Source organism: Nicotiana tomentosiformis, chromosome 10 (assembly GCF_000390325.3).
Source record: "Nicotiana tomentosiformis chromosome 10, ASM39032v3, whole genome shotgun sequence".
NCBI lineage: Eukaryota > Viridiplantae > Streptophyta > Magnoliopsida > Solanales > Solanaceae > Nicotiana > Nicotiana tomentosiformis.
Window position 1 is genome coordinate 49,164,662 of NC_090821.1, and position 144,179 is coordinate 49,308,840.

Genomic DNA, 144,179 nt, shown 5'->3' on the forward strand with positions numbered 1-144,179 from the left:
GAACGTGGTTTGGTAGGTTTCGGCGTCGTTTGTGGAATTTGAAAGTTTAGAAGTTCTTTAGGCTTGAATCCGAGAGTAATTGGTGTATTGATGTTGTTTTGAGTGATTCGAAGGCTCGACTAAGTTTGTATGGTGTTTTAGGATTTGTTGGTATGTTTGGTTGAGCTCTCGGGGACCTCGGGTGAGTTTCGGATGCTTAGCGGATCATATTTGGCCTTGGTGAGATAGCTGATATCTGCTGCTGCATTTTCTGATTTCCTCTTACGCGTTCATGAGAGGGGCCTCACGTTCGCAAAGAGTGTTTCTGAGTTGGTGAGATTTTGTTCTACGCGTCCATGAAGGAGAAGGCGTGAACGCGAAGGTATGTCAGTATGTGCATCGCGAACACGTGGGTGGCGTCGCATTCGCGAAGGGGAGTGAGGTAGCTGGGGACCCCCAGTCTTTTGTTCTACGCGTTCGTAAGGTGAGGGACGCGTTCGCGAAGGTCTAAGTTTGCAAAGCTTCGCGTTCGCGAAGCATAGGTCGCGTTCGCAAAGAGTTAAGTTGAGAGGCAGTCTGAGTTGGTCTACGCGAACGCGAGAGGACGGTCGCGTTCGCGAAGAAGGAAATCTGGGCAAGCAGTATTAATTTCAAAAATGAGGGTTTGAACCCATTTTGCATATTTTGAGCTAGAGAATACGGAATTGGGCGATTCTTGATAGGATTTTGTCACGACCCAAAATCCTAACATGTCGTGATGGCGCCTATCTCGATACTAGGCAAGCCGACAACCTCAATAAACCATAATTTCTTTTAAGTTTGAAAATATAATATTTAATCACAATCCACAAGTCTCGCAAATACCGATACACACTCCCAAAACCTGGTGTCACTGAGTACATGAGCATCTATACATTACAAGTTTGGAAAACGTGGTCTATAATAATCTGAGACTAAATACAATAAACAAAAGGATAGGAAAGGAGAGACAAGGTCTGCGAAACATGGTAGCTACCTTTGAATCTCCGAAAAATCGACTGTGTGAAAGAATCAACACCCACTGTATCCGGGATCACCTGGATCTGCACACGAAGTGCAGAGTGTAGTATGAGTACAACTAACTCAGTAAGTAATAATAATAAATAAAGAACTGAAAGTAGTGACGAGTTTCTCAGCTAAGTCTAAATACAGTACTTTCCAATATAAAAGAGTAGGTATGCTCTCATGTTCAACATTTAAAATTTCACTGAAATTTCATATCAAGTTTGACCGAAACAGAAAATGATATTTTTTCAAAATTTCCAAAATAGTGATATATGACAGCTGAAATGGCAAGTAATGGAGTCAATGCATCCTCTCAGAGTAACAGTCACTCAGTCCTCCCATTCACTCCAACCTCACAGTCACTCATTCCTCACAGTCACTCAGCATTTGGCACTCGCACTCAGTAGGTACCTGCGCTCACTGGGGGTGTGTACAGACTCCGGATGGGCTCCTTCAGCCCAAGCGCTCTATCAAGCCAATCATGGTTTAAATCAATAAAATATGCCACGGCGTGCATCCCGATCCATAAATACCCTCACAATTAGGTCCTCGGCCTCACTCAGTCATCAATCTCTCCAGTCTCTTGGGCTCTCAGAAATTATGATAAGCAGCCCAACAACAATGATATGATACATCAATAATGAATAAGAGAGACTGAGGTAAAAATGTGCAAATAGAACTGTGACTGAGTGCAAAATAGCAATTTAGCAAATAATTTCACAAGTACACGACCTTCGTGGGTCCCAACAGTGTAAACATATGATTTAAACATGATTCATAAATCAATTTCTCTAATACGGGGAAAAATATAGATCAACAGATTTTTCAACTACACAGTTTCATGGAATTGACCAAGTCATAATTCCTACGGTGCACGCCCACACGCCCGTCACCTAGCATGTGCGTCACCTCAAAACTAATCACATAATACTTATTCCGGGGTTTCATACCCTCAAGACCAAATTTAGAACTGTTACTTACCTCAAGCCGTGTAAATTTTTATTCTGCAATGCCTTTTCCTCGTGAATTGGCCTCCAAACTCTTAGAATCTAGTCACAAATAATTCGATTCAGTCAATAAAATTTATTGGAATTAATTCCATAAGAAAATACTAATTTTCTAACAAAATCCAAAATTTAGCTCAAAATTCGCCCATGGGGCTCATGTCTCGGAACCCGACAAAACTTACAAAATCTGAAATCCCATTCAACCACGAGTCTAAACATACCAATTTTACCAAAATCCGACCTCAACTCGACCCTCAAATCTTCAATTTAAACCAAGAGGATTTTCTAAATTTTTCAACTTAATTCACCCATTAAATGATAAAAACAACCATGAATTCGGGTAATTTAACAAATATTGAGTTGAGAACATTTACCCCGTTGTTTTCTCTGAAAATCTCCCAAAAATCGCCTCAATCGGAGCTCCAAATAGGTAAAAATGGAAAATGGGACGAAGTACCATTTTCAGAATTTAAACTCTCTGCCCAGTCATTTGCCCTACGCAGTCGCGAACCTTCTCACGCGATCGTGAAGCATAATTTTTCCACTGCCCAAATTAAGCCTACGCGATCGCGGACTTGTCAACGCAATCGTGAAGCTCAAACTCACAGGCCTACGCGAACGCGAACTCATCCACGCGATCACGAAGCACAAACGTATGACCTCCACTTCTGCTCCACTTACTCTATGCGAACGCGACCTTCTTCACGCGTTCGCGAATGACAAACTCCCATAGCTACGCGACCATGGCCCTCTTCACGCAATCGCAAAGAACAAAATATCACTGCCTCAAACAAGCCTACGCAATCGCGGATGAACTTATGCGATCGCGTATAAGGAAACCAGAAGAAAAATACCAGCATTCTTCAGCAGTTTACCAAGTCCAAATTTCGATCCGTTAAGTATCCGAAACTCACCGGAGGCCCTCGGGTCCTCAACCAAATACACCAACATGTCCTAAAACATCATACGAAAATAGTCGAACCCTAAAATCACCTCAAACGATGCTAAAATCACGAATCATACTCCAATTCAAGCCTAATGAACTTTGAAATTTCAAGTTTCCACAAACGACACTGGAACCTATCAAATCAAGTTCGATTGACCTCACATTTTGCACACAAGTCATACATGACATAACGGACCTATTAAAACTTTCAGAATCGGATTTTGACCCCGATATCAAAAAGTCAATCCCCCGGTAAAACTTCTCAAAAATTCGACTTTCGCCATTTCAAGCCTAATTCCAGTACGGACCTCCAAAAATATTTTCGGACATGCTCCCAAGTCCAAAATCACCATACAGAGCTATTGGAATCATCAGAATTAAATTCCGAGATCATTTACACATAAGTCAATATCTGGTCAGCTTTTTCAACTTAAGTTTTTAATTAAGAGACTAAGTATCTCATTTCACTCTGAAATCCTTCCGGACCCGAACCAACTAACTCGGTAAATCATAAAATAATTGTAAAGCATAAATTGAGTAGTAAATGGGAGAACGGGGTTATAATTCCCAAAATGACCGGCCAGGTCGTTACAGATATTTGTGGAGTTGATTGGGGTAAGTGATTCCTACTTGGTTTTGGTTAAAACCCATGATTATATCTTTAATTTTATCATCTAATTTGTGATTTGGGGTGAGAAATTGAGGAAAAAGAGGAAGAACTCTTGAGTTGGGATTTTGACGTTTTGAATGGGATTTTTTATCGGATTTGAGTAAATTTGGTATGGTTAGACTCGTGAGTGAATGAGCTTTCGGGTTTTGTGACTTTTGACGGATTTTGAGACTTCGGTTTGAGGTAAGTAACAGTCTTAAATATGGTTTTGAGGGTATGAAACCCCGAGAATTGGTATGATGTGAGCGTTTGGAGGTGACACACATGCTAGGTGACGGACGTGTAAGCGTGCACCGCGAGGGATTATGACTTGGTCCGTCCCGTGAGACTGTAAAGTCGAATAGCCATTGTTATTTCTTATTTTTCCTTGTCTTTGAGTAATTGACTGCCTTTCATATTAGAAACCATGCTTAGGCCATATGATATCACTGTTGGGGACTCGCAGCAGTCGTATACTTGTTGAATTGACTGCCAATTGTTGTCTTGTACTTAGTCACAGTCTTACTTGCATTTTATATCTATGTTCCCTCTCATTTCTTGTTGATACTATGTTATCTTTGTTTGGGCCGATCTTTGTGATGTTCGAGAGCCCGAGAGACTAGAGAGGTTGATGACTGAGTGAGGTCGAGGGCCTGTCTATGAGGTATTGATACTATGGCACGTGAGTTATTTGTGCACCACGTGAGTTGTCCATGCGGTTCCACATATTGATACTATAGCACGTGATTTGTCCGTGCGGATATAGCGCTTGGGCTGAAAGGAGCCCCTCCGGAGTCTGCACACCTCCAGTGAGCGCAAGTACCTATTGAGTGTGAGTACTGAGGGCTGAGAGCCGAGTGATTGAGCTGTTATGACGAGTTGAGTATCTGTTGCCCTGAAAGGCTATACTTGTTTTCAATTTGTTGATGCACTTAGTTGCTATCTGTCATTGTTGTGAAATTTTTGAAAGATTCTATATTCGAATTACTTGCACTGTAACTGTATAAACTGATTTGACTTAAACTACCGGATTTAAAAGCATGTCTATTATTTGCTGGAATTATTGAAAATGAACTGTATTGGTATGGCTCGTCACTACCTTCTCAGTTCTTTATTTATTTCTATGACTTGTGAGTTGGTTGTACTCATACTACACCCTGCACTTCATGTGCAGTTATAGGTATGTTTGATCACGGAGATCGTTGAGTTCGTGCGCGATCGAGTACCGAAGACTACGAAGTAGCTGCCGGCGTCTGCAGACCTTTTCTCTCCTTCTATGTTTTCTTTCTTTTCAGTATTGATACTCAGACACTGTTTGTATTAGACTGGATATCTAGATGCTCATGATTCAGTGACACCCCGATGTCGGGCTACTTTCCGCACTTATGTTTTGAGTTTTACCCCGTTTTATGGAAAAACAAACTCCGGTTATTTTAAATATCTTAATTCATTTTTGTTAAATGTTGAAAGTATTTTGAAAATGTCGGCTTGCCTACTATCATGATAGGCGCCATCACGACGGGTTAGGTTTTGGGTCGTGACAAGTATGAGTACAACCAACTCAGTAAGTAACAATAATAAATAAAGAAGTGAAAGGAGTGACGAGCTTCTCAGCTAAGTCCAAATACAGTATTTTCCAATATAAAAGAGTAGGCATGCTCTTAAGTTCAACATTTAAGATTTCACTGAAATTTCATATCAAGTTTGACCGAAACAGAAAGTAATATTTTTTTCGAAATTTTCAAAAATAGTGATATATGACAGCTGAAATGCAGCAAATAATGAAATCAATGCATCCTCTCAGGTTAATAGTCACTCAGTACTCCTATTCACTCCAACCTCACAATCACTCTTTCCTAACAGTCAATCTTTCCTCACAATCGCTCATTCCTCGCAGTGACTCATCACTCGGCACTCGCACTCGGCACCCGCACTCAGTAGGTACCTGCGCTCACTGGTGGTGTGTACAGACTCCGGAGGGTCTCCTTCAGCCCAAGCACTATATCAAGCCAATCATGGCATATAACAATGAAACATGTTGTGGCGTGCAGCCCGATCCCATAAATATCCTCACAATTAAGCCCTCGGCCTCACTCTGTCATCAACTCTCCAGTCTCTCGGGCTCAAGATGTCATAAAAATCAGCCCAAAAATGATAATATGATGCATCAATAAATAGCAACAGAGACTGAGATATGTATGAAATGAATGAACATGACTGAGTGTGAAATTTCAATTTGAACATATAATTCAATCGCAGAAATGACCCCAGTAGTTACCAATAATAACAACATATGTCTAAGCATGATTTTTAATACGAGTCTCAACTCAATTTTCCCCAACACGTAGAGAATATATGGATATCAATAGATAATTCAATTACACAGTTCCATGGAATTTGACCAAGTCACAATTCCTACGGTGCACGCCCATACGCCCGTCACCTAGCATGTGCGTCACCTCAAAACTAATCACATAACACATAATCCAGTTTTCATACCCTCGGGACCAAATTTAAAATTGTTACTTACCTCAAGCCGTGTAATTCTTTACTCTACAATGTCTTTTCCTCGTGAATTGGCCTCCAAACGCCTAAAATCTAGCCACAAATAGTTCGATTCAGTCAATAAAATTTATTGGAATTAATTCCATAAAAAATTACTAATTTTCCAACAAAATCCGAAATTTAGCTCAAACATCGCCCGTGGGGGCCACGTCTCAGAACCCAACAAAAGTTATAAAATCTGAAAGCCCATTCAACCACGAGTCTAACCATACCAATTTTACAAAAATCCGACCTCAACTCGACCCTCAAATCTTTAAATTAAACCAAGAGGGTTTTCTAAATTTTCAAACTTAATTCACCCATTAAATGTTAAAAACAACCATGGATTCAGGTAATTTAACCAATATTGAGTTAAGAACACTTACTTCGTTGTTTTCTCTAAAACTTTCCCAAAAATCGCCTTTATCCGAGCTCCAAATTGGTAAAAATGGAAAATCAGAACTTAAACTCTCTGCCCAGTCATTTGCTCTACGCGATCGCGGACAATCTCATGCGATCGCGAAGTATAGTTTGCCCCTGACCAGTTTGAACTATAGCTACTAACTCAAGGTCGTGGACCAGATAATTCTTCTCATATACCGTTAACTGTTTGGACACATAGGCAATCACCCTACCGTCTTGGATCCGCACTACGTCGGGACCAATACGCGATGCATCACAATACACAGTATAAGACCCTGAACCTGTAGGCAACACCAATATTGGAGCTGTAGTCAAAGCTGTCTTGAGCTTTTGAAAGCTCTCTTCACATTCATCCGACTACCTGAACGGAGCACCTTTCTGGGTCAATTTAGTCATAGGCTATGCAATAGACGAGAAATCCTCCACGAAGCGACGATAATAACCAGTCAAGCCGAGAAAAATCCGAATCTCAGTAACTGAAGATGGCCTGGGCCAACTCTGAACTACCTCTATTTTCTTCGGATCCACCTTAATCCCTTCACTGGACACTATGTGTCCCAAGAATGCCACAGAACTAAGCCAGAACTCACACTTAGAGAATTTGGCATAAAGTTTCTCTTCCATCAGCCTCTGTAGTACAATACTCAAATGTTGTGCATGTTCCTCTTGGCTACGTGAGTACACCAAGATATCATCAATAAATACCACGACAAATGAGTCAAGATACAGATGGAATACGCTATTCTTCAAGTGCATAAATGTTATTGGGGCATTGGTTAGCCCAAATGACATCACAAGAAATTCGTAGTGACCATAACGAGTCCTGAATGCCGTCTTTAGAATATTCGAATCCCAAATTTTCAACTGGTGATACCCCGATCTCAAATCAATTTTGGAGAATACCCTTGCTCCCTGAAGTTGGTCAAATAAATCATCAATACGCGGCAAAGGATACTTATTCTTGATTGTAACTTTGTTCAATTGCATGTAATCGATACACATTCGCATAGTACCATCTTTCTTTTTCACAAACAGAACCGGTGCACCTCAAGGCGACACACTAGGACTAATAAACCCCTTATCAAGAAGCTCGTGAAGTTGCTCTTTCAATTCTTTTAACTTAGTTGGTGACATACGATATGGAGGAATAGAAATGGGTTGAGTGTCCGACACCAAGTCAATACTGAAATCAATATCCCTGTCGGGCGGCATACCCGGCAGGTCTACAGGAAATACATCCGGAAAGTCTCTCACTACTGGTACTAAATCAATAGTAGGAGTATTTGCATCAACATCTCTCACAAAAGCCAAATATGACAAACACCCCTTCCCAACCATACGTTGGGCTTTCAAATAAGAAATTACCCTGCTGGGAACATAATCTAGAGAACCTCTCCATTCGACCCTCGACAACCCCGACATTGCCAATGTCACAATTTTTGCGTGACAGTCCAGAATAGCATGACATGGAGACAACCAATCCATACCCAGGATTACATCGAAATCAAACATACTAAGCAATAAGAGATCAACTTTAGTCTCCAGTCCATCAATAGTTACCACACATGACCGATATACACGGTCCACAATAATAGTATCGCCCACCGGCATAGATACATGAATAGGTGAAACTAAGGACTCGTGGGGCATATCCAGATAATGAGTAAAGTGCGATGATACATATGAATAAGAAGAACCAGGGTCAAATAATATAGAAGCTTCCCTGTGGCACACTGAGACAATACCTGTGACCACTACATCTGAGACAATGACATCTGGCATGGCAGGAAAAGCATAGAATCGGGCATGACCACCACCTGATCAGCCTCCCCCTCTTGGGAAACCCCTAGTTGACTGACCCCCACCATGTGCTGGCTGGGCGGTGGTAAAGTAACTGGTGCTGAAGTCGTAGTTTGACTCCTCTTCTGTACTGGGCCTCCCGAGCAACGAGGACACTGTCTCCACATATGCCCAATTTCCCCGCACTCAAAGCAACTCCCTAGTACTAGTGGTGGTAAGGACTGAATCGGGCCCCGAGAACCAGAATAACTGCTAGAAACAACCGGTGCAAATGAACCCTGAACTGAAGGGGTACGGGACGAACTCTGGGCTGGGAGGGCACTGAGAGATGACGGACCCTGATGAGAACTATATGAACCATGGCTAGATGATGCACCACGGTGAACTGGATGACCCGTCTGTGCTTGTTTGTAAGGACGACCCCTGCCGCGATAAAACTGACCCCCTGATGGAACACCACTGAAATCACCTGGTCCACGAGGCCTCTTGGCCTCCCTCTCTCCATGTTCCTGACTACGGACCATCTCTATCTGCCGAGCAATGTCAACAACCTCATCAAAAGTAGCACCAGATACTCTCTCCCGAGTCATAAGTAACCGTAGCTAATATGTGAGGCCATCAATTAACCTCCTAATCCTCTCCCTATCAACGGGAACCAACCAAACGGTGTGACGAGCCAACTCAGAAAATCTCATCTCGTACTGCGTCACAGACATGCCATCCTGACATAACTGCTCAAACTGTCTGTACAACTCTTCTCTACAAGACTGCGACACAAACTTCTCTAAAAAGAGAACGGAGAATTCCTGCCATGTAAGTGGTGTTGCACCGACCGGCCTGCATCCCTCATAAGCCTCCCACCATCTGAAGGCAGCCCCAAAAAACTGAAAAGTAGTGAACTAGACCCCACTGGTCTCTAAGATACCCGTTGTCCGAAGCATCCGCTGGCATTTATCCAGAAAACCCTAAGCATCCTCTGACTCAGCACCGCTAAATGATGGAGGTCGAATCCTCCCAAATCTCTCAAGTCTCCTCTACTCATCATCTTCCATAACGGGGACTATCGGGGCCTGAACAACTGCGGCAAACTGGGCTGGTAATGCCCCCGGTATCTGAAGTCTCTGTACTACCTGATCTGGAGTACGGGATACAGGGGTATGAGTACCTCCCCCGGCCTGAGAAGTGGCAGGTGTGGCCTGAGCCGAAACCACCTGAGCAAGACCAGTGCAAACTGTCAATATCTGGGCCAAAGTCTCCTGAAGGCCTGGAATCTCAATGGGCACAGCTGGTGCCTGAGCTGGTCCTGTTGGCTCAGCTATATCTGGAATCTGCTCTTGAGCTTGAGCAACTGGTGGTACTACAAGTGTTGGTCCAACTGTGGTACGAGCTAGACCTCTATCTCTACCTCGGCCCTGGCCTCTACCACGGCCCCGGCCTCTCGCGACCCTAACTAGTGACACTGGTCGCTGACCGTCCGATTCGGTAGTACGTGTTCTCACCATCTGTGAGAGAATAGAATAACAGAAATTTAGTTTCCGGAATCAACAAATTCGCACGATAGAGTACAAGAAATTGAAATTTTCCTAAGGGTTTGGCAACCTCTCGAAGATAAGTACAGACGTCTCCGTACCGATCTGCAAGACTCTACTAAACCTGCTCATGACTCGTGAGACCTATGTAACCTAGGCTCTGATACCAACTTGTCACGACCCAAAATCACACATGTCGTGATGGCGCCTATCGTAATACTAGGCAAGCCGACAACCTCAATAAATCATAATTTCTTTTAAATGCGGAAAATATAATAATTAAATTTAAGAGAAAACCCCACACATACCGATATAAATACACTCCTAAAATCCGGTGTCACTGAGTACATGAGCATCTATATATTACAAGTCTGGAAAATCCGGTCTATAATAATCTGAGACCAAATACAATAAACAAAAGGATATGGAAGGAGAGACAAGGTCTGCGAAATATAACAGCTACCTCTGAATCTCCGAAAATCAACTGTGTGAAAGAATCAACACCCACTGTATTTGGGATCACCTGGATCTGCACACGAAGTGTAGGGTGTAGTATGAGTACAACCAACTTAGTAAGTAACAATAATAAATAAAGAAGTGAAAGTAGTGACGAGCTTCTCAGCTAAGTCCAAATACAGTATTTTCCAATATAAAAGAGTAGGCATGCTCTCAAGTTCAACATTTGGGATTTCACTGAAATTTCATATCAAGTTTGACCGAAACAGAAAATAATATTTTTACGAAATTTCCAAAAATAGTGATATATGACAGCTGAAATGCAGCAAATAATGAAATCATTGCATCCTCTCAGAGTAACAGTCACTTAGTCCTCCCATTCACTCCAACCTCATAGTCACTCTTTCCTCACAGTCGCTCATTCCTCACAATCACTCATCACTCGGCACTCGGCACTCACACTCAGTAGCTACCTGCGCTCACTGGGGGGTGGGTACTGACTCCGGAGGGGCTCCTTCAGCCCAAGCGCTATATCAAGCCAATCATGTCATATAACAATGAAACATGTTGCGGCGTGCAGCCCGATCCCATAAATATCCTCACGATTAGGCCTTCGGCCTCACTCAGTCATCAACCTCTCCAGTCTCTCGGGCTCAAGATGTCATGAAAATCATCCCAAAAATGATAATATGATGCATCAATAAATAGCAACAGAGAGTGAGATATGATATGAAATAAATGAACATGACTGAGTGTGAAATTACAATTTGAACATATAACTCAACCGCAGAAATGACCCCAATATGTACCAATAATAACAACATATGTCTAAGCATGATTTTTAATACGAGTCTCAACTCAATTTTTCCTAACACATAGAGAATGTACAGATATCAACAGATAATTCAACTACACAGTTCCATGGAATTTGACCAAGTCATAATTCCTACGGTGCACGCCCACACACCCATCACCGAGCATATGTGTCACCTCAAAACCAATCACATAATACATATTCCGGGGTTTCATACCCTTAGGACCAAATTTAGAACTGTTACTTGCATCAAGCCGTGTAATTCTTTATTCTGTAATGTCTTTTCCTCGTTAATTGGCCTCCAAACGCCTCGAATCTAGCCACAAATAGTTCGATTCAGTCAATAAAATTTATTGGAATTAATTCCATAAGAAATTACTAATTTTCCAACAAAATCCAAAATTTAACTCAAAAATCACCCGTGGAGCCTACGTCTCAGAACCCTATAAAAGTTACAAAATCTGAAAGCCCATTCAATCACGACTCTAACCATACTAATTTTACCAAAATTTCGATCTCAACTCGACCCTCAAATCTTCAAATTAAAACAAGAGGGTTTTCTAAATTTTCCAACTTAATTTACCCATTAAATGTTAAAAATAACCATGGATTCAGGTAATTTAACCAATATTGAGTTAAGAACACTTATTCCGTTATTTTGTCTAAACATCTCCCAAAAATCATCTTTATCCGAGCTCCAAATCGGTAAAAATAGAATTTTAAGAACTTAAACTCTCTGCCCAATCATTTGCTCTACGCGATCGCGAAGTACAGTTTGTCTCTGACCAGTTTTAACCTTACACGATCGCGGACCTGACCACGCGATCGCGATGCACAACTTCACAGACCTACGCGATCGCGGACTCGTCCACGCGATCGTGAAGCACAACGCGTGACCTCCACTTCTGCTCCATTTTCTCTACGCGAACGCGGCCTTAGCCATGCGTTCGCGAATTACAAAATCCCAGAGCTATGCGATCGCATCCCTCTTCACGCAATCGCATAGAACAAAACTCAACAGCCGCCAATTAACCCTACGCGATCGCGGATATACCCACGCGATAGCATAGAACAAAACCTCCACTATCCAGCTAAGCCTACGCGATCGCGGACAAGTTCATGCGATCGCATATAAGGAAACCAGATACAGACATCAGAAAATTCCAGCAAAATTTCATGTCCAAGAATTGATCCGTTAACCGTCCGAAACTCACCCGAGGCCTCCAGGACCTCAACCAAATACACCAACAAGTCCTAAAAATATCATACGAACTTAGTCGAAACGTCAAATCACATCAAATAATATTAAAAACACAAATCATACCCCAATTCAAGCCTAATGAACTTTGAAATTTTAAATTTCTACAAACAACGCCGAAACCTATCAAATCACGTCCGATTGACCTCAAATTTTGCACACAAGTCATAAATGACATAACGGAGGTATTTCAATTTTCAGAATCAGATTTCGACCCCGATATCAAAAAGTCATTCCCCCGGTCAAACTTCCCAAAAATTCGACTTTCGCCATTTCAAGCCTAATTTCACTACGGACTTCCAAATAATTTTTCGGACACGCTCCTAAGTTCAAAATTACCATACGGAGCTATTGGAATTATCAGAATTAAATTTCGAGGTCGTTTACACATAAGTCAATATCCGATCAACTTTTCCAACTTAAGTTTTCAATTAAGAGACTAAGTGTCTCATTTCACTCCGAAATCCTTCCGGACCCGAACCAACTAACTCGGTAAGTCATAAAATAATTGTAAAACATAAATTGAGCAGTAAATGGGAGAACGGGGTTATAATATTCAAAACGACCGGCCAGGTCGTTACAATAACCCCAAAGTTTTGCTTATTAAATTTTCCTTGTTTGAACTATATATAAAGTTCTAAATATTTAAATTTTTAAAATCAATCAAAATTTATTTCTATAAACTATACTATTATCCAAAATTCAACTTATAATGAAATACGAATTCAGTTAAAATTGTGTCCACTTAAAACCACACGCGATGATAACAATAAGAGACCATGAACTTCGACGGAGGGGATCTGCTTTGACGATTGAGATACAACAAAGCAATCGGAGCTTTTGGATTCTATATTTGGACGAGGGAGAGGGGAAGAAAGAGGGGTAGGTTCTTTTTTTAAGTTTTCTTAACATTTTATTTTCTTTTTTTATTCTTAAAATTTTAAAACAAAATTATTACATTCGCTTCATGAATTACAATCTTTATAAATATGATGTCTGCATGGTATGAATTGTTCAGTTAAATAATTTACCTTGAAAATATTGAATTTGTCAATTTTTTTAGACTTACTACCTTTCCTTTTTAATGTTAATGTTAGACCTACCTTAAACAAGTAATTTAGATGTTTTATGATCCAAGTTAATGACAATTAGATGATGAAAAGGAAGAGTTGTCAATACTTTACTACTACTTTTATTTTACTTGTCAATACTTTACTACTACTTTTATTTTACTTATTAGAAGTGCCATAACGAAATTTCTAATATATAAACACTTAGACTAATGGGGCATATTTAATTTAAGTAACGAACTAATGTATACAATTTTATTAAACGCTTACTTTGTGACATGGATTTTATCATCTAACATTAAAAAATACTTATATATATATATATATATATATATATATATATATATATAACAAAGAAAGACACAAGTGAGGGAAGTTACTTTACCTCTTTAGATAAAAAAAATATTACTTAAGAGAATATTTTATGGTGTTTGATTCAAAAAAATTAACTTATCTTTAAAAAATTATTTTTGGAAAAACATATTTCGTCATACCAAACACACTCGTGTGTTAATATTACATCTTTTGCTTTATCGAATATGCACGGAACAACTGCTTTCAATTCTGTAATATTTCGAGCTAACAGACACATGGATGCTTTTGGCAGGAATGTGATGAAATAAGATCATACACAAGGTGATATAGGAAAATTGTATGAGTTATAAATAATGATATAATACATGGTGGATCAGTTTCATCGCTTCTGATCCGAGACTTTTGTTGGGTTTAATATTCATCTTTTTCTGTAATTATTATTTTAGAACTCAAATATATTTTTAATATAATATTTAACAATACAGTTTTTAAAAACTTATATTTATTGATATGGGATACACACGCAACACGCGTACCCTGAGACTAGTTCATTAAAAAATGGGTTGGATAATGAACTATTTAAAAACGGGTCAAATATGGATAAGGACCATATTATCCACTTAGAAAATAAATAACCAATTTGTTTAATTTTAAAAAACTACCGGTTATGTCCATTTATAAGTAGCTTATTACAAAAATTGACCAATTCATTAAATATTATCAATATTAGCCAATTAGTTATTTGTAGCAAAATACGTCAAATATTTCTTTCTTTTGAGTGGGTGTTATTAGAATAGTTTGGGTACATCTTAAGAAGCTTGAATCTCAGTTTTGGGATGATTTGATTGAGTTTTGAGGTGGTTTGAATTGAAAAGTAGAAGATGAACATGAAAAAATAATAATTTTTATATCACATTGTATATCATTTGTGTATCACATATATATTATATTTGTATCAAATGTGTATTACATGTATATACATGTGTGATATATGTTTGATACATGTATTGCAGAAGAATTTTTTGAACTCGATTTTAACTACGAATTTTAATACCAAATTTGTCCAAATTGAAAAGAATAAAGTCCAACCTAAAGTTATGGTTCATGTCTCACATAAGGAAAGAGCCAATCACTTGGTGTCAAATCTCATTCAATGTGCTGCCATATCCTAGGGATTTTCTCAGTCAAGATTCACAGCTCCTCAATCTCTTATTGACCGTTAGAACCAAATCAGGAAGATGCTAATTAATCTTTTCTTTTCTATTTTATCTCTCGTGTGCTTCTGTATATAAATAGACTCCTACTGTATTCTAGAAAATAGACAGAGAAACCAATACAACTTTGAATTACAATTCTAAAAATTTTATCGTAGTATCAGAGCCTCACGAGAGATCAACCACAACTACATGGCCTCTTCTGCTCTTTCCAATACTGAACCTGAACTTACTCTATAAGTTCTTCATCAGTATTCCAGCCTTATCTCTATGAAATTTGACACCTTCAATTACCTGCTATGGCAATCACAAATGGAGCCATTGATTCAACGTTTAGACATGGCACATCATTTGATCGAAGGCCATGAACCAACAAAGGAGATTACTAAAGATGACGGAAAAATTGTTCCAAATCCAATTTATATTCTCTGGACAAAAAATGATGGTCTGTTAAAGGCCTGGCTGCTGAGAAAAATTGAAACAGAGGTGCTGATCTCTCTTGAAGATATATCCTTAGCTCACAAGTTATGAAAATCCATTGAAGAACGAATTCTTCCTCATAATGTAGAAAAAGAAATGATGCTTAATGATACCTTGATAAGTTTAAAAAGGAAAAATCTCTTGCTAGATGAATATATTAAGAAATTCAAAAGTGTTTGTGATAGTCTTGCAGCAATCAAGAAATCGGTAAATGAAACAAAGAAGGTGTTTCAGTTAGCTAGAGGTCTCGGGCCAAAATATCAAGATTTTCGAACTGCTATGCTAACCAAATCACCTTATCCCACTTATCATCAGTTTATTTTATCATTGCAAGCTTATGAACGGATGCTTAATAACAGCAACAAAGAAAAAGAAAGCATGACATGCCATGACCAAGCCTTTGTCGCCCAAAGAGGACGAGGACGAGGTCGAGGCGGAGGCAGATTTAGTTCCAGAGGTAGAGGATTCAATCTAGTAGCGAGGTATAATCCAAACTCTCACCAAAATACTAAATTCAATAAAAATAAAAATGAACAGGTTGCAAAAATATTTAATTGAAAACAAACCTCGCCTCACCAATAAGGAGAAAGCATTGTGAAATGTCAAATATGTGAAAAGTTCAACCACACTGCCCTTGAATGTTAGAATCGGTTTGACCATTCATTCCAATCAGAGGACAATCTACCAAAGGCACTTGTTGCAATGAGTTTAAAAACTGAAGACGATCCAAATTTGTATGCAGACTCGAGAGCAACAATACATATTTTAAATGACATGGGTAACCTCTCTAAAGTCATGCATTATAAAGGTAATGATACAATTCTTGTTGGTAATGGAGAAACTTTGAATATTTCTCACATTGGTGAAGAAAAATTTGAGACGCAAAGTGGTACTCTAGACCTTAAAAATATTCTGGTTGTTCCAAACATTAAAAGAATCTGATATCTGCGGGACAACTAGCTCATGATAATGCATATACTATTAAGTCATTGGAGGGCAAAACACTTGCTAAAGGACGCAAAAATGAAGGGTTGTATGCACTAGATGAAATAAAGCATCAAGTCTTTATTGTTTTCAAAAATCCTGCCTCTAAAAATATTTGGCACAAGAGAATGGCCACCCTCATTCAAAACTTTTGAAGATCCTACATTCAAGAAATTTAATCAATGTTTCTAGTTGGGAAAAAGAAAAATATGTTTGTATTAATTCCCAAATGGGAAAGAATTGCAGAATTCTTTTTCCTTCATCAAATAATATTTCAAGATTTCCTCTAGATAAACTGCATTGTGATTTGTGGGGTCTTGTTCCAATTCTATCTTGCCAACAATTTAAAGACTATGTAGTTATTATTGATGATTATACTCGTTACACGTGACATTTTCCTGTAAAGAAGAAATTTGATTTCTATGAAAGTTTTCTTAAATTTCAAAGACAAGTTGAAAATCAGTTTGAAAGAAAAATAAAAAAAATTCAAAGTGATGGTGGAGGTGAATTCACATCAACTGAGTTTGACAATCATTTATCTAAATGTGGCATCCATCATTATTTTTCTTATCCACATACTCCGGAATTAAACGGTGTAGCTGAAAGAAAGCATCATCATATTGTTGAAACATGCCTCACCTTACTATTTCAGGCAAATCTCCCTCTGAAATATTGGGTTGATACTTTTCTAACAACATGTTTTTTGATAAATCGTATGCCCTCCACAATGTAAAAAATAAAAACTCCTTTCTTTAAATTGTTTACTTGACACTCTGACCATGGGATTCTAAAAGTTTTTAGATGTACGTGCTTTTCATATTTAAGAGACTATGAAAAAAAATAAGTTTGCAAAGAAAATATATTCTTGTGTTTTCTTTGGATATCATCCTATTCACAAGGGTTATAGATGCCTTGATCCTTCAACTAATAAGGTTTGAATTTCTCGACATATTATTTTTGATGAAAATATTTTTCCTTACGCTCCTTCCAAAGAAATGTATATACAAGAAAATCTAGAAGTCACAACATTTTCCGATTCATATGCATGGAGAAAGAAAGAGACTGACTTCACAATTCAAAAAGGGAGTGCACAACAATTAAAATTCACTAAAGTAACTTATATAAAGATTCAAAAAGGGCGATCGTGCACTCTATATGATGAACACCATGTTACCAAATATCAAAAAGAAAATGAGAAGACAACTCAGTTGTACAAAACGGAGTTAGAAAATAACTCTATGCCAGAACTCACTACTGACTTGGACAATGCAACAGAAAATATAGAAACTCATGCAGTAGAAAGTGAACAACTTTTAGTCAACAACAAAGAACCAGAATCATCGAGCAATGGACATAAAACCTCTAACTCTAATAATTCTCGAACAACGAACATCAATCTCTTCTCGAGTCACCAAATATGAATGACCAACTAACTACTATTTCTAATGATTTTGGTGCAGGTTCAATGCAAGCTTCAAAAGACAATCATATGGTTACTCGAATGAAGTTGAGAAATAATCCAGAACAAGATCCTAACCTGGCAAATAAAACTCAACAAATTCGAGACAAATGGGATCAACAACGCGACAAATTGCATCATAGCACAGTCATCATAACCAGCAACATTACAACTCCAAAATCATATCGAGATGCTCTTGCTCACTCCCACTGAAAGAAAGCAATGAAAGAAGAAACGGAAGCTCTAAATGAAAATCACACATGGACCCTTGTGCCCAAACCAACAAACACTAATATAGTTGATTCAAAATCGATTTTTTGAACCAAATTCAAGGAATATGGATCAATAGAATAATACAAAGCCCGCTTAGTTGCACAAGGGAATACACAAGTGAAAGGAATAGACTATGAAAAAACTTACAGTCCAGTTGTAAGAGCTACTACCATGAGATTTGTTCTAGCTATTGCGGTCTCGTCAAGCTGGAAACTAAGGCAACTGAACATCAAAAATGCCTTCCTCCATGGTATTTTAAAAAAAAACAATATGTGTGGAACAACCACCGGGATTCAAGAATCCAAAACTCCCTGATTATGTGTGCAAACTAAGCAAATCACTCTATGGACTCAAACAAGCGCCTCGTGCCTGGTTTAACAGCTTATCTAATTTTTTAATTCACATTGTTTTTATATGTAGCATGGCAGATTATTTATTATTTATTTTATGAAAAAATAGCAATATTATGCTCATGCTAATTTATGTCGATGATATTGTGCTTCCAGGAAATAATGAAGAATTTATATAGGTATTAATAAGTCAACTCAGCTCAGAATTTGCATTGAAGGACTTGAGAAAATTACATTACTTTCTTGGGCTCGAAGTGCAATATTTTTCGGGAGAAATTACTCTATCACAAGTCAAGTACACCAAAGATCTTCTGAACCAAGCAAGCCTTATAGAATGTTCTCAATTCAATACACCAATGACATTGAAATCACAACTAACACCAGAAGACTCAAAATTAGTCGAGGCAAAGGAATACCGAAGTCTAGTAGGTGTGCTTCAATATCTAACTTATACACGACCTGACATCATATAAGTAGTCAATAAGGTATGCCAAAATCTCCAAGAGCCAACAGAGGTAGACATTAAAGCTTTAAAAAGATACTTCGCTATCTCAAAGGAACAATGCACTATGGAATTAAATTTCTTGCCCAGAGTCTACTAAAAGCTATACGGATTTTGTGACGCGGATTGGGCATGATGTCCAGACACTAGAAGAAGTAGCCAACGATTTTGAGATAAAGCTCTAAAGCAGAATATAGGTCAATGGCTAGTACAATGGCAGAACTAGTATGGATTACCTTCTTACTCAGAGATGTTGGAATTAAATTACATGAACCATAACTCTTTTGTGATAACAAAATCGCATTGTACATGACCATAAATCTAGTGTTTCATGCGCACATGAAGCACATAGAGATTGACTACCACTTTGTTCGTGAAAAGGTGGCTATTGGAGCACTAACGACTCGATATATTCCCTCTTCTCACCAGATCGAAGATATCTTTACCAAGCCTTTCTCAAAGCTCCCATTTCAGCATTTTTGGGACAAGCTAGGAGTACATTCCATCATTTCCTCCAGCTTGAAAAAGGTGAAGAGAATGAAGTCCAACCTACATCTATGGTTCATGTCTCACATAAGAAAAGAGCCAATCACTTGGTGTCAAATCTCATTCAGTGTGCTATCATATCCCAGGGATTTTCTCAATCAAGATTCACAGCTCCTCAATCTCCTCTTGACCGTTAGAACCAAATCAGGAAGATGCTAATTAATCTTTTCTTTCCTATTTTATCTCTCATGTGCTTTTGAATAAATAGACTCCTGCTGTATTATGGAAAATAGGCAGAGAAAGCAATACAACTTTGAATTGAAATTCTAAATTTTTTATCTCAAATCTTTCTCAAATTTTGTATATGTACTCATCTATATGTTTTCAATGAATTTTATCCATACCCATTGAAAAATGTCCTTTTCTTTGCTACATCATCCATAAAATTTTCTTTCCATCTTGTATATAATAGTGCTAATCACGCTTTAAAATATAGATGGAGATCTTTGTGTGTGATTCTTGGAGAGAAAGAACCTTATTTATTTGGGTTTTTAATTTTTATATGTGCTTGGGTATTTTGGTAAGTCTATGGTTAATAGATATAGGTTGGTAAGTTGGAACTTATTTAGAACATTTATGTAAGTTTTCCTTTAACATTTATATTTGTAAAGCCTCAAATTGGGGTTCCTCAAGTTTGGGAGACTAGAAATTCTCCCAAAAGTGATCATATCCAAGAAGTCATGGATAATATGGTTATTCATATTATCCGCCGGTTAACCTATTTTTTATCCGTATTAAATATGGATGAGATCGAATAATTTATCCGTTTTTGCATTACCCATTTTCAACCCTTCCACATCCGACCCGACCCGACCCGCCCGATTGCCACCCCTAGTCTAGGAAAAAGTGCACGGTTAGCCACTAATTAGCGATGTTTTTACTCTTAACTTCATGTGAATGTTAAGGACATATGTGCTTGATCCGCTTAACTTCATATGTGCAATGTAAATGTTAAGGACATGGCGTCCTTGTGATGACCCAAAATGTCATATTTAATTTAAACATTTATTTCTGTATTCTAAGACATCAAAAAGGACTATTTATCATTTCTCGACTTACGTGTGTAGTCTTTATAATTTTCTGAAAAGTTTTTATGTGAAACATTGATTAAAATGTGAAATGGTGCTTCAAAACTCATCTAAGTAGACATTGGTCAACATTTTAAGCAAACAGACTCGGATTAGTATTTTGACAGCTCCGGTAGGTCCATATCGTGATTTGGGACTTGGACATATGCCCGGAATTAAATTTGAAGGTCCCTAGCTCAAACTATCGCCATTTAACGAAAACTAAAAATCTAAAGGCTAAACATTTCTAAAGTTTGACCGCGGAGTTGACTTTATTGATATCGGGGTCGAAATCCAATTTCAAAAATTAGAATAGGTCTGTTATATCATTTATGACTTGTGTGCAAAATGTGAGGCCAATCAGACTTGATTTGATAGGTTTCGGCGTTGAATGTAGAAGTTAAAAGTTCTTAGTTTCATTAGGCTTGGATTGGGGTATAATTCGTGGTTTTAGCATTGTTTGATGTGATTTGAGGTTTAGACTAAGTTCGTATAATATTTTAGGACTGGTTGGTATATTTGGTTGAGGTCCCGGGGGCCTCGGGTGAGTTTCAGAAGGTTAATGGATCGCAATTTGGACTTAAACAGTTGCTGCCTGCTGGAAATTTTAGTCTTCTAGTGCAATCACACCTGCAGAATTTAGCTCGCAGGTTTGGGCTGAGGTCGAGCTCGCGACCAGGCATGGGCCGAGGTCGAGGTCACGACCAAACATGGGCCGAGGTCGAGGTCGAAGAAGCGAGCAGTTGAGGCCGAGGTCGCGACCAAGCATGAGTTGAGGGCGGGGTCGCAAAAGCGAGCAGTTGAGGCCGAGGTCGCAGAAGCGAAAAGCCCTGGACAGAACATATTAATTCGGGGGTTGACCATTTTTACCCATTTTTGGATTTTAAGAGCTCGGGTGAGGCGATTTTCAGGAGATGTTTCAAGAAAAATATTGGGGTAAATGTTCTTTATCCTATATTGATTATAATTCACGATTCCATACTCATTTACATCATGAATCCGTGAATTTATGAAAGAAATAAAATCTTGAAAAAATGAAATCTAAGATTTGAAGGTCCATTTGACATCGGAATTTGATAATTTTTGTATGTTTGAACTCGTATCGGAACGAGTGTTTGGATTTTGTGAGTTTTTCAGGATTCGAGATACGGGTCCCACTATCGATATTTTTTAAAAAGAAAGTCAGATTTTAATCCGAAAAATTAATAAATTCATATGGAATTAATTCCTACAATTCGTGTTGAGTATATTAAATTGTTTGTGACTAGATTTGAAGCTTTCAGAGATGAATTCGCGAGGCAAAGGTGTATTGAAATCTTAAAATTTGGTTTCGAAGCGAGATATGTGTTGTGGTTAACCTTGACTTGAGGGAATAAAACCCTTGAATTATTTGTTATGTAAATTTCATATGTAACGATGTATAGGTGAGGTGACGAGTGCCTATACGTTGTCAAATTGATTATTTGCCTATTTATCAGAAAAATCATAAATTAATTTAAATCATGAAATAATTATTATATAAATTATTTCTCTGATATTCCTTGTCCAATATTATGTCTTAAATTCATGCTATAATTTCTATATGCTTATTTGGCTTATGTGTCTCAATTGCTACTTGACATTTAGCATATTAAATATTAAATTACCTATTTTCTCTCTGATTTTCATAATTAATTGCTACATGCCATTATTTGTTTCATAAATAAATTATAATTATTGTATGCCTTGTTGCTTAATAATTTCTCATTGAACGTGGTATTTATTGGAGTATTTTTATTATATTTAAGAGTTGTTAAATTATATTGCTGGAGCGGGTTGCACGCCGCAACGGAAATGAAAATGAATATATTGGGGGATCGGGTTGCACGCCACAATAAATTAATTTAAAGTTTATATTGCTGGAGCGGGTTGCACGCCGCAACGGGATTTAATTGAAAGGTTATATTGTTGGATCGGGTTGCATGCCGCAACGGATTTTATTCTAAGTTTATATTGTTGGAGCAGGTTGCACGCCGCAACAGAAATAAATTGGGGGATTATGACTGCTGAATTGACTTCAATTATTGATATTATTTACCGGTCTTACTTCTATTCCTGTTATTGTTATTATTACTGCGTACATGTTAATGCAAGTGACCTGTCTTAGCCTCGTCACTACTTCGTCGAGGTTAGGCTCGAAACTTACTGAGTACATGGGGTCGGTTTCTCTCAGACAGTTTCATTTTATTCAGACCTTTATTTGTATTATTCTAGTAGCTCGTGCACTTATGACACCAAATTCGAGGATGGATTTGGATAATACGTTTGTTATGGTCTTCCGCACTTTATTTTAGTAATGGACTCCTATTTAATTTAATTTGTTTAGAAATGGCTAACATTATTCTAACGTTGGCTTGCCTAGCAAGTGAAATGTTAGGCGTATCACGGTCCCGAAGGTGGGAATTTTGGGTCGTGACAAGTTGGTATCAGAGAACTAGGTTACTTAGGTCTCACGAGTCACGAGCAAGCTTAGTAGAGTCTGAAGGATCGGTACGGAGACGTATGTACTTATCTGTTAGAGGCTATGAAGTTTAGGAACAATATCACTTCTTTCTTATCCTGTCGTGCGATTTTATTCTATCATCGATTATTGAACTATTCTATTCTCATTCTCTCGCAGATGGTGAGAACACGTAATACATCTACCGACGGACAAGGACCAGATCCCCCGGTGGAAACTATGACCAGGGGTAGAGTCCGAGGCAGAGGCAGAGGTAGAGGTAGAGCTCAGTCTAAAGCTCGAGCAGCAGCACCTGTTATAGAACCTCATGTGCATCTTCAAGAGGAGGTTCCAGTTCAGACTGTATCGGTTGGACCAGTTCAGGTCCCAGAAGGATTCATAGCTACTCTAGTGCTTCAGGACGCTCTAGTCCATTTGGTGAGTCTTATGGAGGGCGTGGCCCAGAATGGTACATTTCCAGCGGCACCAGCCGTCTCACAGGCTGGGGGAAGAGCACAGACTCCCACTACTCCCACTTTGGAGCAAATGGTTCCCCAGTATTAGGCTCCAGCAGGCCCGCCGGTTAGGGTAGTTCAGCCAGTTGTTGCGACATAGGCCGGTGATAGGCCTACCATGTCTTCTGAGGCTTTATTGAGGTTGGACAAGTTTACTAAGCTCTTTTCAGTTCACTTTAGTGGTACAACTTCTGAGGACCCGCATGATTATCTTGACCGCTGCTATGAGGTGTTGCAGAACATGGGTATAGTTGAGACTAATGTGGTCGATTTTGCAGTATTTCAGATGACGGGTTCCGCCAAGAGGTGGTGGAGAGATTATATGTTGACCAGACCAGCAGGGTTACCTGCATTGACTTGGGAGCAGTTCTCACGGCTATTTCTAGAGAAGTTCCTCCCTATCACATTGAGAGAGGATTACCGCAGGCAATTTGAGCGTCTCTAGCAGGGTAGTATGATTTTTACTCAGTACGAGACCCGCTTTGTGGATATAGCCTGTCATGCTCTCCTTTTACTTCCTACTGAGGGAGAGAGCATGAGGAGGTTTGTTGATGGACTCACTCACCCTATCAGGCTTCAGATGGCCAAGGAGACTGAAAGTGATATTTTCTTTCAGGCGACTGCTAATGTTGCTAGGAGGATCGAGACGGTTCTTGCACAAGAGAGAAGGCAGGTGTATGATAAAAGACCTCGGCATTCCGGTAATTTTAGAGGCGCCTCATTTGGAGGCAGGGGTACTTATGGTAGGGGTCATCCTCCCAGCCATTTTATTCAGCACTTCAGGCATCTCATGGTGCTTCAAGGAGTCATGGTCCTGTTATGCCTTACTCTGGGCAACCGACATTTAGTGCACATCCAACTCCTATCAGTGCACCACCGCTCCAGAGTCACTACAACGGTTATCCGGCTCGTTCGGGTCAGCTTCAGCTTCAGCAGCCACAACAACAAGATGGGTGTTATGAGTGTGGGAACATTGGTCACATCAGGAGGTATTGCCCTAGGTTGTTGAGCAACAGATCTCAGCAGGATTCTCGTGCCATCATACCGGCACCAGTTGCTCCACCGCCCGCCCGGCTAGCTAGGGGCAGGGGTCAGACAGCTAGAGGTAGAGGTCAGGTTGTTAGACGTGGAGGCCAACCAGTTAGAGGCCGTCCCATAGATGTAGCTACGAGTGGTGGGGCCCAACCCCGATTTTATGCTTTTCCAACTAGGCCTAAGGCCGAGTCATCTGATGCCGTGATCACAGGTATTGTTCCAGTTTTCCATAGAGATGCTTCCGTTTTATTTTATCCAGGATCTACTTATTCCTATGTGTCCTCCTACTTTGCTTCATATTTGGTTGTGCCTCTTGATTCTTTAAGTGCTTCTATGCACGTGTCCACACCGGTGGAGGATTCTATCGATGTTGATCATGTCTATCATTCGTGCGTGGTTACTATTGGGAGTCTTGAGACTAGCGTGAATCTTCTACTTCTTGATATTGTAGATTTTGATGTCATCTTGGGTATGGATTGGCTGTCACCTTATCATGCTATATTGGATTGTCATGCCAAAACAATAACTTTAGCTATGCCGGGGTTACCTCGATTAGAGTGGAAAGGAACTCCCGATCATTCTACCAGCAAGATTATTTCTTATATGAAGGCTCACCGTATGGTCGAGAAGGGGTGCCTAGCCTATTTGACTTATATTCGCGATTCCAGTACGGATGTTCCTTCTATGGACTCAGTACCAGTTTTTCGTGAATTTCCAGAAGTATTTCCTGCAGATTTGCCGGGGATACTACCCGATAGAGATATTGACCTCTGTATTGATTTGGCTCCGGGAACCTAGCCCATTTCTATTCCACCATACCGTATGGTCCCGTCGGAGCTAAAGGAATTGAAAGAGCAATTACAAGACTTGCTTGATCAGGGATTCATTAGACCTAGTGTCTCGCCCTGGGGTGCACCAGTGTTATTTGTAAAGAAGAAAGATGGTTCAATGCGGATGTGTATAGATTATCGGCAGTTGAACAAGAATACTATCAAGAACAAGTATCCATTGCCAAAAATTGATAACTTATTCGATCAGCTTCAGGGTGCCAAGGTATTTTCAAAGATTGATTTGAGGTATGGTTACCATCAGTTGAAGATTAGGGCATCTGATGTCCCTAAGACAGCTTTTCGGACTTGGTATGGGCATTACGATTTCCTAGTGATGTCATTTGGGCTGACAAATGCCCCAGCAACATTTATGGATTTGATGAATCGGGTATTCAAGCCCTATTTGTTGTATTCATTGATGATATCTTGATTTACTCAAGCAGGCGAGAGGAGCATGAGCAACATCTTCAGAGTATGCTTCAGACTTTGAAAAATAATTAGTTATATGCCAAATTTGCAAAATGTGAATTTTGGTTAGACTCAGTTACCTTTTGGGGGTATGTTGTATCGGTATAAGGCATAAAAGTGGATCCTAAGAAGATTGAGGTTGTTCAGAATTGGCCTAGCCCTACTTCAGCTACAGAGATCCGGAGTTTCCTGGGTTTGGCAGGTTATTATCACCAGTTTGTGGAGGGTTTTTTATCTATAGCATCTCCATTGACCAAATTGACCCAGAAGGGTGCCCCATTCAGATGGTCAGACAAGTGTGAGTTGAGTTTTTAGAAGCTCAAGACCTTTTTGACTACAACGCCAGTGTTGGTATTACCTACAGGTTCAGGATCGTATACGGTATATTGTGATGCATCTCGCATTGGGCTTGGTGCAGTATTGATGCAAGATGGCAGTGTGATTGCATATGCATCGCGGCAGTTGAAAGTTCACGAGAAGAATTATCCTGTTCATGACTTAAAATTGGCAGCCATTGTTCATGCACTGAAGATTTGGAGGCATTACCTTTACGGTGTCTCGTGTGAGGTATTTACTGATCATCGTAGCTTACAATATCTGTTCAAACAAAAATATCTCGATTTGAGGCAGAGAAGATGGTTGGAGTTGTTGAAAGACTATAATATCACCATTTTGTATCACCCCGGAAAGGCCAATGTGGTGGCCGATGCTTTGAGTAGAATGGTTGTGAGTATGGGCAGCCTTGCATATATTCCGGTTGGTGAGAGGTCGTTAGTTACAGATGTTTAGACTTTGGCCAATCAGTTCGTGAGGTTAGACGTTTCAGAGCCCAGTAGAGTTCTAGCTAGCACAGCCGCTCGGTCTTCTTTATATGAGCGCATCAGGGAGCGGCAGTATGATGATCTTCATATGCTTGTCCTTAAGGACACGATGCGGCACGGTGATGCCAAACATGTTGTTGTGGGGGAAGATGGAGTTCTGCGAATGCATGGTCGTATTTGTGTGCCTAATGTGGATGGGCTTCGTGAATTAATTCTTGAGGAGGCACACAGTTCCAGGTATTCTATTCATCCAGGTGCCGCCAAAATATATCAAGATTTACGACAACATTATTGGTCGAGGAGAATGAAGACAGATAGTTGCATATGTAACTCGGTGTCTAAATTATCAGCAAGTCAAGTACGAGCATCAAAGACCTGGTGGTTTGCTTTAGAAGTTAGAAATTCCTGAGTGGAAGTGGGAGCGTATCACTATGGATTTTGTTCTTGTGCTTCCACGGACTCAGAGAAAGTTCAACGCAGTTTGGGTCATTATGGACAGGTTGACCAAGTCAGCACATTTCATTCTAGTAGTTGTTACCTATTCTTCAGAGCGATTAGCGGAGATTTACATCTGTGGGATTATACGCCTTCACGGTGTGCCCATGTCTATCATATCCGATCGAGGTACGCAGTTCACCTCTCACTTCTAGAGGGTTGTACAATGTGATTTAGACACGCGGATTGAGTTGAGTACATCATTTTATCCACAGATAGACGGACAGTCAGAGCGCATTATTCAGATATTGGAAGATATGCTTCGCGCTTGTGTTATAGATTTTGGAGGTTCTTGGATCAGTTCTTGTCACTTGTGGAGTTTTCCTATAATAACAGCTACCAGTCGAGCATTCAGATGGCTTTGTATGAAGCATTATACGGGAGGCGATGTCGTTCGCCAGTTGGCTGGTTTGAACCAGTAGAGGCTCGGTTGTTGGGTACCGATTTGGTACAGGATGCCTTGTAATGACCTGACCGATCATTTTGAGCATTTACACTTCGCTCGATTGTTTGAGGGCATGAGTAGCTCCTTATGATGTAATATAACTTATGCGAATCGTCAGTTTTGATTTTTAGGTTATTCGGAATTGATTTGAAAGAATGATTCTCAGCTAGAAGCTTTAAATTTGAAAGAGTTGACCAAGTTTTACTTTTTGTGAATTTGAACCCGAAACAGAGTCTTGATTTTTCCATTAGCTCTGTTTGGTGATTTCGGACTTAGGAGCGCATCCGGATTGTGATTCGGAAGTCCGTAGTTGAATTTGGCTCAAAATGGCAAAAGTTGATATTTTGGAAAGTTTGACCGAGAGTGGACTTTTTGATATCGGATTGTAATTCCGGGAATTAGAATAGCTTTGTTATGTTATTTGGGACTTGTGCGCAAAATTTGAAGTCATTCCGGATTGATTTGCTATGTTTCGGCACGAGTTATTGAATTTGAAAGTTCAAAGTTCATAGATTTTGATTTGAGGTGTGATTCATCGTTTTGATGTTGTTATGTGTGTTTTGAGGCCTCGAGTAGGTCCGTATTGTGTTATGGAACTTGTTGGTATATTCGGATAGGGTCCCGAGAGGCTCGGGTGAGTTTCGAACGAGGTTTGGATCATTTTATTGTATTTTGGATTTTTGCTAAGATTGTTTGGTTCTAGTGTGACCACACCTGCGGCTGGTTTGCGCAGGTGCGAGGGTCGCAGAAGCGACGAAGGGGTCGTAGGAGCAAAAATATTGCTGGGAGCTGGGTTCCGTAGAAACAGAGATTGCTTCGCATCTGCAAAGGTGCAGATGCGGTGAGTTGAGCGCAGAAGCGACAAGTGGGCACGCACCTGCGAGTGCACAGATGCGGGTATTTTACCGTAGGTGCGAAGGCAGACCTCCAATGATTTTTCGCAGAAGCGTGTTTTTGGTCGCAAATGTGACACCGCAGGAGCGGCTAATGTGCCGCAGGTGCGAAAGTGCTGGGCAGAATGATAAATACAAGGGTTCGTGATTTTGGCTTCATTTTAACATTTCCAAGCTCGGATTGAGGCGATTCTTGGAGCAATTTTTATCTTGTGAACTGGGGTAAGTGTTCTCTACTCATTTTTGATCTTATATCACGAATTTACCTTCGTGTTTGGTAATTGGATTGTGAATTGTATAGAGGAAATTGGGGGTTTTGGCCTAAAGTTTCATAATATGAATTTTCGAGTTTTGAACATCGAATTGGAGTCAGATTTGAGTAAAACTAGTATGGTTGGACTCATAATTGAATGGGCTGTTGGATTTTGTAAATTTTGTCGGGTTGCGAGGTGCGGGTCCGAATTGGGCTTTTGGCCGATTTTGGGCTTTTGATTCAAGAAGTAATCTTTTTCGATCGGGATTGGTTCCTTTAGCATTATTTGATGTATTTGAGTTGTTTTTGGTTAGTTTCGAGCCGTTCGAAGGTCGGCACGCGCGGGATGGCATTTTAGAGCATCGTTTGGCTTGCTCGGTGTTGGAATTGGCTTGTTCGAGGTAAGTAACTCTTCTAATCTTAGTGCTGAGGGTATGAAATCCCGAAATACGTGTTATGTAATTTGTGTTGAGGTGACGCACATGCTAGGTGACAGGCATGTGGGCGTGCACCATGTGAATTGGGACTCTGTTATTTCCATGGCACTGAATAATGGCCCTATTTTGTTGATATCCGTGTTTTCACCATGTGATAAAGTAATTGAGCTGTCAATCATGTTAGATATTATGTTTAGGCTTTATGCCGATATTGTTTGGACCTATAGTGGTCGTTTCTTACTGTCATCTCATTAATTTTATTTATATTTCGTACTCAGTCATATTCATGCATTCATACCATATCTCAGTCTCAGATATTATTTATTGACACATCATATCATTATTGTTGGGCTAGTTTCATGACATTGTGAGCCCGTGAGTGAAACTGGAGAGATTGATGACTGAGTGAAGTTGAGGGCCTGAGTGAGAGTGATATTTTGGGATCGGGCTGCACACCGCAACATATTATATTGATTATATCTTATATGGATCGGATATATATATATATATATATTTGGATATTTATTGGATCAAGTTGCACACCGCAACAATATTGGATCGGGTTGCACGCCGCAACAATATTGGATCGGGCTGCACTCCGCAACAATATAGCGCTTGGGCTGAAGGAGCCCCTCCGGAGTCTGCACACCTCCAGTGAGCGCACTCGACTATATATATATATATGTGTGTGTGTGGAGGGGGGGGAAGGGGGGGATTGGGTTGCACGCCGCAACGAGCCTTATGGTCATATATAGATCGAGCTGCACACCGCATCTGGTATTGTACAGTGCTGAGTGATTGAGTGTGTTGAGCATTGAGCATAGTGAGAGAGAATGCGAGACAGTGAGATTGAGTACTCTGAGAGTGTGAGTACATGAGCTCATCATTTAGATGCATTGCATTTGACATGCGTACTTGAGATACATGCATAGAGATGCATTTCCTTCTGCTACCCGATGTTGGTGACATTTATGATTTTACATGTATCTTGACATGTAGTCATAGAGACGAACTTTCCTCATGCTATCTGAAAATGAAACATCTTACTTATTATTGAAAGAAGTTTTGGGAAAAAATCACAGTTTTCAAACTTACTCGTATTTTGGCATTTTCGGTAAAAGATTTGCGTTTTTACTGAGATACTTGAAAAGAAATGTCTATTTTTCTAGAACTGTGAACGAACTGAGCATTTTATTTCAGAGACACCTCTTTTATTACTTGTACTATGCTATTATGAACTGTTGTGGAATATTGGTGTTGGACCCGACCTTCGTGTTAGCTCGTCACTACTTTCAACCTAAGGTTAGGTTTGTTACTTATTGAGTACATGAGATTGGTTGTACTCATACTATACTTCTGCACCTTGTGTGCATATGTTGGCTGCTGATGTTGTTGTGTTCGATGGGAGCTGGATTGAAGATGTACCTACGTCCTGGCTGTAGCTGCCTCTTGTTCGTGGTAGCTTTAGATCTGTAAAACTCTGTTTATGTACTATTCAAACAGACTATGTATTTATTTCATTTCCACTTTATAAATTCTATTCTTAGAAACTCATGATTTGTACTACCAGTTCTTGGGGAAAGTATAAGATTAAGATTTTACTTTATTTAAATTGCTTTAATAATTGTTATTGGAATTGGATATTTGATAATTGGCTTACCTAGCGGGTTGGGTTAGGTGCCATCACGACTAGTCGGATTTTGGGTCGTGACATGCCTTGGATAAGGTCAAGATTATTCAGGATCGACTTCACACAGCTCAGTCTAGGCAAAAGAGCTATGTCGACCGTAAAGTTCGTGATATTGCATTCATGGCAGGAGAAAGAGTATTGCTCCGGGTTTCACCTATGAAAGGTGTAATGAGATTCGGAAAGAAGGGCAAGTTGAGCCCTAGGTATATCGGACCCTTTGAAATTCTTGAACGGGTGGGTGAAGTAGCCTACAGGCTTGCACTATCACCTAGTTTATCAGCAGTTTATCCGGTGTTACATGTGTCTATGCTCTAGAAATATCATGGTGATCTGTCTCATGTATTAGATTTCAGCTCAGTCCAATTGGACAAAGATTTGATTTATGAGGAGGAGCTGGTAGCTATTCTAGGTCAGCTGGTCCGACAATTGAGGTCTAAGAGTTATCCTTCAATTCGGGTTTAATGGAGAGGTCAGCCAGTAGAAGCATCTACCTGGGAGTCCGAGTCGGACATGCGGAGATATCCACACCTTTTCACCAGCTCAGGTAATTTTCTAATTCTGTTTGAGGACGAACGTTTGTTTTAGAGGTGGAGAATGTGATGACCCAAAATATCATATTTAATTTAAACATTCATTTATGTGTTCTAAGACCTCAAAAAGTACTATTTATTATTCCTCGACTTGCGTGCACAGTCCGTATAATTTTCGGGAAAGTTTTTATGTAAAACATTAATTAAAATGTGAAATAGTGCTTCAAAACTCATCCAAGTTGACTTTGGTCAACATTTTGAGCAAACGAACTCGGATCAGTATTTTGACAACTCCGGTAGGTTCATATCATGATTTGGGACTTGGGCGTATGCCCAGAATTAAATTCGGAGGTTCGTAACTCAAATTATTGCCATTTAACGAAAACTAGAAATCTAAAGGCTAAAAATTTCTAAAGTTTGACCGCGGAGTTGACTTTATTGATATCAAGGCCGGAATCCAATTTTGAAAATTAGAATAGGTCCGTTATGTCATTTATGACTTGTGTGCAAAATTTGAGGTCAATCGAACTTGATTTGATAGGTTTCAGCGTTGAATGTAGAAGTTCAAAGTTCTTAGTTTTATTAAGCTTGCATTGGGGGTATGATTCATAGTTTTAGCGTTGTTTGATGTGATTTGAGGTTTTGACTAAGTTCGTATAATGTTTTAGAACTGGTTGGTGTATTTAGTTGAGGTCCCAAGGGGCTCTGGTGAATTTCAGAAGGTTAACGGATCAAAATTTAGACTTAAACTGTTGCTGGAAATTTTAGTCTTTTGGTGCAATTGCACCTGCAGAATTTAGCTCGCAGGTTTGGGCTGAGGTCGAGGTCAAGGTCGCGACCAGGCATGGGTCGAGGTCGAGGTCGCGACCAGGCATGGGCCGAGGTCAAGTTTGCGACCAGGCATGGGCCGAGGTCGAGGTCGCGACCAGGCATGGGCCGATGTCGCGACCAGGCATGGGCCGAGGTCGAGGTCGCGACCAAGCATGGGTCGAGGTCGAGGTCGCGACCAAGCATGGGCCGAGGTTGAGGTCGAAGAAGCGAAAAGCCCTGGACAGAACATATAAATTCGGGGGTTGACCATATTTACCCATTTTTGGATTTTAAGAGCTCGGGTGAGGCAATTTTCAGGAGATTTTTCAAGGAAAACATTGGAGTAAGTGTTCCTTATCCTATATTGATTATAATTCATGATTTCATACTCATTTACATCATGAATCCGTGAATTTATGGAAGAAAAATCAGATTTATATTTATAAAATCTTTCAAAAACGAAATCTAAGATTTGAAGGTCCATTTGACATCGGAATTTGATAATTTTTATATAGTGGAACTCGTATCAGAACGGGTGTTCGTATTTTGTAAGTTTTTTCGGGATTCGAGATGCGGGTCCTACTGTCAATATTTTTTAAAATAAATTTCGGATTTTAATTCAGAAAATTAATAAATTCATATGGAATTAATTTTTACGATTCGTGTTGAGTATATTGAATTGTTTGTGACTAGATTTGAAACTTTCGGACACGAATTCGCGAGGAAAAGGTGTATTGAAATCTTGAAATTTGGTTTTGAAGCGAGGTGAGTGTCGTGGTTAACCTTGACTTGAGGGAATAGAACCCTTGAATTATTTGTTACGTTAATTTCATGTGTAACAACGTATAGGCGAGGTGACGAGTGCCTATACGTTGTCAAATTGATTATTTGCCTATTTATCAGAAAAATTATAAATTAATTTAAATCATGAATTAATTATTATATTAATTATTTCTCTCATATTCCTTGTCCAATATTATGTCTTGAATTCATGCTATAATTGCTGCATGCTTATTTGACTTATGTGTCTCAATTGCTACTTGACATTTAGCATATTAAATATTAAATTGCCTATTTTCTCCCTGATTTTCACAATTAATTGCTACATGTCATTATTTATTTCATAAATAAATTATAATTATTGTATGCCTTGTTTCTTAATAATTTCTTATTGAACGTGGTATTTATTGTAGTATTTTTATTACATTTAAGAGTTGTTAAATTATATTGCTGGAGCGGGTTGCACGCCGCAACAGAAATAAAAATGAATATATTGGGGGATCGGGTTGCACGTCGCAACAGATTTATTTAAAGTTTATATTGTTGGAGCGGGTTGCACGCTGCAACGAAATTTAATTGAAAAGTTATATTGTTGGATCGGGTTGCACGCCGCAACAGATTTTATTCTAAGTTTATATTGTTGGAGCGGGTTGCACACCGTAACGGAAATAAATTGGGGGATTATGACTGTTGAATTGACTTCAATTATTGATATTATTTACCGGTCTTACTTCTATTCCTGTTATTGTTATTATTACTGCGTACATGTTAATGCAAGTGACCTGTCTTAGCCTCGTCACTACTTCGTCGAGGTTAGGCTCGAAACTTACTGAGTACATGTGGTCGGTTTTACCCATACTACACTCTACACTTATTGTGCAGATATCGGAGTTGGTCCAGCGGCGTACAATAGATTTGCTCGGATTCAGCTATTCGCAGGAGACTTGAGGTATAACTGCATGACGTTCGTAGTTCTGAAGTCCCCTTCCACTTTATCGTAGCTGTATATTTCTCTCAAACAGCTTCATTTTATTCAGACCTTTATTTGTATTATTCTAGTAGCTCGTGCACTTGTGACACCAGATTCGGGGATATATTTGGATAATTCGTTTGTTATGGTCTTCCGCACTTTATTTCAGTAATGGATTTCTATTTAATTTAATTTATTTAGAAATGGCTAAGATTATTCTAACGTTGGCTTGCCTAGCAGGTGAAATGTTAGGCGCCATCACGGTCCCGAAGGTAGAAAATTCGGGTCGTGACAGTCCTTTACTTCATGTGTGTAGTGTAAATGTTAAGGACATAATGTCCTTAACTTATAAATGCACATTCTGTTGTTAAACTTTAGGACCTCATGTCCTTAACTTCATATGTGTAGTGTAAATATTAAGTACACGGTGTCCTTAACTTTATGTGTGCAATGTAAATATTAAGGATATATTGTCCTTAACTTTATGAGTGTTGTGTAAATATTAAGGATATGGTGTCCTTAACTTCATGAATGCCGTGTAAATATTAAGGACAAAGTGTCCTGTATTTGTACCTTCCGTTGTTAAACTTTAGGACATCATATCCTTAACTTCATATATGCAGTGTAAATGTTAAGGACATGCGTTCTTAACTTCATATGTGCCGTGTAAATGTTAAGGACACCACGTCCTTAATATTTACACAACACTCATGAAGAAAGAGTAAAATATCTTTTCGTATTAATTTTAATAGAGTAGTGGCTATTTTTGCTCAGCATTAAAAATACTGGATAAAAACTAAATACCATGTTAAAAAGTGGCTATCCGACGCCATTTCTACCCTAGTCCATCCCATGAAGTCCAATGGGTTTCTGTGCTCTTTATGTATGTCTCCCAAGAGAGGCCAAGCAAATAGTCTGGAATCAAGCCCAACAAATTCAAGAACACTATTACATGTCATCTTGGCCCAAAATTCTCTCAGATCATCATCATTGCAACGCCGCGCTTTATCTCCTCTTCTGCAACTCTCCCTCTCTCTCTCTCTCAGTCGCACTAACTCCATGGGCTCAGCTTCTGCACTCTCTCTATGCTCTCACTCAACGGTAAACCCATTCTCTACCTTCTACCTCATCCATTTACTATAAATAAACTAAATTCTCAAACAAAAATTAAAATCTAATTTCCCCTCTCTTTTTTTGTGGTAAATTTTAGGTGAATTTTGAATTTCATCGGAGAAAACTAGGGTTTGGAAGGGACCAAGCATTGAACAGCTCGTACAGCAGCTACGTTTTGCTTCCTATATCGCCGTCACTGTATTTTAGTAGTAGTTGTAGTAGAAGTAAATGCTTGCAATTGAAACGGGTAATTGTTCGAGCTTCCTCGTCTAGTAGTACCGGTTCGAGACGTTCGTCGAGTTCTCGGAGAGTTTACAAGGAATCACAAGCTCAAGCGCCAACATTACCTGTTGATCAAATTGCTTCTTTTGTTGTGCCCGCCGGTGCTTTTGTGGTTATCTCTTTTGGTATTCACATTTTGCCTTCTTTTTATCTTTTTTTGTACTGGATTTAGTGTTTGCTAATCTTTTACGAAGACTACTGGATTGAAGCGGAATGGATATAGAAGATGAGTTTTTACACTCAGTGTAGATTTTTGATCAGGTATAGTAATATTTCATGAATAGAAGCATCCAGAGGATCCAGAAACTGATAACAAAAGAGATAAATCTCCCTGCAAAACATACAACCATATCCACCGAAATACTCATGGAGCTTAGAAAATCAAGAAATAAAATAGGATTATCTACATCAAAATGGTTCCCTCAAACAAAATATTTAAGCAAACATCTTTTACGTCAACTATCAATGTAGTTTAACCTGTGACTGTAGGTTACTTACCTTTTTACCAATTAATATTTTGCGTAGAGATTTGCTTGGATAATCTAATAAGTGACCTGGTTGTATAAATATCTTTTAATCCATCAATTTAACGAACTTAAACTCTTTACACGAGTAGTTTGCGTTTTGTGTACTTTTAGCTTTAGTTAATACTAGTAAGTATACCAAGAATCACAATTCAAAGAAGTTTACATATAGGTCATTAAGATGAGATGTATCTATTGTTTCTGAGAGTATGAATATCTTTTAACTTAATTTTTTAATAGGGTCTCTCTCTCACTGCCTTTTACTTTCAATCTAACTTTTACACCTTACAACTTTGTTGAAATACTGTCGGTGTAGCGGATGCCGTAATGAGAATTGAGAAGAATTGGAAAAAATTTCAAAGGAAGATTGCTATTGGATTTTTGAAGCAGGATTAAAAATAATAAGCTCAAGTGTATGTTTTCCATTGTTTAGGTGTTTATTATTGTCTTTTTATGTTCTGTTTAATTTCTTGAGATCACAATTCCATCTTTTCGCATCAGCTTAAACTCAATATCAATGTACCTTATAACTTTTGCAAACTAAATAAAATTTGCTCGTTGTTGTTCTTGCATTCTTGCTTTTTTCCTCTTCGCCATGCCAAATTAGTGGTCTAGGAAAGGCTTTAATATTTAGGGTAGGGGGAAAATGTAAATGGTGTTCCAATTTAGGCAGATGCTGGAGATTGGCACTAGTCAAGGAAATAAGTGCAAACTTTTGAGACTAGGGTTCAAATCTCAGCAGAGACAACACTGAGTGATTTCTTCCAATCTGGCTATGCCTTAGTAGATAGAGTTACTCAGTACATGTGCTGATAGAAGGTGATAGGTACCCAATTGAATAGTCGGTGTGTGCACAAGCTAGCCCAAACACCATCATTATCCCAGTGAAATCTTTACCATTCTCCCAAAAGAAAAAACAATCAATGAATGCTTGAATAGGTCAGGCTTCATGCGGTATCCAAAAAGAAAGGAAGGCTTTCATGAGGTCTTGTGAGAAACTTTTCTACTTAATAATGAAGTTTCAAATTATCTGAGTGCTTGGCACTATGGTCAGACTCAGTAGTTCACCTATGAAGCTAAAGTCTTTAAAGCAGTACATCCTGCGGTAAATCACCCTCTTTTTATTAAGTTGTTTATGATTAAGATTTAAGAAAATAAGTGAACAGAAAAGAGCTTGTAATTGTCTTCGCATTTAGGCTCACATTTAGAACTTAGAAGTGCAGCACGTGTGTTCAAACTCAAACTTACAGTCATTAATTCCAGTTAGCTCGTTTTTGGTGTCCCAGCTTCTATTTTTGGTGTCTATGGCTAGAAAGGAATAGCAGATGCTTCGAAGGAAACTCTTCTCCTATTCATGCTTTGAAGTATTGATGCCTTACAATACTTTTTGCTGGAGTAAACATCACACTGTAAATGTTTTTGATCAGCTTTTTGACTTTATTAGCTCTTTAGAAGGCATATAGGGTGATCACTGTTTCAGGAGCTATTGCTTCTTTTTTTCTATTCTTTTACTTGCAATTCTCAGCATCTACTGGGTGCACTTTTAATTAAATACATCCTACTTGATCAAAAAAATTCCAGTTAGCTTGTTACAGCGAAATAGGATTGCCGTTTTCATTTTTTAGGACTTTGTATCATTTTAAATGTTTCAGTGCATTTATTCCCATTAATGGATTGTGTACTTTGACATTTTGACCTACCTCTTATTTAGTTGGCAATCTGTTGCAACCATTTAATTGTTTCTTTTTCTTAATTATCTAATATGGGTTAGCCATTGGAAAATGTATATCCCCTCTAAGTCAGCGATTTCTCTTACAGCTTTTGAGGAATAGATGATGCAACAGCTTCACTAATTCATTCTTTGAACTAACTCTTTTCTTGTAATGAGGCTTGCTCAAGATGACCTTTAAGTCTGGTTGTCATCTTTTAGTTGTCAACTATAGTTTTATTCTTGATGGGATTGCCGTTAGTTCAAAAAAATTCCAGTTAGCTCGTTACAGCGAAATAGGATTGCCGTTTTCATTTTTTAGCACTTTGTATCATTTTAAATATTTCGGTGCGTTTATTCCCATGAATGGATTGTGTACTTTGACATTTTGACCCGCCTCTTATTTAGTTGGCAATCTGTTGCAGTCATTTAATTGTTTCTTTTTCTTAATTATCTAATATAGGTTAGCCATTGGAAAATGTATATCCCCTCTAAGTCAGCGATTTCTCTTACAGCTTTTGAGGAATAGATGATGCAACAGCTTCATTAATTCATTCCTTGAACTAACTCTTTTGTTATAATGAGGCTTGCTCAAGATGACCTTAAGTCTGGTTGTCATCTTTTAGTTGTCAACTTTAGTTCTATTCTTGACGGACATGTCGTGTGTGATGACTTGTCCCACATTTTATGCAGTCTTCATTTGACTGTCTCCTGAAAGTCAAGAGAATCAGGAAGGGGAGTATTCTTCTTAATTATGTAATTGCTAGAAATTAATAGAACTTTTAAATTTTGTTAAAGCTATTAGAGAAAGCGTCTTTATTTATCTTTATATCTACACATGTCCCCTCACTTGCGGGACTAGCTCTTTTCCAAGAGCCAAGTACATGAAAATTCATTGTGATACAAGTGGTGGTGAAACTTGAACTCAGGACCTTTGCCTGCTCTAATATAATGTTGAACCATATAATCACTTCATCTATAGTCCATACCCTCAATAATGTAGAATTCTTACCAGAATCATTAGTAATTGTGAAAAATATTCTTAATGATAATGTCATAATATTTTAAGAATTCCAAAAGCTAGAAAATCTAATGTAATGTAGGCTAAACATCCTATATAAGGAGCCATGTTGTGTTCTGTTAAGAATTATTTTTTCCAAAGATTTCTTCTTTTTCCCTTTTCAAGTGTTACATATCTTAGTAAGGGCTTAAATAATTTCTGCCTATCGACGTGTCGCAGTATACGGCCAGCCCGACCGACATTCCTTTTTTTTTTTTGTGTGTTTTACTAATCGTGCCTCTTTCTTATTGATCCTTCTGGTGTCACTTTCTTTTTGATAGCTGTTCTGGTGTTATCGTGTCTTTCTGATGGCACCACAACTTTTCTAGTACTTTATAGGTTACTATTTAGTGCCAGTTCGAGTTGCATCATTGATGTCCTAGAGATTTACCTGACCTTATTTCTTTTTCGTAGACAGTAATTCCTTGTCATGCGTGCTGCAAGAAGCACTTTCTTTCGCTATGCAATTACTAGTAACTTTTCAGGAGAAAAACATTCCACCACTGCCTTCTCATTTTGGTGATCGTTTTCTACTGACAGGACATTCAACAACTATTTCCTCCAGTGACTTTTTGGTATTTCTTCTTGAGAAATATCAAGTTATTTCACCATTTTGAATTTGAAGAGGCATGTTTAAGTCGAGAGAATCGTTTAAAATATTGTTAATTTTTTTAGTGATTATGTTATTCTTGAAAGTCAAGTGAATCAATACTAATATTGTCTAAGATTTTCTTAATCATTATGTTATATTAATTAGAATCCTAAAGTTAGTAAACTTCCTTCTTAATGTTTTTTATGGTTTAAACTTCCTAAATCTTACTTAATATACCTCAACACATTTAGATAAGGAGTTCTCTTATATGCGGTTAACCTTTGAATTCAAAAAGAGTTTATTTCTCCTTTTTTTACATCGTCTCCGAGGGTTTACTGGAAATAGCCTCCCTATCTTCATAAGGTAGGGGTAAGGTCTGCGTACATACTATTCTCCCCAGATCCCACTTGTGGGATTACGATGGGTTTGTTGTTGTTGTTGTTGTTGTTGTTGTTGTTTTTTACACTGTCAAATTCTTATAAACAATTCATCAAGCACTTATTTTATTGCTTCTAATTAATTCTAGCTTTTAGAGTTTTTTACATTCTCAACTTTATCAAAAAAGAGGTCTACATTCCCAAGAGCTCTTTCTACAACAACAATAACAACAAACCCAATCTAATCCCACAAGTGGGGTTTGGGGAGGTTAGTGTGTACGCAGACTGTACCTCTTCTTCAAAAAAGAATTGATGAAGCTGCTTAACTCTGCATCTTCAGAAAGAATAAAGTTCTTAGTTCTACCACATTGTTTCACTGGTTCCACCATTGACTATAGGCCCTTGCCATCTTCTATAGCTGCTCCTTTCTCTTTGTACTCGTTACAAGTAGTATCCTTTGATTCCTTTCTACTTTAGCCAGTGATTTCTTTTCTGGAGGTTGAGTCCTTGTATGAACTTCGCAGTTTGACTGAAGAATATTTCTACCTATAACTGTGACCAGAAATAGTAATCTTATATAAAAGGAAGATTATCTGTATTGTGCTAATCTATGTGTTCAGTTGACAGTTTTGTGGAAGCTGGTGGAGAAAATTCTTTTACCCAAACCAGCCAAGACTTCATCAGAAGAAAGCAAATTTACTCAAGGAGTAAATTGGTTCGTCGTTCCTGGGACAAACTTGTTACCTGGTTTTGGTGAAAAGATTGAAAGAGAATCCAAGCTAAGGCTTAATGAGTTTGCTAAAGAGCTTAGATCTTTCAGCATTGTTGACATGTCAGGTAAAATTGCACTCAGTTGCTGACTCAGCTGCTTCACATATTAAAATTGGTGTTCAAACTATGCTAAGTGCTGTCATAAATAGATATCTACTTTTTTTTTGAAAAGCTTAGATCAGGAACTTTAATTGTTTATGGTTTTCAGGAAAGTGATGATGCCTGCAAAAGATTTGCCTAAACTTGTTAATTTTTAGCACCCACCCCACCCCTCAAAAGAAAACAACAAATACCAAAGATGTTGTGTTTTCTACCTTGCTTTGTGATAAAACATGTTTTGCTTACTGATAGTGTCTTAAGAAAATATCCTAGACTTGTTGCAATTTTAAGCTCCCCCCCCCAAACACCCACAACCCTAAGCGCAAGACACCATGATCAAATCTTTGCTGCATTTTCTTTGTTTTGTGACTAGACATGGTTTACTTACTGATTAAGGAATTATAATTTTCAAGTTGCTTGGTTGAACATTTTAGTGTTTGGCAGGTCGAAACTTTGGAGACGACGGGCTAATTTTCCTAGCAGAGAGTTTAGCATATAATCAGGTAATGTTCCCCCCCCCCCCCCCCCCCACCTCCTTTATCTGTATAGAGTTTGACATTATTAGTACAAGACGTTTGACCATGGTCTGTCTTGTTAATCTAAGAGGATGATTGTAATGTAGACAAGTAACAACGAAAACCTTATTATTATTCGTTGAATAATTTTTTTGAACAAGCTTGGTTTCTTACCAACATACGCTGCCTTTCCTTGCGTGTTATTTCCAGACAGCAGAGGAAGTGAATTTTGCTGCTAATGGAATAACTGCCGAAGGATTGAAGGCCTTTGATGGAATCTTGCAATCAAATATTGCACTAAAGACTCTTAACCTATCTGGAAATGCTATTGGAGATGAAGGAGCCAAGGTAATGCACAGATAGTATAGGTGGAATTTTAAAGCATTAAATTCTTGCAAGACAGATGGCTACTAAGCTGATCTTAACTTTTCCTGTACACTTGCTTGACTATCGTTCCAATTTAACATGCATATTTGCACCTAGGGGTGGCAAAATATTATCCACTAAAAAATGGGTTGGATAATGAACTTTTTAAAAATGGGTCAAATATGGATAAGAACCATATTATCCATTTAGAAAATGGATAACCAATGGGTAATCAATGGATAACTAATGAGTTTAACTTTTACATTTGTAAAGTCTCAAATTGGGGTTCCTCAAGTTTGGAACACTAGGAATTCTCTCAAAAGTGTTCATATTCAAGAAGTCATGGATAATATGGTTATCCATATTATCCGTCGGTTAACCCGTTTTTTATCCGTATTAAACATGGGTCGGGTCGGATAATTTATCCGTTTTTCATTACCCGTTTCGACCCGAACCATATCCAATCCGACCCGCCCGTTTGCCACTCCTGTTTGCACCCATATTTTCTATTGTACTTCTTATGTGTCTCTAGGCACTTCAGGATCAACATGAATATTTGGTATTTATGGTTGTGCATATGTTACCATATATCGTGTTAGTCTGAGTAGAGTTTTTTGCATTCCCTGAGTTTGTTGGTCTTAAGGAAAAGCATCAAACTGAGGCCGTTAGCAGATTTGTTTCTCTCAAGTCCAGAAATTTCATGCTTAGAAGCTGCTAATTGGTTATCTGAAGCAGTTTTCGTTTCTCTAATTATTACTTTATGCAAACAACTTGTTAGAGAATATATCAGTTAACCCGCAAGTCTTTCTCTTCCAGATTGTCATTCATGAGCTGTTCAATTGTAATATTCTGAAGTTCATTAATAAAAATTTACATTCACAGTGTCTATGTGATATACTGGCAAACAACTCTGGTATTCAAAAGCTCCAGCTAAACAGCACCGGCCTAGGAGATGAGGTTAGCATATGCTTTTAGTATTTAAAGTCCAGTTGCTATATATTTTCTGCTTTAAGATCAATTATCGCTAAAAATGTTTTTGGCAATGGTTTATCTGGACTTTGCAGGGAGCGAAAGCTATTGGTGAAATGCTGAAAAAAAATTCAACTTTGCGTGTAGTTGAACTAAACAATAATCAGATTGACTATTCTGTATGTTTCTTTAAGCAGAACTTGTAATTTGTATTGTTCTAATTTTTTACTATCTCTATTTCTGAAGGAAAACCTGTTTGATTTGAATATGGAGATAGGGATTTTCAGGTCTTGCTGGATCACTTCTTGAGAATAAAAGTTTACAATCGTTACATCTCAAGTGAGCAAAATTTCTTCCGCTATGTTTTTGTCTTTGCTTGTCCATTTGTCATATGTCCAATTTTAGCAGTTTCCTATTTGTTTTTGGGTTATGGGGGGTGGGATGGGGGATTTGAATTGTGAAGACACATTAACTTTTGTTATTTTTTTTAATTTTCCCTTATATCCTTCAATTTATGTGCTTCAATTTACTGTTCAGTGGCAACTATGGTGGTGCGTTAGGGGCTGCAGCTTTGGCTAAAGGCCTGGAGGGCAATAAATCTTTGAGGGTACGTTTCTGATCAATTCCTCCGTCCCACACGCACCTCCTTACCCTTTTCAGTTTCTTTTTTTTCTTTTGACCTGGCAAATTATTGAGCTTCTCGTAACCTTGATATCTTGCTTCTGTCTCCTTGGACAATTTGTTGGTATTTTGTGAATTTTACTCTCTGCTCTCATGTTTCAATTTGATCGCTTAGAAGAGCTGTTTTCAAAATTTTCAATAGCTACCATTTAATTTTCTCTGTGACTGCTGACACTAGGATAGCATGCTAATGCGCTTAATGTCATTAAAGAAACTTTCTCTGTTTACCTATGGGAGCACTATATATCCTAAAAACCCTTATTTCTTCAACTATGCTTGAAATGTTTCTGTATGTGCAGGAACTTTATTTGCAAGGGAACTCTATTGGTGATGAAGGAGTACGGGCATTAATTTCTGGCCTATCTTCTCGTAAAGGTTTGCTTATGATGTATAATTAACCATTCTTTACCATATTCGTGTTGTGTCTTGTGCATATTTGTGGAGTTACATGCGTCACCATTATATGTCTGCAGGGAAACTTGTCTTACTTGACATGGCCAACAACTCAATTACTGCTAGAGGTGCATTTCACGTAGCAGAATATGCCAAAAAAAGCAAAAGCTTACTATGGTTGAACCTCTATATGAATGACATCAAAGATGAGGTAATTGAATCATTTAGAACTTTCACATGTTCTTTTGGGGAAGGTTAACGGTTGATTGATAGAGAAAAACATGAAGAGTATGACTTGGTTGGAGCTGAATGTGATTGTTGTTCATTATTGAAAGCAGAGCATAGGGTTAGATCGCGTGGTCGAGAAAAAACTTAATGGTTCCAAACATTAAAGAAGATAATTTCCGACTGGGTTTTATCACGTTGGGATAGCCAAAAGAAAATTAGAAGGCTTGCTTGGCCCATGGTAGTAACTGGAAGATGTTGAATGAACTAAGGTTTTTTTATTTTTATGTGAGCGGGTCCGGACTTCAATCTCGATATGCATTGACTTTTCCTTTTTTCCTCCCCAATTGATATCCGTCAGGGAGCTGAAAAAATTGCAGAAGCTTTGAAGGAGAACCGCTCAATAACTAACATAGATCTAGTAAGCTGTTGTTTCTTTTCTATTTTATTTAATATTTCTTGTTTGTTCAGGGAGGAGGTTGTTGTTTCTTAGTCAAGCATTATTTTCATAGTGGTATTTGCATACCTTTGATGACTGAAGTTCTGTGAAAATTTTACAGGGGGGCAATGACATACATTCTAAGGGTATCAGTGCCTTAGCAGAAGTCCTGAAAGATAATTCTGTCATTACCTCAGTGAGTTTCATCAAAATGTTTCCTTTTACTGATGTCTCGAAAAAGAGATACTTAAAATTTCTTACACACAGTTAGAGCTTGGTTACAACCCCATTGGACCAGAGGGGGCGAAGGCATTAGCAGAGGTCCTCAAGTTTCATGGAAATGTGAAAGATCTCATGCTTGGTTGGTGTCAGGTAATTGATGGATTGTTTCATATAAGCTCTCTTTATTCAACTCTTTTGGCATGCTTACCTAATTTTATTACAGATTGGAGCCAAAGGTGCGGAGGAAATTGCTGACATGTTAAAGTACAATAGTACCATCTCTACTCTAGACTTGCGAGCCAATGGACTTAGAGACGAGGTTTTAATTAGTAGTTTATAGTTCATTCATCCTGCGGCAATCTTCAATTTCCCTCGAAGTACAATAACTATCTCCTTTTCAGGGTGCAATCTGCCTTGCTCGGAGTTTAAAGGTGGTCAATGAAGCTTTGACAACACTCAATTTAGGGTTCAATGAAATTAGAGTATGCAACTCCTTTTTAGTACAGCCTCCTGTCTCGATAAACTTAGCTTCTTGCAAACTTAGTCTCTCGTGTGCACAGGATGAAGGAGCTTTCTCCATCGCTCAAGCACTGAAGGCAAATGAAGATGTAAGACTCACATCCATAAATCTTACCAGCAACTTCCTCACCAAACTAGGGCAGGTATCTTCGTATGACACCCTATTTTATTCTCATCTTCAGCTGTTTTACACAATTTTTAGATCCTCATAATATCTGGATGGATTTCCAAATTTCAGACAGCTCTCACAGATGCAAGAGACCATGTGTTTGAGATGACTGAGAAGGAGCTTGCTGTTATGTTCTAAAATACTACACTCCTTTGATCAAATATATTTTTCTCCTACTTTCTATTCTTGAGGTTGGGGCATGGGTGCATTGATGGAGGATTTTGTCAGTCTTTTTTTCTTTTTCTTTTTTTCTTTTTAGGGAATAGAATCACAGCCCACCATGATATTCTTTCCACTTGTGTGGATCAAGAGTCACCCTTAGTTCCCTTTTGTGTCTGAATTCTTGAGTGGTGGGTAAGGGTGGGAATTTTGGTATTGAGCTATGTACTGATATTGTCAAAGAATTCTTCTTTTAGTCTTCTCATTTGATAATGTAAGTGGCATGTATACGACAATTCTTCAATAATAATTGTTAGGTTATTGTAATACATAACAGATTCAACGATGTATTCCTATTGGGAACTTCATTTTTTTTTTTTTGGTTGTTTTTTTTAGTATTAAGATTCATTTTTAAGCTCTTTATGTTGTTTTTGGTTCCCTATCTTTGAGCCTATTCGATGGTAAAGGACGAAACAAGCTACCTTATAGTCATTCAACTTTTCTGAAGCATTCTGATAAATGTGCTGCGTTCTAATGCTTATCCTTCACCTTGAAATAATAGGGGACAGGAAAAACCAAGAATAAAGAAAAAGAAAGGGAATTGTACTTAAAATTCATACCGTTAAGGGTTTAAAAAAAATCTTGAAGTAAATGCATAACACATACTTGGATACAATCCAGAAACTGCTTGTTCTGGATTTAATTGGCATCTTGTACGTTGAGCTTGTAAAGTTTTCAAATTGGAATTTTGTGGGATAAGGTGGACAGCTGGGGTTTTCAGAATCTGCAAGGCAGAGTATTCAGTGGATAACTATTCAAGCTTACTTGGAACAGAGTGTTTTCAGGACAGAGCTGAACAACACGAAATGTGGCTAAGCTCTCTAAATGACATATCTGCATGAGCATCACCAGATTTTTTGGTGTGCGAGTAACTACTTCCAGAGAGTAAGGGGAGAAGACATCAGAGAACCCTACACATATACAAGTTCGCAATTCAAAGCCAAATGGCAAAGGGTTATGCACGAGCTAAAGACATATTCAAGATTTTAATTAAATATTAGAACTCGCCAGAAAGTACTTGGTACTATGATCATTGGGGAACAATATCTAATCCCAAAGATGCTCCAAAATCTTTTTGATTGCTCGTTCGAGAACTATATATATATATAGAGAGATGTTTAGTTGAGAACAATATAGCAGTATGATGCAGCTTACTAATAGACTAGTACACAAAATAATAAAACTGTGATGTGAACTAAGAGTCCACCAAACAGTATAGAGAACCTGATTCTCTATTAGTTCTCACAGAACACACACAGCAGTAAGTAGATAACACAACAGTATTTTACGTGGAAAACTCCCAACTCACGGGATTAAAAACCACGACTTACACTCGTAGGATTTCAATTTCACTAACCGAGCAACTTTAGATTACAATCTATTGTAACCTAGGAATTAAACTCTTAATCCCTCACCTACTTGCAATAACTCTATTGCAAGCCTCTTTGTAATAACTCTATTACAAAGCTCACCACTTTGACTAACTCTAGTCAAACACAAACACAAACACAAACACAAGGTTTATGGTGTACAAAGATATCCTACAAGATGCTTCTAACTAAGTTGAGTAGGAATTACAAGTGAATAACATTAACAAAGATACAACAATACTAAGGACACACGATGAACTCAGTGTTGGGATCTGGTCCTTTCTTCTGTTGCTACTTTGTTCTTCAAGCCTTGGAGTAAATGGAGGCGACTGCACACTTGAAAGAGAATTAATAATTTAGGGTTTGCAAGTGTGTGTTTTCCCTTGCCTCATGTTGGTAATATGTAAGTGAGGTAATTAGGATGATGTAAGCAAGTATCCGGTACACAACATGCTCCAAAAAGTGACTGCCGCACTGTTGCGTGTGCAATGTAACATTGTAGCAGCTTTAACAGTTGTAAGGAGTTGACTTGTACGTGACCGGAGGAATTGATAGCCATCTGTTCCCTCTGCAGTTCCTTTGACTGATATCATTGGAACTTGTGCTAGATACGTGACTTGTTATTCCGAGCACTTTGAGGCTTTATATCAGGTTCCCTATCAGGTTCTCATATGAAGTTTGTTAAACCATCAAAACACAAAGTCACATAACTTATCAATTTTTCCCATTTTGATGATGACAAACTTAGAATTGATGGTCCCCCTTAAAACCAGATCTCCATATGATTCCCCCTGCAAATTAGTTATATTCCCCATGAAAACCTGTTTTCTCCCCTTCAATTTTTCTTCCCCCTTTTGACATCATAAAAAGAATTTATGCAAGTAAACGCAAAAAGGAATTCCAGTAAAGTTAGTTCATACCACTTGTGTGCATACAACATAGCTAAGAACAGAGCACAAGAGTAAAACATGCATATCAAAAGACTGAGATGCTCATTTGATTAATTAGAGAGAAAAACATAGGCAGTAGTACCATTGTTACAAAACATCCACACAATAAACAAACTTAAAAGTACCACATTCATAAAAACAAACAGGCCAAAACAGGACACTTGGACCAGGACAGACACAGATAAACTAGACATTGACAAGGGGACTGTTTAAGGGGCACTGGAAGAGGGAGGGAAGGATAAAGAGGCAAGGTCTTTGAGAAGAATATCAACTCGAGCATTTGCAGACCACTGTTCATTTATCAGTTGCTCTTTCAGGTTCTCAACCTGTTTCCTTAGCTCTGCATTTTCATCCATCAAGCGGGAAACCTCTGCACCCTGTACACTGCTAGAACCAGGTTCCTCTTTGGCTTGATAGAACTGTCCCTCAAGAATGGCATTTCTAGCCTTCAGCCTCCTTATTTTCTCGTTAGCAGCAGCCCGAGCATCGATCAGCCGAGAACTCATAGAATTGCTGCCAACTCCCCCTTCTTGTATATACACTCGCACTCTTTCAAGGTAGTCATTGAGAACGTTTTCTTTCGAGTTCCCACTGCTGCTCTTCCCAAGGGAACTTTGAAATATTCAAACACTCTAGTGAGCTAGAACCCATAAGGCAAGCCATGGTTCCCATCCTTGAAGTCTGCCATCTTTTTCATATGTTCAATCATGAATCCAGGTAGGTTGATAGTAGTGTATCCATCCAATGCTTCCAGGAGAAATAGGTCCGCCATTGAAGTAATAGAATGTCTTTCCGCATGAGAGAGCATGACCTTGTTTACCATTTCAAATATGAGCTGATATTCTAGAAGTAGGGCCTTCTTGTGCACTCGTTCTCCTCTGTGAACAGTCCGAGACTTTAGAATGATCTTCCTAAAGTCGGAGGAACATGTCCCTTCAACAGATGAGAGCCCCTCAGTGGGCATACCCAAGATACTTCCCAGTACAGCTTCATCCATCACAAACTCCACTCCACTAACTTTCAGGCAGATATTGTCATCTTTCACGGTGAACAGATCAACGTAGAAGCTGCGAACTTCCTCTTCATAGAATTTGGGTCTCTGAATGGTAAACAGATAAGTCCACTTCTGAAATTCGCAAATTGCAACCAGTTGTCTCATGCATGACATTTCAATAATATCAGCATCAAACATTCTGCCCCACAACACCCTTTGCTTCTTCAACTTTTCTCTTCTGTCAACTTCATAAACTTCCACTCTGGCTTTCTTAGAGGAACCAGGTTCCTCACTGTCACTTGCTTTTCTCTTCTGAGATTTCTTCACACTCTTCTCCTTCCTCCCAAACTTACTTTTCTCACCAGAGTCCTTCTGTTCAATACTCTTCTCTTTATCAATCTCAACACCTTTCACAGACGACCCTCTCTAGGACTTCACAATCACAGACTTCTTAAAGGATTTATGAACAAGGGAAGCAAGTTCCTTATTTACCTCTTCGTCCTCAATATCCACAATATTTGCCGGAGGCAGATCCTCCTCATTCACTAATTTTCCCCCTTTCACCAACCTTCTTCTTTTCATTTTCTCCTTATTTCTTTTCAAACCACTCTCAAGGACTTCTCTCTTCTGCTGCCTAGTAGTGGGTCTTTAAGAACAGGCTCTTTGGGGACTACCCTACCACTTCTAGCAGCTATAAACTGTGCCACAAGAATATCATCATAATCCTCCTCACTTTCAACATCTTCTTCTTCAGACAAGGGCTTCATCTCAGGAATCACAAAATTTAATGGAACTACATCATGATGAGGGGAAGGAAGAGGGTCAGTACTATCCAGGGGCTTTTTAGTGGAGCATGGAGTTTCATCCCAGGTAGGAGCAGAGTCCTCTTATTGGGCAGAGGGAGCAGGTCCCTCTGTTGGCTCCCTTGTAGTACTAACTGGTACCAATTCTCTTTGAGGCATCGATTTTCCACTTCCATCCTCATTACCTTTTTCCCTCCGAGTCTCAGCACTCACATAACCAGACACATACTCCCCAACCAAACCCCCTACATTAGCAATAAAAACATGTTCTCTATGGCTTCCTTCTCACTTACATCCAACAAGAATCAGTAGAAGCGAGAGAGGCGTTACCTGATAGTGATGCAATATTCAGATCAAACATTGGAGCAGAAGGAGTGGTAGACACAACAAATGCTTTACTAAGACCGGCAAAAACCTCTTGGGCTACAGTTACCTCCTCAACTTTCTGGCCCGAAACCTCTTTTCCTTCTTCTCCATCTTCTGTCATTTTTTACGGCGTAGCAGAGGGAGAGTTTGTTGCGATAAACTTTTTGGGTGTTTGATTTTTCCGGCTATGGTGGGAACCGAAACTCGATGGAGAAGGAGAAGAGATAGTGAGTGGATGTTGGTCGGAGATGGGTTTTTCACTAGGTGAAGGTGGAGACTCAAACTCGTGTTATTGTGCTTCCTGAGATAAAGACACAGTGGGAGTGACAATGGTGGCTTTAGGAGACTCTGGTTTTTGGGAAGACATGGTAATTTTTTAAAACAAAGACACAAGAAAGATGGTTTCTGAGAGAAGAGGAAAGTTTGATGACTTTGATGTCGACAGTTGTGAGCGAGACAAGTCTTTTGGGGTTATTTAGAGGGAAGGAGGGACCGGTTACAATTGGGTGCAACAGACTAGGTAGACGGGTTGGTTTGTAACATGTGTAACGTTTGGGCTTAAAAAGGTATGGGAGAAAGGGCGGGCATATTTTAATAACGTGGCAATTTTAGCAATTTAAAATGTGTATGAGTGTAAGAGGAACTACTAACCTGAGTCAAGGGAACCAGGTTCCCTGACTGATTTTTATAAATATGAGCCTCATCTTTCTACCAAATTGCAATATCATTAGCTGCTTGTTTGCCCTGTAATTGCCATGCGTGTTTACCTATAACGGTATAGAATTGAGTTAGAAATTATCAGAAAATACTTTTTAGCAATTTACCTTCATATTCCATCATAGCCAGCCATTGAGGGACCAGGTTCTCAGTTCAATTTTATTAGTGCCAACTCCAGTCGATTCTTTTCAAAATTCTCTCTGCTCAATGCTTTGGTGAAGATATCAGCTACCTGGTCCACTGTTTTGCAAAATTTCATGCAGATGAGACCCTTTTCAATATTGTCCCTAAGAAAATGATGTCGCACATCAATATGCTTTGTCCTCTTATGCTGAATCGAGTTCTTTTCCATGTTGAGAGCAATTGTATTGTCACACAGTAGTGGCACACAATCAGAAAAGACATCAAAATCTTCTAGTTGTTTCTTGATCCATAACAATTGGGCACAACAAGAAGCAACTGCCACATATTCAGCTTCTGCAGTAGAGAGAGCTACAGAGTTTTGTTTCTTTGTACCCCATGAAATCAAGCATGATCCCAGAAAATGTGCCATCCCAGATGTACTCTTTCTATCCACCAAATTACCAGCATCAACATACCCAATTAAGTCAAAATTTTCTCCTGAGGGATAATAGAGGACCAGGTCCTGTGTTCCTTTGAGATACCTCAGAATTCTCTTAGTAGCTTTAAGATGAGATTCTTTTGGTCTTGATTGTAATCTAAGCATATAATCCCACACTGAGCACAATGTCAGGTCTGATGGCTGTGAGATACAAGAGTGAACCAATGATACCACGATACATGGTTTCATTCATAGAGGAACCATGTTCGTCCATGTCCAGATGAGTGGCTGTGGAAATAAGAGTATCAATGGTCTTTGAGCTGTACTCATGCCCTTCCCTGCATATGTTTTTGTGTGCAGATCCAGGTGCGAGCTATCAGCCTCGGGGTTAGTACGTGCCGCTGATTCTAGGAGACTTCAAGGTACTTCTGCTTACGTCCGCAGATCTTCGGAGTCCCCTTCTACTCCCTCGCCTAGATACTTTCTTTATTATCCTCAAACTTTTGTATAGAGCTACATAGATTATAGCAGCTTGTGACTTAGTGATATTCCGGGTCTTGAAAAATTATTTTGTATATGCCGAGTGGTAATACTCTTGGCTATTTATAATATGCTGTTTATACTTAAAATGTTGTGTTTCCTTTATATTTTTCGCAATAGTAGGCTTACCTAGTCGTAAAGACTAGGTGCCATCACGACACCTTATGGAGGGTTATTGGGCTCATGACACTTTGAATGCTCTCCGTCTTGATCATTCTTATCATGTGAATCTTTCACAGTTAAGTAGTGTGATTCATCAAAGATTACATGTACTCTTTCTTCGACACATTGAGTTCTTTTGTTGTAGACCTTGTATGCTTTGCTTTGTGAAGAATATCTAAGAAAGATCCCTTCATTACTTTTGGCATCAAATTTTCCCAGCACTTCCTTACCATTATTGAGAACAAAACATTTACAACCATATATTCTCAGGTAAGTCAGATTAGTTTTTCTCCCATTTAGCATTTCATATGGGGTCTTGTTTAGGAGGGACCTGATCATGTACCTGTTTATCAAATAGCTGGCAGTGTTCCCTACCTCAACCCAAAAGATCTTTGGTACACCACTGTCAATTAGACTCATCCTTGCCATGTCTTCAAGAGTCCTATTTTCCCTCTCCACAACACCACTTTGTTGGGGGTGCTTTAGGAGCTGAAAAATTATGACTAATACCATTTGCATCATAGAATTCGTCAAATTTTGTATTGTCGAACTCGGTACCATGATTAGATCTTATGCTTACAACATTATGGCTCATCTTCACTTGAATCTGTTTCACAAAGGTAGCAAATACTTGAAAATTTTCATTCTTGGTTCTGAGGAACAAGATCCAAGTGAATCTGGAGAAGTCATCTACAATAACAAAGATGTACTTCTTTCCTCCTTTGCTGGGCATTCTCAAAGTCCACACAGATCCATATGGAGAAGATCCAGTGGCCTTGAAGTGCTTACTTCCTTCTTTGGTTTGAAGAAGTACATGAATTGATTTTCTTTCACACATGCATCACAAACTTTGTGATCCTTGAACTTTGATTTTGGCAACCCACGAACTAGGTCCTTCTTGACTAGTTTGTTCAACAAGGAGAAGCTTGCATGTCCCAATCTTCTGTGCCACAGTTCAACATCATCATCAACAACACTCATACATGTAAGATCTCCACTGTTTAGAGACTCAAAGTCAACAACATAGATGTATTTGAATCTTTTCGCCACTAGAACCACTACACCAGTCACAAGATTGGTGACTGTGCAATACTTTGATAAGAACTCTACTTTATTTCCTTTATCGCAGATTTGAGATACACTCAGCATGCTGTATTTCAGGCCATTTAGCTAATACACATTCTCAATTGAGTGAATGAGTGTCTTCCCAATTTTTTCAACTCCCATAATGTATCCCCCTTTTCCATTTTCAAAGGACACACTCCCACTTTGCAGGGCTTTGAGTGAAAGAAAATCATCAGTAATTCTAGTCATATGTTTAGAGAAGTCGCTATTCATATACCATCTTTGGCTATTTCCTTTCACTGCTCCCTGCACAAGGAAATCAGAGATTAGACTTAGGAACCCAAACAAGTTTGGGCCCTTGTAGTAAGGAAAAAGGTGAATTAAATTTCTTCTTGTCCAAGCAGGCATCACACATTTTATATTGTAGGGACCAAGTTCCCTAAAAGTAGATACTTTTTCAATAAAAACTTTATTTTTCTATTGGGACTGAAATCTAGCTTTACAGGAATCTTTGAAATGAACAGTGTTACCACAATGAGTGCAAAGCCAGTTAGTTATCAGGGACAGTGACATACTTGCTATGTGGGTTGTAAGGAGCCTTTTCCTTTTGGAACCCAATTCCCTGCATGTTCCCCCATTACTTTTATACATAAAAATGATTGTATCAGAAGACCAGGTCCACTTTAGAGATTTATCTAGGTTATTTTTAACCCTACTTAGATCTTCCTAAAGTTGTCTATTTCTTTCAAGTTCAGCACACAGACTCAATTTTACCATTTTGAGTTTATTTTCAAGTTTAAGGTGTGCCTCACTCGCCACTTCCTTACCTTTTGAAGGGTTCATGCGGTTTTCTATTGAAGCTTTCACAGAAATATTTTTCCTTTTTAATTCCTCTATTGTTTCCTTTAGATCCACAACTACTACCAACAAGTCATCTCTCTCAAGCTCTACCTTTTTAATTTTCTCAGTTAGAACATCCTTTTCATTCTTTAAATCCTCAATGGTTTCTTTTAAATCAACAACTATGACTAGTAAATCATCTCTCTCATGCTCTACCTCCCTTAATTCCATAGTTAAAATATTTTTAGCATTGATAAGGTATGGTTAGCATCAATCAGGACATTTGCTAAAGATACAAGTGTCTTTTGAGAGTAAGACTTCAAATTTCTTTGAACGTCTTGAAAGTTTACCTCATCGTCATCATCATCTTCATCCTCATCAGATTTTTCTATCAGGGAAAAGATGGAGTCATATTCAGCTGCTTCGCTTTTAACGGCCATCATGGAGATGTCACATTGTTCATCATCTCCCTCAGATTCACTAGAGGAATCTCCCCATACAGCAAGAGCTTGTTGTCAGCGACATCTCTTATCTTGAACTTCGTGTCAGGAACCTAGTTCCTCTTGGTTGTCTTGTCTGTATGCTTGTATTGGTCTTGCTTGTGGAGAGGACGATCTTTGATGAAATGTCCTGGCTTCCCTCATTTGTGACAACAATCATAGCCTTTTGGTCTGCTAGAGCTGCCTTTTTTCGGAATACCTCCATTTCTGCGAACCATTTTCTGAAACCTCCTTGTCAAATAGGCCATGTCAGTATTATCACCACTTGAGTAACTGGTGTCTGCTTTGAGAACCAGGTTCTTCTCCCTTTTGGGTTCTTTTCTTTCATGGTCCTTCTTCTTCTTCTTCTTCTTCTTCTTCTTCTTCTCGTAGGTCTTCAGATTTCCAATGAGTTCGTCTATCATCAGCTTTTGCAGAACTTTTGCCTCCGTAATAGCATTGACTTTACTCTCCCAAGAATCAGATAACATACTGAGTATTTTCCTGACCACTTTGTTCCTTGGAATGATCTCTCCTAGAGAATGGAGCTCATTGATGATGGAAGTAAAGCGAGTATACATGTCCTGAATGGACTCATCAACCTTCATCTTGAAGAGTTCATACTCAGTTGTGAGCATATCGATCTTTGACTGCTTGACTTGAGTTGTTCCTTCATGTGCGGTTTGGAGAGCCTCCCAGATCTCCTTGGCAGATTGACAAGCTGAGATTTTGTTGTACTCGTCTAGTCCAATACCACAGACGAGGATCTTCTTTACTCGGAATTTTTGCTCTATAGCTTTGCGGTCGGCATCATTGTACTCCTTCTGTCATGCCCCGACCTTGGGGAGCACGACCAGCACCCAACCAAGATACCCTGGTCAAGCAAGCATTTTCAAGGCTTCTTCCCAACTCACCCATGGATAAAGAGAAGATACATTTATATCATTAATTAAACAGTAAGTGATTCCATGAACAATGCCAATTCTATTACCATTAGTCGATTCATTTTATAGTCTCAAAATACATACACAATCATAGTTAAAGTGCACAAGTGATTCAACTACAACAAGGTTAGTTTTACTTTTCCAACACCCATATACAACCCACACTGTGTCTACGGATATAAAATACTATGATTACATCGACAACAAAGCCTCGACTATAGATCAAAATATAATACACGTGGGACAAAAGATACACGACCCCGAATGAAGTGGGGCTCACCAAATCTGCAGAGAAGAGGGTGTACTGCTATCAATAATCAGTGCCACCTGCTGCGGAACCACCTGTATCCATTAAAGATGCAGCGCCCTCGACAAAAAGGATGTTAGTACATATAGAATAGTACTAGTATGAATGACTAAACACCCTCTTAATAGAGCGAATGATAACATAAGTAAGGACAATCATAAAATCAATGGGAGCCTCAATCAATACCAAAACATCAAATTAGGAGCAAGACAAGTTTTCAAGTAAATTTCCACATTTTAAGTCTAGGAGATCTTAGCACCGATATACCACCGTGATCTTGAGCACGGAGTCCGATCACGGCCCGATCGGCTAGACCGTCTCACCCAAAGACATCAACCACAATCACAATCATTATCTCAGTCTCAATCATTGTTTTAATCGTAATCTCAAGCACAATCACCACCATGTGTGTAGCATGGCGTACGATCACGACCCGACCGGCTAGGCCGTCTCACCACAATACCGTGTGGATCGACATCACCATTTTTTAACAATCATCTCATCCCAATAAAGGAGAATATTTTCATCACATCAATCTCATCCCCATAAAGGGTTACAATCACACTTCGCTCCTACACCGGCACGTGTAAGTTCGGGGTTAGGTTTTTTCAACTTACCCTTCCTCGGTGACTAACGACACTCCCGGGGTGTTTATTTGTTTAAAGGATTGACGACTCATTTCATTATCTTTTATATGTCATTCATTTCATTGGCACCAATGGCCACAACACAATGTCACTCTTGGTACGTTGGCCGTATTTTATACTTCATATTCATCTCTTTCACTTTCAAACATTATCACGGATCATCAACAACAGAGGATTTCTATTCAAGACTTTAAGTCCACATATTGAGCAAATAAGAATGTTAAACACATTCAGATTTCTTACACAATTTGGCATAATAGCCTCCATTTGAATCACGGCTTAAAGATATAACATTTGGACATGGAACCCAGAGTTCGAGCATATTTTCAAATAGAATATAACATAACAAGAACATTGGAATACATATTGAACATATATCTATCAACAAAAGGCTTATTCGGAATAATCAATTCATAATGAACAACTCGGGACTTATAAGGATATTGTGGGGTTCAATTCTAAGAGATAAGTTTAGCCAACATACCTCACCTTGAGCTATTTAAATTACTACAATATTCCGGAATTCTTAGCCTCTTCGATCTATTTAGAAATATAGCATAATTGAACACAAATTAAGAGAGAGTTTATGGTTCCAGCTCATTTGAGCATTTTATCAAACACTAGGTGGGTATTATGATTTCAAGGTCCTCCTATGGTGGATTTCTCCATCCCACTACCCAAAGTCTACCCAATTTAGCTCAACATTCTTCCCCCAACCCTTGATAGTACATGCATGCATAATGGACAACTCCCGCACCTAAGAATTGCTTTTCTCATTACCTATTTTCAGTAAATCATGAAATTGAGGGATAGAGAGTAGAATCTTACCTTTAGGATGAAGACCTAGTGAACTTTCTTGTGAATACTTCAACTTGGAGCAAGAGTTAATGATCAATAAACTTAGGAACTTTCCCTCTCACTCTATGGTAATCCCTATCTCTAGAAATATCAGATTTTTGCTTCAAAAGTGACTCTTTGCTTCAATATATCGAAATAGGGTCGGGTCAAAAATTAGAAAAAATGAGCCCCGATGCAGATCCGCGGTCGCATATGCGACCGCATAACGCTTTTGCGGTCTGCAAAATAGACAGCATAATGGCCCTCCGGAATTGGGCACTCCTGCCTCACTCTGCGACCGGTCTACGGTCCGTAGACCTATTCTGTGGTCGCATAATGCACCGCAGAACTGCCCTTAGGAATTGTTTGTGAGGGGTTATGCGGTCCACAAAATGATTATGCGACCGCATAATGGTCCAAAAATTTTGCCCAAATTTCTGCTTCAGTCTGCGACAGATCTGCGTTCCGCAGATCAGTTCTGTGACCGCAGAAATGCCCTGTACTTCCAAATTATTTTTCTTCAACTCCCCAACGCATCGTTCAACTCAAAAAGTCCGAACCGTGGACAATCATCAACATATAAGTCCACTTCGGCACCACGAAACCCCGAATTTTAGGTAAAGTTTTACGGTGCCTTACACTCTCCCCCACTTAAGATCATTCGTCCTCGAATGAGGGCCAAAATCCGCCATTAGAAACCAATGTGACTCAGCTGCTATATCATACACTAACAGTTCTAAGCTTTTGACCGACTCCCCTAATTTGCAAAATTTTCGCCAGAGTTTTCACTGCCGCACTGTTGCGTGCGCAATGTAACAGTGTAGCAACTTTAACAGTTGTAAGGAGTTGACTTGTACTGTGACCGGACGAACTGATAGCCATTTGTTCCCTCTGCAGTTCCTTTGACCGATAACATTGAAACTTGTGCTAGACATGTGACTTGTTATTTCGATCACTTTGAGACTTTGTATTAAATTTCCTATATGATTCTCATATAAGTTTATTAAATCATTAAAACACAAAGACAGATAGCTTATCAAACGGGACGATGACTTTTGTCTTTTTGGCTCCTTGTACTGCCTCCTTTTCCAGTGGCAGTGCAGATTTTCAGTAGCCTTCAGCTCAAACATTAGATCACTACGGGGTTTTTAGTGTCTATCTTTTGATTTGCATGGTCCACTCTTTGTGCTTTTTCTTCCTATCTTTTCAAATTCTTAGTTGGATGGATGGTGATTTGAAGAGATGAAAAAGGAAAGAAATCAATAGCACAGTGAGCAGACTTCAATTTACGAGGAAAACAACTGGATTGTAGCTGGCACTTCTCCAACTTGTCTCCCTTTTCAGATTTTAGAGTACATTTTCAAGTAAATTAACATCTTTTTAGAAACTAGACCACAATGTTGCGCTATAGTGAGAAAAAAAATCACAGCTTTGGTGCACAAAACGTCCCGTATTCATACAAGATCCGAGAAAGGATCGTACCCCCAAAGGATATGATATAGATAGTCTACCCCGACGTAAGTATTAGTAACTGCTTTCACGACTATACTGAAACAATAATGAAATAGCTTTGCACATTGGGAGCATCACATTATTTCCTAGAGCGTGTTTGGTTTACCTCATTATCAAAATTAATCTCAACATAAATTCTACTTAAATAATAGAATTTTTAATTATTTATACAAGAAAAAAATAATCTGTGATAACCAACGTTTGATTGCGTTTAGTAAACGCTGTATTGCTAATACAGTCACAAGTTATGCAGAAATATCATATTATGTTAGGTGAAATAGAATGTACAAAATAGAATAATCTTTAAAGTAAATAATTCCTACATGGTTACGCATATCAGTTCCTCTTATATTAGTCATCGCATAAATAACTACTCGTCAACCAAATAGAACTAAGCGTCTCCTGCTAAAATATGTTACAGACTTTCATATTCCCTTCTGTTCAAATTAAAAATAAACAGCAAATATTCCCAAATGCAGCCCACCAAAAAATGTAGTGATGGACACTTAGTAAAGTTTCTAATACACCAGCTGTACATTGAATCTTTGCTAGGCATGGCATATCATCAACAATTTGTTGTCTATTGTCTTTTAAATTCTGCCTCAATCCTGTTCTCAGGACCATACTTCAAGTTTCGAGCCTACTGAAACTTCCAAAATTGGCCAAACACAGAAGCAATAGTATAGTTACAAATTAAAGGCAGAATACTATTCTCCACTTTATTCTTAAGAACCGGAAGAGACAAGGTTTATCGTAGGCTTACATTCAAATGTTTAAAACAGTTTAATTATGAAAAGACTTCTTAACGTAAATCACGTTTTGTAAATAAAATGAATAAGAGGAATCATATATTAATCGACTCCAATAAATTTCTAATTTTCTATTCAATAATTCGAAGTTCGAATTCTCATGGTCACACTCCTACTCTTTTAACACCAAAAGTTTGTCGGAAAGCTTAGCTTTGAACTCACATAATTAGAGTAGCATTTCCTACATGTAAAGTTGTATGTGCTAATTAAGAGACAATTAATGCTATATGTTTAGCACTCTGGTAAGTTTTTTGATCAAGTTAATAGATACAACACTCCTTATAACAAATTTCTATAAGTATAGAGTATAAGTAGATTTAATTAATACCATCACCATGACTTCATGATATAATCAATTGTAATAAGTAATAAATTAGTACTTACTATAAACCCTATAAATGAACAACTTTTGGTGGGAGCTTGCTACCGCTCCCTGTGGGTCTAGCCAATCGAGTTAATCGAGCTAGTAAATTTTGAATATGGTGGGTTCAGAGGCGGAGTCAGAATTTTAAGCTTATGAGTTTGAAATTTTAATCGTTTACTAAGTTCTAAATTAATAATTTTTATACCTTCAATAAATTTTTAAAGATAAATATAGAGCTCGAACCAAAACTATTGGATTCGTCCGAACCCGCTACCAGCAATCTAACTCCGCTCATGAGTGGGTCAAAATATAGTAAAGTGAATAACAATAAAAGAAGAAAAAAAAAAGTAGGGAAGACGAGGATTGACTGTTCCACTTTGAGGATCCATGTTGGGTGCATGAATAAGCTGTTATATTTCAAAGTAAAACTTGGGGCAATTACATCACGAGATTCCTATAAAATGCAGGCACTGATTTTCTTACACCCAAAAAAGAAGTCCCAAATTAAAGTAGTCACATACCAAACTACAAAGAAACTTAGGCAAAGACCAAGGAAACATTCTGTCTCATTCAAAAAACTCAACAAAAATGACTTCAAGATTGCTTCTACTTTTCCCCTTCTTCCTCTTCTGCCTACTTACTCATGTAAAGTTTAAACTATTCACCTAACTCCCATATGATTTAGTGTTCTTTTTGTGGAACTAGTCTAATGTTCTTTTCTGTCCAGGTCTCTTCTGATATTGATATTGAAGAAAACGAAACTCAGGTATTTCTTTACTCTTTTTCCATCACTAAACCAAAAATTGATACTTCAACTAAACAGCATAATTTTTTGTCCTAAAAATATGAAAAGTCATTCAAGATAAGTTGTGGGTCGTGGTTAAATTGATTTATAATTCACCGAACTTTCCAAAAAGAGTGAACTGTGTTAGAGTGTTCCATATTGGTTGAAAAAATGACCAGCATTATTTTTTGAGGTTGATTATCAAAGCTTGGCCCATCTGTCTTTTTGATTTACTAATGTAAGCCCCTCATTTTACATTATTCACGCTTCAAATGTTTAGGATGTCTACGTTAATTTGTGGACATGGTTGTTATTTCATTATATAATTTTTGGAAAACCCTCTCTAACCAGCTTCTAAAATACTTACATCATGAGCTACAGTTTGGCCAAAAGTTATTTTCTTAACAACAAAGTGGATGGACTTTAACTATGAATAATTTTTCTCTTACCTTGTTGTTTGACATTGTATGTGCAAATCTTTATTAGGTGGTGAAAGGAGCTAACAGGAGGCTTTTACTGTATGTAGGTAAGCATCAATTTTCTCAATCTGTTTCAATTTAAAAGGAATAGAACAAGAAGAAAAACTTGAGTTTTGATAGCTCTTTTTTGTTGGGAATAGATTGTGGAGGACTGTGCAAAGTGTGATGTAGCTCACACTCAAGGCCAAATGTATGCACCAGAGCCTGTGGGACTTGTTGTGTAAGGTGCAAATGTGTTCCTCCTGGCACTTCTGGTAATAGACAAGTGTGCGGCAAATGCTATACAGACATGACTACTCATGGCAACAGGACCAAATGCCCTTAATTAAACGGTGAAAATTCATATAATCGACCCCAACTTTGTTTGTGACTACGGCATAGTCGCCACCCATGTAGGACTTAATTAGTACTCAATCTTGTTTTTTCTATTTTCCAAGTTTGTTTTACTACCGCCCAAAGTGAGAATATGTGTTTTGATCTTTCTGATGTAAAAAGTTAATCCTGTGCGGGTCCTCGCATAACTTTAATGTCAAAGTTTCAGTTTCATGACTGACTAATGACTAATAGTTCTTGAATTACAGTAAAGTAATGCTCTTAAATTACATCATACAAGACCTATTCTACTGGCTATCCAGTATTCGGCGAACTTGAAAGGTTATCAGTATAAAGAAAACACAAGTTTTGGTTGATTGGGTGCGTCGATACATATGCTATGCTGATAGGACATACTAGCATGTATCCGAATAGTAGTGAACAAACATATTAGAGGAATTTTCATAAATGACTATTGTTTAGTGGATATTAACTAATATATTAGAGGAATTTTCATAAATAACTATTGTTTAGTGGCTATTAACTTCCTATAGCTACCATATACTTAATTACATCCTATAGTTGTCTTTTCAGTTGTTATGGCCAAGTATTTAATGTATTCAATCTATTGTATTCATGAATACAGTAGGAAAACTTGGCTAAAAAACAGGAAAACATAGTTGTACGTTTATGTATTCAGGTGTATTTACACTATGTATTTACGAATACCGTAACAGAAATCAACGTAAAAATAGGTCCCTCCAGCTATTTAAAAACGGAAAGTGGATAAATTAACGTGACACACTCCTAATATAACTCAACAAACACCATTAAAACACACAACATTAGCAATCCAATTTATGAGAAGATTCTGCAAACGTCAAACACAAAAAATAGAGCCACCTTCAGAGTTTCACTCCTTTTTTTCCCTCGTATCGTTTGATAATTTTTTTCCACTGATACCATTCGAGATTCTGCTTGGAAGTGATACACGTAACCACATAAATAGATGGCAAGTTTAACCAAAAAATTGAATACATATGTAATTCAATTCCACAAAAACTGTTGAAAAAATAATATAACTATGTGGAAGATTATACTAATACAGTAAAATACAAACGTTTGGAAATAAAAAAATATAATATAATCACTGAACATAGCTAAGTCTGAAAATATAATAAATACAGTAAAATACAATGAATACAACACTGTCAATCATTTAAATACACTAAAATATAGTAAAACAAAAATATACAGTTAATACAACATTGTATGTCATTTAAATACACTGAAATTAAGTAAAACAAAAATACATACAAGTTAGATTAACATAAAATATGGTGTTTTGACTTTTTAATATAGCTTGAAATAAAATTATGTGGAAGAGTATACTAATACATAAATATAGTAGAATACAAACGTTAGGAATAAAAACAGAATATAATCACTGAACATAGTTAAGTCTGAAAATATAATAAATACAGTAAAATACAATGAATACAACATAATGAATATAACACTGTCTATTATTTAAATACACTGAAATACAGTAAAACAAAAATACATACAAGTTAGATTAACACTAAATATAGTGTTTTGACTTTATAATATAGCTTGAATGATATTTTTTGTATCTGTACGCAATTGAATTATGCTGAATATAACATGACATGTATATAGGAGGACATTTAAACAACCATTGAATACAACATTGGCTATCATTGAAATTTAATAAATATAGTAAAATACAATTGAATACACTACTGCCTATCATTCAAATATTGCAGAATATAGCTGGATTATAACAGGGATTTAAAACTATTAAACTATACTGAATATAGCAGGGATATGTATCAACATAATACAACTATATAAATACATAATAGAAGTATGTGGATTATTATTAATACATAAATATAACATAATATATGAATTAATAGCGTAACTTAAAGACTGTTGTGGTTTCATTCATAAACACCTTAAAGACAAAATACATTCATGTATTCAAAAACGACAAATGTCGAGTAAAATCATGATGTATTCAGTAATAAGCTACAAATACAATCCGATTTACATGAAACTATTCTAAAACTATCTTCACAGAAGTATCCGAATATGTGATTTGCCTAACAATCTTTGCGGGTGCTTCATTGTCGCTTATGGCATCGTCGTCTATCTTCCGCATAGCATAGTCCCAAAGGAGGGCAACATATCTTTAACGGAGTAAATTGGCATCAAAGGTTGTTTGTGGAACCAATCCATAAGTACTCAAATACTCTGCGCATGCTGTGACATACAACCCACAATCCCTGAAAAAGTAGATTGACACAGTTAAATACAGCAGAATACGATTGGCTTGAGAATACATATGAATACATTTAGGGTGAATACATAACTAAATATAGAACAACTAGTGTATTTAAAAATGTTGTTGAATGAACTAAAATACATATAAATACATCTAACTACAAAATCACGTTAAAACGTAAAAATTAGTGTAGGAACTATCAAATACATATAAATACATCTACATACAAGAAGAGACAACCACTGTACAAGCTAATAATCAATGTTTGAGGACTCAAATATATAAAAATACATCTACAATTACCTTGTCGCTCTGTGTTTCCGAGCTAGTTTCTTTAGAGACATCTTTTCCCTTACTCCCTAAAGCATCACCCATGAGTTTTCTTCTCTTTTCCACATCAGGAAGTGTTGATTTTTTCGAAGATTTCTCAACTTGACCTTGTTTCATAAGGTCATTGTGTATTTTTGTTCTCTTTTCGATTTCAGTAGTTACTAATGAATCTGCAAATACTGGTTCCGCTTGAGTGATTTGCAAATCGAAAGATGGACCATCGAAATTTAGTGCTTTGGTGGGTTTACCTCTGGTAACCCTTTTCTGGGTTGTTAAATCAGCCATTGAAGAGGAAATTTCAAATTTTCTGGTGAAAACTAAACAATGGTGAATATTTTAAAAAAATATATTAAAGAAAAAAAGAAGAAGCTTTAACCGGCCAAAAGCTAAAAACTTTAACACTTGCCACAACTTTTTGAAGCAAATAAAATTAAAAATTGAGGAAGATAATGGCGTTGATAAAGGAGAATCGTGCTTCAACAATGGAGAGGACAATGTTGTGTGAGAGAGAGAGCGTGGAGAGAGAATTAAGAATTTTGTGAGAGAATTTTGTGGAGAGAGAACTGTGCGGTAATTTAGTGAGAGAATAAACTGAAAGAATGTGAGAGAAAAATATTAGATACCGTATTTTATGACTTAATCGTAGGGAGTGACCATAAATATATATTTTGCTATAAAACCTAAAAGATAGCTATATAAAATAATATTTTAAAATGATTTTTATTTATAATAAATAGGTTGTAAAACTTTACTACAGGAGGTAAAATTTTCAAGATATTATCCATGCAAAGTGCAAACAACACAATTTAAGTCCATCTATAGTGGGCCGATCTATTAGTTAGAAGAAGGCCCAAACTTTGGTCCATAGTGTCTGATAGTCGAAGCCCCCGGGATCATTACACAAATATCTAGTTGGATTTACTGTTTACTTTTTTTAGCCGATATACATAAATATAATACTCATTATGTACAATTATATTTTTTTTATATATAATTATATATTCACCAGCCTCTCTACCTTCATTAAGTAGAGGTAAGATCTAGGTACACTTTACCCTCCCCATACCTCACTTGTGAAATTTTACTGGGCTTCTTGTTGTTGTTGTATAATTATATATTCATCAGCTATTTTTAGTATAAGCAGTTAGGTGTGCGACTATTTAGGTTAATTGTTCTTTTTAATACATGCCATTGATTGATCCTTCCATGTAGAAATGTTGCATGTTGGGATTATGCTTTATGTTGACTAATATACGAATTCTGCTACGTTGACTAATACAAAGCCTTATATGGGGTAATTTAGTGTTGCGTATCAACTCAGGCTACTCATAGGCTAGAATTAACTTATTTTTTATTTATTGGCATTAGGTAGCCTGATAATTGTATATCACAATAATAATGTGTATATCAAAATGTATACCACAACTTTAATTTTCTTCTTTGTATATATCACAATGTATATCAAATTTTTATTCCATTCTTCGTATATCAAAGATATGAAATTATAAATATAGTTGTCTATAATTTATTAGTCTCTATATCCAAGTATATAACATAAAAATAATCACATTATTTGTATATCACATCAAATAATGTGTATACCGAAATGTATATCACAACTTTATTTTTCTTCTTTGTTTTTATATATATATATATATATATATATATATATATGTTAGTGATGCATAAGTTATATATCACGATATACAATAGGATACACACAAGTATACATTGTGATATACACAAAAATACCAACAGATACCTCTTTGTGAATAATACAAAATTGTTGAAATTTTTAGAATAAATTAAATTTGCAATTTACTCATCAGCAAAAAACAGCGTGAAAATCAAAAAACAAAAGAGCAGAAGCATATATCTTTTGTAGTATGGACTAGGGTCATTGGTTGTAGAAAGAGAATCATCAGAAAATATATTTTTTTCGAAGAAAACAATAAAATAAAAGGAGAGAGGAAAGATAGAAAAAAAATAGGCAAAATTATTTTTCTCGTTAGGAAAAGAATAACAATTTTGCATATTATCAGGCTCCCTAAACCATGAGAGAGAGGAGAGTTAGAAGAAGAAATATAGGGGGAGCCGGGGAGAGAGGGAGAGGGAGCGACAAAAAGAGAAGTAAATTTCACGGGTGGTCATTTAACTATGTGTTCATTACGCAAAAGTCATTTTTCTTCTTTTTGTTACGTAAAAATCATTCAACTTTGTGTTTATTACTCAAAAGTCATTTTTCTTTCTTTTGTTACATAAAAATTAGTTTACTTTGCTCTATTTATCACAAAAATCACCTTGGCCAGATTTTATAATAATTTTAATTGAAAAGTCTATTATGCCATTGCCATTATAAATCTTCTCATTTATATAATACATTCTATATTATATACTATATAATATATTTTTACCTAGGTATTTTACTTATAATTAAAATAACTTTATATTATTTTATTTATAATTTTTATAATATATCCATACATTTAATTTTTTCGTGGCACTCAATTTGTTTAATCATAATCATACATCCACATATTTTAAATATAAAAATAATAAAAAATATTTATTTTTTTATATCTATTTGAAATAATAAAAACAGATTTGTTTAACGAATGATAGTTTATTATTGTCAATAAAAAAATTTTAAAAAAGTTTCAAAGATATTTGTGTTTGATATTAAGTTTTTAAAGCTTTATCTGTTAGTATTATTTTCTTGAAAGTATTAATCTGATATGTCATTGTACTAAATATGGATATTTTATTTATTGGATCAATGGGTATAACTTGGCTGATAAATCAATGAGCTTTGATTTTATAATTTTTATTAAAAATATTTTATTAAGCATGATTAAGAACGTGGACTTGGAATTTGTTCACGGTAATGTTACCGATAAATTTAATAATGCTACTTATATATCTTGAAAATTAACGTTAAGAAAAAAATTAAATGTATGAATATATTTGTAGGCATGCAAAATTTATTAAAATTAAATCCATAAAATAATTTGGACTATATTTTAAGTTCAAGATATATTAGTCCAAATAAATATTGTGGGCTAATATAATTGAATTAATTATATAAGTCCAACAATAAGTCTTAATCCATTGGGCTAGCCTATTTAATTGGGCTAAATAAAGTGATGAGCCCACTTCATTAAACCCAAAATTTCATCTTCCTAGAGACCCAAATTGATGCCTACGTATCAAATAACGTGGCACGCCAAGTCAAACGAAAGAGCCAATAGGATCGTGCCACGTGTCAAAATGACAAAGCATGCCAAGTCAAATTAAAAGGCCAATGAAATCGTGCCACGTATGTAAGTGACATATTCTGGCCAATCAAATGTGGCCTTGTCATACTTCAATTTGATTGGTCGGAAAGAGTTTGTTCTTATCAAAACTCTTCCCTCCCACAACTATAAATAGGGGTCTTCATAACTCAAAAGACATCAGAAGTTATAACAAGAAGCAAGAAAGAGCTCGTGGATCAAACGCTGCAAATTCTTCCATAAGTTTCAAGCAATCAAGTTCAAGTTCAACAAATCAAGAACGAAGAACAAATCAAGATTCAAGGAGTACGAGTTCAAATCAAAGTTTGTGCTAGTTGAATTCAAGATCATCGTTCATGACAACAAATATAGGTTCAAGATCAAGCTCAAAGGCCCATAAATTTATTTACTATTGAAAAGAAGAATCAGAGGATTTATAGAGATTGTACACTCATATTATTTGAAATAAAATACTACGATTGTTGTAATATTTTTCGGTCTTGATTTTATTCTCTCGATGCAATTTATTGTCTACAAATTCTAGAACGCTCAGTGGGACAATCCCTACCTCTCATCTCAAATTTTCAATCACCAAAGTTTAAGAACATCAAAATAGTTTCAAGAAAATCAACCCCGGATCAACTTCCACCTAGGCTGCTAACTCCAGGTTCTATGCTGATGTGGAAAGCATCCTCGATGTTACTTTTGGAAGCTTTGGACCAGTTACGAGAAGCAAAGCAAGCTCGTTAGGACAACAAGCATCCCATGTGCCATCCGCATCAACCCATATTTTCGGATCTTCATCCTCAAAAGGAGCAAGATCCTCCACAAGCGCACCAGAAGGAGAAAGCGATGTTGCTGAAAAGATCAAGAAAACTCTTGCTCTGCTTGACCTCTCCGGATCTAAGCACTCTGCTGTGAAGGAAAATGATGATGCTTCAAGTGATGAATCCTCTCCACTTACACCACATAGTGTGAGCCAATCGAGGATCAATATGTGTGACAATCCACGCTACTCTCCATCGTCCACGACAATCATGCAAGCCATGGTGACAAACACTTCATCTGTGGAGGAGCAGTTAGAAAAATTGACGGAAGCAATCGCTAGCTTGACGAAGTGCATGCAAAATCAAGATGCTAGAATCGACAAGCTAACAAATAGGGTGGGAATCTTAATGAAAGAAGAATCCACCCACACACTTGGCATACTCCCAGAAGTTCCAGAGAGTGATTCTCCCCCAAGACAAGTAGCATCCTCTAAGGCTATCCATGTCTCATCTGAAAGGATGATTCCAATCGATCAAATGAAGGAGTTCATTTAATGAACCATTAAGAGTAAGTATGAAGTTGATGCCAAGTCCTCCCTTACATATGCAAAGCCATACACTGCCACGGTCGGTATGTTGAAGATGCATGCTGGGTATCAACCTCCAAAATTTCAACAGTTTGTTGGTAAAAGTAATCCAAAGCAATATGTGGCACACTTCTTTGAAGCGTGCAACAATGCTGGGACTTATAGAGATTACCTCGTCAAGCAGTTTGTTCGCTCGCTAAAAGGAATGCTTTTGACTGGTACACAGACCTCGAGGCTGGATCTATTAATAGTTGAGATCAACTAGAGGAAGAGTTCCTCAATCGCTTTTATAGCACGAGATATACTGTGAGTAAGATACAACTTACAAATACTCGTCAACGAAAGAGTGAACCAGTTATTGACTTTATCAATCATTGGAGGAATGCAAGCCTCAACTGCAAAGAGAGGCTTAGTGAAGCTTTTGGCATAGAGATGTGCATACAAGGCATGCATTGGGGACTCTGCTACATCTTGCAAGGTATCAAGCCTAGCACATTTTAAGAACTCACAACTTGAGCCCATGACATGGATTTAAGCATGGCCTCCGCTGGAAATGAAAGGTTTCCTATCTATGAGCCTTGCAAAGGGAACGACAAGCAAGAAGTTAGGAAATGGAGCAAGTTTGTACCCATGTATAAAAACAAAGAAGCTATGAATGTGAAAAGATCACCTGTGAAGTTCACAACAATGGTGAGCAAGAAGCAGAGTACGAAATCCACTTCTTTTCAAGATAAACCAAGTGGGAAGTTGACTCTAAAGGAAATGCAAGAGAAGGAGTACCCATTTCTGTATTCTGATGTGCCATCAAGTTTTGAAGAACTCCTCGAGTTAAATCTCATTGAGCTTCCGGAGATAAGCGGCCAAATGAAGCTAGTAAAACGAATGACCCAAATTACTGCAAATACCATCGACTTGTGAGCCACCCTCTAGAGAAGTGATTTGTCTTCAAGGACAATGTTATGGATGGATTTGGCTCATGAAAAGAAGATCGTGCTTGAAGATGAGAAAGCAAGTGCAAACCAAGTCTTTATCACCTTTGGCTCATTCAGTCCAGATAAACTATATGGTTTTAAAGAAAGTAAAGACGGAGAATTACTGGAGAACAATAAAGTTGAAGTCGATCAACCTGATGATGATGAAGGTTGGACGTTGGTGACTCATCGTAGGCGCCACAAAAGAAGCCCATAAATAGAATCAATAGAACAACCAACAAGGAAAATAATGGTAAAAGAACCAATGAAGCAGAATCCAGTTAGGCGTTTGAAGAAAGCAAAAATGGAGGTGCACCACCCTCAAAAGCCACGACATCTAGTGACCTTGGAGGATTTCTTTCCATGTTGGTTCCGCATGAAAATTTCCCGTGATGGTATTGAGGCCTCTTGTTGCAATGCTGATAAAGGGGAAGAAAAGAGTGATGACCTACTATTGGCACCATCTTTAGAAAATCTCATCGAGTCTATTCCTCAAGAAGTTAACACGTGCGAGGAAAAAGTCACGTTCACAAATGATGATCTTCTGCTAGCTGACACTCCTCATAACCACCCATTGTACCTGGTTGGCTATATGCATGATGAAAAGGTAAATTGAATTTTGGTTGATGGAGGATCCTCAGTGAACATCTTGACAATTCGCACAGTGAAAGAACTTGGTATTCCCATTAGTGAACTCTCAGAAAGTCATGTGATGATCTAAGGATTCAACCAAGGGGGGCAAAGAGCCATAGGTGCGATCGGGTTGGGAATCACCATTGAAGATATTCAATCAAGTGCATGGCTGCATGTGATCGATGCAAATACTTCATACAATTTCTTACTTGGAAGGCCTTGGATACATAAGAATAAAGTGGTTCCATCTACCTACCATCAATATTTGAAATACTACGAAGGTGAAGTTGAGAAGAAGATCATTGTTGATGATGAGCCATTTACCGAGGCTGAGTCACACTTCGCTGATGCAAAGTTTTACTCGAAGAATCACATTGTGAAGGAGCTAAAAGCTGATGATGGCATGAAAAATAAGAATAATGAGCCCACAACTAAAAGAGCTGAGGTGATGGCTGCTAGCGCCAAAGCTGTTACTGAGGAGGTACAACCCAACATGAATAAATCTCATAGAGGGGATATTGCGTCTTATGACAAGAAAGTAAGTCTTGCGCTCCAATATGTCCCTAAAAGGAAGAAAGATGAAGGTGAATCATCTAATCTCCAAACTAACATGCTAAATAAGTTAACTCTTCCGGTAAAACAAATTGAGGCAGTAAAGTTGTCCTCGAAGCCACTTGCAGGGTTTGTAGCCCAAAATCGTTTGTAGAATGTGGCACTCCCTATAAAACGAACAAATGAAGGTTTTGATCCTAACGCTTACAGGCTATTTGCAAAAGTTAGATACAATCCCAATGAGCTATCAAAGTTAGGGAAGCTCCCATTAGAAGCTGCGACGGGGCAACCACATGAAGGTTTGGGATACAAGCAACAGTCACCAATGCGCATCTTTATAAGGAGTGCGAGCAGCAATTATATCACTGTAGAAGACAAATCTGATGCTTCTAACAAGCCTTCTGTCTTTGATCGACTTGGAAAATCAACTGTGAGAACTTTCGTATTTGAGAGATTGGGTCTATTAAAGAAGGGGAATAAGTTCTAGACAAATTATCGAAATACAAGAATACCAGCTTCACCCAAAATTCAGAAGATCTCTAAGGATTTCCAAATTCTGGTTCCTTCTAGAATGAAGCAACAAATTTAAGTCATAGTTTTGTATGATGAGGTACTGAAGGTAAAGCCATATACCGTGGTCTACACTAAGGAATATGATAAAGATGAAGAAAGTGTAGGTTCTTCATATCACATTAGTGCACTAGGCGAGAATGGTGTTTCAATTCTAATGGAGGATGATGAGAAATTGGAGGATGTTTCATTGTGTTACCATATATCCTTCAACGATAGGGACCCTCAAGAAGATGAAGATGCAAAGGATGCTCCGCCTGAACTTGAAGAAGGGGTAAAAACAACAGTGGACACTTTGAAAGAAGTAAACCTTGGCACTGATGAAGAATCGAGGCCTACTTATCTAAGTGCTTTACTAGTAGCCGATGAAGAAAGCACTTATATGGAGTTACTCAAGGAGTTTAAAGATGTCTTTGCTTGGAGTTACAAAGAGATGCCTGGCTTGGACACTAAAGTAGTAGTCCATCACCTTGCAGTCAAGAATGGCGCTCGTCCTATTAAGCAAGATCAAAGGCGCTTTAGGCCGGACTTGGTTCCATTGATTGAAAGTGAAGTTAACAAACTCATCGAAGCTGGTTTTATTCGTGAAGTTAAATACCCAACATGGGTTTCAAGTATTGTCCCTGTAAGGAGAAAAAATGGCTAGATTCGAGTGTGCGTTAACTTCCGGGATCTCAACAATGCGTGTCTGAAAGATGAATTCCCACTTACTATTCCATAGCTGATGATCGATGCTACCACTGGTTATGAGGCAATGTCTTTCATGGACGGTTCGTCGGGCTATAACCAAATTTGTATGGCACCAAAAGATGAAGAGCTTACTGAATTCCGTACCCCAAAGGGTATTTATTGCTACAAGGTAATGCCTTTTGGCTTGAAGAACGCTGGTGCTACTTACCAAAGAGCTATACAAAATATCCTTGATGACCTTCTCCACAAGAATGTCGAATGCTATGTTGACGAGTTGGTGGTAAAATCAAGAAAGAAGAGCGACCACTTGAAGGACTTGGAATGGTGTTTGAGTTGCTCCGGAGGTACCAACTTAGGATGAAACCATTGAAATGCGCCTTTGGAGTTACTTCCGGAATGTTCCTTGGTTTCATTGTCCGACATCGAGGGATTGAAATTGATCAAGCCAAAGTAGATGCAATCTTGAAAATGCCTGAGCCTCGGGATATTCACGAATTGAAAAGTCTGCAAGGCAAGTTAGCGTACCTTAGGAGATACATCTCAAACCTAGCTGGGAGGTGCCAACCATTCAGCCGCCTTATGAAGAAAGGTGTCCCTTTCAAATGGGACCAAACGTGTAGCAATGACTTTGAGAGTATTAAATCTTACTTGATGAAGCCTCCAGTTTAGCAGCCCCTATACTTGAAAAGTCGTTGATACTATATATTTTAGCATAAAAAAGGTCTGTTGGAGCGCTATTGGCCTGAGAAAATATTGAGGGAAAAGAAAACTCTCTTTACTACTTGACCAGGATGATGACACCAAACTAGCTGAATTATTCGCCAATTGAAAAGTTATGTTTGGCATTAGTCTTCTCAGTTCAAAAGTTAAAGCACTACTTTCAAGCTCATGTTGTTCGTCTTGTTTCTAAAGCAAATACCATCAAGTTCGTGATGTCAAAACCTGTTCTTAGTGATCGACTAGCGATGGTATCTCCAATTTCAACAATTCGAGATTTTGTACATCCCTTAAAAGGATGTAAAAGGACAAGCATTGGTAGACTTCTTGGTAGATCACCCTATACCTGATCATTGGGAGCTAACTGACGAACTGCCTGATGAGAACGCAATGGTCATTGAAGTTCAACCTCCATGGAAGATGTACTTTGATGGTGCTGCACATTGCGGAAGAGCTGGTGCTGGTATAGTATTTATCACTTCTCAAGGTGAAGTTCTGCCCTACTCTTTTACGTTGACGCACCTCTGTTCTAACAATGTTGCTGAGTATCAAGCACTATAACTTAGGCTTGAAATGGCTGTCGAAATGAAGCAGTTGAATTGCAAGTCTTTGGTGACTCTCAGTTGGTGATCAACCAGATTTTAGGTAGTTACGAGGTCAAGAAACCTAAACTACACCCATATCATGATTATGTTAAAAACTTAATAGGATGGGTCGGTGGCGTGACTATTCAACATGTGCCAAGGAAAGAAAATAAGAAGGTTGATGCTTTAGCTGCCCTAGCTTCATCGTTAGCCCTGCCTGATCAAACGCTAGTTACTGTCTGCCAAAAATGGATAGTACCGCCGCCAAATGAGGTTGAAGGTGAAGGAAATGAACTCAAACATTTTGTCGTTGTTTCTGAAGCTGAGAAAGAAGAATGGCGATAATCCATTATCGACTACTTAATCTATGGGATACTTCCAGAAAATCTGAGGAGAAGGACTGAAATCCGTCATCGTGCACCTCGCTTCCTTTACTACAAAGATACTCTATACAGAAGGTCATTCGAGAGAGTACTCTTGCGATGCTTAGGGTAAGAAGAAGCACTCCAAGCTTTGCAAGAGGCACATTATGGGGTATGTGGGTCACACCAGTCTAGACCAAAGCTCCACTTTCATATAAAAAGGATGGGATATTATTGGCCGACAATGGTAAAAGATTTCTTGGACTACGCTCGAAGATGCAAAGCTTGTCAATTCCATGTGAATTTTATTCATCAACCTCTTGAAGTGTTGCACCCGGCTGTGGCATCCTGGTCGTTAGACGCTTGGGGATTAGATATTGTTGGACCACTGCCAAAGTCCTCTGGCGGGCACCTATACATCTTGGCTGCAATTGACTACTTCTTAAAATGGGCTTAAGTTGTTGCTCTAAAGGAAGTAAAGAAGGAGAATATTACAAGTATTAAATCCTATTTCTTTTAAATATTTTATATTTTGAAGTCTAGTTTTTATAAAATCAGACCGTTCATGATTTTGACATTCCTACATCAAGATATAAAAGTTTTGGTAAAACCGCGCAAATATGAAACTATCAACGTATCGGAATCTAAAGTTAGATTCAAAATCATATCTGGGATGATTCTCAAAATGTTTGATTCCAAATTTTGGATTGGTCTTAGATTTTGAAGACAATTTTCCATAAAATCAAGCGGTTCATGATTTTGACATTTTCACACCAAGATATAAAATATTTGGTAAAGCTGCGCAAATCTGAAACTATCAACGTGTCGGAATCTAAAGTTAGATTCAAAATAATATCTGGGATGATTCTCAAAACTTTTGATTCCAAATTTTGGATATGTCTTATATTTTGAAGTCTAGTTTTATGAAATCAAACGGTTTACAATTTTGACGTTCCTACACCAAGATATGAATTTTTTGGTGAGATGCACAAATCTGAAATTTTCAACGAGGTTAGTTTCAAATTTACAAAGTGGTGGAATCAAATGGCTCATATTTTTGACGTTCTCATATTGAGATATGTATCTCCTACCACAAAATGTGTAAAGGTGATGAACAATATTATCCTCAAAGAAAAAGGAGAATGTATCTCCAAATATAGAGAACTTCGAGACATGAATTCCATCGACATTTAGAAGAAAGACAAGTTCTATTATGGGGACATCAATACATCATGATAAGAAAAGAACTATTGATATTGGACCGCAAAGAAAAAAGGGGATATTGATGAAAACGCGTGATATAAAGTAAAACAGATGGAGTTTTCATTTCTAAGAATAGCCGCTAGTTAATCAAATACAAAATAAAAAGAGGCGAATAAAATACTCTATATAGACTAATCTAAAAAACATATTGTAATTGACTAAGTCTTTAAGGGTCGCCTCTAGGTGTTGTTTCTTCATTTCCACATCGGCCAGGTCATTAGCAGTTGCCAAGGAAATTTTGCGAAGACCCATAAAAAGTTTATTAAAATTAAATTGATAAAATAATTTGGACTATAATTTAAGTTCAAGATATATTGGTCCAAATAAATATTATGGGCTAATATAATTGAATTAATTATATAAGTTCAATATATATGAATTAAATAAATAAGTCTTAATCCATTGAGCTAGCCTATTTAATTGGGCTAATTAGAGTGATGAGCCCGCTTCATTAACCCCAAGATTTCATCTTCCTAGATGCCCAAATTGATACCCACGTGTCAAATGACGTAGCACGCCAAGTCAAACGAAAGAGCCAATAGGATCTGCACGTGTCAAAATGACAAAGCATGCCAAGCCAAATTAAAAGGCCAATGAAACTGTGCCACGTGTGCAAGTGACATATTATGGCCAATCAAATGCGGCCTTGTCATACTTCAATTTGATTGGTCGAAAAGAGTTTGTTCTTATCAAAACTCTTCCTTCCCACAATTATAAATAGGGGTTTTCAAAATTCATAAGACATCAGAAGTTATAACAAGAAGCAAGAAAGAGCTCGTGGATCAAATGCTGCAAATTCCTCCATAAGTTTCAAGCTTCAAGCAATCAAGTTCAAGCTCAAGAACGAAGAACAAATCAAGATTCAAGACGTACGAGTTCAAATCATAATTCGTGCTAGTTGAATTCAAGATCATCGTTCGTGACAATAAATATGGGTTCAAGATCAAGCGCAAAGGCCCTTGAATTTATTTACTAAAGAAGAATGAGAGGATTCATAGAGATTGTACACTCATATTATTTGAAATAAAATACTACGATTGTTGCAATATTTTTCGGTCCTGATTTTATTCTCTCGATGCATTTATTGTCTACAATATTATAAAAATAATAAATAAAATAATATTAAGTTATTTTAATTATAAGTAAAATATCAGTAAAAATATATTATATAGCACATAATATAGAAGGTATTACATAAATGAGAGAATTTATAATGTCAAGGGCATAATAGACTTTTCAGGTGATAGGTTTATAAAATTAGGTCAAAGTGACTATTGTGATAACTAGAGCATAATAAAATAATTTTTGTGTAACAAAAGAAAGAAAAATAACTTTTGGGTAATGAACACAAAATTAAATAACTTTTATGTAACAAAAAAAAAGTGACTTTTGGATAATGAACACAAAGTTGAATGACTACCCATGAAATTTACTTTAAAAAGTGGTGGAGCTGGGATTACGAGGAGAGAAAATAAGTAGGTTGTAGTTTTTTTTTGGAATTTAGCTATACCCAATTGTTTTGGACTGTTTTGCCAAATGTAATTATAAGGCCAAATATTTGTCAATTCTAATTATATGTTGTCACCCAATGTTAATTTTTCTTTTTCACTGGGTATTTAATATTTGTATGAGAATTTAGATTAATTTGGACTCGTAAATCCCATTAAAGGTAGTAGGAAACGGCGCATATTGGTCGGCAGTCGACAATTGAGGGGTTACCACCAATTCACCCTTCTCCCTTAGGATACCATAATTGACGGTGGTGCGCATGATAAATTCATGCCAAAATAAGTTGAATTTTGTGGAGATTTGAATGTTCTCTTGTACATCGCTTTTAAACAAACTTTTCTTCTTCCTTTTCGTTAACCATTTTTCTTTTTGTTTGGTTAGTATGAAAATGAAACTTACACGCTGTCCCTATAATAAAGAAGTTAAATTCTATTTTGCTATTAATATAGCTTACGGATCGGACTAATTAATAAAATGTTGAAAGCGACATTAGAGTATAAGACAAATGTTTTAGAGAGTTGTACATCTATTCTATGAGTGGCCGATGGAATACAAGGATTAGTCACTTCCGACAACTAAGGTTGCTGTTTAAGAGTTAAAATTAAAGTCAACATGTATTTTGATTGTTTGATATATATATATATATATATAATAAATACTCTAACGAACGAACACTATAAGGCTACTAAACTTCTCGGACTCACTTTGAAATTATCAAAAAATAATGTCATTGTGCATATACTTTAGCTACTATATAACGAAATTTATAGAACTTACTTTGCCACATCTGGCCCTGTTTGATACTTTAGTGACTTTGAGTAATTGCTCTTTTATAAAACTTGAATAAATTACTTCCTGTAAACTCAGAAATTTCCAAGATTCTACAATCAAACAGCATTATTTCATGTATTTCTTCATCTGGCATGCTAGATTAAGACTGTTCACAAATTCATTGATAGACTTATCCGAGCTACCACCTCCACTAATTGCTTTCTTAGCCAAGTTCTTCCATTCTCTAGCATTTCTCCTAATCTCATAACTCCTCTCCCCTCCCATTACTTCTTTTAAACAAAACAATAGCTCTTCTTTTCTAACAATCCCAAACTTATCCAACTTAGGCCTCACACCAATTTTCCAAATCTCATCTATAAATTTAGCATCTGTCATTTGGTCAGACCATTGTGGCATTGCCAACATCGGCACGCCAAGGCTCAGTCCTTCAAGTGTCGAATTCCATCCACAATGAGTCACGAAGCAACCAATGGCTTGATTTGCTAGTGTTTCTAACTGATTGCACCATGACACAATTAACCCTTTTCCATTTGTGGATTCTATAAATCTTTTAGGCAATTTGCATTTTTCGGTTTCCCTTACAACCCAAAGGTAACTCATGTTGCTGTCTATTAAAGCATATGTCATTTCTTCCATTTGTTTTGGTGTGAGTGATACCATGCTACCAAAAGAAATGTAGATTACTGATTTACTTGGCTTTGTTTTTAGCCATTTGAGGCATTCTTCACTAAGGGGTTCCCATAGACTTGCTCCATACCCTTTGTCACCTTCTATTCTGCCATCTAAATAGGATGATGGCACCATTGGTCCAATTAACCTTGCTGGCCAAATCTCTGAAACTTCTCTTGCTATCTGAAAAATAAAAGTTTTAAGTAACATCATCAAATACATTCTTTCCTACTTTTTCACTTCTTTTAATTAGACAATTTACTAAAGCCAAAGTATTCTTTTTACCATGGCTTACTTGTTCTTCATCTTACTATTCTAAAAAGAATTCAACGTTTGAACTTGATAGCATTCGTGTTATTTCCGCTAAGTGGCCACTTTTGTGGTATTAATTCAAAATTTTGGTCAACATCACGATCTGTATTTTATACTTCAAACCAGATGGCCACTTTCAAACTTCAAACAATTGGTCTAATTCTGAAAAAGTCTATAACTTCTAAATACAAGCTCACAAATGTGGCTATTTGTGCAAATTAGCATTTCGTGACCAGAGGCAAATGCAATGTATCGGCAGCGGGTTTAACTGAACCAATACTTTCGAAGCAGAGCATAATATTAATTTGTCAAAATTCACTAACATTGCAATGAATAACAACATGAACCCATAACTTAAAAAAGACATTGGGTTAAATTCTAAAGCCTTAAAAATAGAACCCATAAAACTTAAATCCTAAATCCAGCCTTTGTTGGTAACATTCTTCATTTGGTTTCTAAATCTACATAAGTACTTACACTAAATTATTTATATACATATGTACAAGATTTATTAATTTGATCATTATAAAAAGAATTAGGTGTAGAGAATATACGAAAAACTAAATGGCCCATAAAAGATCATAAAGTAAAAAAGGAACGAGACCAAGTATTGACATGCAACAAAATGTATGATGCCCCCACCGGCCACCCATTAATGAAGTAGTGCTAGGACATAGTGATATTATTGAAGACGTACCTCTCCTTCTAGTTCTTGAAAGGAGTTATCAAAAATCCAATCAGCATTTTCCACATTGGAGAATTGACTCATTTTCATGGCTAAGTAAGCAGGGTAACTTTCAGGCTCCCTAATAAATCCAGGAACATCAATTGGATACAAACAAGGCAAACCAGGCAATAACAAAGGCTCATTTTCTTCAATCTTCGCCGGCAATGAAAATGTTTTATAATGAATGTGAGCAAAAACTGCACAAACCGTGGCTGAATTTGTAAAAAACGCAGCTCCGTCAATCCCATGTTTTTTAGCCACATCAAGAGCCCATGGTAAAAACGAATCATAAACAATGCAACTTATCGGATGTGTCGAATTCTTGTTATTTGTCACTAGTTCTGATAGAGTTGTTGAGCCATTTTCTTTGAATGATTTGAGATATACATCTGCTTTTTGGGCTTGGGAAAAACCACTTTCATCAAATCCATCAGAAATTGCTTCAACTGAAATGTTGGGTGAATTAATAGACTTGACTGTGTATTTAGTAGTGGCTAAAGTTGCTTTTACACCTTTGGAGGATAAGCGTTTTGCAAATTGGAGAAGTGGGTTAATGTGACCTTGGCTTGGGTAAGGTACAAATATGACATGAGGCTCATTTCTTTTGCCTACCATTTTGGTTTGTGAGAAAGATCAAAGAAAATTTAACTCTTACAACTTTGTTCTATTGTGAGGTGTGTGTGTGTGTGTGTATTTGAAAGAAAATCATGAAATGTAACCAAGATTTATAGGCTGCGATAATATGTTCGCATGAGGTCACTGTTTACATAAGGTTAATGACGTTTGCAAATCACACGTATTGATTTTGGGCCATAAAGGGTTGGTATTTATTTCGATTGAAGTTATTTTCTGGTCCTACACAAATTCTAAAAGAGTGAAATAGGGTCCCACCATCCATCAATTGCATGAACTAATAGTTCAGCATTTTTATCAAAATTTCAGCAGCAATTTGCTTCCACTTTTGCATGTCGATATCCTTACAAATCAACAGAGTGACGGATTATCTAGATCTTACTTCCGTTTAGTCATTAAACACCTGAGTTCTGGTTTGAGTTGCGTGTTTTATAGGTTCATTACTTTAATTATTATTTTAAAGACCGAACTAAAAGAGATCTAACTTTTAACTACTTAAATTGATTTGATATCAAATTGGGACTTGATGGTATATGGGCACATGCTTCTGACTTACCCAAAAATATGGCACATGTGAAACCTGAGTTAATGTTCGGAAGAAGATAAGATGGTTGGAAATTAATTTAAATGAACCAAAGTTTGGTACGAGCATCCTAATTCCTCACCATACCCTCTGTAATTAAGTATCAAGGAATTCGGACAAGACATAAAGTCTGTAATTTCTTTCAAAGACTTATGTTATATACTAGTTACTTTTCACTTGCGTTGCACTTGTATGCCGAGTCATATAGTATATAATTTTATAAAGTAATATTAATATTATTAGAAAAGTTTTGAATAAATAATTATACATAAAAAATAACGTACAAGGTTCTATGAATATTTAATGTGGATCATCGTATGGTGGCTTGTTACTTGAAGTCAAGATAATTGGATATCGTCTGAACCTACAAAGATAAATAATCAGAGTTTAATTAGATATATGTGTTTTGCTTATTTTGATTTTATGAGATACAAACATGTAATGAAGCGTATATATCGCCTAATACTTTCTTATAGATAATATTGCTGGTTTATGTTCCTTTCATTTGTTTCGGTTGCTCTGTCATGACCAAGACTCTTGTTATCGATATTAATATCCCTCCTAAAAGTATAAGTTAGCCACATGAGAAAACGTATTGCGAAATTCGCTAACTAATATATTTCACTTCACCTATAAATACCTTCTTGAGCTTTATATACAAAATTAAGAATTATTTGACAATTGACAGAGATATACTACATAATACTAGTCAAGGTACGTGTTCCAACTGTTAACCTTCGAAATCATGAGAATTGACATATCTTTCTAAAGTTTATAATTTCTTCATTACCTTTTTGTGATTTGCATATTTTCATTCCTGGGCATATTTAATACTAATGATTATTTTGACTTCACTTCTTCACGTGAACAAATGCACGGAAAAAATCTTGTAGAAGTCATATTCATCTCTCTTTTTTATTCTCTAGAATAGATCCAATGAAAGAACTTAAACTAACAACAACAACATATATAGTATTATCCTACATCGTGGGGTTTGGGGAGGGTAGTGTGTACGCAGACCTTACCCCTACCTTGTGAGGATGGAGAGGTTGTTTCCAATAGATCCTCGGCTCAGGAAAGTATAAGCACCACATTAATGAAAATATAGACAAGAAGGGACAGTACCAAAAAGTCATATAAAAATAGAATAAAAACAACAAGATAGTAATGTGATCAACAATGAAAGAAAATAATGGTTAGTCATAAAAACCTACTACCAATAGAAAGTAAGACTGCGTACCAATACTATTGTTATAAACACTCTAGACTACCTACTCTACTACCCTAATCATCGACCTCCATACCTTCCTATCAAGGGTCATGTCCTCGGTCAGCTGAAGTTGTGCCATGTCTTGCCTAATCACCTCTCCCCACCTCTTCTTTGGACTACCTCTACCTCTCTGTAGGCCCTCCAATGTCAACCTCTCACACCTCCTCACTGGAGTGTCTGTGCTCCTCCTCCTCACATGACCAAACCACCTAAGTCGCGCTTCCCGCATCTTGTCCTCAATAGGGGCCACACCCACCTTGTCGCGAATAATCTCATTTCTGATCCTATCTAACCTGGTGTGACCGCACATCCATCTCAACATCCTCATCTCTTCTACCTTCATCTTCTAGACATGAGCGATCTTTACTGGCCAACACTCAGCTTCATGCAACATTATTGGTCTGACCACCACTCTGTAGAACTTAACCTTAATTTTCGGTGGCACCTTCTTGTCACACAAAACACCGGAAGCGAGTCTCCATTTCATATATCCCGCCATAATATGATGTGTGACATCTTCATCAATCTCCCCATCCCCCTAAATAATATACCCAAAGTACTTAAAACTCCTTCTTCTAGGGATGACCTGCGAGTCCAGCCTCACTTACCCTTCCCCTCCTTGAGTCTCGTCACTGAACTTACACTCCAAGTATTGTGTCTTGGTCCTGCTCAACTTGAAACCTTTAAATTTCAGGGTCTGCCTCCATAACTCTAACTGTGCATTCACACTGTCTCGCGTCTCGTCAATCAATACAATATCATCTGCAAATAGCATGCACCACGGCACCTCCCCTTAGATGTAGCTCGTCAGTACGTCCATCACCAGAGCAAACAAAAAAGGGTTGAGTGCCAACCCCTGATGCAACCCCATCATAACCGGAAAATGGTCTGAGTCCCCACCCACCGTCCTCACTCGAGTCTTTACTCCATTATACATTTCCTTAATCAACCTAACATAGGCAACAGATACACCTCTAGCCTCCAAACATCTCTACAAAACTTCTTTCGGGGCTTTATCGTACGCCTTTTCTAAGTCGATAAACACTATATTCAAGTCATTCTTTCTCTCCCTATACTACTTCATCAATCTACTAACAAGGTAGATGGCTTCTGTAGTCGAACGCCCCGGCATAAACCCAAACTGGTTCTCAAAAATAGACATACTCCTCCTCACCCTTAGCTCTACCACTCTCTCCCAGACTTTCATAGTATGGCTAAGGAGCTTGATACCCCGATAGTTATTGTAATTTTGGATATCATCCTTGTTCTTGTATACAGGAACCATCGTGCTTCACCTCCACTCTTCAAGCATCTTCTTCGTTCTAAACATGACATTAAATAACCTAGTGATCCACTCTATGCCTTTCTTGCCCGCACTCTTCCAAAACTCTACCGGAATTTCATCCGGCCCAGTCACTTTGCCCCTGCTCATCTTACGCATAGCCCCCTTAACTTCATCAACTCTAATCCGCCTACAATAACCATCACAATGACTCTCAAAGAGTTCTAAATCACCCAGTACAATACTCCTGCCCCCCTCCTCGTTTAAGAGACTATGGAAATAGGTCTGCCATCTCCGACGGATAAGCCCCTCATCCAACAAAACTCTACCTTCTTCGTCCTTGATGCACTTCACTTGGTCCAAGTCACGTGCCTTCCTTTCTCACGCCTTGGCTAACCTGAACAACTTTTTATCCCCACCTCGGCCCTCGAGTTCCTCATACAAACGACTAAAAGCTGCAGTCTTGGCCGCCGTAACTGCTAGCTTTGTCTCTTTCTTAGCCAACTTATAATGCTACCTATTCGCCCTCTTCTCCTCCTCGTCTACACTTTTCACTAGCTTCAGATACGCTGCTTTCTTGGTTTCTACTTTTTCCCGTACCTCTCCATTCCACCACCAGTTTCTCTTGTGACCACTAGAGTAACCCTTTGAGACTCCTAATACCTCTCTCACGGCTTCCCTAATGCGCTGCACAATCATGGTCCATATAGCGCTTGCATCCCTACTACTCATCCAAGCCACCATAGTCACTAGCTTGACCCCCAACTCCCACGCTTTAGCTTCCATCAAGGCTCCCCACTTTATCCTATGTTGTCTATACATCGCCCTCTTCCTCTTATTCCTCGTGATCTCAAGGTCCATGACCAGGAGCCTATGAAGGTCGAGAGGTTCTCACTCGGGATGACCTTGAGATCCTTGCAAAGACCTCTATCGTACTTCCTGCAGAGTAAATAATCAATCTGAGTCTCGGCCACCGAACTCCGGAAGGTGACCAAGTGCTCCCTCTTTTTCGGGAAACTCGAGTTTGCTATCACCAAATCAAATTCTCTAGCAAAGTCCAGCAGAGACGTTCCTCCTCCGTTTCTATCTCCAAAACCAAAGCCACCATGCATATCATCATACCCCTAAGACGTCGCTCTAATGTGGCAGTTGAAATCTCCTTCTATGAAAAGCTTCTCGATATGCGGGATACCATGCACCATCTCATCCAAATCCTCCCAGAAACGTCTTTTGACTTCCTCATTCAAGCCTGTTTAGGGTGCATACTCATTGATTGTGTTCAAAGTAAAACCTCCAACAACTAGTTTAATAGTCATCAGCCTGTCATTCACCTTTCTAACCTCCACCACTAGTTCACGGAGGTCCTTATCAACCAAGATACCTACCCCGTTCTTGCCTCCTACCCTCTCAGAATACCAAAGCTTGAAATTGCCCACATCCCGCACCTTATCTCCTACCCACCTAGTCTCTTGTACACAAGTTATATTAATCTTCCTTTTTTCGAGAATCTTCGCTAACTCTATAGATTTTCCAGTCAAAAATCCTATGTTCCAAGACCACACTCTCAGCCTTGTAGCTCCCTTAGCCCTCTTACCCCCGCACCCCCTCCCCCGTGCTGACTCCCCTGAGGACAAGACCTTACCCTACCATCGTTCACCAAAACCACTATAATCTAGGAGTCACTACGCAAGCACTATCCCGAAAACAAGCAACAAAAATAAAAGGAATTACTGAAATATAATATACTACTAAAGGTCGCAAAACAGGTGAAGAAATAAAATAAAGGAACTAACGGGAACTATAATCTACAACTAAAGATCAGAAAAGCAGGTGAAGAAATAAAATAAAAGAACTAACGGGGACTATAATCTACAACTAAAGGTCAGAAAAACAGGTGAAGAAATAAAACAAAAGAACTAAAGGAGCTATAATCTACAACTAAAGGATAGAAAAATAGGTGAAGAAATAAAATAAAGGAACTAAAGGAATTATAATCTATAACTAAAGGATAGAAAAATAGGTGAAGAAATACAATACAAGAGTTAAGGGGGCTATAATCTACAACTAAAGATCACAAAGAAAATGTGCAAAACTAGAACAGAACTACTAGGGGATATTTGAAATAAAGATGGAAACAGGTAGATAACAATATAAACAAGTAGGCAAAGCTATCACTAATGCAATTAATTTGACAATGCGGGCAAATACTAACTAAAGATTCAAGAACAAAATAGGCAGGCAAGGAGATACAATTACGCTAAAATATCGAACTATTAAAATATCAAGACAAAAGAGGAACAATAGAATCTGGATTGCGGCTCCGAAGAACTGAGTTCAGAAATTCCGAACGAGAACTTATCGAATTCAGTTTTCAATCGACACCAATATGTACCTTCAGCTTCAAATATCTTAAGAATCAAACCTATTGAATCAGTTTTTAGTGATTCAATTTGTTCAAACAATCCCCGAATCGAAAGACCTAATTTCTTCGTGTTACCTAGTAATGTAAGTTAATCACCTCCTTTTAACACACAAGAAAAAAAAGTCCATAATCACAAACAATACAAATTTATGGACATGCAAAAAGAAAACTGCACTCTTATATCTTTTCTCAGCCATAAACAACTCCAAAATAATTCAACAAATTAATAAACACATATAGGCAGCATGCAAATGTAAAATTAGAAAACCATAGCTAGGAGGAATAAAAGAATATAAACAAAATTTCATTCACACCATAAGAATTGATAGCGTATAGTACAATAGAAATTTTTCAACACAAATTTGTGCAGATAAGAAACCGGGGCAGCATAAGCATGAATGCATGATTATTGAAATGATTAATTCTGTATATCACGTTAGTCGTGAAATCATAACATTCAAACAGATGTGGCTTTTTTTCTTAAAGCTAAGGTTAGTAATAATAAGAATATTATAGAATTGTTTAGAGAATTTCTTCGTAAAAAGATGTGTCTTTTGATTTAAGAGCCACCAGTGTTTAAGGCACAATTGATAATTCAGAAAATTCAGTTACAAAGAAGGGATATAACACTTGTAGTTACTCTGTAAAAGAACACAACTTTTAGGGGAGGCACTTTAAATTAGATTTTCTTCCTTTTATTTAAATATTATTATTTTTTCAGTGTTTATTACTACTGAAATCAATATGTAAAGAATCAAATTTACACCACGCCATGTCAGCACACTCCGTTTCGGAAAAGTCACCTTAACATGTTCGTAAAAGTCCAAAAGTCACGTTCTTTAATTTAAATATTAGTATTAAATAACTAAATAAAGTATATTTCAATTATTTTAGAAGGTTATTTTAGTAATTCAACTTTTAACTTTTGGGATTCCACCTTTATAATAATATAGATATATAGATATAGATGTTGATAGTATTGATTTTTTTTAAAATCACCGCTATATAATTATGTTATAGCAGTGTTTACCCGTAAAATGGTACATTTGAATTTATACGTGGTTTCTAAACAAGTGAATTAATTCGATCCTGAAATAATAAAAGAATTGAAGAAATATGCAATACTTAGCCTTGAGATGAAGATGAAATAGCATAAACAGTAATTTCGGTAGCAAGGCTTCCGGGTACAACAGTAATGAAATCAAAAAGTAAGAAGATAAAATTGTATAGAGCTTTGAATAGATTATAGCGTAAGTTTGCCATAAAATCCGTGTCCTACAATGATAACAGAGCTCACTATTTATTGTTACATCTAGGGAACAAGGTCCTACGATCATACCCCTTTTTAATGTCAATTATGATGGTCATTGAAGAATGTGTAACGGCAGACATGAATGACAAATTCTTTGTAACGGGCAGTGTACTAAATGTTGTAGAATATTCTTCGTTAAATGCTATCGGGTGGCTGGCATTTATTGTATCTTTATGAGCATCATTTCTTCCGGTAACAAATGGAACAGTTGTCTTCGGTTTTAGCTATCCTCTGCCTTCGGCTCCACGTGTCACTCTCTTATGCAATTACTTAGCATCTGCATATTTTACCCTATATAAATAGTCACCATGCTTTCCGGTGACATAACTTTGTGTCACCGGAAAGTTGGTACAAATATTCTTTTTGGCGGGAATTTCTCTGACCCCCTCTGAAAAGCTTCTGACGGTTGATTAGACGCACATTTCTCCGTATTTAATGTCCCAAACACACGTCATCCCACGATTCAGCATAACCTTTGCCCGTTATCGAGGCAATTATGGCCACGAATTTAGCCGCCTAAACCTTTACTTATACGCATCATTCTCTTTTATTCACACCCCATAATTCTCCGAACTCTCTCAAACTCTCTTCATTCAATTTGTACTATGTTCTTCAACCTTTCTTTAACTCTCCTCTTACGAGAAAAGCTTTTCCTTCTTCTAAAACATATAATGGCTTCTTCTTCAAAAAATATCAGTTCCTCAAAGAACAAAAACAAAGCCGATGAAGTCGCTCCTCCTACTGTGAGCACCATTATCCCTAGAAGTCTTGTCACAACTAAAGACTTCGAAGAGAAATTTCCTTTGGTTAGCCCTCGTACATGGGCCGTTATTAGATATCCTTCTTCCATCCGTCCTTTCAGCATTCCTGCTATGAAGGAAGATTGTCGTTGCCATAATTTAGACATTATCGCTCCTGATCTGGCGGAGTGAGTAACCTTACCTAAGAAGGGTTTTACATACTTTTATACGTATCCCTTCACTTTGGGGACATTTTTTCTGAGCGGAGAGCTTGACTCTGTTATTGAGGAGTTTTGCCTCCACTACCAAGTATGTTTCATACAAGTGAGTCTTGTGTAGAGGACGATTGCTTTCCTTCAGCGCATGTGCCAGGAAACAAGTGAGGAGTTAACCCTAGCCCGCGTGATAAACCTTTATTCCCCCAAGATCTTCTGTAGGGGGGGTGATCAACTTCAGCAAGCGAGGCCACCATGCACTGTTATCCATCATGGATGATGATAACGATTGTGGGTGGATGAAACGGTTTGTTTCAGTTGCCACCGGTGATGTCATCCCGGCCTCGGCTCCCTCCTTTCCATAATTGTGGAACTGCACTCGTAAGTATACCGTTTATTTCTACTCTTGTTTAAAGATCCTTCCTCGTCATTATTAACTCTTCTTTATTTACCTACCTTAGTGACTCGGTGGGTTCCCCCAAGGGTTGAGGGCTTAGACCAATGGGTTTAGAAAATTTTGGACGTTACTACGCCCGAAACTCATTCGTGGAAAGAGTTGTCCCTGAAATATGGGTGGAAGGTCAAATATCATGGTAAGTTAAACTCATTTTGTCCTTACCTTTTCTTATGAGAAAGTTGTCTGATTCTTCTCTCATGTTGAATATAGGTCTACCCCAAGGCTCAGTTGTCGTCCCCAAAGAAGATGTTTTGGTTGATCCTGCTGATGCGGCAAGGCTGATGCTGAAAGCTTTTTCATAAGCAAGCGTCTCTGGGCCTGCTTTTGGTGTAAGTGTTTCTTCTCGTAGTCCCCAGCCGAAGAACAAGCATTCAAAAAGAAGGCGTTCCTCTGCGGCCGGGGGAAAGAATAAAAAGGCGAAGAATGCCGCCCCCGAGTCATCTATGGAAGTTGTGGTGACGAGCCTTCTGTCGGTTCGGCCATAGTTACCGTGATGATTGATGATGATGGAGACGCTAGTGAGGAGGGAGCTTTTCTACATAGAAGACGACGACCTTTCTCAACTCAACAGACTGCTCAATCTGTTGAGTTAGTTACACCAACCGAGGATGATGTCTCGGCGCTTTGGGGGGAGTATGAAATGGTGGAAAATGCTAACTCTCGTTCCCAGATCCCAGTCGTTGCGCCCGGTACTGTGGAGTTGAGTACCAGATCCCTGTCGTCTTCGGTTGATGAGCAACCAACAACCAGTACTGCATTTGTCGCAGCTGGTTCTCACCCTTCAACACCATCAGCTTCATCTCCATATTCACCAACTCTCCACCAGCAACTGCTACATCATCTCCATCGGTCGCATCTATTCGAGAAGAGGATGTTCCTCTCCCCCAGTCCCCAGTTCATGGGAATTTGGGGCAAAATTATGCTGCCCCCTCAGAAGATCCGCAAAGGAGGAGGAGCATTACTCTCTCGGTCTCCACCGGATGCGATTTGCTATCCTGGCCGGTGGAATTTGCTAACTATCTGAAGCCTTTGGCTTCAGAAAAAGATTGGAAAAAGATACAGGCTCTCTCGGGAGAATGCTTGTTGAACAATGCCATGCACAACGCAGCATCGGTACATTCTTTATTTCTTTTGTCACTTCTCTTGTCTGAATAAATATCCTAAGTTTCGTTGGAGGTTGATTCGAGAAAAAGAAGAACTTACCTCTGAATGGGATCAACTTTTGGCCGAGCGGGATCAAACTGTTTCTTGCCTCTCAGAATTGGAAGCCAAAGTTGTTGAGGTTGTTATGTTGGAGACTCGTTTCAGCAAAGCGAGCAAGAAGTGGAAACCCTTAGCTAGGAGATTTCTGTGCTGAGGGTTCAATTTGAAGAGGCCAAGGTCAAATGGGCTGAAGTTCATAGTGTCGTTCTTGCTGCATCCGATCGCGAGGCCGCCTCCCCTGAGAGATTGACCAACCTAGAGGCAGCCTTGAACTCCAAAACTGAAGAGCTTGCTGCTGCGGGGGTGAAATATGCCCAATTGTAGGAGAAGTATAAGAATACCATTGAGCGTAATAAACTTTTCAGCTCTACTGTCCGCGAACTCGACGTTAGCCTTAAGTCCATTAGATTCACCCAGGAAAATCTTTATGCTGAGGTTAAACAACTTAAATAGGAACTCAAGCGCCGAGCAGCTTCCCTCGTTGTTGAGAAAACTTATGTTATGTACAGCATGAGAAGATAAACCTTGGAAGAGGCTAAAGCGGGTATCATTAACTTTGATGCTGAAATCGCTAAAGCCCGTGAGATAGAGTGATTAGCTACTAAAAGAGGTCTCCTGAAAGGTCCTGATGCTTCCGGTTCTTCTGGTTCCGGTTCCGAAACCTCAGGGGGCGTGGACACTTCTCTTCCTCTAGGTTCCGGAGATGCAACAGTTTAGCTTTTCCTTTCTCTTCCCAACTTTTGTACCTGTGCCGTTTTGGCACATTTATTATGAATAAAAACATCTTTTACTCAAGTATTGCATGAGTCTTTCTGCGTTCTTTTGTCTGAACATTTATGCAAGTTTTAATCTTTGCATTCTTTCTTGCTTAAGTGTTTTGTGCAAGCTTTACTGTTTGCATCTAATTATGTAAGGCCTTGGGTGTATTTTCCCCAAAAGTATTTGGATTTCGGGCACAAGTTCTTCTGAAATCAACCCTTTATTGTGAGGGTTTTTATCAGAGATGGCCCCTCTTATGTTTACGGTGCCCTTGCAGAGGACGTCGCTTGTTCATTACGACATTAGCATTTGAAGTACTTGTTTAACTTTCAAATGATAAAATCGATTCATCGTTTAGACAAGAAACAAGATAGAAATAAAAGCACTTTACTTTATTCCTTACATTTTCAAAAAGTGCATAAGCATCCGTTATGCTAAAACAAAATTACCATTTCTTGTGGCTAGCTTATACAACTTGTTTCTACGGGGATGGTTACGCAGTCCCCGGTCCCGATGACATAATTATGTTTCCAGTTTTCGTATTCCGGTCTATCTGGCAGTCATTGTTGCCATATCCTCATATCATTCCCCCCAGTGTTCGAATGTGAAGAAATTGAATTGGAACACTGGAAGTTTTGCACCTTCGAGGATTCCACTAATGAATTGCTAGATAATCTTCAATTCGGTAAGAAACTTCGCTTCCCCTTAGGAATTTATGCTATCGAGCCAAAGACTATCTAACAATCCTCTAGTGGTTGCACTTGTAAATGGTTGGGTAACCTTTGCTTGATAGCAAACTCAATTTTTCGATGGGAATTTTGCTATCGAGCCAAATATTATCTAACTGCTTCGGAGTGGTTCTTTTCTTGTGTGCCTTGCTGTTAAAGGTCTTATTACTGCTATTGAAACCTTCTTCGTAGTATGCTTTCCGTTGCTGCCTTATTCAAAACCTTACCAGAAAAACCTAATTGGGACAAAAACTGGACGAAGGGAAAAAGAGTGCAGCACATACTTTCAGTACAAGTGATGTTCGTCGGCAATAATATCTCTTGAAAAGTGCCACATTCCAGTTGCTCGGCAACTTTTCTCCATCCCGATGCTCCAACTCGTATGAACCTTTCCTAGTGATAGCTGAAACCCGGTAGGGGCCTTCCCAGGTTAGACCTAACTTCCATGTGTTGAGTTCTCGGGTGTTCTGAGTTACTTTCCTTAGAACCAAGTCTCCCTAAATTGAAATAACGGAGGTTGGCTCTTCAATTAAAATACCTTTCCATTCTCTATTTTTGGGCTGCCATTCTTATATGCGCCAAGTCCCTGCGATCATCAAGTAGCTCCAAGTTGACTAATATCGCTTCGTTGTTCGTCTCTTCACTTGCCTGGAAATATCTCAATGTAGACTCTCCTACTTCCACTGGGATTAAGGCTTCTGCTCCGTACATAAGGTAGAAAGGAGTTTCTCCTGTGCTTGATTTGGCCATTGTTTGGTACGCCCATAGCACTCCAGGCATTTCCTCATGCTATTTACCTTTAGCCGCTTCTAACCTCTTCTTGAGATTTTGTATAATTACTTTGTTCGTTGATTCTGCTTGATCATTTGCGCTCGGATGATAGGGCAAAGATATGATTCTTTTGATTTTCAAGTCTTCAAGGATTTTTGTGATCTTTGCGCCTATAAACTGTGGTCCGTTATCACAGGCTATGTCTTTTGGTATTCCAAATCTATAAATTATGTTCTCCCACAAGAAATCCACCATTTCACGTTCGCCGATCTTCTAATAAGGACCGTTTCAACCCATTTAGAAAAATAGTCAGTTAAAATTAAAAGAAATCTTACCTTACCAGGGGCTGGCGGCAGTGGTCCGACAATATCCATTCCCCACTTCATGAATGGCCATGGAGATAGAATTGAATGTAATGGTTCTGCTGGTTGATGTACCGGTGGTGCGTAGCGTTGGCACTTATCGCATTTTTGCACGAAAGTTTTGGCATCTTGTTCCATTCGGGGCCAATAATATCTTGCCCTTACCAGTTTTAGTACTACAGAATCTGCGCCCGAATGATTTCCATATATCCCTTTGTGGACTTCTCGCATAATATAATTAGCTTTAGACGCTCCCAAGAATTGGGCCAGCGGGCCTTGGAAAGATTTCCTATACAGTTGGCCTCCTTTGAAGTTATATGGTACTGCTTTGGCGCGCAGTGCCTGAGACGCCTTGGAGTCTTCGGGAAACTTCCCATGCTAGAGATAATCGATGATCTCATTCCTCCAGTCCCAGACCAAATTAATAGTATTTATCTCGGAGTAGCTATCTGCGTCCAGAACTGAGTGCATGAGCTGTACTACCATCGTGGAATTTGATCCCTTCATTTCTGTTGATGAACCGAGGTTAGCTAATGTATCTGCTTCTGCATTTTCTTCCCTCGAGATATGATTTATCGACCACTCCCAGAATCGATCAAGCAAAGCCTGGACCTTCACTACGTATTGTTGCATGCATTCCTCTTTGGTTTAGAAGATCCCATAGACCTGATTTACCACCAGCTAGGAGTCTCATTTGATTTCTATGACCTCGGAATCTAGTCCACGGGCCAGTTTGAGTCCTGCAATCAAAGCTTCATACTCTATGTCATTGTTAGTTAAAGGGACAGTTCTTATAGCCTGCCTTAGGGTTTCTCCTGAAGGCGTGGTTAATATTATGCCAAGCCCGGACCCCTTTATATTGGAAGCTCCATCCATAAATAAGGTCCGAACTCCTGATTCCGATTCTGACACCATCACTACTTCTTTGGTTGCAAGAGGCAGCAATCTCGGACTGAAATCGGTCACAAAGTCGGCCAAAACTTGTGACTTAATCGCAGTCTTAGGTTTATACTCTATGTTGAATTCACTAATTTCGATGGCCCATTTGGCCAATCTACCCGAGAGTTCGAGTTTGTGAAGGATATTCCGCAGGGGAAAGGTGGTCACCACAGCTATCAAGTGACATTGGAAGTAAGGCCTCAGCTTCTAAGCGACGACTACTAGAGCTAAGGCCAGCTTCTCCGAATGCGAGTAGCGAGTTTCTTCTTCTGCTAAAATTCTATGTTGCGACCAAACACACTCACGCAAGTATACGCGGTCGTCAAGTAATAAAGTGACTAAAAGTCGGATGTCGAACCCACGAGGACTTATGATTAACTATTAACTAAATTAGACTATCCCAATTATCTAAACAAGAATTAAATCTAAAAATATTTTATTCTAAACTAATTAAATAAGAAAAATATAAATAATAAACTTTGAACAGAGAAAGAGCAGATTTTAATGATATCAATGTAATGAAAACGATCTAGGGTTATGGGCTATCTAACAATCCTATTGTATTCTTCAATTGAATTGACCGACTAATTTATCTAGCTTATTGGTTGACAGGGTTAATGCTCATAAGAATCTGTCGAGTTCTTACTCGCCTATTCAAGCTAACCTAACGCCTATATGTCTATGGAGTTAGAATCAACAAGAACGCATTTATAATTCCTGTAAATCAACCAAGCAAGGCAATTAGGTATATGTCTATCCTAACTACGAATCCGTTCCCCGATGCCCGAGTTCAAGAACTTGCCCTACTCAATCCTATATGCAATATAGAATTCCCACTTTCGAGTTCAATTCTAGATTCGTAGATAGTATTCAATTGGTGATCAAGCAATTAAATAATTAAGCGCAAGATTGAATAAATAAACTAATATGATAAATCAAGAAGTCAAAATCAATATCCGAATAACAATAGTCATGAAAGAACCACAACCCTAGAACGTGAAGTTTAGCTCCATATAGACATGGTAGCCAAACAACAAATCATATAAAGAAACATAAAAATTACTAAGTTTGGTAGGAGAAAGATGGAACTTGATGAATTCCGGCCTCCACAGCTTTGTCGTAGCTTTTTTCCCCCTTCCCAATATGTTAGATGACCTAAAAGAGGCATTTTTGGCTTATATATTGCGTACAAAAGTCGTGGGCCAAAGTTCTCCTATTTCTAATCCAAATCAGCTTCAGGGATTGATGCTAGGGTGGATGCGTCGCATCCACCTCGTCCTCCACTTCTCAGCTTCGCATGCTAGGGTGGATGCTTCGCATCCACCTCGTCCTCCACTTCTCAGCTTTGCCCAGGTGCGGATGCTAAGGCGGATGCTATGGGCCGACTTCACTGCTAAGAGTGTACGAAATCTGATCTTTTTCTAGATTGGATGCGACGCATCCAATCTCTCTTCCTCTACCTAGAGCACCTTTTCTTCATATTTTTGCACTCCATACACCCTAATTCACCCCACACAACTCAATTAGTCATAAAACCAATAATTAAACCATGTTGGGCATTTTAAAGATCAAATAACATCAAGAAGCGGTTAAAACATGGGTAAAGTAACATCAACACATATCGAAATATGCCAAACAACATTCTACTAACGTAATAAATGGGAGATTGCGTACCTTCGTCCTCATGTACTAAAATGTCGCTTACCGCTACCTCTGAGGCTGCTAGGTAGATTAACTGTGTTTCACCTTCCTTCGCTTGTGATAGTAATGGAGGGCTTGACAAGTACCTTTTGAAATCCCTCAAATCCTGATGGCATTATGGGGTCCATTCGAAGTTGTTTTTCTTTTTGAGCAGCACAAAGAAATGGTGGCATTTCTCCGATGATCGGGAAATAAATCTGCTCAAAACGGCCAATCTCCCTATGATTCTTTGAACTTCTTTCGCTCTTGATAGTTGGTCTGGGATGTCTTCGATGGATTTGATCTTATTAACTCATTAACTCGTGCTTGGCCATTGCATCAATCATTTGATCGATGTTTGGCAGTGGGAACGAGTCTTTTGGGCACGCCTTATTCAAGTCCTTATAATCTACACACATGTAAAATTTATTGTTCTTCTTAGGAACTAATACTACACTAGCTAGCCAATTCGGATACTTTACCTCTCGGATCGAACTGATATCAAGTAAGCAAATTACCTCTTCTTTGATGAATTTATTTCTGGCCTCCGCAATAGGGAATTTCTTTTGTCTTACCGGAGGGATGTTGGGATCTAATCTTAGCTTGTGTGCGGCCACTTCCGTTGGGATACCTGTCATATCCGCATGCGACCACACAAAATAATCGGCATTATACTTAAGAAATTCAATAAAGCCAGACCTGAGTTCGGGGTGCAATCCTGTCCCCAAGTGGAACTTCCTCACCAAGAACTTTTCAAACAATGCAACTTGCTCGAGCTCTTCCACTGTGGACTTTGTTGCATCCGTCTCTTCTGGTACCTGGAAGTATCTTGGCACCTGATAAGACTCCAACAACTCTCCCTCCTGATTAACTTCACTTAATTCGAGAGTGGGCGCCAGTTCCTGTAATTGCTTTGCCGCATGATCCTTCCCTGCGCTACTGGAGACCGAAATCGCATTCATCTCCCTTGCCGCCGCTTGGTCACCTTTTATCTATTTATTCCTTTGAGAGTTGGGAATTTCAAAAACTGATGATATGTTGATCTCATGCAACCACGGTCTTACCAGAATAATGTTATAACCCATATCACTATCCACAACTTCAAAAAGGGTTGTCTTTATCACCCCTTCAGCATTCGCGGGTAGCATGATCACTCCTCAGGTTGTCACGCTTACGAGGTTGAATTCAGCGAGGCGTTTTGTGGCCAGAATGATGCTTCCAGTAAGTTTGGCTTTCTCCAATACCCTCCATTGTATGATATTGGCCAAACATCCTGTATCTACCAGAACACGTTTGATTTTGAAATCTAGTACATTTAAAGAAATTACCTATGCGTCGTTGTACGGTAGCAACAGTCCATCTGCGTCCTCCTCCATGAAAGTGATGTTGTCTTTATCGACATCCCGGAGTCTATTGCTATGGGTTATTGATACCTTCGTCTTCTTTGGTGCCAAGAAGGTAACCTCATTTGATCTTGTCCCCCCCCTCCCCCCCCATGAAGATCATGTTGATCGTCTGGCGTGGGGGGTCTTCTCCTATTTTTGACTTCTCCGCGTTATCACGGTTGCGACCGTAATTGTTCTTGGCTTGGTTAGTTAAGAATTCCCTGAGATGGCCATTTTTTAGTAGTGTCGCCACCTCTTCACATAGATGTCGGCAGTCCCCAGTTCGATGGCCATTCGTCATGTGGTATTCGCTCCACAAAATAGGATCCCTCTGGTTGGAATCGAACCTCATCGGCTTTGGGAACCGTGCTTCTTTAATGTTCCTCATAGACGATATCAATTCCACTACATTGACATTGAAGTTGTATTTTGATAGCCTGGGATAAGAAGGATCCCGTGTACCTGATGTTTCTTTGTTCTGCAATGATCTATTGTTCGGACTGCGATTAGTTCTTATGTCGGTAACGAACTTGTCTGTCGACCGGAAACCTCTACCGCGTCCTTCGGCTCGTTCGTAAGGCAAAAACCAGCCCCTGGAAGATTGTCTACTTGTTTCGAAATCGTCTTTTGATTTTTATTTATTCTTATCTCGACCTTTTGCCGACGTCGGGAACCAATCTGATCATCTTCAATCCTTATCTTAGACTCGTACTGGTTGTGAACATCCGCCCAAGTCGTCGCTTGGAACTCAAGCAATCTTTCCTTTAATTTTTGGGAAGCATCAGAACTTCTCGGATTCAAACCCTTGGTGAATGCTTCAGCCGCCCATTCATCAAGAATAACCGAGAGCAACATCCTCTCCTTTTGGAATAGGGTGACGAATTCTCGTAGCAATTTAGACTCTCCTTGTGTAACTTCTGAATATGCGGCCTTTCGTACCTGCACCTTTCTAGCCCCGGCATGGGCCTTAAAAAAAGAATATGCAAACATCTCAAAGGAATCTATGGAATGCTCGGGCAACAGCGAATACCACGTCAATGCTCCCCTCGAAAGGATTTCTCCAAATTTCTTCTGCAAAACAAATTCAATCTCGTAGGGAGCTAAATCGTTCCCCTTCAACACCGTTGTATATGTGGTAATATGCTCTTGAGGGTTTGAAGTCCCATCATACTTCGGCACGTCAGGCATTTTAAACCGCTTTGGGATTAATTCTGGTGTCACGCTTGGTTTGTACGGCAACTGAGTATACTTCTTTGAGTCCGACCCTTTCAGCACCGGTGGTGCACTAGGGATTTGGTCCATGTGGGCATTCACTTCCCTCATAAACCATAAGAGTTCACTCTTGAAGGGATCGTTCTCGTTGTTATGATCGGACCCGCTCCCCCCCCGGCCCCATCGGAGCCAACCTCGCCCCTCGGGGTGTTGTTGTCGACACTCTGTGTTGTTTGATTCGCGGGAGCACCGGGAGGAACTGGACCTCGTCCATTCACATTATTGGAATCCCCCGACAATGCCTGCTTCAACTCTGTCATAACCATATCATATCATGTGAGATGTCTTAGAATGACCTTTTGTTGCTCATGCAGGACTCTTATCGCTTCAACAACATGCTCCTCTCCAGCATCATCGGGAGTCGCCTCCCGAACATGTCGCGGGTACCGCCTGCCGTGAACCGGCGTAGCATCGTTTTCCTTAATGCGGGTATCGCTGATTGAATCCTCATGCTGAGGTTGGTCACCTTAGGTCTCAAGATTATGTGTGTTGTTAACATCATTATTTGCCATGTTTGTGAATTTTTCCTAAGATAGATAATCAAAACACATTAGTAAAAGAGGCAAGGATTAACTTAATTACACAACTGTCTAGGCCCCACGGTAGGCGCCAAACTGTTTACCCATAAAATGGTACAGTTAAATTTATACGTGGTTTCTAGACAAGTGAATTAATTTGATCCTGAAATAATAAAAGAATTGAAGAAATATACAATAATTAGCCTTGATATGAAGATGAAATAGCAAAAACAGTAATTCTGGGAGCAAGGCTTCCGGGGACAACAGTAATGAAATCAAAAAGTAAGAAGATAAAATTATATAGAGCTTTGAATAGATTATAACGTAAGTTTGCCAGAAAATTCATTTCTTACAATGATAACAGAGCTCACTATTTATAGTTACATCTAGGGAACAAGGTCCTAGGATTATTTCCCTCTTTAATGTCAATTATGAGGGTCATTGAAGAATGTGTAACGGCAGGCATGAATGACAAATTCTTTGTAATGGGAAGTGTACTAATTAATGTAGAATATTCTTCATTAAATGTTACCAGGTGGCAGGCATTTATTGCATCTTTATGAGCATCCTCCTTTCGGTAACAAATGAAATAATTATCTTCGATTTTATCTATCCTCTGCCTTCGACTCCACGTATCACTCTCTTATGCAATTACTTAGCATCTGCATATTTTACCCTATACAAGCAAATTACTTATTATTTATTTTAAGTACTTAAGTTTTGTGGTGTCTACTGACTTTCTTACTTCAAAGATAATCTAATAGCTCTCATAATAATATTACCTTTTTTAATATAACTGTAACACCCTGAAAACATTTTGACGTATTTCAGTGTAAAGTCACGTAAATTTCGCAAGTGAATTCAAGGTTTCTTGGTGCCGGAGTAGGCTTACGTGTTTGAGGTTCGGACTTTTTGGGTTGAATAATGCACCGGAAAGTAAAGGAAAAATTTAGGCAAAAAAATGCGTTTCTACTGTCCATTATACGACCGCAGAAGTGAGCAGGAGAAGGGACAGTCTTGGGGAAATTATGCGGTCGACTATGCGACCGCATAACTGCTATGCGGTGCATTATGCGACTGCATAACAGTTATGCGGACCGCATAGTGACCGCATACACAGACAGATTTTTGATCGTTTTGGTCTGTAATTATGCGACCGATATGCGGTCTGCATATCCATTATGCGATCGCATATGCGACTGCAGAACCTGTTTCGTAGCTCCATTTTTGGGTTTTTACAATCCGACCCTACTTCGTTAAATACATGCAAAGGGTCATTTTTGAGCAAAACTTCTGATGTTTTAGAGAGAAGGGAGAGTGTTTTAGAGAGAGAGGAAACCCTAGGCTAATTATTCATCAAGTCTTGCTTAAATCTTGGAAGATTAATAAGGAAAACCTACAAGTTCTTTATCTAAGAGGTAAGGTTCCATACCCTAGTTTTTAATTTCGAATTTGGGAAGAAGATGGTTGATTAGGAGTATGATTCTTGGGTATAAGAATATTATTTATACATGTATGTACCAATAAGATTTGTGAAAATATTGTTGGGCTACAATAAGTAAAGATTGGGTAGATGAGTGAAGAAAATCTTGTAGGAGAACCTTGTGGTTAAATTTATACACTTAGTGTTTGATAAAATGCTCAAATGAGCTGAGACCGTGAATATCTTCCTAATTATGGTTCAATTTTGTTATGTCTCAAAATAGATCGGGATTGCTAAGAATTTCCTGATCATTCTAGAGTTAAGGAAGCTCGATTGAGGTATGTTGGCTAAACTTTCTCTCTTAGAATCGAATTTCATAATGTTCTCGTAAGATCAAGTATGATTGGCTCGAGATTCCTAACTTCTATATTCCGGGTTATTCCTAATAAACTTGTTTATTCTGAATAAGCCTTATGTCGAAAGATAGATGTTCAAAGTATGATTTGGGTATTAAAATGTTGTGTCTTTGAGTCATGTTTTAAATGAGAATTAGTATAACAATTGGGTGAGAAAAACTCGATATGTTTAAGACACATATCGTTGACATTAGTATACCTAAAGTCTTGATTGGAAGTGTCTTGTTGTTGATAATCTTTAAAGATGCTTGAAAATAAAATAAGTAGATTGAATAAATAGAGTATGGCCAACGTGCCAAGAATTTAATTTATAGTTGTGGCTAGTGGTACCAATGAAATGAAAATATGTGATAAGGATTATGAAATGAGCCTCGACTCAACTATTTAAAATGATTTTTAAAATAGAACTGCCTAAAGGCTTTTGTACTCAATTCATGCCCATAAGTGGTTGTTTTAGCTAATGCTTTATTTATAAATATATCCAGTGTGATTCAAGTTCTATATACTCATATATTGAAATGATACATTGTCATTGCTAGGGAAGAGCATTGTAAGAATAAATGGTGCATTGATTTTTTATGAGTTTTCATGTGTGTTTCTTTTGTTGGTTGGTATGCCTCATTATTTGGAAAGAAACCATTTGTGTTTAAAGTTCACATTTCAATTGGATTGAAAGTATATGATTTCTGAAATTATCTATATGTTGATATTTGATGGCGATCTTTGAAATTGAAAGAGGTGAAAGTGTGAAATATGAAATACCGTCATCATGCCAGGAATAAAGAATCTTGTGAATGGCCTAATGAGCCAAGGAAATATTATCGTTGTGAATGACTGGAAATACTAATGAGAATTTATACAATGTGAAAGATGTTGAGGTGAGTACAATTGTATTTATGATATTTCTGTTTGCAAATTAAATCAAAAATATTTTTGGGAGTATCATTAGCAAAACTGAGGAAGGGTGTGTCATAAGGTCCACACCTGAAACTACACGTACCAGTGTAGGGGTGGATTATAATTTTTCCCCTTATTTGGGATAAAATTGGAACCTTTGGGAAATTGTGATATTATTCCCCTTAATTGGGATGAAACTGAAACTTTTGTGGATTAGAAAAGTCAACCCGCACGGCATATGTGGGAAGGCGGCCAAGCTAATCGGGTGGAGATCAGACGCCATATTGCGCATATGGTGGTACTACTCTTGGTAACAACTTTCTTTCGCATCACATGTCAAACCACATTGTTCGTGGGGAGATGGACTAGTCGATCGGCTGTGATCGGATTTCGTGCTAACAAAGACGGTGGTATATCGGTACTAATAATCTCCCAACCAAAATTGTAAATGAAGTTCGTATTTTGAAAATTATTATATTTTAACTGAACATTTGGATATTGTTAATTATTTCTATGCGTTGCCTTTTCTTATATGGGTATTCTATTTTGAAAGAGGACTTTTAGCTATACATACTAGTGCTATTCGGCAGTACTAATGTCCATTTTACCGGGGTCGCTACATCTTTAATAGATGCATGTGGTTCTACAGCAGGCGACATTGATCAGTGATAGCAGTACACTCTTTTCAACTAATTTGGTGAGCCCCACTTCATTTCGGGGTCATGTATCTTTTGTTTCTCATGTACTGTGTTTTGAGGTATAGTCGGGGCCTTGTTGCTAGTATTTTCATATTTCTCTTCTATGGTACTTAGAGGCTCCGTCGACAGGTTGTGGGTTGTGTTTGATGTAGGGAATCGAACTAGAAATACTGGTATTTAGAAATCATATTTTTCATTAATTGTATAAACTCATAATATTTTAGAAATTATGAATGAAGCTGCTAATAGGGATGAAATGAAAGTTATTAATGAAATCTTTTCAGTATTGATTAATGGAGTACATATCCTCTTTATTCATGGATGAGTTTGGGTAGAAGAAAATCTAACAGGCTTGCTCGGCCGGGTTCTCCCGGTTGAGCACCGGTCGCGCTCCTCGGTTTTGGGGCGTAACAATAACAATAACTTAAAAATAAAAAATCGTTAATGGCAAGTTGAATCCTAGATGTACTCTCCAATCAAAATTATCTCTGAGTTGACTTGTAACCAATGATTGCCTTTCCAATCGAGTACTACCAAAAATTCTCGGACTTTTCATGGGACCTTTTCATGGTTTTTTGTCAACATCATGGTAAAATAATTGAAGTAATACTTCTAATACCTCAACTCAGGAATACGGTGAATCTTGGGAGAAGTAATTCTTCAATTATAATGCTTCAAACATTTTGGAATTTGGGAAACTTATTTTGCTTTAATAGATCTAGAACTATGCCATCAAGTGTGATTTTAACTTTGCCGAGTTTCATAATTGTGGGTAATTGTGTAGGAATTTCAGATCTGTATTTTTTCATTTACAAGCATTCGAAGGGCTTACTTTTTATGGTGCTGGGAAATAAATTATATTAAATGAACTTTTAATATCACTGTTCAATATTCAAAAATAAAAAGCGTTGAATGTGTTGGAATTACATATCATGATCTTGTCTCTCATAATTCTCAACATCTCAAGAATTCTCTCAAGGATTCACATAACAAAGACCAACGAAGAAAAAAAAATAGAAGTTGAGAGAAAGCTTTCTGATGGATCTAAGGAGACGTTTTCAAAGTTTGACAAAGTACAAGAGACTAGGCATTTGGTCTCTAATTCATCTATATAAATGAGTGGGACACGTGAAAACATTCACACCTTAGGATCCAAAATCAGATTTCACCTTTAGCACCATCAGATTTAATTTAATGGAAGATGCAACAATTTTGGTGGAACATGTGGAGATGCATGTGCTATTGGATCAAGTATTTTTCTATTAATATTATACGTCAGATCATCAATTCTTTCGGACCCATTTACTAACGGATATATCAGTAATTACACTAATAGTACACTAGTTCTAAATGAGTGTATAGGGTAAATATAATTGTATATATTTTAGATTATAGCTTAGGATAAATAGAATGTCAACAAATAGATGATGTATTTTTTATTTTCTTTATTAGAACACTTGTATAAATACATGTAACTGAACAAGAAAAATTCACTAAGTCATTCTCTAATTATTCCTATATAGTATCAGAGCAACACTAAGATCCTCATCTTGTTGCCTTCTTCATCACTTTTCTTATTACTCTACCGCTTTCTTCTCCGCAGATCCCTTACTATCTGAAAATGGTTGAAATATCTGAAATTAGTTTTGGAAGCACTGAAAATATTGCAATAAATGTAGCACCACCCCCTTCTTTCTTCATGCTTCATATTCACCAGGGATGAATCTGGTGAACTCATCATTCAATGGAAAAGGATATGGAGGCTGGTGGAGATCAATCTTGATTTCTCTTTCAGCAAAGAATAAAGTGGGTTTCATTGATGGGACACACAACCCACCAGCTTCAAACTCAACAAACATCAAGTTATGGAGAAGATGCAATGACATAGTCATTTCATGGCTGTTGAACTCATTGTCTAAGAAAATAAATCTATTCAAAGACAACAAAGGATTTATGGAAGGAACTTGAGGATTTAGTGCAGGGAACAAATGAAATGCTGGATACTTTACCAAAATTAAGGGTTTATGGGATGAACTTGATGCCCTAAACACTACTGTGAACTGCTCTTGTGCATGTCAATGTGGTGGCAAGACAAATATGGTTAAGTCTCTCCAAGATGAGAGACTGATTCAGTTTTTGATGGATTTCAATGATATTTATATTGCAGTTAAGAGTAATATTATCATGATGTCTCCTCTTCCAAATATGAATTATGCTTATGCACTATTGATTCAAGATGACAAGCATAGATAGGTATATGTGAACTCACAGTTCTCTAGATACTCAACATTTTTCTTGGCTGTAAATCAAAACAACTTCAGCTAGAAATTTGCAGGATATGAAACAAAGGGAAGGAAGAATAGTCCGGTATGTTCACGTTGCAAAAAATATGGACACTCTGTTGACAAATGTTACAGGATAATGGGTTTCCAACTGATTTTAAATTAACCAAAGGAAAGAAGTTCCAGGCAGGGGTCAGGAGCAATGCAGATCTCACAACAGATGGAGAGCAGGGACAAACTTCAAACTGTTTTGATGGAGGAAACAGGGGCAGCAGATATCTCAGGAGCAGTACTCAACTCATGCAACTCCTTTAGAATATGAATGCTAACCAGCCAAATGCATCAGCCCCAAAGGCAGTATTTAATGTTGCAAGTTGTGCTGGTAATCACTTTAAAAATTCAAATTCCAGACTCATACATTCAAGCAAAGCACCTGAATTTTGGATAAGGGTGCAACAGAGCACATGCGCTTTGATTCAAAGTTTTTTTTTAGAACTAAAACCCTTAATCTTTTCAAAATTTGTCAATCTTTCTAACTCATACAGTGTTAGGATAACTCAAGTTCGAAGTGTCATTCTTAACTTAAAAATCACTCTAAGAAATGTTCTGCTTGTTCCTAGCTTCAAGTATAACCTTATTTCAGTTTAAAGATTATGTCAGCAGCTAAGATGTTTGCTAATTTTTTCCTCCATTAGTTGTCTATTGCAGGGCCCTTCAATGAAGAGGTCTCTAGAGTTTGATGAAGCTAGGACATGCCTTTATCTACTAGAGTCTTATTCAGAACCCTAAGAAGTTTAATTCTATTACTATAGCTTCCTTATGTAATCAGAAACAATCTAGTTGTCTCTCAGTTTCTAGTTTTTTCAAAATTCCTGCAAGGAATGCTTCTGATGTAAGGTTGTGTCACCTTAGATTGGGGCACATGTCATTTTCGGTAATGAAGAATATCTGTTCAAAGTCTTTGTCTCCCTTTTATTTTAATTCTACTTGAAATATTTGTTCATTGGCAAGACAGTCAAGACTACCTTTTTTGTCCAGTCAAATCAATTCTAAAAATATATTTGAATTGATTCGCATTGATACTTGGGGGTCATACAAAACTCCTACACATGCCGGACAAAGATATTTTCTTACTATAGTTGATAATTACAATAGAGGGACATGGACCTATATTTTAAGGACCAAAAGCAATGCATTTTATCTTTTAAAGTATTTACTTGCTATGGTGGAATGACAGTTCAATGCAAAAGTAAAGGTAGTTAGATAAGATAATGCATTGGAGCTAGAAGGGAGTACAAAATCTTTTGATTTTTATGCTTCACAAGGGATAATTCATCAAACAACTTGTATCCACACTCCACAACAAAATGGAATTGTAGAGAGAAAGCGTAGGCATCTATTGGAGGTCTCTAGAGCCCTACTTCATCAATCTAAAGTACCTATATCATATTGGGAGAGTGCTTGTTAACTGCAACTTTCCTAATCAACAGATATCCATCAAGAATCCTAAAAAATAAAATACCATATGAAATTTTATTTGAAAAACCTCCCTCATATTCTTTCTTAAGAAGTTATGTTTGTTTGTCTTATGTTTCAATAATCTCACACAATAGAGGAAAGTTGGATCATAGAGAAAAAGTTTGTGTTTTTATGTGATATCCTTATGGAATGTTAAAATTCGTAAGTCTGACTAGTTGTCAAGAAAGACCTTTACAAGTAAATATAGCCTCGCATTATCCAAGGTTCTATAAGGTCTCATCTCTTCACGATTCTTAACGTAAGAGGCGATTTCTCGTGTGAGAGAGCCAATCTCGCGACTTGTTCAACAAACTTTATCAACAATACATCATCACATGTATACGAGATATAAGCATAAATTTAAGAGTCAAATATCGATGAGCAAATTATAATAATCAAGTCATTTTACAATGCATAAATATATTCATATCCTTCGCAAACCTAGATCCATTACATGTTTCTCAAACAAGTCTCTAGATATTGATTTTGTAAAAGGATCAACTATCATGATTCGAGTAGGAATGTACTGTAAATTTTCTCTCCACTTGCTGCCATGCCTCTCACAAAGTTATACTTGATGTCAATGTGTTTGGTCTTGCTGTGATACTTAAGATCTTTTGTATATGTAATAGCCGCTTGACTATAACAATATAGAGTCATGGGACCCTAAGAGTTCTTTGTAATATCCAAATGCTCAAAGAATCTCTTCAACCAAACAGCTTCTGGTACTGCAGATGCACAAGCCACAAACTCAACTTCCATCGTCGAAAGGGTTGTACAAGTTTGTTTCTTACTTTCCGTAAAATAGCACCACCACTAAGTGAGAAAGCATAACCGGATGTTGATTTTTATCATTCCGGTCACCAGCCCAATCAGCATTTGTATATCCTCACAAGTATAAATCATATTCACTATAACATAGTGAATACTCTGCAATTCCCTTCAGATACCTGAAAATTCTCTTCACATCTGTCACGACCCAGCCTAGGGTCGCGATGGATAACCAACACTAAGTGCTGATCATCACTAAACTTGCTAATAATCTACTAATCATGAATATAAATGGATAAACTGAACAAGCATAAGAATAGCCAATAAGAACTGTACAATCTGGAAAGCTGACAAAACTAACACAAGCTGACATATAAAAACATACTAACTGTACAAGTACATATCTACAGGCATCTAGGAGTGTTGAACTGAAAACGTACTAGACGGAATAGGGGCCCTCATATCCAAACTAGCTGACTGTACACATACCAAAAGATAAGTAACTCCGGAAGTAAGCGGAGGGATTCCAATAGCTGGTGGATGGCCTACTGATGTGGCTCAAACGCTGATCTATTTTTACCTACGCAGTATGAAACGCAGTGCCCCGGAAGGGATGTGAGTACGATATGTATAATGTATGTAATGTGGAAAGTATATGCAAAGCATACTAGAGTATGATTGTAAGATAAGAAATCTGAATTTAAGCTGAAAGCTAAACAAGAGTCTAAACTAGAACTGATCTGGAACTGAACCAAAGTTTAAGCTGAAACTGTGCTGAAACTTGACAACTATCTGAACCAGTACCTGTCTGGTGTTATGGGCTATATCCCCCCCAATCAGGTAACTATAAAAATGAATTAGCCTCACGTATAGTCATGCAATGCAAACTGTAGCTATATATGCGTATATAACATGCATGACTAGTGTTATAGGCTATATCCCCCCAGTAGGTAAATATACAATCAATAGGATTGGCTGATGTTATGGGCTATCTCCCCCATCATATAATCTATAGGCCTCGTTGCCGTTATGGGATATATCCCCCAGCATAATCAATAGTCCTCACTAGTGTTATGGGCAATATCCCCCAGCATAATCGATAGGCCTCGCTAGAGTTATGAGCTATATCTCTCCAGTATAATCAATGTAAGAATGTATGAGGCATAACACATGTGGCAACATTATATGGACTCAAGAGATCATGAAGAAAATCATAAACGGAATCACAAACGTAATCTGACGCTCGTCGTCCATAAGTTGGATGGAGGAGCCTATTCCCATTTTAGGGAGAAACTGAGTATGTACATGAGATACTACAGTTAATTAACTCATTATGATCCCTCTATAATCAATTTAAAACCAAGGAACTCAAGATTTGTCCAATTTTTTGAATTTTCAAAAATTTCTGCAGAGTTTTCCCTAAAACTGGATGATCCCCAAAACTAACAGCAAGCACCACAATATATACGGGAATGGATACCTGAACAAGATGATAACATCAAACTAAATGTGATCCGGTTATCCATAATAGTGTCAAACAATCAACAAAACGGAATTATGAACGTAATGTCGGCTCATAGTGCCTAACTTGTAACATGAAAGTTTAAATATGATTTAGGAATAATTTAAGCATCAAAACATAATAATTAATCTTTTATAATCTTAAATGAAGCTATTAGGATAATATGGGGGTTAGGTATACATAAAAACATCAGATGAACGGAACAAATGAAAGTCCGAATGGCATAGGCCAAATGGGCGATTCGCCCTTTTTGTTTTTATTGTGTTTTTAAGTTCTAACCTAAAATAGTGTCTGCCACACTTCACATATGGAATTGAATACTATACAAGTATACAGTACATGCTGAAATGTTCCTTGAACAACTCTTAAAATATCAAGAAGAAAGGCTAGAACATAGCTAAACCAAATCATGAAACGAAATGAAAACCTTGCATACCTCTTATGTTCTTGCTTCTGAACTTTTTTCCCTTTGATCCACATTCTTACTTATATTTGTATAACTAAAATATAGATTTGAAACTCTTCCTTATACACGAATCTCTTTCCAAAACACGAGGTATAAGTAGAAAGGGGGATAGCAAATTCTTACCTATGTCGTAAGGATCGGGTTGATGTGTTCGTATCTTGATTTTGAGTTGCGGATGATGGAATTGCTTCAAAACCCTAAGACTGTCTTTAGGAGGTCTAGAGAGAGTTTTTAGGTCTGATTTGGATCGAAATGAGGCTTAGATACGAAGGCTACAACTTTATATGTCAAGATAATTCTCAACCAATTTTATGGGTCCCAAAAGGAGCTGCTTGCGCAGTCTCGCAAAAATGCGAATCTCTCTTCACTCCGATGTCGTATTGAAAAATGGTGCATTAGAAACTAGACTCGTAGATCTTTAATTTGGTGGGTGGATCACCCCGAAATTATGATTACATTGAAAGAAAAGCTCAGTAGCATTAGACCTAAATTTTAAGTAAAATTATGAACATAACTTGCGACAACTTTTGTCGACTTTTGTTTCCTAACTCTTTTGACTTCTAAAACTTAACACACGACTATAATACGACTAAAATACCTCATAATATCACCTCATTATCATATTAATCACCCTATTATCACCCCAAAAGTACGAGTTATAACATTCCCAACTTGTCGTTTCGACGAAACTTATTTTCTTCGATTTGTTTGGTTTCTAAACCTTCCAACTCTCTTGGTACTTGAAGTTCATTTTATTAAATATTTGTAACCTCCAAAGTAACATGATTAACTTACTTTATGTACTTTCAAAGATAATCTAATATTCGAGCATACATCAACTGACTTAAGACGTACTTTTATGTACGAAAACATGGGTGTAACATCATTCCCCCTTGGAACATTCGCCCTCGAATGTTGATTGATGTGCTTATTAGTCTCATAAACTATAACTCTTCAGAATACTTTTACACTATCCTTTCCATCTAGGCAATTGTTCTGCGAATAAATCCTGTCATGACCCAAACCGATGGGCTGCGACGAGCACCCGGTACCTTACTCAACCGAGTACTAACGTAGCATATCTTTCTTATTACTTCATCATATACACGTGACATATGGGCCTGGCCAACATGATCATTTATAAACTCAAAACATAGGCCGACAAGGCCGTACAATCTTTCACATACACGACATTTGTCTACAAGCCTCTAAGAGTACATAATTATCATAAAGGTCAGGACAGAGCCTCGCCATACCAAACCATACACATCTAAATCATATTGACCAAACAAGCAACTACGGAGCAAATGGAGTGTACCAATATCTTCTTCTGAGCTGATCGCCTACTTGGAGGACTCTCGACCTATCTATCGAGACCTGCGGGCATGAAACGCAACATCCCCAGGCAAAAGAGATGTCAGTACAAATAATTTACCGAGTATGTAAGGAATGAAAATCAGTAAATAATAGACATGAGAGAAACATGGAGTAAAAGACTTGACATGTACGCCTGCATAGCTCTGTGAATCATTTCATTTTTATAATGTCATGCATATGCGGTTAAATGTCATACCATGCATAGGTATATATGTTCATAACATCATCAAGCCTCTGAGGGCATCCCATCATATCATTTCGACCACTGTGGGCAAATCATCAATGTATACTAGCTGATCAGGTGGTGGTGCGTATATAACGCCATAACCTTTTCCCATATCCCATATACATATAATCGCCATATGGTCATGGGTCAATGTACATGTATAAATGCATGAAATGTATAAGAAATACGTTAATAAGATTTTTTCGGAATGTCATAAGAATAATATGACTGTCGGATATATTTTATCAAATACGTATTTTTCTAAGACCCGTGAACAGAAGATATAATAATAATTCACATAGGGAATCAAGAATATAGACACCCCTAATATTTCTATGAATAGAGTCATTTATGCAAACTGTGCATTTGCTCATTTCGTTTGTATTATTTGGATCATGTCAAAAGAAAGAATGGATAGCCTTAACATACCTGAGTCGATTCTCTTGAGAAAGATTATACCGTACTTCCTTAATATTGTAATATTTCACAATAGTAACATAAATCCAACGCCTACTAATTGCTCCATCGTGGTAATTTGGTACTGGGGTATGCAAGTATTATGATTTTCTTCAATTATGGTCTACTGCAAGTTCCTTATGGAAAGAACAATTAGTTTGCATCTCCTAGAATTTTTTAAGAGACTAAAATGAAGCCAAATGGTCTCAAATCTTAAAGTGAGCTTGAATGAAATGTGGGCCCACTTCAAGTGGTGACTAACCACTTAAATCTTCAAAATTTGACATCTTGCAAGACCCTTTAAGAGTCATATGAAATCTTGTTGAGTCTTTTACCGTAAGTGACTTATTTACAAGCTATATGAAATCCCTTACCTTTAGGATTTGTGGTCCCCACTTTTGGGGTTTAATTCATCCAAAATTGCCCTAACATGCTACCTAGCTATCAAGACCAAAAAGTCACAATTACTTCAAGGCCTTGCTGCCACGTTGGTTGATTTCATTATTATCCAAATATTTGAATTAATTATCCATTAATCACTTGATTAACTTGTTAATCTTTCATTAACCAATAATTATCCGATTATCCACATAATTAAAAATTATCTCAAATTATTTAAAATATTGCTCATTTTTAGCATACCTTATACACCTCACTATCATAGCCATGTGATACCTTGTACGGTACTAGTCAATAAATATCGGGTATTTTAGTTCGGGCCATATTTTATCCCAAAATGTCAAAGTTTTCTTTGATTTGTTTACCCTCTCACCTTCACAAATTTACTCATCACTTGTTTGAAATATCATAATGCTTATAATCTCCAAAATAATCTCATTCCCTAACTTACGTCGATTAACTTACGACGAAACTTTAACATACGAAAATGCGGGATGTAACATCTCATTTTCCGAGCTTCCATCAATTTTCTTATGGCGTACTTCCATGTACGAACACATGGGGTGTAACATCATTCCCCCATTTGGAACATTCATCCTCGAATATTGACTGATGCACTTATCATTTTCATGACTTACGCCTTCCGAATACTTTAGTACTCTCATTTCCATCTAGGAAACTGTTCTGTGAATAATTCCAAAGGCCAAGGCATTTCCCCCCTTTAGGCCTCTTTCTCATACTGCGACTTGTGGTCGGAATCCTTCCAATCTCATAATTGTTGCTACCTTCCATCATGCAGCATGTACGACTCTGATCTTGTAAGTGTACCTATGTGACTCTTCTTTCCTTTTTCCTCCAGTTTTTAGCCAATTCCTAGGCCTCACTTTGTAAACATTTACAGAGCTTGACAAGAGGACCCTCTGGGCATCTATATGTATAATGAATTTCTTTGCTCGGTACTTTGTCGAACTTACGAATATTGCTATATCTTATTTCATAGCCCCGGTTATCCATCCGTGTGACTTTACTATATCTAGGTAGGTCATAATATACCATAACTCTTACTTCGATTTATCATTACTGAGGCCTGCTACCAAACTCCAGGTTATTCTTGTTGCTTATACCATATGTATAAATCTAAGTCCTTTAATGCTTCCTCATTACTGTTCATCTTAAGAATGACGGCCTAATCTCATCTCATACTTTGTGACTTTTGTCCATCCATTATTGATTCACCTCAATATTGATCTACAATATACCACTGATAACTTGAAACTTCTTACGTAATTACTAGGGTTCACATTGCATCGTAGAATATTTGAAGTGATTTTCCTAATCCACCTAGGGGTAATACGATACTATAGTTCCATAATCGTATTTCATAGCATCCCAATGTGATTCACTTACGTGGGTATTTTAATCCTGTACAATTCATGAAATCCTCTTCAAATCATTACTCAATCGAAGACCCAATCGTCATCCTTTATCTAACACAATTACACCCTCATTGTACTATCAGGGCAGCATTCCATCTCTTCTAAATGCTACTAGTCTTAGACTCCTTTGAGTTCATATAGGCTATACTGAGCTTGGTATAACTTATAGAAACCATCAACTCTTCTTGTTTTCATGGATTAATCCTAAGGACTTATCCATTCTCGTCACCTTCTCACTCGCCCTTTCTTATCCTTACTCCAGTCTTCCTAAAACCCTTTCGCTTTACCATACTTTAGCTTACGACCTACACATACTCATTTATACTACTCGTAACCTTCCTTCAAATAGTTTGCACCACAGATTTCCTTATGTTATTTTAGAATATCAAGCGAGACATCACATCGTCTCTAACTCTTCTTTACTATCTTGACTAGGCCTCTCGATACCTAGAACCCATAGGCTGGAAGATACGCCACTGACAATGCCGCTATCATTCTTGGATACTGAATACCAGTTCTTCTAGCCTTCTATCCGAAGTATGGACTATTCATGATCTTCTGCATTTGAGTATCCCGTACGTTGTTCACCTTTACCTTACTTACCTTAAAATCTCGCATCGTATCTTTTATCTCTTTCATGACCTCCCTTCCACATAGGTATAATTCACGACCATAACTTGAAGCTCTATTATAACACTTGCACCTCTGGTGCATACACACTCCGGTGGAAGCTTCATATTGACTTCTTATGAGGTTGGTACTTTTCTGACTGGCTTTATTGTAGAGCCGTTATAGAATATAGCTATTGTACTATCTCTCTTATACCTTTGATATTAAGAATGATTCTGCAATGTCCTCAATCATGATTTCTATAATTTTCTGGGTCCAATAATCAGACTCTTGATTTACTTTGTTGATGTAACTCTTTAGTTTCCTCTTCCTTCTGATCAGCCTTTATGTAGGCGTAAGCTATCTTCCGATCTGCGGCTCATGGCATTTCTTTAGCCTTTCATGGGCGCTATGGAATACCCATGATACAATCTTCTAACGATTCAATTCTTTGTCTGTGCCCTGGGCTCAATTCCTTCCTTTAACTTATACCAGAGTCTTCTATGTCTGTATGATTATCAACATACATGTTGCATGTATAAAAACTCTGAACTCGTGCGTTCATAACGTAACTAACTCTGGATTATCAATCGAATGATTCTTTCCGTTCTTTCTCAGCTTTCTTTAAATGTAAGCAATTACTTTTCCTGGTCTTCTTGCGCCCTTATTGCGTGCATACTTAGCCTACCTTAGTGCCAACACATATTGAATTCCATACAACTCATGTGATCTTGAATATCACTTCTGATTTTTCTTCCCATTCATTAGCCACGGTAGGTGCCCCTTTCTTATGGAATGCATACAGCGTTGTTGTGAAACTGTTGTTATAATATCACTTTCTCTTTAGGTCACTGAGCTTAGGTCGAAGCCTACTTCCTTACTTCCTCAGCTAGTCTTTCATTGTAGTATATAGGGAGAATCCTCTTACTCTTGTAAAGCTGTGAGCTTATTACATTATATATTCGACAAACCTTTTGATGTCCTTCCTTGCCTATAATTATCCGTAGTTACTTACTTCCATGCCCTTGTGCTTGTAGTGTTGCATCAAAACTGATATTTTGACTGTCTTCCCAGTGGCTTTCTCTTTTATTTCAGTAACACTCATATGGTACCTTTAACTATCCCAACTCCTATATGAATATTTCTCAAGGATCACGATGTCATATCTACGAGACTGAATTCACCATTTTGGGTTTTACTATGTTTATCTTGCACGATTTGCTAACTCGTCTGTAACCTCATGTTTAGCCATAACTAGGCTCTTCCTAAATCTATTACTGACTACTCGTTGGCCCATTCTCATATCAATATTCCGCGTAATCTTTCTTGGGTTATTTCCTTTGTCTTAACTTACCTCTCGCAATGGCTCCTTATTAATCACTAACATCTCGGGCAAGAACCCTTACTTCCTCTCCTTGACGTCGTGTTTGCATAATGCTCTGGTATCGTAGCATATCTGTAGGCTTTGAATAAGTGCCATCTCATCCCTTTTTCATTTTATCGCATTCTTCCTTTACCATTCCATAATTACTAGAACCACTTAATTCTGACTTAATGCCACCTCACTCTACATTCCCCCCTTTAGGGAAGTACTAATATTTAGCACTACAACGATCTACCTATAGATGTTTTACCTCTTCATCATTGGTGACTTCTTGCATTATCGATGACCCTTACTCGCCTTGCGGTAATCCTTCTGTACCAAGGATAACGAAATTCCTTACTCGCAAGAGTGGCACTTAGTGTAACTGGCACACATACTCCCTTAAGCTTAACTTTGCTCACATTACTTGCATTAGGGAAGCGTCTTCCTGAATGACTATTCTCTGAATTTCTCATGAATCTTCTTCTATTGTCCATTCTATTATTGTCGGAATGAAATCTGAAACTCTCATGATGCCGAGTATTATCCAATCACTCAGTCCCTAATTCACATTTAGTTTATCTTGTTCACCAGCCCATACTGATTTCTATTACTTTGGAGTCTAACTTTTCCTTCCGGTAGTTGCGTTGGAGTCACGAACTTATTTCTCGAAATAAGGATATGACTTTATAGCCTATATTCTTTTGTTGCCTCAAGGCCTGTCACCTCTCGTCTTTTTCTTCACTTGACTATAGGCTCTGCAATATTGTCGTCTTTTGATCCATGTATCATATCTTACTCATAATACTTCATTAACTCTTTTCTTATTTTCCACTAACATTTATGTCTATCACTTTATTCTGAAAACTCGAACAAGACATTCTTTTGCTTTTAGCTCCCCTTGCTCCATCTACTGGCTCTTCGGGTTACCTAACATTCTTTCTCTACTCGAGATGGGAGACACACTAAGGTAATATTTATCCTTTCCAGGCTTCCAGTGCCTATCTTCATAGTACTCATATCTAGTTGTACTATTTTAGAGTGCACCATCTGGGTGTCTCACAAGGAGATCTATTAGCACATTTGCAATATCTTTCAGAAATGTCAGCTAACGCTAACAATCCATCAACCATTTTAGGTAACCCTAACCCCAGCTAGATCCTGATATCCTGCCTTCTCTTATACTACTCAAAAGGCTTATATTCCTCTGCGATAATCTTCATTAGCTGGGTAGCTCGTACCATTTTTCATCTTGCTTCATTTACTTGCTGAAACTTGTATTTACATTCCGATTTTCTTATTCCTTTCTACCGTAAGAGTGGATAGACATTCTTGCCTTAGGGATCCTTATCAAGAAGTTTACACATCTTAGTACACACATGATCTGCTGAATATCTCATATTTATCCATCATAAGCATGATGCAAAAACTGAGTTCCTCTAACTCATCTCTTCCATATCCACATTTAATCTCTTACCAACCATCTTTCTAGATGTAGGCATCGTCGTATTCTGAATAAGATAGAGTTTAGGAAATTGAGTTCTTACAACTGAGCTCTACCACACGATCTAGAGTAAGAAGAAAAAGTGACAGTCCTAAATGCCCTGTAGCCTCCTGCTTATAAGTGTGGTGCACAACACACCCATAAATAAGACTCTACTAGACACGGCTTGTACACTCCCTAGGACAGAACTACTCTGATATCACTTTTTTCACGACCCAAACCGATGGGCCGTGACGGGCACCCGGTACCTTACTCAACCGAGTACAAGCGTAATGTATCTTTCTTATTACTTCATCATATACATGTGACATACGGGCCTAATAGGCCAACATAATTATTTATAAACTCAAAACATAGGCTGACAAGGTCGTACAATCTTTCACGTACACGACATTTGTCTACAAGCCTCTAAGAGTACATAATTATCATAAAGGTCGGGATAGAGCCCTGCCATACCAAACCATACACATCTAAATCATATTGACCAAACAAGCAACTGCGAAGCAAATGGAGTGCACCAATATCTTCTGCTGAGCTGATCGCCTACTTGGAGGACTCTTGACCTGTCTATCGAGACCTGCAGGCATAAAACGCAGCGTCCCCAGGCAAAAGGGACGTCAGTACAAATAATGTACCAAGTAAGTAAGGAATGAAAATTAGTAAATAATAGACATGAGAGAAACATGGAGTAAAAGACTCGACATGTACGTTTGCATAGCTCTGTGAATCATATCATTTTTATAATGTCATTTATATGCGTTTAAATGTCATACCATGCATAGGTATATGTGTTCATAACATCATCAAGCCTCTGAGGGCATCCCATCATATCATTTCGGCCACGGTGGGCAAATCATCAACGTATACCAGCTGATCAGGTGGTGGTATGTATATAACGCCATAACCTTTCCCCATATCCCATATACATATAATATACGCGTATATAACACCATCTAGTCATGGGTCAATGTACATGTATAAATGCATAAAATGCATAAGAAATATATTAATAAGATTTTCTTGGAATGTTATAAGAATAATATGCATGTCGGATAAATTTTATCAAATACGTATTTTTCTGAGACCCATGAACAGAAGATATAATAATAATTCACATGGGGAATCAAGAATATAGACACCCTTAATATTTCTATGAATAGAGTCATTTATGAAAATTGTGCATTTGCTCATTTCGTTTGTATTATTTGGATCATACCAAAAGAAAGAAGGGATAACCTTAACATACCTGAGTCGATTCTCTTAAGAAAGATTATACTGTACTTCCTTAATATTGTAAAATTTCACAATAGTAACATAAATCCAACGCCTACTAATTGCTCCATCATGGTAATTTGGTATTGGGGTATAAAAGTATTATGATTTTCTTCAATTATGGTCTACTGCAAGTTCCTTATAGAAAGAACAATTAGTTTGCATCTCCTAGAATTATTTAAGAGACTAAAATAAAGCCAAATGGTCTCAAATCTTATAGTGAGCTTGAATGGAATGTGGGCCCACTTCAAGTGGTGACTAACCACTTAAATCTTCAAAATTTGACATCTTGCAAGACCCTTTAAGAGTCATATGAAATCTTGTTGAGTCTTTTACCGTAAGTGACTTATTTACAAGCTATATGAAATCCCTTACCTTTAGAATTTGTGGTCCCCACTTTTGGGGTTTAATTCATCCAAAATTGCCCTAACATGCCACCTAACTATCAAGACCAAATAGTCACAATTAATTCAAGGCCTTGCTGCCACGTTGGTTGATTTCATTCTTATTCAAATATTTGAATTAATTATCCATTAATCACTTGATTAACTTGTTAATCTCCTATTAACCAATAATTACCCGATTATCCACATAATTAAGAATTATCCCAAATTACTTAAAATATTGCTCATTTTTAGCATACCTTATACACTTCACTATCATGACCATGTGGTACCTTGTATGGTACTAGTCCATAAATACCGGATATTTTAGCTCGGGCCGCATTTTATCCCAAAATGTCAAACTTCGACGAAATTCATTTTCTTCGATTTGCTTACCCTCTCACCTTCACGAATTTACTCATCACTTGTTTGAAATATCATAATGCTTATAATCTCCAAAATAATCTCTTTCCCGAACTTACGTCGATTAACTTACGATGAAACTTTAACATACGAAAATGCGGGATGTAACATCTCATTTTCCGAGCTTCCATCAATTTACTTATGGCGTACTTCCATGTACGAAAACATGGGGTGTAACAAATCCAAATGCCATGGCATCCCCCCCCCCTTTAGGCCTCTTTCTCACACCACGACATGCGTTAGGAATTCTTCCAATATCGTAACTATTGCTACCTTCTGTTATGCAGTCTATACGACTTTGTCCTTGTACGCACACCTATGTGACTCTTTTCTCATTTTTCCTCCAGCTTTTAACCAATCTCTCTAAGCCTCACTTTGTGAACATATACAGAACTATGACAGTTTGTCCCTCTGGGCATCTATAGGTGTACTGAAGTTCTTCACTTGGTACTTTGTCGAACTTACGACTATTTCTATATTTTGTTTCATAGCGTCGATTATCTATCATTATGGCATTACTACATCTAGGTAGTTCATATTATACCATAACACTTAATTCAGTTTATTATTACCGAGGTCTGCTACCCAACCCTATGTTACTTTCTCCCTACTTATCCTTTATGTATAAATCTAAGTCCTTTAATGCTTCCGCATTCTATTCATCTTAAGAATGACAGCCTAATCGCATCTCATACTTTTGAACTTTTATTCATTTATTGTTGATTCACCTTAATGTTGATCTATAATCTACCACTGATAACTTTAAACCTCTTACATAATACATTGTCACTAGGGCTCACATTGCATCGGGGAACATCTGAAGCTATTTTCCTGATCCACCTAGGGATGATACTATACTTCAACAACCGTATTTTAGAGCATCTCAATGTGATTCATCTTATGGGGGTACTCTAATCCCATGCAATTCATGAAATCCCTTCTCTTTGAATCATTACTCAATCGAAGGCCTAAACATCATCCTCTTGTCATTTATCACAATTACACTCTTATTCTACTACTAGGGCACATTCCATCTCTTCGAAATGCTCCTAGTCTTAAACTCCTCCGAGTTCATTCAGGCTATACTAAGATTTCTATAACTTACGAAAACCATCAGCTCTCTTATTTTGATGAGCTTATTCCCGGGGCCTTACCTATTATCGTCACCTTCTCACTCACTTTTTTTCTTATCCTTACTCTTATCTACCTAAAACCATGTCTCTCTACCATACTTTATCTTGTGACCTACACATATATATTTATGCTACTCGCAACCTTCCTTTATCTTGCTAGCACCATAGATTTTTTTATCTTATTCTGGAATCTCAAGCGAGACATCTCATCGCCTCTAACTCTTCTTTACTATCTTAACTAGACCTCTCAGTACCTGGAAACCATAGGTTGTCTTAGGTATGTCACACTCTTTGACACTAACTCGATGGTAGCCTGATCTCAAGTCTATCTTCGAGAAACACTTGGCAGCCTAAAGTTGGTTCAATAAGTCATCAATTCTAGGAAGGGGATATTTATTCTTGATCGTGACCTTTTTCAGCTGTCTGTAATTTATGCACATACGTAGGGACCATCTTTCTTTTTCACAATGAGACTAGTACTCCCCAAGGAGAAGTGTTGGGTCTAATGAAACCATTATCTAGCATATCTTTCAACTACTCCTTAAGTTCCTTTAATTATACGGGTGCCATCCTGTAAGGAGGAATAGATATTGGTTGCGTACCCGGCACTATATCAATGGGAAAGTCAATTTCCAGCTTTGGAGGAAGACCTGGAAGCTCATCTAGAAATACGTGAGGGAACTTCTTAACTACTAGAACTGATTCAAGAGTCAGCATTCCCTTAGCGATCATCTTCCTCGTCTTAAGGTACGAAATAAATCTACCTTTTGGTGATGTAGAAACACCTTTCCATTCTATAGCTGACTCTTCTAGAAAATTGAACTGGACTGTCTTAGCTCTATAGTCAACATTAGTATAAAAAGAAGACAACCAATCCGTACCAAGTATAACATCAAAGTCAACCATTTCTAACTCAATCAAGTCATTTGTAGTACTACGGTCGCCAATCGCCACTGTGCAACCTCTAAAAACACGCCTAACTATACTGAATCACCAACTGGGGTGGCTACCTCAAAAGGTTTAATGGCTTCTGGTTCTATCCCAAACTTAGTAGCAACAAAGGGAGTAACATATGATAGTGTAGAACCAGGATCTATCAACACATATCATTATGAGAATTCACTAATAAAGTACATGTAACAACATCTGGTGAAGCCCTCCGGTTCTGACGACCAGCCAGAGTGTAGATGCGATTCTAGGGACCGCCTGTAGTAGGAGCTCCGCCCCATCCTCTACCACGACCTGCTAGTGTCTAGGGAACTTGCCCTTGTAGGCATGCTGGTGTTGAAAAAGCTGCAACTGATCTCACTGGCTGAGTTGCACCACTACCACCCTTAGACGGGCAATCTCTCATAAAATGTCCTGACTCGCCACAAACATAACATGCATCAACAACCAACTAGCATCGACCCAAATGGCGTCTACCATAGTCAGAACACCTAAGGTAAAGTACACCACCATGACTATCTCTAGACTGCAGAGGTCAATCATATCTCAGCCCCTGAAATTATGAAGGAGTACTAGCTGCTGGTTGCCTAACACTTTGTTGTCTACTAGCACCAGATGTCTCACCAAACGAACCTGAAAACCTAGCTTTCCTTCTTGATAATTTATCTCTGTCAGCCCTCTACTTCTGTTTCCTTTCCTCAAGTGCTAAGGCGGATGCCTGAATACGTGTATTGTCCATACCCGGCTGCATAGATATAGCCATACACTCATTTACTAAGTGTGAACTAAGTCCCGTTACATACTTGCGTACCCTGTCCTCTATGTATGATACAACTGCAGGAGCAAACCTCGCCAAACAATTAAAGTAAAGGTTGTATTCTACAACACTCACACCCCATGTCTCAATGTCAGAAACTGATCAAATCGTGCTCTACGTGTCTCTATAGGTAAGTAATGGCGAATGAATGCCTCTAAGAACCCTTGCCATGTAGCTGGAGCAGCATTTGCTCCCGTAGACATCTCCCAAGTGGTACACGAACTGGCTGCTAGATGTTGTTATCTATATGATGCCAATTCAACTGACTCTCTATCTATGACATGCATAACTTTGAAGGCTCTGGCTACTCTGTCTAGGAAATCCTGGGGATCCTCTGTTGTAGTAAATCCCGTGAAAACTAGAGGCTCTAATCTAAGTAAATCACGAAGCCTAGAACATGTATCGTCACCCTGAGGACATGTATGCTGCCGTCTGGACTAAGTAGCTACAATACTAGTCAACAATCTGACGGCCTCCCTCATGTCGTCGTGCTGAGGAACCAGAGGTGAGGTAGCTGGAGCACCCCTAACCTCTCCCTGAATAGATGGAGTCTGTGAAGCTCCTAATGGAACCTCATGTCTGGACTTCATTTGCTTATCTAACTCAAGGGGTACTCTGCTATTACCCTGGCCAGCAACGGCGTTGCCCTTCTGGGCAGCTTCATCGCTACATATAAAACGTTTCGTTAGAAGGCTGAATTCTTATAACATAGCTCTATCGCATGATCCAGAGAGGAAAGAAGGACACTCATCCTATAATGCCATGTTGCCTAATGTTTATAAGTGTGGCATGCAACACACCCAAAAACAAGACTCTACTAGACACGGCTTGTAAATACCCTAGGACTCAACTGCTTTGATACTATGTTTGTCATGACCCAGTCTAGGGCCGCGATGGATAACTGAGACTAAGTGTTGATCATCACTAAACTTGCTAATAATCTACTAATCATGAATATAAACGGATAAACTGAATAAGCATAAGCATAACTTATAAGAATTGTACAATCTGGAAAGCTGACAAAGCTAACACAAGCTGACATATAAAAACATACTAACTACAGAGGTGCATAGCTACAGGCCTCTAGGAGTGCTGAACTGAAAAAGTACTGGATAGAACCCAAACTAGTTGATTGTACGCATACCAAAAGATAAGTAACTTCGGGAGTAAGCAGAGTGACTCCAACAGCTGGTGAATGTCCTATTGATGTGGCTCAAATGCTGGTCTATTTGTACATGTGCGGCATGAAATGCAGGGCCCCAGAAGGGACGTGAGTACGATATGTACAAAGTATGTAGGGTGGAAAGCATATGTAAATCATACTAAAGTATGACTGTAAGATGGAAATCTGAATATAAGCTGAAAGCTAAATCGGAGTCTGAACTATCAACTGATCTGGAACTGAATCAAAGTTTAAGCTGAAACTGTGTTGAAACTTAACAACTATCTGAACTGATACATGTTTGGTGTTATGGGATACCCCAAATCAGGTAACTGTAAAACTGAACTAGCCTCATGTATAGACATGCAATGCAAACTATAGATATACGCGTATATACCATGCCTAACTAGTGTTATGGTATATATACCCTCATTAGGTAAATATATAATCAATAGGCACGGGTGGTGTTATGGGCTATCTCCCCCGAGCATATAATCAATAGGCCTCGCTGGCGTTTTGGGCTATATCCCCCCCAGCATAATCAATAAGCCTTATTGGCGTTATGGGCTATATCTCCCTAATATAATAAATGTAAGCATGTGTGAGGCATAAAACATGTGGCAACATCATATGGACTCAAGAGATCATGAAGGAAACCATAAATGAAATCACAAATGTAATCTGACGCTCGTCGTCCATAAGTTGGACGAAGGAGTCTATTCCCATTTTAAGGAGAAACTGAGTGTGTACATGAGATACTACAGTTAATTAACTCATTAGGATCCCTCTATAATCAATTTATAACCAAGGAACTCAAGATTTGTCCAACTCTTCGAATTTCCAAAACTTTCGGCAAAGTTTCCACTAAAACTGGATGATCCCCAAAAACAATAGAAAGCACCACAATATACACGGGAATGGCTACCCAGCCAAGATGATAACATCAAACTAAAGGAGATCCAGTTATCCACAATAGTGTCAAATAATCGACAAAACGCAATTATGAACGTAATGTCAGCTCATAGTGGCTAACTTGTGACATGAAAGTCTAAATATGATTAGAATAATCTAAGCATCAACACATAATAATTAAGCTTTTATAATCTTAAATGAAGATATTATGATAATATGGATGTTAGGTATACATAAAAACATCAAAGGAACGTAACAAACGGAAGTTCGGATGGCATAGGCCAAATGGGCGATTCGCCCTTTTTGTTTTTGTTGTGTTTTTAAGTTCTAACCTAAACTAGTGTCTACCATACTTCACATGTGGAATTGAATATTATACAAGGATACAATACATGCTGAAATTTCCCTTGAACAACTCTTAAAAGATCAAGAAGAAAGGCTAGAACATAGCTAAACCAAATCATGAAACGAAACGAAAACCCTACATACCTCTTGTGTTCTTGCTTCAAAACCTTGTTACCTTTGATCCACACCCTTACTTATGCTTGTATAACTAAAATACAGAGGTGAAAATCTTCATTAGCCACGAAGCTCTTTCCAAAACACGAGTTATAAGGAGAAAGGGGGATGGCTAAGTCTTACCTATGTTGTAAGTATCGCGTTGATGTGTTCGGGTCTTGATTTTGAGTTGCGGATGATGGAATTGCTTCAAAACCCTAAGGATGTGTTTAGGAGGTCTAGAGAGAGTTTTAGGTCTGATTTGGATCGTAATGGGGCTTAGAGATGAAGGCTACAACTTTATATATCAAGATAATCCTCAACCGGCCTTGTAGGTCCCAAAGGATGCTGCTTGCGCAGTCTCGCGAAAACGTAAATTTCTCTCCACTTCGACATCGTATCGATAAAAGGTTTTATGCATTGGAAAATAGACTCGTAGATATTCAATTTGGTGGTTGTATCACCCCGAAATTCTGATTACATTGAGATAAAAGCTCAGTAACATTAGACCTAAATTTTAAATTAAATTATAAACGTAACTTGTGACAACTTTTGTCGACTTTTGTTTCCTAACTAGTTTGACTTCAAAACTTAACACACGACTAAAATACCTCATAATATCACCTTCTTATCATGTTAATCACCCTAGTATCATCCCAAAATTACGGGTTATAACATTCCCAACTTGCCATTCGACTAAACTTATTTTCTTCGATTTGTTTAGCTTCTAAACTTCCAAACCTCTTGGTACTTGAATTTCATGATCTTAATATTTGCAACCTCCAAATTAACATGATTAACTTACTTTATGTACTTTGAAATATGATCTAATTTTCGAGCATACATCAACTGACTTACGACGTACTTTTACGTACGAAAACATAGGGCGTAACAATAACTTTCCAATAATCTCTTACGGGATTGGATTGATATCTGCTAACCAGACCTACGGCATAACAAATGTATGGGTGAGCACACATCATAGCGTATATCAAGCTCCCAACAACACTTGAATATGAAACTCGAGACATATCTTTCTTTTTATTTTCAGTCTTGGGACACATTTCAAGGCTTAAAGTTTCACATCTCACCATTGGAGTATCCATGGATTTGCAACTATTCATGCGAAAACACTCCAAAATTTTCTTTATATAAGTTTCTTGAGATAGACTCAATAACTTTTTGGAACGGTCTCTTTGGATCTTAACTCTAAGGATATAGTCTGCCTCACCTATAGCTTTCATGTCAAATGACTTTGAAAGACATGACTTGATAGTTTTCAAATAGTCCAAATTGTTTCCGGCTAATAAAATATCGTCCATGTAAACAGAAAGAATTACAAACATCCCATTAGGCTTTTTCACACAAATGCAATGGTCTTCATTGATCATGGTGAAATCATACGAGAACACCTCCTTGTGAAATCTCAAATACCATTATCTTGAAGATTGCTTCAGGCCATAAATAGATCTTCTCAATTTACAGACCTTCTTTTCTTGGCCTTAAACGATGAAGCCTACAGGTTGTTCCATGTAGATTTTTTCATTTAGTTATCCATTGAGAAAAGTTGTCTTCACGTCCATTTGGTGTAATTCCAAATCCAAATGTTCAACAATAGCCAAAAAGTAAGTGAATTGAGGTAAACTTCACAACTGGTGAAAATGTTTTCTCATAGTCTATTTCAGCTTCTTGAGTAAAGCCTTTTGCCACCAATCGTGCCTTGTATCTTTCTATTGACCCATCCGTTTTGCATTTAACTTTGAGAACCCATTTGTTCCCAATAGCTCTATGCCCAGGCGAAAGGTCAACTAGATCCCAGACTTTGTGGGTATGGACTCTAATTCTTCTTTCATTACTTTCATCCACTCATCTTTCCAGGGCTCAATAAAGTCTCGGTCACAGACTTTGGCTTATCCATTTCGGAGGGAGATACCAAGAAAATGTAATCTTCAATAAGTATATTTGGGTATATTTTTCCTGGTACTCTTTTGTAGTTGAAATTCATAATCGTCAGAAGAATTTTGGGATCGAGAACTCCCACTCCTACTCGAATCAAGAACAAGGTCTTGATCGATTTAATTTTCAACTGTGTCAGAAGACATTTGCTGACTATCTGAGTTCAATATTTCATAAAGAGGCTCTCCATTCTTTACCTCTCCCTTCTTTGGAAAATTATTTTCCAAAAATGTGACATCTCGTGATTCAATCTCAGTAACACTTCCATCATCTAATTCATCAATGAACACATATCCTTTGGAATGTTCCAAATATCTTATAAAGATACATTTCTTGCCTTTTGGACCTAATTTACCTAACTTCCTAAAATAATCCTTTACACATAAAGCATAAACCCAAGGTCATAAATTATTTAAGTTTGGTTTATGAACAGTCCAAAGCTTATAAGGTGTGGAAGAAACTGATTTAGAAGGCACTTTGTTCAATATGTAGGTTGCAGTCAATAACGCATCTCCTCAAAAGGAGATAGGTAATTTTTCTTGTGTCATCATTAACGTTAGCATGCCCAAAAGTGTTATATTCCTCCTTTCTACTATACCATTTTGTTGAGGTGTGTAAAGAATAGTTAATTGTCTGGTGATGCCCTTTTCATTACACAATTCTTCAAATTGTTTTGATAGATATTCACGCCCTCTAGAGATTCTTAAGGTCTTAATCCTTTTGTCTAATTGATTATCAACTTCATTCAAATATTTCTTAAAGCATTCTAGTGCTTCGTATTTGTGAGAATTCAAATAGACATAACCAAAGCGCATGAAATCGTCAATGAACGTAATGAAATATAAAGCACCAGACCTAACCCTCACATTCATTGTACCACAGATATCAGAATGGATTAATTGCAATGAAAAATTAGCTCTCTTAGCCTTTCTAAATGGTTTATGTGTAATCTTTCCGGTAAGATAATTTTCATATGCTGGCATTTCAATTTTAGAGAAAGAACCTAAATGTCCTTCCCTAGCCAATCTATTCATTCGATCCTGCCCTATGTGACCTAATCTTACATTCCATATAATAACATCAACACCATTATTACTATAATAACATTCCATAACACAACAGTCAACACAATAGTTATACGTAGAAGGATTACAATCTAACACAATAAAATTGTAACGACCCGACGGGTCATTTTGCTTTCTAGATCCTTGTTCCCCTAAATAAGACTCCTTGTATGTGCTTCTACTATTTTATAACTTGCGGGGATAGTTATTTCGGGATTTGGAAGGGTTCGAGTTGAAATCATAACACTTAGTTCCTTTGTATTGGATTTAAAGGGCTAAGTTTGACTTGGGTCAACATTTCTAGTAAATGACCTCAAAACCAGGATTTGACGGTCCCAATGGGTTTGTATGATGATTTTGGACTTAGGCGTACGTTCGGATCGGGTTTTGGGTGACTCGGGAGAGTTTCGGCGCCTAAAGTTGAAAGTTGGTTTATTGAAGGTTTTAAAGTTCTTTAAATTTGGTTTGAAGTAGGTTTTGGTGTTATTGAGGTCCGTAAGGGATTTCTGAGCCCGAGAATAGTTTTGTATGGTAATTTAAGACTTGCACGCAAATTTTGGTATCATTCCTAGTAGTTTAGGTATGATTTGGCGTGTTCGGAGCAAGTTGGAAGAACTTGAAGTTCATAAGTTGATTTGATTTGGTTTGGGCGCGATTCTTAGTTTTGTTGTAGTATTCCGCATTCTGAGGGTTCGAGCGAGTCCGTCTCATGTTTATAAACTTGTTGGTATGTTTAGACGAGGCCTCGGGTACTACTCGGACTTGCACGGGTCGAGCTAGAGCTAAAACGGGGTTGTTAGTGCACCAGTTCTGGTGTGCCCACACCTGCGAGCTTTTGGCCGCAGGTGCGAGCTCTTGGCCGCAAATGCGGTTTTGGCCATTTGGCCAGTGGATCGCAGAATCATAGGAGCATGCACAGAAACGGCCTCGCTTCTGCGATGAAGAGTTCGCAGGTGCGAGAAGGCCACAGATGCGCTCCACCTCTGCAGAAGTGGGAGCTCATCCGCAGAAATGGAGTCAGCTAACCTGGGCTAGGACTACACCTGCGATGACTTTTCCGCATGAGCAGCGCCGTAGATGCGGCCCCAGGTCCACAAAAGCGGAAATGCCAGAGGCAGTGAGGTCTTTTTAATACGGGACTTAGGCCATTTTGGGTTCATTTATTGCATTCCTTGGGCGATTTTGCAGCTCTTAAAGAGAGGATTTTCACCTAGCTATTGGAGGTAAGTAATTTCTATCAAATGTAAGTTAAATATATAGATTTTGATAAAAATGGGATTTAACTACGAAAATGGTTATGGAATTGGGTGAAAATTATATATTTGAATTCGTGAGGTTATGGGTAACAATTATCTTCGAAAATTTCCAGAATTCGGACACGTGGGCCCGGGGATGAATTTTAGGAATCCTTCCATTGAGGGTTAGGTAATTACTCTAATAATTAGATTATGAACTTTTGAATATGTATTGACTAATTTATACAACATTTGACTAGTTTCAGGCTGTTCGGCACCGAGTTGAGACTTTATAGTGAATTTGAGGCCGGAAAGCGAGCTTTAAGACAAGGTAAGTCTCTTGCCTAACCTTGTAAAAGGGAATTTACCCCATAGGAGATTTAAATTACTATTTGCTTCCAGTTATGGGGACTACGTACGCACGAGGTGACGAGAATCCGTGCGTAGCTACTAATTATATTACGTCCGGGTAGTTTAGGACCCAAATCATGAACTACTTGTAATGTTTGCACCCTATTTGTTAATTAAAGTGCCTAAACTATATAGGAACTTGATAGAGGAATTGTAAAAGGCCGACTTCCACTTACTTGAGTTTTAGCGAGATGCTTGACCGTTAATAGAAATTCTTCTTCCTTGTGTATTAGCCTTGTGATATCTTTTAAACCGAATATTTATTAAGTATCTTCTCTTCTTGTGTAGCGGGCCGAATGCCTCGTCAGTAGAATAGATGCATCTATGGTTCATGCCGCTCGAATGTCGATAGTGTAAATATTATTCTGGATCGGTCCGTACGACCTCGGCATAATCGTGCGTGATAATACTCGGAGCTTAAATATAATTGATATTATTTAATGGCCTGAGAGGTTAAAAATTATTTATGGCAGAAACTGACTTGGGAGTTACCATTTGTGAAAGAATTATTTATTTCCTGCTTGTTATTGAGATATTATTATTATTTACATAAACCATGCTTATTTAGAATTTCTGTATTTTTATTGTTAGCCCATAGTAAGTGTCAATGTCGACCCCTCGTCACTACTTCTTCGAGGTTAGACTAGATACTTACTGGGTACATGATGTTTATGTACTCACGCTATACTTTTGCACTAACCGTGCAGGGTCTGAGGCAGGTGCATCTGGCAGTCATACCGGCGCGCACCCCCGTTACCCTGAGGCCTAGTAGTGAGTTGCTTCCTGAGCCGTTCCGCAGCACCTAGAGTCTCTCTTTTGCACTTACTTTTCTATCTACTTTTATTTCAGACAGTAGTTAGAGTTTTGTACATTCTACTAGTTGCTCACACACTTGTGAAACCGGGTCTTAGTACACACACTAGTAGACTTTATGGTTTGGAGTATTTATATCGCTTGATTACCACTCAGTTGCCTTCGTTTTATTTATTGAATTTTCTACTACTTAATTTCTTAAGAAACGGTATTTAATTACTTGCAAACTTATTAAAAGTATAATGATATGGTTAGTTAACCGTTGGCTTGCCTAGTGGCGATATTGGATACCATCACGGCCTATAAGAGAAATTGGGTCGTGACAACATGGTATCAGAGCACTAGGTTTACATAGGTCTCACAAGCTATGAGCAGGCCTAATAGAGTCTTGTGGATCAGTGCGGAGACGTCCGTATTTATCTTGGAGAGGCTATAAGGTGTTAGGAAACTACTCTTTCTTCATCTCATATTGTGCAGTTGATGTTGTGCTAAGTATCTTTCTCTTATTCTCTCACAGATGGTGAGAGCGCGCACGGCAGATGTACCCGATCATGGAGGAGCTGCTCCCCCTGTTACTTGAGTCCGAGGCAGAGGCCGAGGGAGGGCTCCAGCTCGTGGTAGTGAATGAGGGTGTCCTAGAGTTGTTCTAGTCATGCTACCAGTGGATTCAGTAGAGGATCCTATTATTGAGGAGTAGGGCGAGGTGCTTGCAGCAGAACCAGCCCCGGTGGATTTTATGTTCGCACCGGGATTCAAAGAGGTCATGGTCCGTATGCTACGATTCATGGATTCTATGACTTAGGCTGGTTTATTTCCAGCAGAACTAGCCACGTCTCAGGCGGTAGGGAGAGCACAAATCCTTACCGCTCAGGCTCTAGGTCATGCAACTGCTGTATATCAGACCCCGGGCGCACTACCCATGGGCGAAGCTCAGCCAGTTGCAGCAGCTATACCTGAGCCCAGCTACGGTCGGCGATCCGCAAACGCTATTGGATAGATGGACTAGGCTACATCCTCCTGTCTTTGGGGGTGAGCGGCATGAGGACCCCCAAGATTTTATTGATCGTGCAGGGACAGACTGCAAAACATGAGGATATTAGAGTCCCACGGGGTGGACTTTACCACCTTTCAGCTGGAGGGCAGGGCCCATAAGTGGTGGCAGTCCTATCTTCTCGGCAAACTAGCAGGTTCTCCTCCCATGACTTGGGATCAGTTCACATGCCTCTTCTTGGACAAATATATCCCACCCTCTCAGAGGGAAGAGTTGCAGTTTCAATTCGAGCAGCTCCAGTAGGGTCAAATGTCGGTGACCGACTATGAGGCGAGATTCTCAGAGTTATCTCGGCATGCACTTGTGATACTTCCTATCGATGCAAAGAGAGCCTGGAGGTTTGTTGCAGGGTTTCACTCTAGTATTCAGGCCAGTATGGCCCGAGAGGTTGAGATGGGGACTTCTTACGGGCTAGTTGTGGAGATAGCTTGGAAGATCGAGGGTGTCCATCAGCGGAGTCGAGAGCAAGCAACAAGGGATAAGCAGTTTCTATATTCTGGAGAGTTCAGTGGTGCCCCAGCTGGGGGCAGAGGTTAGTTCATGAGGGGCCAGTCTAGCAGGACCACCTATCCAGCACTGCCGCCTTCTCGGGGTGCTCTTGTGCGACCTTATTCCAGCGCCATACTGGAGAGTTCCTACCGCCCACCAGTTATTCAGGGTTCCTCCAGTGGGTATTCAGGTCATCAGTGTCAGACCTCAGATTGGCAGTCTACCATACCGAAAGGTTGTTTCGAGTGCGGGGATCTTAGTCATGTGCGGAGGTTTGGCCCCAGGCTTCGGGGCAAGGTAGTGCAGCAAGGTCAGCAGTCTATGATCACAGCACCAGCTGCCACACCAGTCGTCCGGCCACCCAGAGGCAGAGGGCAGATGGGTAGGGGTCGTCCTAGAGGTGGAGGCCATCCAGGTGGTGCTCCAGCCAGATTCTATGCCTTTTCAGTCAGACCAGATGCAGTAGCCTCAGATGTCGTGATCACAGGTATTATTTATGTCTGCGATAGGGATGCTTTGGTATTATTCGATCTAGGGTCTACATATTCATATGTTTCATCTATGTTTGCTCATTTCTTGGGAGTTCCTCGTGAGTCCTTGGGTACTCATGTTTATGTGTCCACTTCAGTGGGCGATTCTGTTGTTGTGGATCGGGTCTATCGGTCCTGTATCATGACTTTCTGTGGTTATGAGACTAGAGAGAACCTTATGTTTCTTGATATGACCGACTTCGAGGTCATCTTAGGCATGGATTGGTTGTCCATATATCACTCCATCCTTGATTGCCATGCCAAGACTATTACCTTGGTAATGCCAGAGCTTCCTAGATTGGAGTGGAAAAGATTGTTTGTTAGTGCTTCTAGTCGGGTTATCTCCTTTCTGAAGGCTCGACATGGTCGAGAAGGGTTGTTTGGTTTATCTAACCTATGTTCGGGATATTACCACAGAGACTCCGGTGATTGATTCAGTTCCCGTGGCCCGAGAGTTCTCTGATGTATTTCCTTCTTATCTTCCAGGCATGCCACCATATCGTGATATCAATTTTTGTATTGACTTGGCTCCAGGTACCCAGCCTATCTCTATTCCATCGTATTGCATGGCGTCGAAAGAGTTAAAGGAGTTAAAGGAACAGCTTTAGGAGTTTCTAGCAAAGGGGTTCATTAGACCAAGTGTATTTTCTTGGGATGCACCGATGTTATTTGTGAAGAAGAAAGATGCGACTATGTCAATGTGTATTGATTACTGCCAGTTGAACAAAGTTACCATTAAGAACAAGTACCCGTTTCCGTGTATTGATGATTTGTTTGACCAGTTGTAAGGTGTTAGGGTGTTCTCTAAGATCGACTTGAGATCGGATACCATCAGTTGAAGATTCGGGATTCGGATGTTCCAAAGACGGCTTTTCAGACTAGATATGGCCATTATGTGTTTCTAGTGATGTCGTTTGGTTTGACTAACGCCCCGGCAGCGTTTATGGATTTGATGAACCGGATGTTCATGCCATATATTGACCCATTTGTCATTGTATTCATTGATGACATTTTGATCTACTCACGTAGCATGGAGGATCACCATCAGCATTTGAGAGTGGTGCTTCAGACCTTGCGGGAACAGAAACTATATGTTAAGTTCTCCAAGTGTGAGTTCTGCTTAGCTTTTGTGGCATTCATGGGATATGTGGTATCAGGCGAGGGTATTAATGTAGATCCCAAGAAGATCGAGACAGTTCAGAGCTGGCCTCGTCCTACCACAGCGACCAAGATCATGAGCTTCTTGGGGTTAGCAAGTTATTATCGTCGATTTGTGGAGGGCTTTTCATCTATTTCAGCACCTCTGACTAGATTAACCCAGAAGGGTGCTCCGTTCTGATGGTCCGATGATTGTGAGGTGGGCTTCCAGAAGCTCAAGACCGCATTAACTTCAGCACCGGTGTTAGTGTTGCCTTCTGGTTCAGGGATGTATATTGTGTATTGTGACTCTTCACGCGTTGGTTTGGGTTGTGTATTGATGCAGGAGGGCGAGTTATTGCATATGCTTCACGTCAGCTGAAACCCCACGAGAAGAATTACTTTGTACACAATTTGGAGTTGGCCGCGAATGTTCATGCTCTCAAGATCTAGAGACATTATCTTTATGGGGTGTCCTATGATGTTTACACCGATCATCGTAGCTTGCAGCATTTGTTCAAGCAGAGGGTTCTCAATTTGAGGCAGCACAGGTGGCTTGAGTTGCTAAAAGATTATGATATTACCATCCGAGCAAGGCAAATGTAATTGCGGATGCCTTAAGCAGAAAGGCGGAGAGTATGGATAGTTTGGCATTCAGTTCAGTAGAGGAGAGGCCACTAGCTTTAGACATTCAGTCCTTGACTAACAGACTTGTGAGGTTGGATTTTTCAGATCCCAGTCGAGTTCTTGCATGCGTCGTCACCCAGTCTTCACTATTCGAGTAGATCAAGGCTCGTCAATTTGACGATCCGCAGTTATTGGTTCTCAGAGAGACAGTACTACAGGATGGTGCCAAAGAGGTTACTATCGGTGAGGATGGTGTTCTGCGACTCCAGGGTCGCCTATGTGTCCCTAATGTTGATGGATTGAGGGAAAAGATTCTAGAGTAGGCACACAGTTTTCAGTATTTTATTCATCTAGGTGCTACGAAGATGTATCGCAACCTGAGGCAGCATTATTGGTGGTGGCGATGAAAAAGGACATAGTTGAGTATGTAGTAAGGTGCTTTAATTGCCAGCAGGTTAAGTATGAACATCAGAGGCCAGGTGGACAACTCCAGCAGATGGTTATACCTTAGTGTAAATGGGAGCGCATTACTATGGACTTTGTAGTTGGGTTTCTTCGGACCTTGGGTCATTGTCGACAGGTTGACCAAGTCGGCACACTTCATTCCGTTAGTGACCATGTATTCTTCAGAGAGATTGGCCCATATTTACATTCAGGAGATTGATCAGTTGCACTTTGTGCCTATCTCCATTATATCAGATAGAGGCCCTCAGTTTACTTCGCATTTCTGGAGGGTAATACACAGTGAGTTGGGGACCTAGGTAGAGCTCAGCATAGCCTTTCATCCGCAAACCGACGGACATTCGGAGCGGACAGTTCAGATCTTGGAGGATATGCTCAGAGTGTGTGTGATTGACTTCGGAGGACAGTGGGATCAATTCTTACCTTTGGCCGAGTTTTCTTACAACAACAGTTATTAGTCCAGCATCGAGATGGCTCCATTTGAGGCTTTATATGGCCGGCAATGTCGTTCGCCCATCGGATGGTTTGAGCCCGGAGAGGCTAAGTTATACGGTACTAATTTAGTTAAGGATGCCTTGGAAAAGGTAAAGTTGATTCAGGAGCGACTTCGCACAGCACAGTCCAGACAGAAGAGTTACGCGGATCAGAAGGTACGTGATTTATCATTTATGGTGGGCGAGAAGGTTCTCTTGAAGGTCTCGCCGATGAAGGGAATCATGAGGTTCGGAAAGAAGGGCAAGTTGAGCACAAGGTTTATACGTCCATTTGAGGTGTTGAGACGAATTTGGGAGGTTACTTATGAGTTTGCTTTGCCTCCCAGTCTATCGGGAGTTCATCCGATTTTCCATGTGTCAATGCTTTGGAGGTATCATGCCGACATGTCGCATGTGTTAGACTTCTGCACGGTTCAGCTAGATGAGATCCTGGGTTATGAGGAGGAGCCAGTTGTCATTATTGACAGACAGGTTCACCAGCTGAGGTCCAAGAAGATTTCTGCGGTAAAAGTTTAGTGGAGGGGCAAAACAGTCGAGGAGGCGACTTGGGAGGCCAAGGAGGACATGCAGAGCAGATATCCACACTATTCAGCACTCCATGTATGATTCTAGACTCGTTCGAGGATGAACGTTTGTTTAAGAGGTGGAGAATGTAACGACCCGACCATTCATTTCGCTTTCTAGATTCTCGTTCACCTAAATAAGACTCCTCCTATGTGCTTCTATTGTTTTATGACTTGCGGGGATGATTAGTTCGGGATTCGAAAGGGTTCGGGTTGAAATCGGAACACTTAGTTTTTTTGTATTGGCTTTAAAGTGCCAAGTTTGACTTGGGTCAACATTTTTAGTAAACCACCTCAAAACTGGGATTTGATGGAACCAATGGGTTCAAATGATTATTTTGGACTTGGGCGTGTGTTCGGATCGGGTTTTGGGTGACTCGGGAGAATTTCGGCGCCTAAAGTTGAAAGTTGGTTAATTGAAGGTTTTAAAGTTCTTTAAATTTGGTTTGGAGTAGGTTTTGGTGTTATCGAGGTCTGTTTGGGATTTCGAGCTCGGTAATAGTTCTGTATGGTGATTTAATACTTGCACGCAAATTTTGGTATCATTCTGAGTAGTATAAGTATGATTCGGCGTGTTCGGAGCAAGTTGGAATAACTTGAAGTTCATAAGTTGATTCGATTTGGTTTAGGGTGCGATTCTTAATTTTGGTGTTGTATTCCGCATTTCGAGGGTTCGAGCGAGTCCGTTTCATATTTACAAACATGTTGGTATGTTTGGACGAGCCCTCAAGGGCCTCGGGTGCTACTCGGACATTGCACGGATCGAGTTAGAGCTAAAAATGGGATGTTGGCGCACAAGTTCTGGTTTGCCCGCACCTGCGAGCTTTTGGCCGCAGGTGCGAGATCTTGGCCGTAGAAGTGGTTTTGGCCATTTGGCCAGTAGATCACAGAAGCGGAGGAGCATGTGCAGAAGCGGAGTCAGCCAGCCTGGGCTAGGACCACACCTGCAATGACTTTTCCGCAAGTGCGGTGCCACAGATGCGGCCCCAGGTCCGCAGAAGCGGAAATGCTGGAGGAAGTGAGGTCCTTTTTATTCGGGACTTAGGCCATTTTAGGTTCATTTATTGCATTCCTTGGGCGATTTTGGAGCTCTTAGAGAGATGATTTTCACTTAGCTATTGGAGTTAAGTAATTTTTATCCAATGTAAGTTAAATACATAGATTATGGGTAGATTAAAAATTATGAAAATTTTGGGTTTAGATGAAAAACCTAGGTTTTGATAAAAATGGGATTTAACCACGAAAGTGATTATGGAATTGGGTGAAAATTATATATTTAAATTCGTGAGGTTATGGGTAACAATTATCTTTAAAAATTTCTGGAATTCGGGCACGTGGTCCCGGGGATGAATTTTAGAAATCCTCCAATTGGGGGTTGGGTAATCACTCTAATAGCTATATTATGAACTTTTAAACATGTATTGACTAATTTATACAACATCTAACTAGTTTCGGATTGTTCGGCACCGAGTTGAGGTTTTATAGTGAATTTGAGGCCAGAAAGTGAGCTTTAAAACAAGATAAGTCTTTTGCCTAGCCTTATAAGAGGAAATTAACCCCATAGGAGATTTAAATTACTATTTGCTTCTAATTATAGGGGATACGTACGCACAAGGTGACGAGAGTCCGTGCGTAGCCACTAATTATGTTATGTCCGGGTAGTTTAGGACCCAAATCATGAACTACTTGTAATATTTGCACCCCATTTGTTAATTAAAGTGCCTAAACTATATTGGAACTTGATAGAGGAATTATAAAAGGCCGACTTCCACTTACTTGAGTTTTGGCGAGATACTTGACAGTTAATAGAAATCCTGCTTCTTTGTGTATTAGCCTTGTGATATCTTTTAAACCAAATATTTATAAAGTATCCTCTCTTCTTGCGGAGCGGGTCGAATGCCTCGTCAGTAGAATAGATGCATCTATGATTTGTGACGCTCGACCCTCGGCAGTGTACACATTATTCTGGATCGGGTCGTACGACCTCGGCATAATCGAGCGTGATAATACTCAGAGCTTAATTATAATTGATATTATTTTATGGCCTGAGAGGTTAAAAATTATATATGACAGAAACTGACTTGGGAGTTACCATTTGTGAAAGAATTATTTATTTCCTGCTTGTTATTGAGATATTATTATTATTTACATAAAGCATGCTTATTTAGAATTTTTGTATTTTTATTTAATTGTTGATATCGACCCCTCGTCACTAATTTTTCGAGGTTAGACTAGATACTTATTGAGTACATGTTATTTATGTACTAACGCTACACTTCTGCACTAACTGTGTAGGATCTAAGGCAGGTGCACCTGGCAGTCATGCCAGCGCGCACCCCCGTTACCCTGAGGCCTAGTGGTGAGCTGCTTCTTGAGTCGTTCCGCAGCACCTAGAGTCTCTCTTTTGCACTTACTTTTCTGTCTACCTTTATTTCATACAGTAGTTAGAGTTTTGTATATTCTACTAGTTCCTGATACACCTGTGACACCAGGTCTTGGCACACACACTAGTAGACTTTATGGTTTGCAGTATTTATATCGCTTGATTGCCACTCAGTTTCCTTCGTTTTATTTATAGAATTTTCTACTACTTAATTTCTTAATAAACGAAATTTAATTACTTGGAAACTTATTAAGAAGAGCAATCATATGATTAGTTTACCGTTGGCTTGCCTAGCGGCGACGTCGGGCGCCATCATGGCCTATAGGAGAAATTGGGTCGTGATAAAAATCATCATAACGATGTCCAAAATCATAAAAATACTGTCTAGAGTAACTCTAAAACAATTGCGACTAAAGTTCAAATTGAAATCTAAATATAGAAGAACAGACACAGAGACTAAGTTTCGTTAAATCTCTGGAACATATAGGACGTCATGCAACATCAAAGATCGGTCACCACGCATGTCCATTCTAAAAGTTCTTATCCCTTTGAATTCAAGCTTTGCATTATTTCCCACATATACATGCTTTAATCCAGGTGGAACTCGACGAAACTCTATAAACACTTCTCTATCACAGCTCACATGGTCAGTGGTCCCTGAGTCTATAATCCACACAGGATAAGATTCAGTTAGTAAAATAGTGCTAAAAACATATATAGCACTAAGAGATGCGTTTTGAAATGCTACCTTTTTCGGTTCAGTGCACTCACGAGCAAAATGCCTGGAACTTGGAAATTGTAGCACTTCATCTTGCTCTTGTCTTTCTTCTTGTAGAATTATTTTCTGTTCTTGGAATTTGGCTTGTTTCTTTTCTTGGAGGATCCATCTCCGGTCTCCTTACCCTTTCCGTCACTTTTCCGGTTTCTCTTGCACTTGAAGCTTGATCTCTTTGTACCACTTGATTCTGCCACAAAGGCACTAGGTATAGCTTTAGCAGCACCAAGCCTCTCGTCATCAAGCTCCACATGACGGGCAACATCATCAAAAGTTTTGATGCTATCATTGTAGGTCAAGTTAATCTTTAAATATTCCCAATTATTGAGAAGAGACCGAACCACTGCCTAAACCTGATGCTCATCAGAGAGAACATGACCAGCACTTTTGAGTTGAGCAATCATATTTGACATCACCCTTGGATGTTGCTTGACATTGTGATCATGACACTTTTTGTATGTGTCAAACTTGATTGTCAGCTATCTAAGGCGATTCACAGTTTTACCGCCATATGCCTCTCTTAAATGTGCCCACATGGCTTGAGCAGTAGGATATTGCTCACATTCGTGGATGAGATCATCAGCAAGTGAACTTACAATAATTTCACATGCAGTGAAATCTTTCTTTTTCCAAATATTTCTGGTTTTCAGATCCCTCCTGTGTTGGGCAGTGTTACCCTCCTCTGGGTGACTCATAAAATGTCGTAACTTTCACCATTCAATTTGTCACCCTTGTTCAAGTCAGCAATAATACTTTTTAATGACATGGGTGTTATTAGAGACAATATTATAAGTTTAACTCATCAGTATATACTACAGTCAATTTATGCATGTGATTACACACTCAAGTAATTTAATTATAATATTAATTATACATTTAGTATAGAATCGAAAGTTCACTACGTTTTCATTCATCGTCTATATCTAAATATTTTAATTAATATTAAAATCACTTCTTATTGTGTACTTCATTTCAAGTCTCAATCCATTATAAAATAAAATAATAAATAATATATGTAACTGATGAGACAAACAACATAAGTTAAATTTCATTAAAAGAAAATACATAATAACTATTTACATATTTTTTAGGACATACATATACCAATTGAATACTAACTCTTGCACATATACTCTAAAAGGGGCACTAGGCCAAATATCACGATAAATCTCAATTAAAACTTCATCCCAGGGCTCTCGAAGAGAGTCCGCTAAAATATCTAATGCTTCTCAATCATTAATCTCTATGTAATTCGACAATTCAACTCTGTTTAACTAGAAAAGGTGTACATGTTCAGGAATGGAAGCATCAGGGTCCATTTTAAATTTCTTAAACTCCCTAAATTTCTTTTCTCCTTCCTTCGCTCAGCCCTTTAATTCCTTAACTCATTTTGCCTCGCTCTTGGGATATTCCTGATGACTTCAGGCTCCGAGTCTGAATCATTACAAAAATAAGTCTTGTGACGACGTATCTTTCTACGTTGTCCCCTTCCTCGACTTCGAGAACTCCCACTTGAATAATTCGAACTTGTCCTTATTAAGCCATATCTGAAATAGGACCAAGAAAATAATAAGAATAGCTACAATCACTCAATGTGACAACATATGTCACAATAACTCGTAGAAGTATATCAATGTAAGGGATAGGACTAAATAATTTTACTAAAAAGAATCTGTACCAAGACCAATTCTTTCATAATTTAGATTCATAGTCTTAGCACATTGAATCGTTCTTATCTTCCAACAAATACCCAAAAAAAAGATATCCAGGAAAAGAAATAATACATCTATATGTATAAAAATCGACGTGGCGTAATTTCTTCTAGAAAACATACATTAAAATACTAGGAACCAAATTTCTAGTATTTCTAATACTTGGACAGAATGTTATTCACAAATGTATTTCACTGTCCTCGTTAATGATTCAAACATCTGTTATGCAGATCAACAATTTACTTTGCCTAAAGAATATAATCATTACTACATGGTTTCCAACTAACAAAAAATTATATGACATATTCACTTTTCAAGTCTGAATATCATGTAAATTATCAAAACATGAAAGACTTCACTGTATTTGTTTTTGCGAGTAAAGAAACCAAGACTTTATTAACAAGTACACATTTCATATATTGTGTATCAATTTTGATAAAGATATCTCATTCGTACAAAGAGGTGTTGGCTTATAACACTTTGATTTGACATATCAAGTAATTATTATTGCAATTTCCAAGAAGGACTAGTAATGGGATCTAAAGACAGAAAAAATATTAAAGAATACTTATACAAGTCCCTCTTCATATTAACTACAAACCCTATGAGGGTATACAACCAAAAATCTATGCACAACAGCAGCAAACAATATTGTAAGGTTATACATGTGAATCTTTCTTTTGGATTGAAACATACAGTGTGACATTAATCGGCAGATTTCAAAACAGTGATACAAAATCGAAAACGTTTTTCTCAACTCAAAAGTAGATAAATATTCAAAAGTGTATTCAAAAGACAGAACACAACCTGGCTCTGATACCATTGTTAATTAAATTAAGGAGCAAGAACAACAAATTGTGTGTACCTTGTTACACAGTAGAAATTGTTGCAACTGCTACCAAGATAATTGCCCCAAATCTATTTTGAATCACTAGGAAACAAAGTTTATTTCACAAACTAAAGCCTTCTCTCTTTTGTACGTGTGTTTTGTGTTGAGGTTTTTGTTATTTAAGATGAAATAGTCTTAAAATGAGGGTGAATGGGAAATGGAGGGAAAAATAAAATTTTTGAGTAAAATTTTAAGTTTTTCCCTCTTGACAATAAGACATTGTCCCATATTGGAAGAGGAAAAGATTTTTGGTGGGTATATACATAATTGCTCTTCTTGTAGTTCTTAAAGAGTTAAGAAGAAAGCAAGCCTCGCGCCATCGTCGTCGTCGCTCGCTCGGCTCGGCTTCGGCTTCGGCTTCGGATTTGGTCAAATGATCGATCCGTGTATTGACCACCAGCTTCAATAGCAGCCGCCTAATGCTCTTCCCACCATGGCCAAGTGCTTGCTCTACAAACAAGCTAGTGCATGCTCCACCATGGAGGGTGGAGGGTCGTTCATCTTCAAAGCTGACTGCTATAAATATGTGCAGCAGCTGTTGAAGAAAGACACCAAACCAAACTCTCAACTTTGGCTATACATTGCACTCCTTCCTCTCAGCATTTCCATACGATTTTCTGAGTTTTTACTCCTTTGTTCTGCATTGTTTTAACTTCAAACAAAGCAACTAAAAAATGATGACTGAAAGCGAAAACCAAGCTGTTCATACGGTGACTGCCAACGCATCGACAAGCCGAACACCGGCGTTGGCACCGGCAGAAAAACCCGAAAAATTTTTTAGGATTGATTTCAAGCACTGGCAGCAGAAGATGTTCTTCTACTTAACTACGTTATGTCTACAGAAGTTCATCAAGGAAGATGTTCCTGATCTGCCAGATAAAACTCCAGAGAATGAAAGCTTTATCGTGATTGAAGCGTGGAAGCATTCTGATTTTTTATGCAAGAATTATATTCTTAGCGGACTGGATGATAATCTGTATAATGTATACAGTGGTGTGGAGATGTCAAAAGAATTGTGGAATGCGCTTGAAAAGAAATACAAAACTGAAGATGTCGGGATGAAGAAATTCGTTGCCGTAAAATTTTTGGACTACAAAATGGTAGATAGCAAGTCTGTTATTACCCAAGTCCAGGAATTGCAAGTGATTATTCATGATCTACTTGCTGAAGGTCTTGTCATCAATGAAGCATTCCAAGTAGCAGCAATGATTGAGAAGTTGCCTCCGTTGTGGAAGGACTTCAAAAATTATTTGAAACACAAACGAAAGGAAATGTCCCTTGAAGATCTCATTGTTCGGTTGAGAATCGAAGAGGACAATAAAGCTGCTGAAAGGAGAGGCCGTGGAAATTCAACAATAATGGGAGCAAATATTGTTGAAGCTAACAAAAAGAGGAAGAAGGCTTCTGGTCCGAAATACAACCCAAGCAAGAAGCGGTTCAGTGGAAACTGCTACAACTGTGGGAAAACCGGACACAAATCTACGGAGTGTCGTGCTCCGAAGAAAGACAAGAAAGGGGGTCAAGCAAACATGGTAGTAAAGCATGATGATGTTGATAACTTGTGTGCCATGCTTTCTGAATGTAACTTAGTGGGAAATCCTAAACAGTGGTGGTTTGATTCTGGAGCTACTCGCCATGTTTGTGCAGTTAGAGAAGCTTTTACTACTTATGCTCCTGCTGGACCCGGAGAGACAGTTTATATGGGAAATGCTTCAACAGCAAAAGTTGAAGGATATGGGAAGATATTTCTGAAAATGACTTCTGGCAAGATCATGACTTTGAACAATGTCCTTCATGTTCCCGAAATGAGAAAGAATTTAGTCTCTACTGGACTTCTTGTTAAGCACGGTTTTAAGTATGTTTTTGTGTCCAACAAGGTTGTCATAAGTAAGAATAAAATATTTGTAGGAAAAGGTTACCTCACCGAGGGCCTTTTCAATCTAAATATAATGGTTGTGGAAAACAATAATAATATTTCAGCTTCTTCTTACTTACTTGAGTCAAATGATTTATGGCATGTACGTTTGGGTCATGTCAATTATAAAACCTTGCGGAAAATGATTAACTTGGAAGTACTGCCTAAGTTTGAATGCGAAAAATCAAAATGTCAAACATGTGTGGAATCTAAGTATGTTAAACATCCTTATAAGTCAGTTGAAAGGAATTCAAATCCTTTAGACTTAATTCACACAGATATTTGTGACATGAAGTCAATACCATCTCGCGGTGGAAAGAAGTATTTCATAACTTTTATTGACGATGGTACTCGATATTGCTATGTTTACTTACTGAATAGTAAAGATGAAGCAATAGACGTATTCAGGCAATACAAAAATGAAGTTGAAACGCAACTTAACAAGAAAGTAAAAATGATAAGAAGTGATAGGGGTGGTGAATATGAATCTCCTTTTGAAGAAATATGTTTAGAATATGGAATTATTCATCAAACAACAGCCCCTTACACGCCCCAATCTAATGGGATTGCGGAAAGAAAGAATCGCACATTAAAGGAGATGATGAACGCGTTGTTGATAAGTTCTGGTTTGCCACAGAACTTGTGGGGGGAAGCCATTCTTACGGCTAATCGAATATTAAATCGAGTGCCCCATAGCAAAACACAATCCATTCCATATGAAAAATGGAAAGGAAGGAAGCCCAACTTGAATTATTTTAAAGTGTGGGGGTGTTTGGCAAAAGTGCAAGTTCCTAAACCCAAAAGGGTAAAGATAGGACCGAAAACCGTTGATTGTGTTTTCATAGGATATGCGACAAATAGTAAAGCATATCGATTTCTGGTTCATAAATCAGAAAATCCCGACATTCATAATAATACGGTTATAGAATCAGATAATACTGAGTTCTTTGAAAATATATATCCGTATAAAAAGAAATGTGAGTCGTTTGGTGAAGGATCTAAACGACCTCGGGAAGAAACAAAAGAAAGTATATGTAATCAGGAGGATCCAAGACGTAGTAAACGTCAAAGAACGTCTACTTCATTTGGACCAGATTTTGTGACTTTCTTATTGGAGAATGAGCCTCAAACATTTAAAGAAGCTATGACTTCTTCGGAATCATTGTTTTGGAAAGAGGCAGTCAATAGTGAAATAGAATCCATATTGAACAACCATACATGGGAATTGGTTGATCTTCCTCCTGGAAATAAACCTTTGGGTTCTAAATGGATTTTTAAGAGAAAAATCAAAGATAATGGCACTATTGATAAATTCAAGGCAAGACTCATAGTCAAAGGGTATAGACAACGAGAAGGTCTAGACTACTTTGATGCATACTCTCCAGTTACAAGAATTATGTCCATACGGATGTTAGTAGCATTAGCTGCAGTGTATGGTCTTGAAATTCATCAAATGGATGTTAAGACGGCCTTCTTAAATGGAGAGTTGGAGGAAGAAATTTACATGGAACAACCTGAAGGGTTTGTGGTTCCAGGTAAAGAAAAGAAGGTATGTAGACTTGTTAAGTCTCTTTACGGACTAAAACAAGCACCCAAACAATGGCATGCAAAATTTAACCAAACAATGTTGTCAAATGATTTTAAGATAAATGAATGTGATAAATGTGTGTACATTAAAAATGTTCCAAATCACATAATCATTGTTTGCCTATATGTGGATAATATGCTGATAATGAGTAATGACATTGCCAACATTAATGCTACTAAGCGTATGCTCAATAGCAAGTTTGATATGAAAGACTTGGGAGTTGCTGATTTAATTCTGGGAATTAAGATCTATAAGACTCCTCAAGGTCTGGCATTATCACAATCTCATTATATTAAGACAGTACTTGAAAAATTCAAGCACTTGGGCTTTAAAGTTGCAAAAACTCCAATTGACGTGAATCTTGCATTAGCAAAGAATAAAGGCCAAAGCATATCACAATTGAATTATGCTCGTGTGTTGGGATGCTTAATGTATATCATGAATTGTACACGACCAGATATAGCTTGTGCTATAAGTAAACTGAGTCGATATACGAGCAATCCAGGCTAATCTCATTGGATGGCAATGAAACGAGTTTGGGATATTTAGAACATACCCAGAACTTTGACGTGCACTACAGTAAATTTCCTGCGGTGATTGAGGGATACTGTGATGCAAATTGGATCACCGGTTCAACTGATTTTAAGTCCACGAGTGGATATGTATTCACTATTGGTGGAGGAGCGGTATCTTGGAAGTCGTCCAAACAAACATGTATTGCCCGCTCTACAATGGAGGCTGAATTCATAGCCTTAGATAAAGCCGGTGAAGAAGCTGAATGGCTCCGGAATTTCTTGGAAGACATTCCATTTTGGCCCAAACCGTTGGCACCAATATGCATACATTGTGATAGTCAAGCGGCAATTGGAAGGGCTGGGAGCGTTATGTATAACGGTAAATCTCGTCATATACGACGAAGACATAAAACTGTTAGGCAATTACTCTCTAGAGGAATTATCCCGATTGACTATGTAAAGTCAAGTGATAATGTGTCGGATCCACTTACAAAAGGCCTAACTAGAGAGGTAGTTGAGAAATCATCAAGGGGAATGGGGTTATGGCCGAGAACAAGTCACTGTGGCGGTAACTCTACCTAGAAGACTGGAGATCCCAAGATCTAGGTTCAAGGAGATCAAACAAAGTTATTAATGACGGTTCAACATTGTCAAATAAAATTTTAGTCTGTTCTCGTAATGAGACAATGTTCAGTACCAAGGATAAAGCATTAAGGCTTTTTAATGATTTTTAAATTTGATACGGGGTATATCAAATAGTGTATCTACAGGATGACACGTTTAGGAATCACCTATGTAAGTGTGAAGTGTTAGCCGCTTCAAGAAGAACTTTGTAAGGCCAGTTCTCTACGCACTTATGAAACCAGGCGGTGTTCATAGCTGAAACGAATACAACAATGAGAACCAAAGACGGTTAAGGGTTGATTGTGTGACTTATGGTTGTCTAGGTATACACCAAAGATCAACGGTTCAAAGATATCAAATCTACCGATTGACTGAGTATATCCGACATAAGTTTACTACGGAAAGTTCAAAGGGAAACCTACTTATCCAGATGCGATTAATCCTTACTTGCAAATCACATAGTTTTTCCATGCATACTTCTGTGATATAGCCATTCCCCATTCATGTGGGGGATTGTTGAGGTTTTTGTTATTTAAGATGAAATAGTCTTAAAATGAGGGTGAATGGAAAATGGAGGTAAAAATAAAATTTTTGAGTAAAATTTTAAGTTTCCCCCTCTTGACAATGAGACATTGTCCCATAT

The 144,179-nt window shown here is 38.3% G+C and overlaps 6 protein-coding genes and 1 long non-coding RNA gene across 7 annotated transcripts; 4 read left to right on the plus strand and 3 right to left on the minus strand.

Moving 5' to 3' along the window:
* Positions 1 to 35,063: 35,063 nt before the first annotated feature.
* LOC104087889 (uncharacterized) lies at positions 35,064 to 45,721 on the plus strand. Its single transcript, XM_009592456.4, has 18 exons — positions 35,064 to 35,261; positions 35,371 to 35,680; positions 40,444 to 40,653; positions 41,131 to 41,189; positions 41,412 to 41,549; positions 42,450 to 42,524; positions 42,632 to 42,715; positions 42,814 to 42,875; positions 43,074 to 43,143; positions 43,517 to 43,592; positions 43,691 to 43,821; positions 44,197 to 44,256; positions 44,396 to 44,470; positions 44,542 to 44,646; positions 44,720 to 44,815; positions 44,898 to 44,978; positions 45,057 to 45,158; positions 45,254 to 45,721. Exons 1-18 carry the CDS (start codon positions 35,220 to 35,222, stop codon positions 45,320 to 45,322), a joined length of 1,845 nt encoding a protein of 614 aa, XP_009590751.3. The 5' UTR covers positions 35,064 to 35,219; the 3' UTR covers positions 45,323 to 45,721.
* Positions 45,722 to 52,602: 6,881 nt separating this feature from the next.
* On the minus strand, positions 52,603 to 53,016 carry LOC138900139 (uncharacterized mitochondrial protein AtMg00300-like). Its single transcript, XM_070186848.1, has one exon. The coding sequence runs from the start codon at positions 53,014 to 53,016 to the stop codon at positions 52,603 to 52,605; it is 414 nt and encodes a 137-aa protein (XP_070042949.1).
* A 7,142-nt stretch (positions 53,017 to 60,158) lies between these two features.
* On the plus strand, positions 60,159 to 61,483 carry LOC104087890 (uncharacterized). The gene is made up of 4 exons (XR_684402.4): positions 60,159 to 60,316; positions 60,399 to 60,437; positions 60,942 to 60,981; positions 61,075 to 61,483. It is a non-coding gene; the product is annotated as an uncharacterized lncRNA (long non-coding RNA).
* An 8,248-nt stretch (positions 61,484 to 69,731) lies between these two features.
* Positions 69,732 to 73,572, plus strand: LOC138900140 (uncharacterized). The gene is made up of 8 exons (XM_070186849.1): positions 69,732 to 70,088; positions 70,347 to 70,795; positions 70,877 to 71,096; positions 71,286 to 71,861; positions 71,958 to 72,270; positions 72,776 to 72,894; positions 72,941 to 73,130; positions 73,238 to 73,572. Exons 1-8 carry the CDS (start codon positions 69,732 to 69,734, stop codon positions 73,570 to 73,572), a joined length of 2,559 nt encoding a protein of 852 aa, XP_070042950.1.
* Positions 73,573 to 77,174: 3,602 nt separating this feature from the next.
* LOC104087891 (UDP-glycosyltransferase 74B1) lies at positions 77,175 to 79,569 on the minus strand. Its single transcript, XM_009592457.4, has 2 exons — positions 78,832 to 79,569; positions 77,175 to 78,005 (listed from the first exon to the last, which is right to left on the minus strand). The coding sequence occupies exons 1-2, from the start codon at positions 79,474 to 79,476 to the stop codon at positions 77,259 to 77,261; spliced, it is 1,392 nt and encodes a 463-aa protein (XP_009590752.1). The 5' UTR covers positions 79,477 to 79,569; the 3' UTR covers positions 77,175 to 77,258.
* A 3,069-nt stretch (positions 79,570 to 82,638) lies between these two features.
* LOC138900141 (uncharacterized) lies at positions 82,639 to 83,490 on the minus strand. Its single transcript, XM_070186850.1, has 2 exons — positions 83,147 to 83,490; positions 82,639 to 82,819 (listed from the first exon to the last, which is right to left on the minus strand). Exons 1-2 carry the CDS (start codon positions 83,488 to 83,490, stop codon positions 82,639 to 82,641), a joined length of 525 nt encoding a protein of 174 aa, XP_070042951.1.
* Positions 83,491 to 129,373: 45,883 nt separating this feature from the next.
* On the plus strand, positions 129,374 to 130,285 carry LOC138900142 (uncharacterized). The gene has a single exon (XM_070186851.1). It carries the CDS (start codon positions 129,374 to 129,376, stop codon positions 130,283 to 130,285), a length of 912 nt encoding a protein of 303 aa, XP_070042952.1.
* The last annotated feature ends 13,894 nt before the right edge of the window (positions 130,286 to 144,179 follow it).

Bases quoted from the DNA above. Each gene is read 5' to 3' on its own strand.
- LOC104087889 (XM_009592456.4), top strand. From the start codon at position 35,220: ATGGGCTCAGCTTCTGCACTCTCTCTATGCTCTCACTCAACG. The intron at 41,190-41,411 runs GTAATGTTCCCC...TGTTATTTCCAG, and splicing joins AGAGTTTAGCATATAATCAG to ACAGCAGAGGAAGTGAATTT. The intron at 43,822-44,196 runs GTAATTGAATCA...GATATCCGTCAG, and splicing joins TGAATGACATCAAAGATGAG to GGAGCTGAAAAAATTGCAGA.
- LOC138900139 (XM_070186848.1), bottom strand. From the start codon at position 53,016: ATGCTGAGTGTATCTCAAATCTGCGATAAAGGAAATAAAGTAGAGTTC.
- LOC138900140 (XM_070186849.1), top strand. From the start codon at position 69,732: ATGGTAAAAGAACCAATGAAGCAGAATCCAGTTAGGCGTTTGAAGAAA. The intron at 71,862-71,957 runs GTAAGGAGAAAA...ACTATTCCATAG, and splicing joins GGGTTTCAAGTATTGTCCCT to CTGATGATCGATGCTACCAC. The intron at 72,895-72,940 runs GTATCTCCAATT...ATCCCTTAAAAG, and splicing joins TTAGTGATCGACTAGCGATG to GATGTAAAAGGACAAGCATT.
- LOC104087891 (XM_009592457.4), bottom strand. From the start codon at position 79,476: ATGGTAGGCAAAAGAAATGAGCCTCATGTCATATTTGTACCTTACCCA. The intron at 78,006-78,831 runs GTACGTCTTCAA...TTTATTTTTCAG, and splicing joins TTCAAGAACTAGAAGGAGAG to ATAGCAAGAGAAGTTTCAGA.
- LOC138900141 (XM_070186850.1), bottom strand. From the start codon at position 83,490: ATGGACCTTGAGATCACGAGGAATAAGAGGAAGAGGGCGATGTATAGA. The intron at 82,820-83,146 runs GTAGCATTATAA...TGGTTATTGTAG, and splicing joins GAGGAGAAGAGGGCGAATAG to GCGGATTAGAGTTGATGAAG.
- LOC138900142 (XM_070186851.1), top strand. From the start codon at position 129,374: ATGAGGGGCCAGTCTAGCAGGACCACCTATCCAGCACTGCCGCCTTCT.